Here is a 144179-nt window from a genome sequence, read left to right on the forward strand (position 1 = left end):
CTGTTGATGGTGGTATTGTGTTGTGTTTCTTTTCTTTGGGATTTGCTGGTGTGGAATTATCTATTGCCTGTGTTTTTGTGGGTGCAGCTAACTTCCTTGGGTTGGAGTTTTCCTACTAGTATTTTCTGTAGTGCTGGATTTGTGGATAGGTATTGATTAAATCTTTTTTTTTCACAGAATATCTTGTTTTCTCCATTTATGTTGATTGAAAGTTTTGCTGGATATAGTAGTTTGAGGTGACATCTGTGGTCTCTTAATGTCTGCATAATGCCTGACCAGGACCTTCTGGCTTTCATTGTTTCTATTGAGAAGTCAGGTATAATTCTAACAGGTCTGCCTTAATATGTTACTTGGCCTTTTTCCTTTGCAGCTCTTAATATTCTTTCTTTATTCTGTATATTTAGTGTTTTGATTATTATGTGGTGAGCTATACTTTCTTTCTTTCTTTTATTGATCCAGTCTATTTGGTGTTCTGTAAGCTTCTTGTATTTTCCTAGGCATGTTCTTCTTTAGATTGGGAAAGTTTTCTTCTATGATTTTGTTGAATATGTTTTCTGTGCCTTTGAGCTGGACTCTTCCTTCTTCAATTCCTATTATTCTTACATTCAGTCTTTTCATGGCCACCCAGATTTCCTGGATATTTTGTGCTAAGATTAAATTTGTTGGTTCAATATTTTCTTTGACAGATGGATCTATTTCCTCTAACATACCTTCAACGCCTGAGAATCTCTCTCCCATCTCTTGAATTCTGTTGTTTATGCTTACCTGTAGATCCTTATTATTTACCCAGATTTTTCATTTCCAGATTTCCCTCAGTTTGTGTTTTCTTTGCTGCTTCTATTTCAGTCTTCAAGTCTTGAACTAGTTCTTTCACCTGTTTGATTGGTTTTTCTTGGTTTTCTTTAAGGGATTTGTTGATTTCTTCCAATTTTTTGGCTGTCTTTTCCTCCATTTCTTTAAGGAAAAAATTTATTTCCTCTTTAGGGGCCTCAATCATCTTCATAAGGTTATTTTAGTGCCATTTTCTTCTGCTTCATCTGCATCGGGATGTTCAGGTCTTGTTGCTGTAGAACCACTAGTTTCTGGTGGTGCTGTCTTGCTCCTTTGTCATTGAGTGTGTTCTTACCCTGTTGTCTGCCCATCTCTTATTCCAATCAGGACAGGTGGAGCCTGTGTTTGGGGAGTCCCTTTTTCTCCAATTGGTGTAGTTGGTGGCTGTGGTTCCATGGATCATTCCTTCAGGACTGGGCATAAGAGAGCCTTTGGTGATTGATCTTTCCTCCAGGTGCTTATGGGCCCAAGGCTCAGATGGCCATTTTCTCCTGGTATTGGCGAGGCTGAGGCTGAGGCTCCGGTGGTCAGATAATTTCTGAAGGTCACTGCTGTCATCGCAACCCGCTGTGCTGCTGCTCCTGCATCTCCTCCCAGTGGCCTGGCCTGCCTGTGTGTTTCTTAAATAGCTACTTGCACCAGAATCCCCTGGGGGGGGGGAGTTTGTACATTTTACAGTCCTGGGTCCATATCCCAAAGATTCTGATTTGAGGGGCCTAGGTAGTGTTCTGGTATGCTTATTTGGAAGACATTTATCCAGATAATCCTGAATCTGATCTCTTGATCCAACCATGCCTGTTTTCTTTCTACCCATTCAACAAAAACCCACTTCAGCCAGAATATATCCTATCCACAGTTTTGATGTCACTTTCATATAACTATATATTATTAATAAACATTTCTTCTCAAAAGAGTTTTCTCCCAAAAGAAAATCCTTTCTTCTTTGATTATCCCATGTGATGATGTTCCATGAGGACTGAGTGACCATCAGGTTTTCTAGTGAATTTTCTGCAGTCTGAATGAGAGCAGCAACAGAAACTTTTGAGGTGTATTCTGGGAGCGACTCCTTTGACTGCTGGCTGATGCTGCACCAGGATGCTGAACACATGGTGGCTTTGCTGCTGAAATATCTAGTTTTCTCTTGGATGCTTGCCCACACTTTTAAATTTTAGGGTAGTTACCTACCTTCCTCTTAGAGGGACTCAGTTTACTCAAAACTTTAACTGGGAGATGAGAGCAGAACAAAGGACCAGAAAATGCAATGGAATCCTATCTACGAAAAGAAATCATGCTTTTAACAGCTTTTACTTTTCTTTTTTAGCATTGTTTTAAACTTTTATTTATGTGTCTGAGTACCCAGAGAGGTAAGAAGAGAGTATCAAATCCTTAAGAGTTGGAGTTACTGGTGTCTGATGTGGGAAGGAACTGAACTCAGGTCCTCTGGAGGAGCAGTATGTGTTCTTAACCACTGAGCCATCTCTCCAGGCCTAAATCATGCTTTTCATTTCCATAAATGGATAGAAATTAGAAACAAACAAGCAAATGAACGAACAAAAGCCATATATTAGGCCACAGTTGATGACTTCTAAGCCTCCAAGGTCCCCTGTGCCTTCATTGGAAACTTTCCTGCCTCTTTCTAACCACTGTTGATTGGGAACGCAGCTTAGTGGTATATACGAGGTCCTGGACTCACTATCAGCACTATCAATAATAATCATAATCATAGCTAGAAATAAACTCTTGCTGATTCTGCGATCTGTCCTTTATGTGCTTTAAGGAAATCATGGCTGAAGTGATCTATCGAATTATAAAGGAGAGAATATATAAACATTATATAATACACACGCACTGGAGATACATGGATGAATGATGTATATCTCGCTGAGCTCCAACTGTTTAGGGAACTGAATAGAAATCTCACCTGGAAATGAGGCTCGTTTACAGCAGGCACTTGAGAACTGCCTGTTGAGCTGAAGAAAAGGCCGTTAATAGCGCTGAGCTCCCCACGCCATACTTCAGAGGTGCTTCACAGAAGAAATGCTCTTTCCATGGGAAAGAAGAAAAGAACAGGGACGCTAAGCTCGGCTTTTCTGTGGGATGCCGAGAGCTGACAGGTCAGACTTCCAAATGCACGACACTCCAGGCTATTCAGTATTATAATTAATGCACTTAAAAAGGTGTGACATCACCGACTTTAACAGGAACTACAGGACGGCACTGTATGAAGCACAGGATGCTGGCTCAGCAGGCATGAACCTAGAGTTGCCCTGCTTTTGAGAGGAGTATTGCCACTGTGTGCAGGAAATGCCTGTATGTACTAGAGATCCCTCCAAGGAATGCCATCAGAAAAATTGTCTAATCTCCAGTCCAAATCTTTCTCCTTTGCTTGAAATTGGTATTTTTCTATGTATCATTTTCTATTAGATTATGAGCCTTTTGAGGGCGAGTTTCATGTATTCATCTGCATGTTCGTAGTGCCCACCAGAATGGAGCATATAGCACCCCAAAGTGTTGACTAACAGTAAAGATGTTGAAGTCACCTTCTCTAGTTTCAGAATTTAGTAGAAGAAATGTCCCCACATATATAGTAATGTATATGTGTGTGTTTACATCAGATGCAAATTATATAAATAGGTTTGCATGTTCATGCACTTGTGTGTGTTTATAGGGATCCAGCCTAGTACTCAGGAGGCAGAGGCAGACATATCTCCGTAGGTTCAAGGCCCTCTGGTCTACATAGACAGTTAGACCAGACAATGCTATATGGTGAGACCCTGGAGAGAGGGAGAGAGAAAGGGAGAGAGAGAGAGAGGGGGGGGGGGAAGGGGGGGGGAGGGAGGGAGGGAGAGAGAGAGAGAGAGAGAGAGAGAGAGAGAGAGAGAATGAAACATGTCCTCTGAAATACAGACAATGAAAGAAAAGATATGAAATCTTAATAGCGTCAGGAAGGCTGCGTCATTCACTCATCCCTCCCTCTTCTCCTGTTCACTCACCATCTACACATCTATCTCTCGTCCATCTAACATTTAGCGTAGACTACCAACCTAGTTCCAAGAATATAAATAAATATGTTGATTAAAGTAATTAAGGCTGGGCTGGAGGCCATTCCGCGATTAAAATCACTTGCTTCTCTCCCAAAGGACCCAAGTTTGGCCCCCACCACCCACATGATGACTCAAAACGAAATTCTAACTAGACTTCCAAGGCTTAGGTACTCTTCTCTGGCCTCCTTGAGCACCTGTAGTACATGTGCAAGCACATATGTGTGCGTGTAGGCAAAATAGCCACACATATATAGCCCAGCATGGCTCATCATCATCAACATAGAGTACAATTTAAATTTCAAAAATAAGCATAGAGATACAAACTGTATCTTTCTGCTCCCAGTATAATATGTGATAGCTTATATGATGTGGCCTTTTAATTACTTTTCTGGATATATCTTAAGACATTTATGAAATTTTTAACAAATCCAAATCAAAATTTTCTCCCTGCCCAAAGAACCACCATGACAAAGAATGGATGTTCCGTATCCCCTTCATGTCTCTCTACCACAAGCTGTCAAGAAAAAACAAATTCATGGCCCCACTACCTATAATAAACTTTACCTGCAAAGTTTACTCACCTAACAGGGAATTGCATAGATATTCAAAAGAATCAGAAATCTTGAATTTTGAAATTAAAAAAAAAAAAGCGAAAAGGTCCTACTTCTGGCTAAGTCTCCAGGTCCGGGGCTGCCATCCCTGTGTTTGGAAAGCAGGGCGAGATGATGGAGAGTTTGAGGCCTGCTTGGGCTGCACAGGGAGACTTCACCTCAAAATAAACAGGTCAGAAAGACAAATATAACATGTACTCTCTCATATGTGGCTTTTAAACATAAAGGAAAGAAAAACCAACCTACAGTTTGCAGTCCCAGAGAACGGAGACAACAAAGAGGCCCCTAAGAGAGACATATTTGGATCTAATCTACATGAGAAGTAGAAAAAGACAAGATCTCCTAAGTAAATTGGGAGCATGGGAATCATGGGAGAAGGTAGAAGGGGAGGGGGGAGAAAGGAAGGGGAGGGGAGAAAAATACATAGCTCAATAAAAACAATAAAAAATAAAGATAATATACAGAGAATATTCTTGATACAGATAATATACAGAGAAGGATATTTTTTGGAAGCACAGTTTGTTCCCTTTTTTAAAAACAAAAGCTTAGAAAACCCCGCCCGAATGTAATGACATTCTAAGAGGTACTGACCAAACTGACCAGCACAAGATAAATTGCCAAAAAAGACTGAAGTTTATTATATATATGTGTGGCAGTTCTCAAATCCATACTCCTAGGCTAAGAGTCTTTCCTTAACTCAACATATATATATAACTGACACCTTGTTTTGAATGAATTATCTCAAACTCAATGTAATAAAGTTTATTGTCAAGAAAAAAAAGAGCACATGGAGACCCCAGACAATGAGTCCTTCAGACCTGGCCATCTGGGGATCCAGCACTATCCTTGATAATACTTAGAGATATTAACAGGCACGGTGAGTCCTGTACCACTTAAGCGTTGTACCCACAGCTTCCCCAGCCTGGAAAACCCATTCTACTACAAAGCAAAGCGATTTTTCTATTCACTTCTCAACTTTGCACAACTGAGCAAACTTAAACAAGACCCAAATCATTTTAAGTCCAGGGATTTCTTTTTTAACTAAGAAAATTCATCAATGGATTATCTCCCAATTCTCTAAGTCACAAAACTCAAACCTAGACTGAGAATACTCAGGCTAGACTGAAAATAAACAGATGGACCAAGGCATTCACTCCACCTACAAAATTATCCAGATGAGACATTCCTACTTGCTCATTGCTCAATCTCATCTTGCTACAGAAAGAAGCCTAGGGTGGGGACATTCTTAGTCAAATAAATTCCTAAAGAGAATATTCAGTGAGTGATGGCATCAAGGAAGTTTATCCCCTGTCCCAGAGAGACCGAGCTCTGCATCACTAAGGGTGAGGCAGCACAGAGCCTGAGTGGATGACACAGGCAGGTGCCTCTAGTTCTTCCCCTTCCTCTTCAGCTCTCCTGCTGGGACTCTGGCACAGGTCCCCCTCTGGGGATTCTTTATGCATTGTTTGTGAATGATAGATCACATGATCTCAATCTCTTTACTGTTGATTGCATGTTAATCTTCTGAGTAGACTTTTTCATGATGGTGAATTCATCCCAGGGTTAGTAGGAAGACCCATTAAAATGAACTACAGTCTGAGGGAGGGAGCAGCATTCCTATAGTTGGGAAACTCACTGAGGATCCACAACGTATCAGTCATCTGCTAAATTCCACAATAAAAGGATGAGTGAGGCCTTACCCTGGAGGTGTTCACATTGTACAGTGTCAAGGTGATTGGCCATTGATCACCATGGATACCCGTATACACACCTGCTTCAGGAAGGCTGATTCTCTGGCTCAGACAACAACAGGATCAGAGCAAAATACTGAAATCTTCCAGATAGCAAGGAGGTTCAAAGAGTCAGGTAATACATTTTGCACCATAGATGCAAGGCATAGGTGGAGAGAGGTTTAGGGATTAAGAGTGAAAGAAGAGTCTAGAAGGTCTGGGAATCTAGGTTGACTCTGGCCCTTTGACAAGTGTGTTCCTTAAATTAGATAATAGATATAGCAGTGTGGAGACCGGAGGCTCTGCCTCCCCCAGTACACACCTCCTACTCCTCACATGGTGATGGCAGCTTCTTTCCATAAACAGTCTGAGATTAGAACAATTTTAGCCAGTTAAACCAAATGAAAGGAGCAAAAACCAAAGGTGCAAAAACAAACTAGCAGGGACCAGCCGTGGGTCATTGTTAGTACTTTTATCCACTGTTTTCAAGGGAGGAATCAGGTCTCTGTAGATTCATTTGATGGCTAATGCAACATCGAAAACAACTTGGCCTCTGTCCTTGGTGATGATTCCTATTTTAGGTATTTATTGCCTGTTTTTGTTGTTCTTATTGGACTCACTATGTAGACCAGGTTAGCCTCAAACTCAGAAAATCCACCTGCTTCTGCCTCCCAAGTGCTACCTCTATGCTGGCTTGCCTGTCCTTTTCAGCAGCTTGTGAGCTCTCTGAGGAGGAAACCCTGTCTGCCTTTATTGCTATTTTCTTGGCACATAGTTTCGCTCGCTGGACAAAACAATTGGTTTGGTTGGTTTACCTTCTTCTACAGCAGTAGCCGACCATGTTAAGTACTGTGACAGTGGTGCATGCCTAAGTCATCTCTGACAACGGGACATTAACTAGCTTTGGAGACAAGTTTCAGAGAAGGTGGCATCGATCACAGTGAGTAGGGCTTCATGAAGTGGAGTAGAAAGCAACGTATACCAGAGAGAACACAACACTATGGGCAAAAACAAAGCTTCGTGAGGAATGGTCAGTTTCAAAGGCCATCCTGTTTCTCTGTGTTGTCCAGAAGCTCTTGCCTATGAAGAGTTCTTTATAAAACAGAAAATACAACAGAGAGAGAGGGCGTGGCAATGGAGTGGGGTGTTTAGGAGTTAGGCCATTCCTGTTTCCCAAATAACTGCAAACCAGGATGTGTGTAATTCATCCCATTATAATTAAACCTGGGATAAGGTGTTGTTTCCGAAGCCCTGGTTGAAATACAGGTGTGGACCTGGGAAGGCTGAGCTCTCGGGAAACACCTAATTAAAGACCTGGTTCCTGGTCAACTTGACCTGACCTGTCCAAAAATCAGGAGAGGCAGAGGTTGTCTGGGAGACAGAGGACACAGGAAAGCAACTGACGGTTGGGTGCCTGGATTGAGGGGAGGTTGACGATGAGCTAACAACAAACTTTGACTTCTGGGCAATCCTCTGCGGAGGAGTTGGAGGAACACACCTTGCCCTAGATTCTTCAGGAATCCCATTGACAGGTCTTCCAGGTTCACACAGTCCTAGACTTCTTTAGGGGTGGTCAACTCCTGGGCAATTAAACTGGGCCACTGCGGGCAACTCCGCAGTTTTAACCCTTTCCTCCCAGGTTCAGGCACGGGCCACGCTCTCATTCCTCCCCGCCGCGCCCGCGCCCGCGCCCCGGGGTTCCGGGACTGAGCATGCTCAGTAGCCGCCCGCGTCTAGCTCCCAGGGAAACCTCTGCACGCCCTCCCCAGCTGCTCTCGGTCGCCTCCTCGCCGCCGGCCGCCCAGGGTGCATCCCGGTTTGCAGGGCTCCACGCGACCCAGATTCCCGCCCCTCCCCCGCCCCTCCCGCGCCCGCAGCCAGTGCGGCAGCCGCGGCCGCCTCTGTCCAGCTTCCGCGAAGGGACCAGCCGCGGTGGTCACGGTCGCCAGTGCGTAGCCGGAGCGAAGACGGAGATGGAGACCACACTGGTGCTCTCCCGGAGCTGCTGAGCCCACCGCTGTCCCTGACCCGGTGAGTCTCGACCCCAGAGGATTCGAGGGGCGAATGCCCTTGGAGAAGAGAGAGGCGGCTGCTGAGCTGCGTAGGGGACAGCAGAAACGCTCAGGGTTGGGGACAGTGAAGGGACGTGGATGAAAGTGCGCACTACCTGGGTGCAGGAGCGCCGGGGTCACCCAAGACTATAAATCCTCTTTCTCATCCTGAGCTTGGAAATTAACACCCGCGGCGCTGCGGGTCAGAGCTGGAAGCTGTTTGGGTCCCAGGGGCGCGGGTCGCCTAGCGACTGAACGCCACTGCAGGTGCCTAGGGAGGGATCCGAAGCCGGGGACAAAGGGCGGCCTGACTGGGACGAGTGAAGGGTCCTGACCCACGGGGAGCCCTCGGCCCTGCAGGTCAGGCCCCAGGGCGGTGCCAGGCGGTAGAGTGGCAGAGCTGTAGACCGGAGGTCTCAGAGTCTCCACCCCGAGCCAGGTCTGCGGGGCTGGCGCGCTGCGCCTCCTCCCACTGTGGGAAACTCCACTCTTGGAGCATCTCCGGGGCAGGTGCAGTTGAACAGGCAGGCGGAGAACAACAGCCCCGAGAGCTGTTAAAGACAGAACAGTATAGCGAGGCATGCTGTTTTTCCAAGTGCCTTTATTTCCAAGTGTGGGCACCGACTACTCCCCCTCTTGGTGTGTCTGCTCAACCTCTAAGTGGCGAGTCCGGTAACACACCTTATGAATATTTCAGACACGACCTCACAGACTCGCTTCAGATCAAGTTTAATGAATATGTGTGGGAGCCTTTCTGCCCCACACAGACAGATGGAAGCCTCAGCCACCGCTTGGAGCTTTCCAAATTTCATGTCTTTCTCCCCACAAACCGAGAAAAAGACGTCATAAATCCCCGCGAGCTTTAGATTGGTGTCATAAATTGAGGCTGTCATTTGGAGAGACTGATTTTAGGCAGGCTTTCTGTCTTTGTTCTGCATCTCAGCAACGTGAGTGTGCGTGTTGTGTCGGTCGCTCGACAACCGTCCTTAACTGGTATTACCAATATGGTGGAAAGCAGGTAGCATGCCTACATTGGGATAAACGTCATAATACCTTGTTGTCTTTGATACCACGGGGTAACAGCAGTCTTAGTCCTTCTCTCCCTAGAAGTTTCCTTTTGAGGTCAGTCTAGTTGAAATTTTGCCAAAGGCACACATTCTCCTTATTCCTCACTATTGTGAGATATTTCTTCTTGACCTCTCTCTTATGGGAAAAAAAGGATGCTTTCTCTGTAAGACATCGCCGTCAAGAACAGCAACATGTTTTATTGCAGGGAACTTCCTGGCTTGAAGCAGACTTACACTTTGAGCTGTAACTCTCATGTTACCATCACAATTAACCAGTAAATCAGCAAGCTGACATACTACATAGCTGTCAGGACTCTAAGATGATACACATTGACCTACAAAGTCAGCCCTCTCCTGGTCTGTGAGAGACAGGTAGGTAATCTGACCCATCTCTAAGGAATTCTGATGTTGACCAAAAGCTCAAGATTCCCTGTGAAGAATAACGAGGCGATAATTCCCAACCTTGCAAGTCATACAAGGAAGAGGCTGGGGTGCTTCTGTTTACAGATGTTTCATATTTAGGAAAGGGTCTCCCTAGAAGACTACCGCAGTTGCAGTTAATTCACAGGCAGGCTCCCTCTCTGCCTGCCTGGCTGCTTCTCCCAGCCTGAGGACAGTGAGTGCTGCTGTGCTAGGCTAGCGAGGAAAAACAGCACTGGGGTGAATTTTTGCTCATTTTCTCTATTGTGTCCTGAGGATTCCACTGAAAATACGCGAATGTTAGCTTCTGAGAGATTTTTGAAGCCAACACTGGAGTGTCTTCTGTGCTAAAAATTGTTGATGGCGTTATAAGGGAATTCTGAGGAAATAACAAAATTGGGGAAATATTATGTAACAAGGAGCAGTTCCTAAAGCATGTCACCAAATCACTCAGGACCAGCCCCAGCTGCATTCACAGATGTAAAACCTGGCTAGTTGGGAAGTTTGCAGAGCTCCCACACAGACTTCCAGGTGTGTCAAGGAAGCAGACCCCAAGTCCTCCAAGAACGCTTTGAAACATTTTTTAGGATTCGGCAAAAAAAAAAAAAAAAAAAAAAAATTCAGGCTGCCTCCCTACATGTGAATTTAAACAGCAAATACTCTTTTAAATTAATATGTCACATATTATATTTGGAATTATGCTTTAAACATTATTAGTTGTTTCTCCGAAATTTACTTTGGACTGGGCAGGCATTTTTTTTCCCCTGGCAACCCCATAATGGAAAGGTATTTTCCTCCTTTTTTGGGTCGCCTACAGGTTGATAAAACCAAGTGGAACAGAAGTCATATGCCGCTCTGCGGACAATCTGGGGCAAGCTCAGCTCTTGAGTTATTGGGAATAGCTCATGCCTGAAAGTGAGTATTCTCGGTTCTGCACATCTTTCCCGAATGCTTCTACTTGTTAGGCTTTGTGAGAGTTGCCAAGAATCTGAAGACGAGAAGAAGCAGGGGCCGGAGATGGAGCAAGCCCCACATCAGCCAGTGTAGGACTTGCTTTGTCAGAAGTGCGAGGTGTATATTTGTCAGGGGTGTGTACTGTAAAAGCCTGGAGGAAGACACAGAATTCTGCTAGATAGCTCCATCAAGGAACGAAACAGTCAGCTCCCCGGCAGCACCGACAGGGCTGTGGCCTCAGGTATGAGAATGAATTCTAATCGTGGGAGAAGAGGAGCAAAGAAAGTGACATGGGAACAGAATGAAGCCAGCAGTTTCAGAAGTTTTATCTGGTAGCCTCTGTTAAAAACACTGAACACTCCTGTCCTGAATACAGTGTTTCAAAGCACTCCTCCTCATCTTCCAACTTTTATGTTGTTTCCTCCCCCACAAGAGACTTGTAAATAGTTTCCGATGGCAATGAAGAAGGAGCAGAAATGAGGCAAGGGTAGGGATTGGCAAATGACAGTTAGGCAAAGGTATCTGTGCATTTTAAAAAAAACTTTTAATTTTTCGAAATGTGTGTGGGTATTTTGCCTGCATATATGTCTGTGCACCACATGTGTACTTGGTGCCCTTGGAGGCCAGAAGAAGGCAACTGATTCTCTGGAACTAGAATTACAGACAATTGTTAGCTGTTATGTGGGTGCTGGGAAATAAACCTGGGTCCCCTGGAACCTCATAACCTCTTCTTCAGTGAGCCATCTCTCCAGCCCCTCTCAATGCATTTTACGAAGCAGGTCACCTGCCTTTGACTAGCATTATTGTGTTCTTTCATTGTTCCACTGCCATCCTGGTCTCTTTAGATAAAAAAGCCACCACATAGTATCAAAATGCATTGCTTCTTTAAATTTTACTTTGATATAAATGGAGACATTTAAATGTATCATATGAGATGCCGATCGATATTCAGTTTCTTTGGGTACACTTTCTTGAAATAAGAAGCATATGTTTAGGTTTTAACAAATCTGTTGCTCCGAGTGGGAAAAGACATTAAATTGCTATCATTTTCTGTTTCCGAGAGTTGTCTTGAAGGAAGCACATGCTGGGGATGGAGAGAAAGTATATCTTACAGAAATAGCACTGTGCGAAAATGACCATATGCTTGTAGTATCAGAGAGTACCTACTTAGTGTTCTAAGGGAAATTAATTCCAAGGCAACACCGCAGCAAACACAGCTGTGTCTGTAAAGACACTGAAAGTCCTAGCACTGAGGGTCAGGGTAGGGTGTGGCAAGGGAGCTGGAGGTTAAACCCATGCAGTTCATGGAGAAACTGGTCGCTTGTTTTCTCATGATTCTAACTGGCAAAACTGCAGTGCTGATCTAGAATGCCGATCTAGATTACCCTTCTGTCAAGAAACCTAGCTGTCTTTGCAATCATCCTTCAGAACAGCCTCAAATGTCTAATTATGAATATGTGTGGCTAATTCTCACTTTAGTTTTTTTTTTCCTTAAAAATATAAAGGTGCTGGGGAGTGTACATAGGTTTTTATGGATGCCAGGCAAGCACTCTAGTACTGAGCTGTATTACATCCCTGAAAAAAAATTAATTTTGAGAGTCTCACTAAGTTATTCAGTGTGGCCTTGAACTTTCTCTGTAGTCAAGGAAGATTCTGAACCCACCTGCCTCAGCTTCTTGAGTAACTGGGATTAACAGGCCTGACCCATAAGACCCAGCTCATATTCTACCGCAAATTCTCAAAATCCTAAAAATTACCCTAGTCTTATCAAATAAATGACCATCATCTAAGATAGAGCAGAAAACAGTTTGATTCAGGAACTTACAGTGGTCCTTATTGCAAAAGGTCAAACATCGATCTTCCTGCCTCATAATTCTGAGTTTATATGAGAGAAAAAGCTGTGGCCAAGGGACAGACCGACATTATTAAAGTTCAAGGCAATTAGAGCCTAGGTCTTGTTTTCAGCAAGGTTTCCCGTGGACGCACACAGCTTATTACAGGAAGCTTCACTGCAGTGGTCCCCAGTGACGACTTATGTGAGCTATCACCCAGAGAGCCTCAGGTGATGCCAGATGCTCATTCACCGTCTGAGTCCTTAGTAAACATCCTGAAATCAAACACTCTGCATACAGAATGTTTTCATATCCCATGAGCATGTAACCTTCCAGCCCCCTCGTGCTGACCGTGGGAAGATAGCATCGTATCTTACTCCAGTTTCTCTGCTGTAAAAAGGAAGACATGAAAGTAAAAATCTAACGATACGATGCTAACCCTGATGTCTGTGTCTATAAAATAAACGTTTGAGGCCTTGTTCCATAGGTGAACAGCTTTCTTCTCAAAGAAACTGGAAACTTATGTAAAGAGAGTATACTCTAAACGATGCTTTCCCATGCTGTTGAAATAATTACACATTGGAATTTTTAAAATTTTTACACTTTTGAGGTGAAGCAATTTGGTTGTTGCATAAGTAGAATTTATTAAGCTCCTTTAATAGATCAGTCTCAGCTGGAGATAGTGATGCACATACCTTTAGCCCCAGCATTTGGGAAGAGGAGGAGGCAGGCAGAGCTCCAATCATTCAAGGCCAGCCTAGTATACACAATGAGTTTCTGGCCAGGCAAGGACTCTCTCCCCACCCCGGAAAGAAAAAGAAAGAAAGAAAAAAAGAAAGGAAGAAAGAAAGAAAGAAAGAAAGAAAGAAAGAAAGAAAGAAAGAAAGAAAACGAAAGAAACAAAAAGAGAAAAGAAAAAGTTTCAGACAAAAAAAAAAAAAAAAAACAAAGATCAGTCCCTGCAGTGGAGCTGACTGGACAGTAAAGACCTTCAAGCCTGATGACCCAACTTCCGCCCTGGGCCCCACATAATGGAAAAAGAGAACAGACTCCAGCAGGTTGTCCTCTGCTCTCTACATACACTGTGGTGCATGCCTGTGCGCACTCAGATACACACACACACACACACACACACTCCACAAACTAAAGAAATAATACGTGTAATTTTAAAGACCAGTCACAAGCGAGCTAATGAACGGCACAGATTCAGAGTTTCTCACATCCTCTTGCACTGAAGTTTCCGTTTTAATTATTAGGCTGAACTTATTAATTAAAAGCCAGACGTAAGAGCTTATTTAAGCTACTGTAACTCTCCTTCCTGTTTTCTCTTGTGCAACTTGGTGGGGAAAAGCTGACTTTAAAACAATATGTGTGTCTGTGTATGCGTGTGAACGCCAGCGTCCTCAGAGACCAGGAGAGGACATCGAATCTCCTGGAGCTAGAGTTAGAGAGGTGGTGATGGCGTACACCTTTAATCCCAGCACTCGAGAGGCAGAGGCAGGTGGATCTCTGTGAGTTCGAGGGCTCCAAAGTGAATTCCAGGACAGAATCCAAAGCTACAGAGAAACCCTGTCTCAGAAACAAACAAACCAACTGTTGTGTGGCCCCTGACCTGGGTCTGAGAATTGAACTATGGTCCTCGGGTAGAGCAGTAGGTGCTATTGGCCACTGTGCCGTGTCTCCAGCCCTTGCCAAAGGTTTTGATGGTTTTACTCATGATGAAGCTAATCATTTCTTTATCTCATAGATTATTTTATTTTTTGGTTTGTTTTAGTTTAAGGGATATCCTCAAGGACATGAATTCTGTTCCCTACATCTTTTTTTCTCCCCCAGGTGGCATCGGAAATATGTGAAATGCAAATCAGTCACTGGAGGGCATTTGTCGTGTAAATACATTTCTTCTTTTTTCTTTTAAATGAAGCAGATATTCTATTCAAAAGCTGAAAGACAATTTTTCTAAAAGTTGTGTAGTGTAGTAGACCCTTTACTTTTTTGTTTTGCTTTTTTGTTTGTTTGTTCTGTTTTTGAGACAGTCTCTCTCTCTCTCTCTCTCTCTCTCTCTCTCTCTCTACTATGGAGCTCTGGCTGTCCTGGAACTGGCTCTGTAGACCAGGCTGGCCTCAAACTCACACAGTTCCACCTACCTCTGCCTCCTGAGTGCTGGAATTAAAGGCATGCACCACCATGCCCAGCTTTGACCCCTATATTTTTTAATAGAATATTTTCATTTATTCTTTGAGAATTTCACACGCATGCAATAGATTTTGAAAACCCACCTTTCCTCCATCTATGACCAAACCCCATCACATCCTCTCCAGAGTTCTCTCTCGTTCTCTTCCTTCCTTTCTTTTCTTCATTTTCTTTTCTTTCTGTCTGTCTGTCTTTCTTTTTAACAGTCCACTGAATCAAATTAGTGCTACCCATTTGTATGTGGGTATGGGGCCACCCACTGGATCACGGACAGCCTGTCAGTGGCCAAACCCCCAAAAGATTCTCTCTCCTCTGGTCGTCGTTGACTGCCAATGGCTCCTTTTGCTAGCGAGGAGGCCCTCTGAGTCCTGCCACATCATCCTGGAATTTTGACTGTCTTGATCTGGTGTAGGTCATGAGCTGTGAGTTCAGAAGCACAATGATGATGTCATGTTCACAAGACATCAATTGACAACACTCTTTCCCATCCTCCAGCGATTGCATTCTTTGTGCTCCCCCTTCCCCAATATTTCCTGAGTCTTAAGAGGGGAGCAGGTGATACAGCTGTCTGATGAGGCCTGGGCACCCATAACTACTTATTCTCAGCACTTGAACCAGTTTTGAGTCTCTCTGACAACTGCTGCCCATCACGAAAGGAAGCTTTTGTAGCCGTGGTTGAGAGCAGCGCTAATCTATGGGCATAGCATAAGTGTTTAGAATGCAATTGGACAACATGACCATTTAGCAACACAGCAGTGATGGATGGGTTCCTCCTGTGGCTTACGACTCTCTCGGAGTCAGGCTTACTGTACTAGGCATGGATTCCCTCAGTGAGTAGACCTAAGATCCTGTTAGAAAGTCGCTGGTCACCCCCAGAACAGTCACACCACTAGGGGCCAGCAGCGTATCTTGCCTGGCAGGTCAGTTCTGTCCTATTGCAGGATCCAGTCCTAGCAGGACTAGCATCTTCTCTCTTCCTGTGGCTTTCGTAACACCTTCAAGCACGACCAAAGCTGGCCATGGAAGAAATCAACTGGTCAGCTCCAGATTGATTTCTCTTGATCAATCCTGCAGATAAAGTGGGACACTTTGGTCTGAGTTTTAAAGTGTCTTTAAACTAAAGATCCATTAAAATTAGCTTTTAAAAATGTAAGTAATTCCTTTTAGTTATGAAGCTTAATCATAGGTTCTCTTAAATAGTAAACACTTATTAAAACTGTTAATTGGGATGTCTATTGCATGTATCATTAGTCATAATTTAAAAAGCCTTTATTAAAATGCCTAACATGAATGCTTTCATATTCTATCCTGTGTATAATGTGTGCATGGCCCAATATGTGAGCCCAATAAATACAGATCAAGATTTACCGATACAGATGATTGTGTCTTAGCTGTCATTCTGTACTGTACCAGATAGTTCCTCCACTATTCCTTTGAATGATAGTTCATATATAAATACATATAATAGATTCATAAAAATACCTATACATATAGAATCCTTCTGGAACACATCCTATCAATTATCTGAGAATGTGATAGAGAATTGAAATCTGAGATGTGATATCATGTTGACCAACTGTGTTGAGAGAATATGGAAGTATAGACGGTGGGTTTTGCTGGTTTACTTTAGAATTCCTTATTGGCCATAATAATTTTACAACTTTATCAATGATCAAAATCTACATAGGTCGTCATAAACATCTCAAAAAGTAGAGAATTTGTATAATAATAATAATAATAATAATAATAATAATAATAATAATAATTCAATTTGATATCCTTTGGCCCAGAAAAAATCAAGAGTAAGATTATATTTTTAAAGGGTTGGTTATGAGATTCATTTAGGATCTAAAATCAGTTCCAAGACCAGAGTGTGGAAGTACCAGCTTTTCTAATGTTGGATTATGGAAACAGTGTTTTCACTTGAATATGAACAGTAGAACTTTTGGTTGGATTCATCAATGTTTTAAGCTCAAACCAAATAGGGTCAAGAAACCAAATATACAGCATACTATCTATAGAGTAACACCCTTGGAACCCCCTGTGGGAGGTGTAAGAAGAAGGAATGATTTCTCTGAATAGGATGTTGACTCAGATGACCTGAAGATCACCACCTAAATTTGATTGTGGACTTTAAATTGAGTTCCTGGGTGTTTACACATGAATCTGCCATTGACTAACTCAACTTAATAAACTATATGTAGCAGATAACTATTTTACCTCTGTCCTTTGTTTTAAAATAAATATATAACTTTATTATTTTATGCTTAATATTGCCTAGACAACTAACAATCACAAATTAATCAATTAAAAGTTAAGTATACCTCTTTGGTGACTACTACTGGGTTATTTCCAGAATATCCTTTAATTATGTAAGCTCATATCTGAAATTGTTCTTTCTGAATAATGATGCTTTTCAGCAGCCCTAAACCTAGACATGTGTCTTAAGTTATGCATCTAACTGAGTGTGACAATGGATGTGTAGTCCCTGGCATCCCTCTGCATCATGTTTTGGCTTTCAAAGACATTTGTTTATACTATAGAATGGTCATTTGCTATTCATTTTAAACATTGCCTTCAAAATTCCTGTCCTGTATTGGTGACTGTATTCAGTGTTGTACAGAGAAATAGAACCAACAGGAAAGAGGCACATTTGTGCACACACATACATGAGCTCTCTTGGTTGTGCCCATAATCTGTTGTCTGCAAACTAGAGACCCAGAAAAGCTGTTGAGATTCTACACAAGAGCAAGAAGACACCAGATCTCAGACATCATCTGAGAAACTACTTCCTCCTTCCTCCACCCTTGTTCCATTCAGGCCCATTGCAGCTGAATACTGTTGACCCATACTGGGGTTGTTGAGTCTAGGGATCCAAACACTGATCTTATCCAGAAACTACATTCAGACATACCCAGAGATAATGTAACTGGGACTCTTTTGAGCAGTTGAAGTTGACATGTAAAATTCGCCATCACAAGGCCCCTACTACATTACAAAACAGGTCCACTTCCCACAACAGGTGTTGAAAGTGCCAGATGTTTGTTTTTCACACACTTTTGAGCCTGAGACCTCTTTCTGGCATCTAAATTCCATTTCAGGGATTCCAGCCATTAAAGCCCCTCTACCAATGCCAGACAGTGCGGAAGCAGTACCAGCCTGTGTCTGGAGCTGGCAGCAGAGGCTTCTTTCCTAGGCTGCATCTATGTCACATGTTAAGGAAACATTTGGGGGGCGCTATATAACACCCAGACTTGATTTTCTTGTCCACCTGGACATCTGGGGGTTATTTTCATGACAAATGCATTTTCTGCTTAAATAGGAGAAAGGGTTTGTTTGGTTTGGGGTTTGGTTTTTGAGACAGTAGCCCAGACTGGTCTTGGATTCTTGGAGATCTTCCTGCCTTACCATCTTCAATGTTGGGGTTATGGGTATGATCCTCCATGGCCTGCTAATTTCTGTTTCTGTAAAAGTGAGCTCTGATTAGCACAGGACTGATCTTATGCTACTACAGGGGCATTTATTGGTCTCTAGGACCCACTGAGTGAACAACAAAGAGGGGGGAGATAGTTATTCAATCTCTTAGAGTTAGTGAGACAAGTCACCTTGTGTGGCCTGAGCTAGTGATCTGGGGATAAGTAAGGAGAGGTAGGGAGTCTAAACTTATGTGGAAATGTATGAGTCTATGAGCACAGTGATTTCAAAGATTGCTTTAGGGTGGAAATGGGAGGTGGTTATAAGAAAGACTGCTTTTCAGAACAATAAATATTATGTTTCAACTATTTCAAGAAGCAACATTTTTTTTTCTTTTTGATATATAAAGTTTTGGTCTCTAGAGTATACCATGCCTTAATCACCAGTCTATTCCTGCTCACCCATCCATAGTTCACTGAACCTAGGATGTTATTGATATAAACTATCATATTCTGAGTAAAAAGCTTGTAAAAAAAAAAAAGTCCTTAAAGTGCTTGCCACACACCCATGAGGACCTGAGCCTGTATCCCCATATAAAAAGCCAGCTGCAGTGGCATGTGCCTATAGTCCCAGAGCCAGGAGATAAAAGAAGAGGGTTCTGGGTCCAATCTTGCCAAATCAGTGAGCTCTAAGTTCACAGTGAGAGAACCTAATGCAAGAAATAAGGCAGCAAGCCATAGAGGAAGCCTCTGATTTCCATGGCCGCCTGCACTCACGTCCACACACATGTACACACACACACACCCATCCATACACACCCACACATGCCCACCCATCCATACAAACCCATCCACACACACACACACACACACACACACATGCCCATCCATACACACAGACCCATCCACACAAACCCATCCACACACACAGACCCATCTACATGCATGCACACACACTCACCCCCCCACACGTACTCATCCACACTCACCCACACATGCCCATCCACACACACACACACCCATCCACACACACAGACCCATCCACATGCATACACACACTCACCCATACACACACGCATACCCATCCACACCCCCACCCCAACACAATGCCCATACGCACACACACCCCACACCCACACATACACACACACACACACACACACACCATACACACAACTAGAAATAAGATATGAAAATAGGTACATAAAACAAATGGTTTCTTTACACCACGGTGATACTTTTAAGACTTGGTACTCCAGTCCCTAGGACCCAAACCTTCTTCACTGCAAATCTCTGTTTCTCAGGAAGGCACATTTTAGTGTGAAAAACTATGCTCACTTTTCTACTGCCTTTTACAATGGTTTTTATTTAGAGTTTTAATTTTCACAACTAAAATATTGAGAACACTTTGTGTCAAAGGGACTATAACTTTTAAAAATTCCCGTAGTCTCTTAAAGGTCAGAGACATATCTCATCAACTGTGGTCGCCAACCGTGTGCTGCCTGGAAAAGCAGAAAACCGTGCGCTTTTGAAGCAGGCCATGAGTAAATTTATGGGCAGCCTTGACTCCCTCAGCGAGCACGGACTGCCGTCGCTCTAAATCACGGAATAACCCTAGACGAGTGCCCGTGCCTGAGGTAGGGAAGGCGCTTCCGCGCTGCCGTGTCAGGACATAAGACGATTGCTGAGGAAGGAGGAAAGAACAGCCCTGGGCCGTGGCCTCGGGAGATGGCTATCCGTGACATGCCCCTCTCGTGGGGTAGGCTGGGCGACGTGTGGGGACAGGAGCTGTGCAGTTTCAAAGATTTCTTCATCCATTTTCATTCAGGGTGGTAATTTTTCATATTGCTAGTTTTCTGTCATTGTGTGAAAGCCAAATGACATTTTGTCTGTACTTCAGATGCTCACAGCCTTAGGTTTCTTTCTTTTCTTCCTTTTCACCCCATTTCATCCCATCCCCCCATCACCTTACTGGTTCCTTCCATTTTTTGTCGTTTTTATCCAGTTTGTTATTTTATTGCCTCATATTCTTGTAAAATCACAAGGCTCTCATTCTTTACATAGATTTGTTACTTTTTAGGACTTGCTTAAATATGAAGCAGGCCGAAAATACAGACATTATCTGAATCTGCTAATTGTCTAGTTAGGATTTCCTATTGCTGTGAAGAGACAGCATGACCACGGCAACTCCTTTTTTTTTTTTTTTTTTTTTTTTTTTTTTTTGGTTTGGTTTGGTTTGGTTTGGTTTCTCAAGACAGGGTTTCTCTGTGTAGCCCTAGTTTTCCAGGAACTCACTCTGTAGACCAGGCTGGCCTCAAACTCACAGAGAGCCTCTGGCCTTTGCCTCCCGAGTGCTGGGATTAAAGGCGTGTGCCACCCACCACCCGGCCTGACCACAGCAACTCTTATAAAGAAAACATTTAATTGAGGTGGCAGCTTACAGTTTCAGAGGTTCAGTCCATTATCACCATGATAGAGATTATGGCAGCATGCAGGCAGACGTGGTGCTGGAGCTAAGAGCATTTCGTTGTTGTCCCAGGCAGATGTGTTCCTTGCTGGCATGCTCACTTTGGATAGGCCTTTGTTCTGTTTTATTGGAAATCATCCCCAGACAGGCATGCATGCAAAGCATAAAAGGAACTAATGTCAACTACATTAGCTCCAGGTATCTGGTAGTGGGAACATTTTCTAAAGTGTTCATGTTTTCCCTCCAGTTTGCATTTTTCACCAAAACATGACATCACTGAGGAAGGGGTGGGTCAAATGAAACATATCTATTTCCTATTTCTTCTTGTTGTTCTTCTTGTTCTTGTTTTTATTGTTCTTGTTCTTCTTCTTCTTTCTCCTCCTCCTCCTCTTCTCCTTTTTTTGTTTTTTGTTTTTGTTTTGTTTTGTTTTTTGAGACAGAGTTTCTTTGTAGCTTTGGAGCCTGTCCTGGAACTCACTCTGTAGACCAAGCTGGCCTTGAACTCACAGAGATGCTCCCGCCTTTGCCTCCTGAGTGCTGGGATTAAAGGCATGTGCCACCACCACCTGGCCAACTGTTTCTTTTTTTAATATTTATTTTATATTTGCTTTGTGTGTGGGGGGATCTTACATGCATGTATATCTGTGTACCATATTTGTGAAGTGTCTATGGAGGTTAAAAGAGGGTGTTGGATCCCCTGGGGCTGGCACTACAGAAGGTTGTGAGGCTGGGCCACCATGTGGGTGCTGGGAGTCAAGCACTGGTCCTCTGAAGAGCAGCAGCCAATGCTCGTAACCACTGAGCCATCTCTCTAGGAACACTTAGATCTATTTCTAGTAGATTTCGAAGTCCCTACCTGACTGTGGAATGTCTTCTCAATTCTTGTTTCATTACATTCTGGAAGGACCATAATCATCGCTAGATAAGACCAGAAGTGTCTGGAAGGCGATCTTCTAGGTAGCTCCCCAAGGATGCCATGAAGCTTCGGGTACAGGCTCAGACCCACACCTTGATGGCTTGCTTCCTGGCTTTTCCCTTTTGAATTAAATGGAGTTTTCATCCTCTTTTCCAAGTCTATCTAGAATTTTGTCCCAGTGGCTTCTAGAGGCAGCACAGAAGAGAGTTGAGTGCCACTGAAACTCAGCTCTGCCGTGTGCTAACTAACCATAGACTCTCCTTGGAAGATCCCTTAACCTCTCTAGCTCAATTTCCCCTGCTGCAAAGTGGAGACAATAGTTAAGATTCACTTCATGAAGTGGCTAGGATTGTTTATAGACAAAACCCATTGGTTGTTGCCCAACTCTTAGCAACTTGTGTTTAAATATTAACTGTTATTAATTCCACAAAATCTTAAACTGAGATTTAATTCTTCAGGTTGAATCTTAATATTATTTATTTATTTTGGTTTTTTGAGTCAGGGTTTCTCTGTGTAAACCTGACTGTCCTGGAACTCACTCTGTAGACCAGGCTGTCTTTGAACTCACAGAGATCCACCTGCCTCTGCCTCCCAACTGCTGGGATTAGAACTTTATCTTAAAACGTACTGTATACTCTTTTAAATGCCGGGATAATCACAAGTTGGACAGATGTTAGAATGAATTGGCATTCACTTTGTGAGTTGGTTTTTATATGTGTGTAAGCACCATGTGCCCACAGCATTTTGGTTGTTACAGTTAAAACTTCGAGACTGTACAAGGAGTAGTCTCTCTCTCTCTCTCTCTCTCTCTCTCTCTCTCTCTCTCTCTCCCTCTCTCCCTCTCTCGTAGGGTTTAAGATTTTAAAAAAGGAAGAAAAAGAAGCTTTGCTGCCTCTAGTAGAGTTTCTAACCATCTCCTGGGGCGTTCAATGGCTGGATGGAAGAGATGAGGTTACGCTGTGGTACTTTACAAAGAACTTCTGGGAGCTTCATGCTCAAAAAAGGCCTGACAAGTCCCCCGATGTCAGGGTGAGGAGCCTTTCAGAAGTCTTGGACCACTCATCACTATCCCTTCCCTCCCAGCTGAGAAAAGAGAGGAGGCAGATAACAGCGGAGCCCCATACCCAAGTGCCCGCTCGCCTCGGGGTGTTTGATCAGCAAGCTCGATCATTTGATCTTTCTCTTTGGATCTGTTCGTCTCTGTACACACGGAGACAAATCACTGCTGTGCCCTGCCGAGCTTAACAAGCCCAGCTTATAATTGTATTCTTTATTATAGGGAAAGTAAGATCTATGATTTTTTTCTTACAGGTGGGAAATATAGAGTTTGTTTTACTAGTGTTATTATCAATAGATGTTTTTAAAGTGTATTTTCCTAAGTTACAGCGTTTGTTCTGACAAATATGTTGGTAGGTATGCAGCTTGCCAGGCTTCATTCAGTTTAGGAGCCTGGGTAGGAAAGAAACAGCAAAAAGATCATTTGTGAGGGGTGAGGAGACAGCTTAGCGGGAGAGAGTGCTCCCTGCACAGCATGGGAACCCGAGTCCAGATATCTTGTTTTTGGACATAGATGCCAGCATCTATAACTCCAACACTGGTGGGGGAAAGGTGGGAGGATTTCTGGGGCTTGCTGCCCCAGTACCCCAAAAAGAGCAAGCTCCAGAGTCAGTGAGAGACCTTGTTTCAGGGGAATAAGCAAGAGAGTCCTAAAGCAGAACACTTGACGTTTTCCTTTGCTCACCAGATAAGCACATGGGTGTGTCTTACACACACACACTAGTAAAATTTTTTAAAAAGTTTTGGAACACTATTAAGGATGCAGAATACAACACACAATTCTGGTGTCCATCCCAGAATAAACTCCCTCTAGAGAATAAGTCATGGATAAGGGGAAGTGTGATGTGGGAGTGTCATATATCAATCTGTTGATTTCATTGGTTAAGTAATAAACCAACTGCTTGGCCTCATAGCTTAGAACATAGGTGGGTGGAATAAACAGAATAGGATGCTGGGCGGAAGAGGATGTGAGGTCAGACTCTGCTCTGCTTCCAGAGACCCGACAGCACTCTGGAGCAGAGACACCATGATGGACGGAGGCTAGAATCTTCCCGGTAAGCGCACCTTGGGGTGCTTACATGCATTATTAGAAATGGGCTAGTCCAGGTGCGAGAATTAGCATAGAAGAGGCTAGATAGAAATGGGTCAAGCAGTTAAATGAATACAGTTTGTGTGTTGTTATTTCGGGCATGAGCTAGCCAAGCGGCCGGGGTGTTGGGGACGCAGCCCCGCCGCTCCTTATTTCAACAGAAGTGCAAAGAATTGTTTTTATGTTTTTCTTAATTAATAGTGTCACCCTTGAAAGAGGGGACACTAATGTCTAGGTAGAAAATTGGTGAGCTTTTTCTGAATTAAAAATGTTTGACATCTGTACTTGTCAGTGGGTGAACTAGATATAGCCAAGCGGGTAATTCACATTTGATTGTTAAACGTAGTAGCCTGGTGTGGACACTTGAGATGTCTGTGGTACCAGTGTCTGTTGTGGCAGTGCTGAAGATGGAGAGACAACCAGTGCTAACATGGCCACAGAGGAGGACTGTGGCACTTGGCACCTTCACTGAAAAGCAATCACAGGATATTCCCTATGAAGAGCAGCTCAGGGCACCACAGATCATGTTCCATACGTCTTACTGCAAAGACTGTCTAGGAGTAAAATTTATCCCCCTTAAAACATAAAGAAATAGGCCACAATTTTAACTAAGCATTTTTTTTTTATTTTTCTGTACAGATTTGAACTAACTTATATAATGACTTGGCTTTTACTGCACACCCCTCTTCTGCTTTGGGACCTTGCCTGTGATGCCTCATCTAGTAGACCCATCTCCTTAGGTCCACACCTCTTTGTTTTCATTCTTTATTGGACTTTCCTAATTTCTAATTACCTTAAGCATTTTGCAAAGCTCAGTTATGTAACCTGTGGCAGGTCCTCCCTCTGGGGTTTGTCTGACATTTCTCTCCTGATTAGACTGGGGTGACAGTGTTGAGGGGAAGTCACGGGAGCAAGTATCATTTACATATGGCCATTTGCTGTCAGCATGACTTCTTGCTGGTGACATTTGCTTTATCACCTGACTCATGCTTGTCAAGAGTCTCTGTATTGTCCACTCCTTTCTCTGTCTTTCCATACTGTCTCCAGGAAGACACTAGGTCTTGCCTTCTTCTGAGGGGAAAGAAGATATGTAGCCTCCTCTTTGTGTTGACTGAACCAGTCATCCAGAACTGACACAGTACTGATACGGAACCTGGATCTTCATTATACCTAGGTTCTAATTCAATATTACTTTTTGTTGTTGTTGCCCAGATCATTCCTTCTTTGGCCATGTTTATCTGTTGTTTATTTTGTTTGTCTTAAACACAACCTAATGTTTCTCATCATGTCCCAGACTTAGATTGACCATTTCTCCAAGTCTCCCTGGCTCCTTTCAAAGGTGAGCAATGAGGAACCATAAGATCTTTGGAGACACAAAATAATTAAGTTAAATTTTTGATTCATTTAGAAACCACAGATCTGCAAAGAGGGATGTGAGAGTCCCACCATCCAAAATGAACAAGTATTATTTTTTATTTTGCTTCTGATATAGTTTCTGAGAAAAACACTTAAAAGGATAAGATCATTGCTCTCCTCTCTGTCTTGCCAGAAGCAATCAACCACAGCCTCACGTGTAGATTTTCTTTTTCAAACATGTAGACTCTACATTGTAGAGAGTACTTGCAGGAGAAAATATATGGTAAGGGAAAGACGGGACTTTAACTGTGCTCTGTCCCCCAGCTTTTGAGCTGCTCTAGGTGGTAGCTGTGACTCTTCCCCCTCACTGTTCCACTCACTTCTGAAGCTAGACTTCCCTCTTGCCCCTCCTTCAGGGATATCTTCTCTCCGCTCTCAGTTGCAGCCAACTCTGTTTCATTCATCTCACCCACCCTTGATTCTCTGAAGGCCGCCCATGTATCATCCTTCCCAGAAAAAAAGAGAATGTCTTAGTTAGGGTTTCTGTTGCTGTGGAGAGACACCATGACCACAGCAACTCTTATAAGGAAAGCATTTACTTGGTGTGGCCCACTACAGTTCAGAGGTGCTGTCCATTATCATCATGGTAGGAAGCAAGGCAGCATGCAGGCAGAAATAGTGCTGGTGCAGAGAATTCTTACATCTTGATCCAAAGTTAACAGGATGTAAACTGACTCACTGAGCATGGTTGAGCATATGAGACCTCAAAGCCCACCTCCACAGTGACACACTTCCTCCAGCAAGACCACACCTCACTCCAGCAAAGCCACTCCTTTTTTAGGGGTCTTTTTCTTTCAAACCACCAAAGAAGATAACATTGTAACATTTTTGAGACTTTTTAAAATTAACTTTGCTGTTTGACAATTTCATATATGTCTGATGCATTCTAATTACTTTCCCACTTGCTGTCTCTTCTCTCTTCCTCCCCATCAACCCCTTTTCTCCCTCCAAATCCCTCTCACATTCATGTCTTCCCGTTTGATTTCATCACCCACTGACTTTAACCAGGGCTGTCTATTGGAACTTGGTAGCCTCACCAGCAGATACACAACTGAAGACAATGACTTCTCCTCTCCCTGAATCTATCTATCAATGGGGTGGGGGTGTAGATGCCCCCATTCATAACTAATGGTTGACAGGAACAACCTTGTGCAGGCCAAGGACTTATATGCATAACTGCTGGGCGAGCATGACTGTGATGGCCACATCATATCCAGAAGATGGCATTTCCCAATCCATCTCCCTGTCTTCTGATCTTACGTTCTTTCCACTCCCTCCTCTATGGAATCCACTCCCTGAGCCTTAGGGAGGCTTTGGACTGCAAAGAACTGTGCGAATGTAAGATCTTATTACTCTGTTCATTGTGAAAACAAAACAAAAAACAAACAAACAAGAAACTTGAACTTGACGCTTGAGGCATCATTTGTTTGTTTGGAGTATCTGACTCTCAGTTCCTTCCAGTTCTTTCTGAACTGTTGCTTTTGGAAGGCTGAGGCTGTCAGGCTGGAGGTCATAGGGTATCTGGAAACCATGATAGTAATTTTCATGGCTCTTTATTTTTCTTATATGTATTGTTCCTCAAGATGTAGGAAAAGTACCCACCAAAGAGAAAAGGCTTATTATTGAAGCTCATTCAATCATCTCTGGCAAGTGACTTAACATGGAAAGTTAATTGTACAGTCGTAAGTTGAAAGGCTGCCGCGTTCATCTCCAGCTCTTGAATTCCCTTTGTGGAAGGTTCTAGTGATGGTGCTCTGGGCAGAGCAGGAGGTTTTTGGAAATCCCAGTAACCCTCATTTTTTTTCTCTGTAGCCCACACTTACTTTGGCAGAAGAAAATTTGGAAGCAGTCGCTTGAAGACAGTTGGCATCGTATCTGGAGAGCGAACAGCAGCACAATGAAGCACTTCCTGAGGTAAGTGGTCAAGGCTCCCTGGGTGAGCCTCTGAAGTGGAGAAACCTCCTCGCCAGTTAGAGAGCCAGCTGTCTCCTCAGCTCCTCAGCTGTGAGCCCCAGACAGGGTAACCTGGGAGTAAGGCTCCTCTCTTCCTCTGTCCACCCTTTCTTTAATGTTGAGAGAGCACTTGGAGGTGACAGGAGAGCCTGGTCAAAAGCATGAATGTCCTTCATGACCTCAGAAACATGTGTTCCTCAAGAGTGATATGCAGTCGTCTGAAAGTTGAGGTCAATAAACCAGCTATTAAATGGTCAATAAATGTAATTTCTGTAAAATCATTGTTCTGAAATAAAGAATTTTAATTCTTCAAAATTTAGGGCTTAACTGACACACCAGTCCACACCAGTACTCCCCCATGGTGCCAGTGTGCTCTGTTTGTTCCTGCTGCCTTGCTGTCTCCACAATATCCATGAACAGGTCCCACGCTGACCTGCACAGAGTCTGTGCTAGTAGACTTTGGACAGTCCTGTTGCTTAGAAGCCATTGACTAGATTCCTTGTGACTAACTCCAAACTGCTAATTGCCATCGGAGTTCCCATTAATGAAATATATTGAATCATATTAAAAAGTTACAAAATAGAGTTAGTCACAGAGTAGAAAATTCAACACATTTTCTGGTGTGATCTTCTTCCCTTCAAGGTAGTGACCTCCATCCAATACACATTCCTTGTTCTTCCCTGGTCATCCTTGAAGCAAGTTGTGGGTGAACTTGCTTCTTTCAAGAAATTATTTGACTCTATCCGAGGCAATTTAAGACTTTCTTCTCCCCACTGGTTTTGTTTCCATCACTGTTTCTGGAGGCACGGGTAGGGGAGTGAGGAATTCGCTGTGCTTGGGTATGGTCAGTGGAGACTACTGGGTCACTATGCAAGCTACCTGGAGATCACACCTAAACCATTTCCAGATGTCAGAGCTTGTTATCTTGAATGTTCACTAACCTGTTCCTCTCAGCCGTGTGAAAAGAAAGTATCTGAAATATCACTAACGCGTTTATTTGACCTGATGTTTTGGTTGCTATGGTTATTAAGTCACCTGTTTACACAGTCAAGGAAAACTGGTATGTACGACTATCTCCCGAATGCACATGTAGATCGGTTAGCTATAGAAGCATGTTGTGATATGAAGCTTAGCGTCCACAACTCCCTCTGCCACCAGTTACATGATGAGGGCTGTGTCAAGCCTGTACTGATGAATTTTTTCTACACTGTCTCAATCCATTTCAGAAAAACTCGAGCCAACACAACACCCAAAGCACGCACGTGCACACGTACACACACACATACACACACAAAGAGTTTCTATTGACTATTTATTTTGAAATAACCAAAAGAAATTTGTTGCCTATTCTTAGTTGATTATTGGATTTTGCTTTAGATTTTTGCTTTTAATCTTTTAACTGTTGTATTGTTTCAGTTCATTTTATGCTAATATATGGAATGTGGAAGGGTAGACATCAAGAAATTTACAAACTAAGGTTACATTAATGGAAACCCTTCCACTTCAACCAAAGAGAAGATTATGTAAGTGCAGCCTGAATGAATCAGGTATTAATTCCTGATTCTACATTATGTAGCGCGAGGAGCTGACTTTTCCTGGGGAGAATTTCAGCATTACTTAAAAGGCCACGGAAAGACTAATCTGTCAACTTCTGGAATGTTCTGAAATGAAATGCTCCAGGCCTAGACCAGAGGAAACTAAATGAACCTTGGGGAATCCAGATTGTAGGAAGGAATGAATTCTAAGTCTCATTTAAAGTGTGTGCTGTGTATCTTAGTCCCTTTTCTTCCTAACTGCCTTGTCCAAGCAATTTATAAGAAAGGATTTATTCAGCTCATAATTCTGGAAGCTGGGAGGCCCAAGGTTGAGGGGCTGCACCTGGGGAGGACATCCTTGCTGCCAGAGACACTGAAGAATCCCAAGACTTTCCAAAGTCTGCTTGGTGAGAGAGGCATGTGACAGATGCCCCACTCTAAGACCATAAATGGATTGATCCGCTAACCCATACATGGACTCAACCATGAGGGTGGTACATCCATGGCCTAGTCACTTCTAAAAGGCATCCCTGATCCCACGCCTTAACACTTGACAGTGGAGATCAGTCTGAGCATGAGTTTTGCACAGGACAGTCAAAGCGAAGCAGTAACCTGTCTCTTCCGCTGCTGCGGCCATCGAATATAGTGATGGCAGAGCTGTTCAGAGCATAACAGGATGGAGACTATGGTTTATGTGTGTTTTTAATTGTGTTAGGAATAACAAATTATTGCTACAGGATGAGCACGCCCAGCTAAAGGATATGTTTGTGACCGAATGCAGTCATGGAATATTGACTAAGTAACTGCCTTTGGTCGCTCAATCAGCCACAACTGCATAAGAAGAAAGCAAAGCATGTTGTGAATGAGAAAATGTACCTCTGCGGTCTCAAAAAGAGGCCAGTGTGTCTTCTACCCCAAGTGAAACTGAGAATTAGGGTTTAGTTTTTATAATACACTTTATTTATTTTAATTCAATTGATAGTTACAGTAATAAGGGACTCGAGACTCATACTAAAATCTTTTCCTTCATTAGAATTTCATTATTTTGAGATTTGATTTTTTTTAAAGTCATCAGAACATTATCCTGGAAAATTCTGATAAAGAGAATTTTAAAGTCACCCCTCATAAATAATTGCCACTGGCTCTTCCAGCCTCAGAGTCTCACTTCTCCATTGTGAACCTTCCTGTGTATGCTCCTAAGAAAGGAAAGGCAAGAATTTGCCAACTTCAAACTGCCATGAGCAACTCAGGACCCATCCCTCCCTCCAGGCTTTGAAGTAATTAGGGGAAGTATTTTACCCTTCTGATTGGCTAATAAAGCCTCATCCCTCACGAATGTAACTGGGGCTTTGTAAATCATTCACTCTCAGCTAACGTTTGGCCCACTGATTCTTTCAGTCAGCATTTGCTGTGACAACACCGTATCACAGCGTTTCCCTTCTCAGTGCAACTGTGTAAAGGACTTAATGGGTCATCGTATAGAGGAAGACCAGGGAGCTTACTCAGTTGAGTGGCTTGTTCCAAGGCACACAGATACTTGAATCCAACCTATTTCTGGTAGCTTGTGCGTTGTGTGCCTCCCTTGCTATGTGTGAGTCTTTGTGGGTTGAGACAAAGGGATGGGAGACAGTCTCTGCACCCAAGCAGCAGAGCAACCGGAGGAGCAAGGCAGAGCTAGGATATAAGGATGGGCGTGGCCTGTGGCAGGCTGCAGACTTTCTGGACACAGAAGTCTTCATTAAGGCAATACTGACAAGGGTGGTTAGGGCATTGCTGGTTGGAACTAGGAGCCAAACCCTCGGTTTTCGCCTGCTAAGCATGTCCTTGGTCGCCGAACGCCATCTCCAGAGCTTGGACATAGACAGTTCAGGATGAGGACCGCAGGTGCAGGAGATGGAAAAGCCACCATGAGCAAAGTGAAGTAGGAGTGGGCACCACAGTGCCAGGGGTCCCCTTCAGCAGGTGTGGACTGTAGTTAGAGCAAGCAGAGGATAAATAAAGGCGTGTAGAGACAGTGTGGACATGTTTGCGAGTGTAACATCAAATCACGCTCGGCAGCATTGTCTTCCACGCTCCTACTAGGGTGGTCCACTAAGAAGTGCTTGAAGCATTCCTTCCTAACCCAAAGTACCAAAGTCCATATTACTTCAAACAGGAGCATGGTCCAGCCTATCACAGCAATGCCCTACTCCTGGTACAAACTTCAGTCTTAGTGAGAGTTTCCATCCATGGCCATGGCAACTCTTAGAAGGAAAACATTTTAGGGGGTCGCTCACTTACAGTTCAGAGGTTCAGTCCGTTATCATCATGGTGGGGATCACGGCAGCGTGCAGGCAGACATGGTGCTGGCTACATCTTGACCAGAAGGCAACAGGAAGTGGGCTCTGACACTGAGGGAAGCTTAAGCAAAAGAGACCTCAAAGCCTCCCCCACTTTGACACATTTCCTTCAACAAGGCCACACCTCCTAATTGTGCCACTTCCCATGAGCTTATGGAGGTCAATTGCAATCAAAACACTACAGATGGCTATACTGTATTTGTATATTTATTTACTGTTGATGATTTGAGAAGTATTTTCATATAGACGTGTTTGTGTGCCCATGTGTGGTCAGGTGTACATGCATGTGTATGTACATGTATGTGGAGGCCAAAGGTCAATATTGGGTATTTTCCTCAGTCACTCTCCACCTTATTCTTGAGACAGAGCCTCTTATTAAACATGGAGCTCTCTGATTTGGGTAGAGTGGCTAGAGAGCAAGGCTGAGATACCTCATCACCTCCTCATCACCAGTGTTCCAGGGCACAGTGCCACCCCTGGCTCTCCATGTGGGTGCTAAGGATTGAACTCTGGTCCTCATCAGTGTCACAGGGCACAGTGACACCCCTGGCTCTCCATGTGGGTGCTAGGGATTGAACTCTGGTCCTCGTGCTTGTGAAGGAAGCAGCTACTAACTGAGCCACCTCCCCCAACCCTAGTTTAAAAATACTTTAATTTACCAATAAAAGTTTGCATACAGTTTAGATGACATTGAAGTATGTTCTAAATGTCAATATATTGTGTTTGCTGCCCCTCATACATGAGATACACAGAATAAAAAAATTGTGACTTTCAAAAAAATAAATTTTGTAAAAGGAATGCTTTTAAGTATCAGATTTTTAACTTGAGTAAAGATGCCATTAATAAATTGAAATAAACCTCCATCCCCTTCTCCTTGAATGGAAGAGGATGAGCCATTAATTAATTATCTCACTGACCCATGATCACTACTTGTTCTCTAAACCCACAGACAAAGCCTCTCTGAACATCAACATGTTGCCTGTTGCCGTGGCAACAGAGTTAGCGACAGCATCGAACCGTGGAAGACAGTTACCCAGCAGTCTCTTTAATCTTTACTTTTCAGAAGCCAGGATGATCTCTTTGGGCAAAGAATGTCTCTGGGCCCCACTCCAGCTGGTGACAGGCCGGGGACTCTCCCTGCTCTGTAGGAGGGGAATATTTTCCATATGTGACGTCACCATTTTGCATTTCAAATAATCTGAATTTCTCTTCCCCTTTGGAAGCCTCCATAGGAAAGGGTCCCCTTCACTAGGTCAAACAACTTTTGCCGCATTCATTCCATACCAATTGCCAGGTACATCTAATTAAGAACTTCAGGAGAACAACCATAGTTTTCTCCAGCCGTTTAAAGAGAGAGAGAGAGAGAGAGAGAGAGAGAGAGAGAGAGAGAGAGAGAGAGATATGCTGGGAACGTTGAGCGGCTGACTTCTTGGGAAACTGTGATTTGAGCCAAGCACTAACTTTTTTTTGGACATCTCTTTTCTCACCAAGATTCTACTTCTTGTTTTTTGCAGGATTTTCATTAGCACATTCAATGAAACTGTATTTTTAAAGCCCATTTTCTCTTATTATTTCAAATGAAGATGTCAGATCCCCAAATTTCAGATGGTGGTGTAGTGTGCAACACCAGTACCGACCCCTCATCCTCAGAGTAAGGTGTAACCTGGCCCTAGCTGAAACCTCCCTTCCTAAGCCCCCATTCCTGCTGACAGTGTTCCTCTAACGAAGCAGCCTAGATAGAAGTTTGCTTACATTTCGTGGCGAGGATATGATTCATTTTTAATAATTCACACTGGTTCAGGCTAGAGCATGAATTTCAATACTAAACATCGTCATGGCTGGTTTGTGAAAATATTCCTGTGAACTCAGCCATAAACCCCATTGTGCAGTGTTTTGATAAAATGCTGGCAATGGGAGACGTATAGAAGCGCTTACACTTGAGTCAGAGACCCCCCCCCCCCCCCCCCCCCCCCGTGCTTCAGCAAGGCATCCCTGCCCAGACGCTGCAGTTCCTCATTCTGGAACATTATCAGAAAGACAAGATTAGAAATCGGAAGCAAGTGTAAAGCCTTGCTGCCTGAGAATGGGTGACTGTCGGGGTGTTGAGAATGGGTGACTGTCGGGGTGTTGCCTTCTAGTCCTGAGAATCCCTACAGCATCTTACAGACTTATCAGTAGGGAATGGAAAAAAGAGAATGTTCTTCAACTACATTTTCATCAGTTGCTGGTCCTGGCTGGGAGAAGCCCCCTTGAGCAGGGGTCATGGGTGGGAGGGGTGGGAGATAGAACAGGATAAGCGACTGTGGAAGAGAAAGCCAACGAGGTCTGACCCACGAGCGTGTCTGCGCTGCCTCCTCTCAGACCTGAGGGCAGAAACACAGTGGGAATGAAGACCGAGTCTGAGAGCTCCCCCACCCTGAGAACTGGACAGACCCTTCCTCCCTTCTCTCTCTCTCTACCTTCCCTTCCCCAATCAGAAGGGGAAAACACGTGTTTCCCAATTTCCTCCTTCTCAGAGTAATATGCCAAAACAGTTAAGACTCTCACAAGACTTGCTATCATTTAAAAATTTGTTCTACTCTTGACCATCCCGAGTTTCTCCCACAAACTTCAGAGCTTTGGGACTTGGAGTCATGCATACAGGAGTTTTGCCAGCCTGGTCCTTCCACCAGGTAGAAAGTTGGATATAGTTTCTGTCCTCAAAATAGTTCTGCCAATGTAGGGGGGACTACGAGCTACTACCTTCAAGCATGTCTTACCTAGACCAGACCTACACACTAAACACAAAATAGATTATGTCTGTCAAAATATTGATCTGGTGATTTTTTTAGATAGTACGTAGCGTGGCAAGCTGTTCTTTAAATGAAATGTCTGTGTATGTTGGCTCATTAGAAAATTAAGAGAGGGACTGGAGAGATGGCTCAGAAGTTTTGAGCACTTACAGCTCTTGCATAGGACACGGTTCTGGCTCCCAGAACCCATACAGTGGCTCACAGAGATCCCTAACTCGAGTTCCAAGGGGTCCAGCTCCCTCTTCTGAACTCACAGGTACCAGGTACACATGTAGCACACGTACATGAAGGCTGGCACAACACTTAAACACATGAAAGAAATAAGTCTTTAAAGCAAACTTCCCTTCTTTGAAAAAAAAAAAACAGAGAAAAATAAGGGGAAATTTAAATGTATCTTGGATAACAGATAGTGTTGCAAAGAATGCAAGGATGAAGCTTACAAAAGAGTAGGTAGTATGTGACAGCCAGTGCATTTGGGAGTTTGTCGTTCGCGTTTTGTGGTGTGGTTTATGTGACTGTGGGCTGTCACAGTCTTCTGCACACTTCAGAGTGATGCTTCTGTCCTAAGCCCCACCACGGCATTTCGACTACATTTCATTACTTTTTGACAGTGGAAATATCCTTGTGGGTATGAAAAAGAGAGCGAGAAAGAAAAGCAAACAGAATAGGGTGTCTTCTCTCTCCTTCTATGTAAAATTACCTGTCTATGAAACCCACATGAGTTTTTCTTCTGCAATACAAAGAGACCTGGGGAAGAAATGACACCCAGGCTCCAAGTCATTCTGCAGATAGACGCTTCCTGGCACCCAGGATGGTACTTCCAAGTCTCAAGCCACGCCTGTGTATAAACCTGGTGCAGCAGCCGAAGGGAAGCCATTCTGGAGCTTGGTTTAAGATAGAAAATGGCTAGTGCCTTTCCCCCTGAGGAGAGGGACGATGAAGAAGCTCAACTCTGTGTTAATAAGCTTCTCTTGATAGTCTCAGTACCTGAGAACAACTTCGAGTGAGATTTACTTGACTCGTACTTTTGAAGTTACTGCTGTGCCCTGGCACTCTGGCCTGTGGGAAGGCAACACTTCAAGTTGGAAGTACTCAAGGAGCAGAGCTACTCACCTCGTGACCACACAGAAAAAGAGGAGGAGAGGGATTGAGGGACAAGGTCCCACAGTCCCCTTCACAGACAGACTTCCAGTGACCTAAAGCCTTCCCGTTAGGTCCCAAAAGTACCTTCCTAGGGACTAAGGCTTTAACACATGGGGCTTTGGAGGATGTTCAAGTTCTAAACCATAGTCCTCCATAAGCAATTCTCAGAGCCTTTTGGCTCTTGGGAAATTCCATTCTACAAGGACCCAAGAGTGTGTGGTGTGGTCGCAATGCACGGACTTTGGTCCACATGTTGAGGCCATTTGTTGTTGAGAACTGGACACAGAACAGAATAGATGGCTTTTCTCCTGTACTTTTACTTTATTGTCACAGGACAATCCTTCCCAGGATTACCGTCATGGCCATTTGCCTGGACACCAGTCAACAATATACAACACAATGTTGTTTTCTGGAATAGTCATCCAACAGTTAGAAAACAGCATTCATTTTCCAAACAAGCACATTGACGTTTTATAATCTTCTCAGGTGCCTAACTAAAATGTTCCACTAACTTTATTTTTTTAGGGTAACTATTTTTTTTCCGAAACCTGTTAACCCGAATTCTAACCAGAGCTTAGAATGTATTTAGCCTGAACACTTAAATGCCAGGCTTGATTAACACAGTAAGTGCAGCATCCAGCCGATTTCACAGTAACTGGCTGCACACAGAAAACACACATCCCTTAATGACTTCTGGTGGCCATGTTATACATGTTAGCGGCTTTGTCATTTTCATGCTTTTTAAAATAACATTCAGGAAAAAGAAAGTGTGCTTAGTAAATCAAGAAGAAATTACTGCTGATGACTCCAATAACTAGCAACGCCGTTATTAATATCTTCATCCTGAAGCCTGCCGGCCCCCTGTTATTTATGTATCACTATTAAAATGGTTTTACTTCTAGAGGAAATGTAGGTCATTGCATGAGTCTTTGTGTGCGGTTTTTCCTATCAAGGAAATATCACGAACATTTTTGTGTTATGAGCTGTCCTAGGATCTGATTTTCCTGCCTGTGGAGTATTCCACTGTGCCTGCTTTGTGGAATAGTTTGGAGGCCGTGCTCTTTCTCGTCATCGTTTCCTTTGTGTTTATAAAAACCTAAACCCTGTGCCTTTTAAACACATTGGACTCTACTTTTAACACAAGACTGTTGACGATATTAGAACCAGACCTATTCAAACACATGACTATAACCAAAGAATTAGTTGACTAATCGGCCAGCTGAATGAGTCCCATTGCTAAGACTGCTGGTGACTGTAATTGATCCCAGTAGCCCTAAACACCTTATTTTGGAACAAGAGAGAATCAGAGAACATTTGGAGGGGGGGAACCTTTTAGAAACGACACCAATGGGAAGTAACATATAATTCGGTCTCCTAGGAACACAATGTGAAGAGGGCTGAACCTAACAGTCTGGGTGGCAGGTTGTCATTGTCTCTAAAGCACAAGCCACTGAGATCCTGAACAATAGCAGAAACTAGCAGGCATTTCATTTTCAAATCAAAAATCTACATAAAAAGCAAAGTCACAAGTTCAGTTATGTGTGAAAATGGGCCTGTTTAGAGACACGATTGCTGGTTTGCTGAGGTGCCACTGGAGTTGGGATGTGTGGTAAGAACATGGTGTTTTGTTGGAGCCCAGAAAAGACTCCCGTAGAGGTTCTGAAAAAAATTTAAATTTAAATCAGAGAACATTGTCCTCTTGGAGTAAGAATAAAAGGTCAAAAGTGCCTCTTCTGAAAATTGATGAGGAAGCCTTTGGGCAGAAACAAGGCATGCTGGGATTGGTCAGCAAGGAAGGCAGCAGCCACATGACCAAAGGAGAGCAGCAGAAGCCAGGGGAAAGGGAGACAGGAAAGGATGGGAGAAAGGAAAGAGAAAATGCGGGCAGTGGGGTATGAGTGGAATTAGGTCTGGAGGCCGGGTGGGGATGAGATGGGGGATGATGAACAGCCATTCATCCTGAAAGAGGAGGTATCCCTCCCCCACCCGATGTCTCAGGCAGAGGCCATGTTAACACTGATTGAGTTCCAAAATATTTAGACAAAGATGGGAGAAACAGAATCCCAGGGTTTCCCCCTCAGCTTGTTGGAGTTGTGTAGCCATGGTACTGTCCCTCTCGGGAGTGGAATGATGAACACCTGTGGATGCTGAGATCTAATGGCTGGTTTTCTTCCTGGCTTCTTTTCTTGCTGGTGGTGGCTGCTCTCTCTTCTCTCGCAGCTTTCTATGGGAAGGGCGCTGTCTTTTGTTCCCCACAGGATGCTGATCCAGGTGTGCCTGTATTTCTACTGTAAGTTTTTGTGGCGCTGCATGAAGTTCGTGATGCGGAAGCTCACAGGAAGGTGTGAACTGCAAAGGATTTGCTACAGCACCAAGCCTGGAGCGTCTAGAACCATGAAAATTGGTGAGCAGGGCGTGGAAGGAAGGGCAGAACTCACAGTTGGTGGGACTGAGAATGCAGTATAATATTTTAAGTAGGTCATATTCGAACATTTATAACTCGTTATAGCTAATGGCATGTGTGTGTGTTCTTACTTCAACAGAAACATCACTGAGGGATTCGAAAAGTAAGGTAAATAAATTGTTTTTTTAATTTTTCAGTAAATTTTCACTGAGGGTCTTACTTTGATCATGAAACATAAAACCTGTGGAGCAGTGAGATGACTCAGCTGGTAAAGGTGGCTGCCACCAAGCCTGGGTGTGATCCCCAGGTTCCACAGGGAGGAACTGACTCCTCAGGCCGTCCTCTGACTTCCACTCCTGCTGTGCAATGTGTGCACCTTACACAGATGTGCACACGATGGAATAAAGTACTTTAGACAATAAAAACTAAAATTGAACTTGCAAGAACAAAATAGATCACTGACAAAAAGCATATATAAACAGGAAGTAAGTGCATTTTTGCATATATGACAGTTTCTAGGCGTACTTGTAAAGTTTAGTCTATGTCAAATTAACTCATTTTATACCACTTCTTAAATCATAAAACAAGAATATAATAGCTGGGCTATGGTGGCGCATGTCTTTAACCCCAGCAGTCGGGAGGCAGAGGCAGGTATATCTCTGAGTTCAAGGCCAATCTGGTCTACAGAGCAAGTTTCAGGACAGGCTAGAGGACCCAAGTTGGATTCCCAGCACCCATATGGGCTCATAACCATCAGTAACTCCAGTCTGGGGGAGGTGCCCTGATGCCCTCTTCTGAACTCCAAGTGCACTGTACACACATGGAGCACATACATACACACAGGTAAAACACCCATACATAAAGAAAAAATATTTAAAAAATAGTACACAGTTGACCATCTACATAAGAGAAAAATATGCTTTATTTTGCAAGGTTTTTGATAATTTTACCTCATCTTCTTTAACTTTGGCAACCCTCATTCTATGAAGTGAAAAAGAAGCTACCAGTGTACTATAAATAGCTTAAAACAAATGACGACAAGCCGGGCAGTGGTGGCGCATGCCTTTAATCTCAGCACTCGGGAGGCAGAGGCAGGCGGATCTCTGTGAGTTCAAGACCAGCCTGGTCTACAAGAGCTAGTTCCAGGACAGGCTCCAAACCATAGAGAAACCCTGTCTCGAAAAACCAAAACCAAAAAAAAAAAAAAAAAAAAAAAAAAAAAAAAAAAAAAAAAAACAAACAAATGACAACAAAAAGAATAAAGCAAAGCCCATGCCTTCTACGTGCCTGCTTTATGTCAAATACCTCGACTGGGCAAATGGCGCTACGTAGGCTGTGGAAACACAGAAGGCCCGGGGATCCAAACATACTGTGTCAGTCTGTTTTGAGCGCCTCCTCTCATACAGAGGTGTAGAATTGTAGCCTCTGCCCCAGGGGTATGTAAGCCACCGCTGCTAACGGGAGAAACTGATTGAAAGATGTTTCCTAGCTGTTGCAGACCTCAGTGAGTGTTCACCTTGATGCCATTGAAAAGACTATCGATGACATCATGGAGCTGAAAAACATCAACCCTGACATCAACCCACAGTAAGAACTGGACTTGCATGTGAGAAATACAGACCCCAAATCACATGTCGCTCTCTCTCTCTCTCTCTCTCTCTCTCTCTCTCTCTCTCTCTCTCTCTTTCCCTCCCTCCCTCCCTCCCTCTTCAAAATAATTATCTGCAGTGTTTTGACTTTCAGATGAACATTAAGTAAAATGGAGATGCTTCATGTATGTAAATGGTAATGACTTTAGGCTTCTTCTGGTTTGTAAGCTTATGGTCCTGTCTCCATGAGTTGAAAAAGGGCGGGGGGGGGGGAGCGAGAACTAATATCAAAACACAAGATCAAGGAAGCCCGTTCATCTTCAGGACATGACTTGGTTTCGGTGCTTTACATTAATTGCATATATTCAAATCATAAGTGTGCTTATACTGATTCTGCTCCATCTAGAATATTCCTTCAGTTCCCTCATGAATATTCCATTATGCCGGGCTGATAATCTTGGAGACAGTTCCTACCTGCTTGTCAAGAAGACAGGCATGCGTGGGAGGAAGAGATGGTTTTTATATGAATACTTCAGAACTTTATAATTTATTCCTCTCATCTTGGAAGTATTAAAATGCATTTGGCAATGTTCGTGACATTTAAAATTAGCTTTATATTTTCCATTGGGCGCAGCAATTTTTTTTCAGTAGAATTTGGACCTTAAAGGCATTAAGGAGAATGAATTCTAAATGCAGGTATATTTAGACACAGCTTGAGGTTGGTAACAATCAAACTGTCTTGTAGATCTATGTGCATGAGGGCAGCAAATGTCACAGACTGTTAAGAACGAAGATGGAGCCAGAGTTGAACGGGATTTCAGAGTCAGCTAGGTGTTGCTCTTTCTCCATCTATCCAAGAGTCAAAAAACTCCATTTGCTCTTGGTGTCTGCAGCATCTTCTTATAGTCTTGTGTGCTAGTAAGCTATAGCTTTGCCTCATTCAGACGTTAAGGTTGAGTTAATTATGTAATAAACATAGTTTTAAATTTTTCTCATGGGGTGGAGAGATGGCTCAGCAGTTAAGAGCACTAGCGCTCCTGCAGAGAGCCTGGGTTTGGTTCCCAGGATCCAAATGGCAGCTCACAGCTACCTATCACTCCAGTTCTAAGGGGTCTGATGCTCTCTCCTCTGGCTTCTGTGGGCACCTATTGCACACGGTGCACATACTTGCACTCAGACACACAAATAATAAATAATCTTTATTAAAATTTTAAAACTGGCTTTCACTTTTATATTTTAATTAGAATATAATTATATCATTTCCCCTTTCTCTCCTCCCTTCCAGCCTTCCCATGTTCTGCCCCCCCGATTCCTCTCAAATTCATGGCTTCTTTTTCTTTAATTATAATTGCTACAGGTGTACACATAGATTAGATATATTCAACATGCTATGCATTCACAGCAAAATGTGTACCTTATGAATCAGAAGCCATGCCCCACGAGAGGGAACTGAAGGGATAGGGCTTTTTCCCCTAGCCCTGTAAATGAGACTAGAACAGCGGTTCTCAACCTGTGGATCTTGACTACTGGGGGTCAAATGACCCTTTCACAGGGGTCACATATCAGACATTCTGCATATCATAAGTTTCTGAGATTAAGATTCATAACAGTAGCAAAATTACAGTTATGAAGTAGCAACAAAAATAATTTTATGGTTGGGGGGGGGGGTCACCACATCATGAGGAACTGTATTAAAAGACCGCAGCATTAGGAAGGCTGAGAATCCCTGAACTAGAAGAGTAGACATCATAAAATAGTTAGGCCTAGGGGGGATGGTGGAGGTAAATCTGTTTAGAGCACTGAATTTGGTCCACTTGGTAACAAAAAAAAAAAAAAAGCCAAGTTTGTTTCCACATAGGAAAGTGTCCAGATGTGTAGAGTGGTTGGTCTCTGGAAGGAATGTTGCGGAGGAGAGATGTCGCTCATGGCACTCCCTCCACTCTTGGGACACTATTCACAGGCGTGATGTCACCACAGCCACCACAGCTGCCGTTGTGCTTCTTTTATTTTGTCTAGAAAAGTTTCTTGTTCTAAATCCCCCGAGAGCCCACTCCCTCTTTCCTTTCTTTCTCTCTCTTCCTCTCATAAAAAGACTTTTGAAGTAAATCCAATATATCCCCCTAAATGGTCCCTAAGAATCTATTGTTTTCTGTCCTCACATCTTTCAAGCCACCTTCCTGAAGGCCTTCCTTGTTTGTTTTAAGCCAAAGAGTTAAATTTGCACTTAAGAAAAAACTAAAATGAAGGGAGAGGATTTTCACAGTTCAACCAAATTTGCTTCAAGCTAGGCATGGTGCGAGTCTGAGGCAGGAGGATGGTCTAGAATCTGAGGTCAGCCTGGGCTAAGGAGTGAGTTCTAGGCCAGCCTGGTCTGCATCATGAGACCCTGCCTGGAGAAACAAAGGAAGAGAAAAAGGAAGGGTGACTTTCCTGAATATGTACATGAACCATTTACATAAAAACTGCTACAGGCATCGAGGGAGCAAATGCCAGCGGCACATGGGTTCGTTTTTCCCACACTCGGTTCTTCTGTACTTTAGGCTGGGAATCTCTCTCCAGGCTTGCCTTCTGCAAATTGTGGGTTACAGAAACCTCATTGCAGACGTGGAAAAGCTACGCAGAGAGCCCTACGATTCTGACAACCCTCAACACGAAGAGATGCTTTTGAAGGTGAGTCCTTCCCCTAACGTCAGTTAATGGCTACCAAGCTCTCAGGCCAGGCGGTCTCTGTACATTGAGGATACAGAGCTGAGTAAGACATGGGTGCTGTGACGGATTGGCAAGGCTGAGTTCTCTTGCTGGTTGGGGGTAATTTTTTCATCAGAAAATTCATGTGAGAAATTAACTTTAAAGCCAGTTGACTCTTATAATCTGAGAACGCATCAGAGGTTTATTTCTATGGGGGAGTGGCCCCTCGCACTTGGCTCAAGTTTGCATTGTTTCAGATGAGTTGAAGGCTGCGGGAGAATCGAGAGAGCATTTGTCAGAGTGTCATGGGGTTTTTACTTACGACTCTAATACACATCAAAGACAATGAGGTTGATTTCTGCTTCAGCAATAGCCCTCTGGGGAAATTACCCAAGATCCTCCTGATGATTATTTATTCATGTAACTTGGCAAATGTTCAAAGAGGAGGTAAAGGTTTTTACTTGGCACACTGAGCCTGCCAGGAAGGTAATGTAAAGTACTCCTTGCTTGAGTCTTAGCAGCTCTGATGCTGCATCATCAGAAAACAGCAATAAAACATCAGCTTATAAGGTCAATCAAGTCCAAAGAATAAAATTCAGACCACCATTTGGAAGTGCTAACTCAATTAAAACATTTTAGACATTCACTTCTGAAAATAGATACTCTGCTGGCATCGAGTGCTTCTCTGTCTCTTTCTAAATTTTAAATAGGCAGCAACAAAACTAGGGGAGGAGCTAGAGAGATGGCCCGGTCAAAAGAGTATGCTGCTTAAAGTTGCTGGCTTTCAACCGCCAATCACGTCTGCTCCAGGGGTTCTGATGCCCTCTGCTGGCCTCTTCAGGCACCTGCACTTATGTAGGGGTAGTCATACACTGATACACACATATATGCCATTAAAAATAAATCTTAAAAAAAGAAAGAAGCCTTTGTTTATCTGCCCCGCCTTTGTTTAGCTGAAAATGTCAACAGATGTAAATTTTTAATGCTTCTTGTGTTTTGTGTGAAAGTGCATGTTTTGTGTACGCAAGTACGTAGGCTGGTGATTCATTTGTCTCTACTAATTAGTGCTGGAACTGAGGTGATCATTAAAACCTGAAGCAATCTCATTCTTGGCAATAGCACGCCTTCTTCTCTTTCTCTCCTGTTAATTTTAGCTAGCCTATTAGTTGAGTTCTGCCTTCTCCTATTGCAGGACCGTTTTCTGATGGGGGTTATCAAACTCACCAAAATGATTTAATAGCTAGGATCAAGGTGAATGAAAATGAAACGAATCAGCATAGTTGACAGCCTGGCTATCCGTGTCTGAAATGCTTCACAGGCCGAGATAAACTCAAAATTAGCTAATGGCATTTGAATGTCTGCTCTGTGACTGGTCTGATAATGATATGAGCTGGCTTATAATAGGTGTTCGGCATAAAAGGGAGGTGAATTAATGACTTACTGTAGCACCTTAGTGTATTAGTCAGGGTCCTTTAAAGTAACAGGAATGACAGAATGAATCTGTACTTTAAAATGGGGTTATTACAGTGACTTACCAGCTATGGGTCAAGTAATCCAACAACGGCCGTCTCCTGATGGATCCCGCAGTGGGTTAACCCACCGGACCGGATGTCTCATGGGTCCCAATCTGGTGCTGGAGTCCCAGGGAATTCCTAGAGAACTGCCACTGTTCAGTCTGTGCAGAAATCCTGAAGCAGCTGTTAGGATTAGTGGTTCTAGCACCAGCAAAGGCCCAGGGACCGGACAGATGAACTTGCCAGCCAGAGAGGACAAGCAGGCAAAAAGCAAAAGCGTCCTTCTTCCATGACTTTTTATGTGGGTGGCCACCAGAAGGTGTGGCCCAGGTTTATGGTGGGTCTTTCCGCCTCGAGTGACCCACCTGGGAAAAGTCCCTCACAGGTGTGCCCAGCTGCTTGGGTTTTTGTTAATCCCAGATGTGGTCAAGTTGTCAGTCAAGACTAGCTGTCACCCTTAGCTATTGTATAGTAATACTTTCTCGTCAGGACCGCCAGCCCACAAATAATGGCGGAGAGACTTATTATTAATTATGAAGGCTTGCCCTCTAACTTAGGCTTGTTTCCAAAGAGCTCTTATAACTTAAATGAACCCGTATTTTTATACCTACATTCTGCCACATGGCTTGTTCCCTCATCTCTCCCCTGCACGTTCTGCTTCCCTGTGTCTCACTGTCCAGTTCCTACCTCTCTTCTCCCCAGAGTTCTCTCTCCTCCTGGAAAGCCCACCCATTCTCTCCTGCCTCACTATTGACCACCCAGCTCTTTATTAAACCACTCACAGCGACACATCTTCACACCGTGTAACAAATATTCCACAATGTTTATGTTAAGGACATCTGAAGATGGCACAGAGCAGGTGTCCAAATCCTATTTGTTAGTTTCGCGTCTATTTCAGCCAGTGAAATCCAGTACGTCAGACACACGTGACTAGTCCAGTGGTTCTCAGTCTGTGGGTTGCAACCCCTTGGGGGTTCAAATGACCTTTTCACAGGGCCACACATCAGATATCCTGCATACCAAATATATCTGATATTAAAATTCCTAGCAGCAGAAAAATTACAGTTATGAAGTAGCAACAAAATACTTTTATAATTGGGGGTCTCCTCATAAAGGGTCTCTGCGCTCGGCAGGTTGAGACCCCCTGGACCGGTCTGTTGGCTTTCATCGGTGGCTGTGATTTGAGTATGCACATGCTCTCATTCTGATGTCATGGCTAAAGAATCACGTAGTGATTATGTTCTTTGTTTTAGAGTCGAGAAAACTACATTTATTTTAGTTCAGGCGGACTGTCTGATTATCGCCTATCAGTAAATAATAAAGCCAGAACTATTTACCATCAGGTTTGCCACTTTTTGCTTTTTATGTTTTTCTTTTAAGAGAAAGTCTCACTATGTTTTTGTGAGTTGGTCCTGAACTCTCTATGTAGCCAAGTCTGTCTTTGACGTTGTGGCAATCCTCCTGCCTCAGTTTCTAAAATGCAGAGATTATAGGTGTGAGCCACCGTGCCTAGCTCTGAGTTGAGCCCTTTTATGACAGACTTTCCCTTTTACCCTTACATGATTTGCAATGTAATCAGGACATGTTCTAATCTCCAGAAATTCCTAACTATTATCCACACAGTACAGCAAAAGGTCCGTACCCATTCTCTTCTTGCCTTCGTCTCCAGTTTGCCTATTATAATCTTGTAATTCTGATCCTAACTATAAGACTCTTCCCTTCCATCCTCTTCATACTGACAGAGAGGATTCTAGGAGACAAGTCTAGCCATTAAGATGGATTACTATCCCTAGACACCTGTAATCCCAGCACTGGGGACACAAGGCAAAGATGACTGGGGCGCAAAGGCCAGTCTGGGCTATATGCAAGATGTTTTCTCAAGCAAAACAAAACACCTTCAAGCTTGCTGTGTCCTGTAGTAGAGTCCATATTGCTTGGGACAGCACCTTGGCCCCTTCCTGAGGTACCTCTCTCAGCTCTACCTGCTGCATCCCTGTCCATTACATACAGAGCATCTCTCCATAACTCAGGCTAGGCCGTGACAGCCAAGTGCCCAGGAATTTGCTCATATTCTTCTTATTGCTGTTCATTGTTCTCACAGAAGAAGCCACCTGGCTTTCTTAATCTTTATTCACTGGATTTTGAAATAATTTCCCCGAACACACAGAGGTGAGATCTTTCTTCTGCCCTTCTGGGTAATTGAATTTCAGAGTATGAGAGCAATGACATCATAGTAACGAAACACTGGCTGGGTGTTTGCTGGGTCCTGGCCTGTTGCATTAGGAGCGGCGAGGCTGCGTCCCCGGCACCCGGCTGCCCGCATGGCTAGCTTATGCCCCGAAATAATTACACGGAAACTGTATTCTTTCAAACACTGCCTGGCCCGGCTAGTTCCAGCTTCTTGTTGGCTAGCTCTTACATATTGTTTTAACCCATTTTTAATATTCTGTGTAGCCCACGAGCTGGCTTACCAGGGAGGATCTTAACCTGCGTCTGTCTGGAGTGGGAGCATCATGGCGACTCACTGACTCAGCTTCTTTTTCCCAGCATTCTCTTCTGTCTACTCCGCCTACCTAATTTTCTGTCCTATGAGGGCCGAGGCAGTTTCTTTATTAGTAAGAAATCACTCCCACATCACTGGCCACTACAATAAATTCTGCACTGAGTTCCCATTTCCATTCTGACAACAACCTTGTGCTGACTGATGTACTGTATTATCTCCATTTGGAGAGGGGGTGAGAAAATAGGCTGCGCGGTGGCCGTGCAAGCCCATGTCACTAAAAACTGCCCCTGCCATTGTACTGCAGTATCTCTTCAGAGGAAACCGTGCATAGTCTCCTTGTATCTGCAGAGCCTGGCCAGGGCTGGTGGATGACGGCCCCAGTTCAAGCTTCATCTTTCCTACGTTGCAAAATCATTTAGGACAAGCATCCGCAAGCAAAAGTACATGAGCCACATCTACCACCCATTTTTATTAGTGTTGTATGGTCACATAGTAGCTGTGTGTGTGTTTCTGTTGTCCCTGTCTGCTGTCCTACTATGAAGACAAAAGGAAAAGTAGTTACGGCAGAGTCCACACAGCTCACTGCCCGGAGTAGCTACAAAGACTGAGCACAGAGTTTGCTGTCCCAGTTTATACGCTCAGCTAACCCAGGCGAGCCTTTAATTCATGTTGTTACCAAGGCTGACCTGGAGCATCCGAGTCAGGAGGCTCAGAGCTGCATATACCCGTAAACATTACATATTATATAGAGCCATGGATTGCAGTCCCTGCCGTCTATCTACCTAGCTCTATCATTATGATGTATGCTTAACCTAGTTTTCTACAGAAACCCTGGAAAATAAACAAAATTTATAAATCAGTAAAGAGCATAATGTCCTGAGTTTATATTTTCCACTGGGATATAGTTGATTTTGGATGAAATTATTTTAGGCAACTCTTCAAGATGACACTGTATTTTGAGGCTCACTCGTGAGTACTGCCAGTGTTCCTTTATCTGGTTGTACGGTATTTGCTCTCACTCCCATCACACATGAGACCTAAAAGATGAAACTCGAGTCAGTGTGCTGCTGTTTTTATTAATGGTGTCCATGCTCAGTTGTTGGTGGAATGCTAGAAAAGGGTTTCTGTGGAGTTGAACAACAGGAGACCTCAACATTTTCCATTTTCCTCTTTCTCTGTAGTCTTAAATAGTTTAGCGACCCTCCCAAAAGAACATTGTTGTAGGATGTTATTTATCTCTTTACCTCGTTGATTAGGAGCAAAAATATAAAGGTTTAAAACACTAGAATATACATGCATGCATTCTATTGCCTTCAAAGCAACAGCCCCATAACAGGGCCTACAGTTTGCTCTGGAGGAAAGAGTAAAGGTGTGTAACCTCCTGCTCTTATTATGAAATAACATTTTTGCTTTTTGGGGTCACCTTTAAAAACTGCTATTGTGATATCTGTGCCTATACTCAGCTTTGCAACGCCTCTTGTGAGAATACAGCTCACAGCATCTGAACCAATAAGACAGAGCCCTTGCATGTGCACACCCAAGAGTGGCTCTCTTTTCTTCCACTGCAGCTGTGGCAGTTCCTGAAGCCCAACACGCCCCTGGAAGCTCGGATTTCTAAGCAGTGGTGTGAGATCGGTTTCCAAGGCGATGATCCGAAAACGGATTTTCGAGGAATGGGTCTCCTGGGACTTTATAATTTACAGTGAGTAGAATGAGGAAGAGTTGAGCATTAGAGCAATGCGCTGGTATCGAAATGCCAAGGTAGAGCTATCACTTTCAAAAGCCACGTCCCAAAAGACGCCAGAAGAATATTCAAATCATCAGAGGGGAAGCTCGGGTTCAGACAAACTTACCAGCACCTTGCCCGTATTTCAACAAACTTCATAGAATTTTGAAAGCCGCTCTTAAATAGTATTTTTAATTTTTTATTATGAAATCTTCAAGAATATTCAAAAAACTTTTATATTGAATTCAGAAATTTCAACATTATTTTTAGACAAAAATATTAATAAAAACTCCTATACTGTTTGTCATTTCACCTCTCATATTTCAATATGTACCCCTAAAATATATCAATGCAGGGCCTTGAAATGGCTCAGCAGAGAAAATTGGTGGCTGCCAAAGGCCACGACCTGAGTTTGAGGCCGGAAACCTACATAACAAAAGCTGAGAACCGACTCCATTGTCTTCCGACCTGCACATGTGCACAGAGACACACAATAAACAACTCTAAAATTTCTGCTTGGAATCTTCCTGTAACCCCCCATTAGATTTGTGTAATAAAATATAGAGTCATACATTAGTAATTTGGGTTTATAATATAGCTTTATTACTGCCCTGTTAAATATTTTTTATGAAGTACATTGGAGGTGGTGTGAGTTTTTGTGTTTATTAGGCAGAAATTTCACTTTATTAACATCCCTAAGTTCTGTGAGATGAATCCAAATCCAGTATGACCGCCTTCTAAGAAAGATGCATTTGATCTGGGCATTGGGGCTCACACCTGTAATCCTAACTCCTGGGAGACAGAAGCTAGGGGATCAGGACGCATCCTTGGCCGTGTAATGGGTTCAGTGCTAACCTGAGCTGCAAGATGTACTGTCTTAGAAAAAAAAAAAGGAAGAGAGGATGGATAGAAGGACAAAGGAAGGGAGAGAGAGAGAAAGAAAGAGAGGGAAGGGGAGGGGTGGGAGGGGAGGGGAGGACCTAGAGTTCTCTCTCCCTTTCGCCGTGTTGCTTCTCTGGGGCTTCTGTCCCTGGAGTCTTCCAATCACAGAACCACCCACCCCTTATCAAGAATGCTGGATTATAGGCTTGGCTCTCTAGGTAGTAACGAAATTTGTAATTAAGTTTTCAAGTCTGTTGGCTCTGGAAGAGCGGTGACCTCATGCCAGTGTCTACCTCTGGGTGCCAAGCAGCATCCCACCAGGTGAGGGTGGCTGTCTCGTGGACAGTGCAATCACGGTTCTTCCCCTCTGCCTGCAGATACTTCGCAGAGCGGGATGCCACAGTGGCTCAGCAGGTCCTCTCCGACTCTCTTCATCCAAAATTCAGGTAATTGTTCCAAATAAAAGATGGTTTATGTTTTGGGTTTTTTTGGAGGGGGGGGAGATCAGTAAATAGCATTTTCCACATGGATCTATAGAGAAGTGTTGTCAGGAGAGCCCGCTCACTGGGAGCCAAGCTGTACTGCTCTCGCTAGCCCTTTTGATAGGTACTAAACAGGAAGGCTAGTGCTCCGGATACTCACCTCAGGACTTAGAAGGTAGAGATGTATGTCAAGAGTGCCTAGGAAAATTGAAAGGTGAGCATGGAGGGACAGACATAGAGGAAAGAATTCAGAGACAAGGGAGCATGGTGTGGTCATAAGGAAGAATGGAAGTCAAAGCCCCAGAGAGAAAGCTGGACTATCTGAGGCTCTTTTGTTTTAAAGTTCAGGGCTATGCTTGCATTTCCATTTACTTGATTTCTTTTCTTTGACTGAACACGTGAAGGGATATCACTAAAGAGGAAATAAGGTATTTTTCTTTGCTTTTTTGTGGTTTGTTGTTTTTATTCTGTTTTAGAATCAATAGGATAAGAATTTATAAAATAAATAGATTTGTGAAAACCACTTTTAAAGTTAAACATTCACCAACTTTTAATCTGATATGGTTGACCACTTGTTGACTGCATTTTTATTAGCTAAAATTGAGATTGACCTAATCTAACAAAAGGGTCGAGAAGCCAGGGTTATACCCAGTTTGAGGGGCATATAATCCCTTCCTCTGAAGAGGTGGCCATCTCGCAAACATGACCTAAACTCCTCAACAGACATTTTACTTTAGAATTTTCTTGTATAGTGAAAATTTGTTCTTCAATTAGTAATTGTGTTTGAGACACGGTCTCATTGTGTAGTCATGGATGACTATCTTTACGTAGCTGTGGATAGCTTGGGAGCTCACTATGTAGACCAGAAACCCACCTGCCTTTACTTCTCTAGAGCTGGGATTAAAAGCCTGCCTCACCACTTCTGGCTTTGATGGATGTGTTTCCAATGTGATAATTCTAAATAGTAGTTAATGTACGAGTCAGTGGCTCTTCTGAGAATTCCTCCTATTTTACTGTCCTGGTCCCATTAGATTATTTTTTGTCCACCACTTCATAGCACTTAGTTATTACTGGCTAAATAAACCTAAAGTTATACTATAGCAATCTTAAAATTCAGGAATTGAGTGACTTGGGTTTATTTCCCTGATGTTACTATTATCTTCCTCCTAACCCCAGTTGACTAAGGTTCATTAAATTATATTATTTTCCCAAACTTACATGTATAGTCTTTTATGAGATTAAAAATTCAGTTTCTTTACTTTCATTTATTTCAAGAAAAACATTAAAATCATCTAGATGTTTCTTGACAGATTGCATGATCAACCTCAAGCTATTTTGGCTTTTAAATTGTATCTTCTGAATTGCGTAGTCCGGCATTGTGGAGCCGATGAACGCCTTCTAACTAAAGCTGGCTGAGAGTCTGTGTGTGTTTCCAAGTGGTGTTTCTCAGATCAGAACCAGGAGTCATGGCTACTCTTTGGTCCTGGGGTAGTAACAATAAGCTTAAAATACTTTGGGTGTAACTGTGGAAGGGAGATGAATGTTGTCAGTGAGCCGTTCTCAAGCAAGGGGAGGGTAGACAGAGGCTCCATGGTTGCGGCTCCTTCAGCGGAGATTAGAGAGGGCTTAAGGCACTGTGGACCACTCTTCAGGAGGCTGGCCTCTGTGTGTGCTGTGAAGGAACCTAGTTTATCCCTCAAGCTGCAATCCAGTCAAAGAGAAAGACGCTTTTGTATTCATTGCTTCCAATTGATAGTGGAGGTCACCAAGTCTGAATCAAAATGTCTTGAGAGCGCTGATCTGTTTCTTATATAGTTGTCTGAAATTTTGACCAATTATGGTATCAGCATAGCTTCTGTCAAACCCTGCGCATTCCAGGTATTCAGCAGTGAGACATAGATGTACTAAGGACATGTTCCCAACTGTCCTTTGGCAACCATGATATATTGCTGCCTTTGGGACTGATCATAGGGTCCTCGGTAACTTGAGGGATAAAGGTAGATGCGATCTTATGAGGAGAATTCTGCCTGCTGATTTCGGTTTACTTGGGGACTATCTTATAAGTTATCAAATGGATGGAAGCTACTTGGCCTTTTGTTACATTTCAAATACAAAGGTTTCATTTAACAAATGCAGACACAGATTTCATTTAGTAAATATGGACCTACTGTGGACTTTCGAAGCTTTGTTGGAAAGAAAATGGACACTTAGAACATTTTTTAATTTCACATGCAACTCAATTCATTTTGAAGATGAATCTGGGCAAAACTCCCCTGGGTGCCGCTTTGGTTTACTCTCTTGGTTAGGAATCACACTCTAAAAATGGGAGAGATGTTTTAGCATGAATTCCAGCAGTTATTTGGCATCATAGCCAATCATTCACAGAGTAGGAAGCTCATGTGTGTAAATATCCAGCGTGTACTATGTGTCTGTGGTTGTGTGCTGTGGTAGTCCATGAGTGTTTGCCGTGTGTCATTTGCCATCTCTTCTAGAAAATTCTCCTTTTCCCCCCGCTTAGATGGATTTTAAAATTGTATGTAGCGCCGATGCTAAAGTTTGTTTTTGAAACAAGGTCTTACTATATAGCCCAGGCTAGCCTAGAACTCCACATCTTCCTGCACTGGCTCATGTTAAAACTGTTACCTTGTGTTTATGTACACTATCTAACACTAATCCGTTTGAACATATCAACTCTAAAAGCAACCATACAAGTTGGGATTGATGGGATTCAAGCAGTGTGCCCTCATGTAGAGTTTGTACTGCTGCCTATAGCACTGATATATTCAGGCTGATTAGTGCGATAATAGAGGTACATGTAATGTGTAGTTAATCTTTTAGTATAAGCATTCAAAGAGAGTAAGAATAAATTAAATAATAAATGTTCATTTATTTATTCATTCATTCTTTCAGCAAATTCAGCAAAGCAGAATGGGAAAAGAAAAGGATGGATAAAGCAATTGGGTAAGTGTGGGACCATACGTGAATACTGTCAGCCCTGGTCCAGGGACAGCAAAACTAGGTTTAATTCCCAGCACCCACATGATAACTCACAACCATCTGTAACTCCAGTTCCAGAAGATCCAACGCCCCTTTCTTGCCTCCGTGTATACGGGGCACTCACATTGTTCACAGATATGCATACAGGAAAAAAATCAATACTCATAATATAATGGAATAAAATTTTAAAAATGTTTTAATTTTTAACATTAAATACCTGACAACCTAGCTTAGCAGGTAAAAGAACTTGCCACCAAACCTGATGACCTGATTTGATCCCCAGAACCTATATATAGAAGGAAAGAATGTTCCGGTCTCTTGGCTCCCACGCACATATGCCATGGCACGTGAGGTCACATGCACACACACAAATAAATAAACAAACAAATTGATAAATGTTCTTATTGGCCTATTCCATTCAGAAATATTTATATCCCGGATATACAAGAACAGAGAGAATTTAAGAATTCTGTTCCCTTTTCTGTAGAAGAAGGACATAAAATATACCTTATGGTATAAAATATAATAATATCTTAAAACTTTCTCACATAAAATTTAAATTTAGAAAAGCACAGGAAAGCGGAGCAGAACTCAGCCACCAGCCCATCCTGTCACTTTTGCACACCCATAGTAAGGACTCACCGCTTTTCATTCTAGAGGTTTCCCCCTGCACCCATATGCACCCACACTATATCTCGCTCGACACAGATGTCTTGCTTTAAAGTCTCTAAGAATGCAGTTTTAGTTAGCTGTAAAATTACCATAATTTGGTTAACACAGAAATTGCCATAATTAATTTCTCTAGAAGTCTTTTTAGCATATTTGATGGTGTCTATGTCTTGCCATGACAAATAATGCTGTAATAAATAGTCTTATGTATAAACTTTTGTCCACTGCAGATGATCACCTACCATATGTTTGGGAGTAGAATCGCCAAGCCAAAGCATGTGAAGTCTCAGTTCTCTTAGCACATGCTACCGAGCCCTTGTGGTAGAATTAGAGGACGGGGCTTTGATGTGGTACAGATGGACAGCTGGTTTGCCACTCTGGTGGTCTAAGGGGAATTTGGAACTCGGATTGTAGGTTTTTGAAGTATTTATATCCCCATGTGCAACACTTTTGGTTTTTGTGGGTCGTACCTGCAGGTACTCCTTTGCAATTGTGGGCATCAATATCACCGATCTGGCATACAATCTGCTCGTGAGTGGTGCTCTAAAAACCCATTTCTACAACATCGCCCCCGAAGCACCGACACTGTCTCACTTCCAACAAACGTTCTGTAAGTGTCCTGTTATTCAGTTGTCAGTATGGATTTCTATAGAGCAGACAAGGATCAAAGCTGAGAAACTATTGTGATGGAGCTACGTTAGACCCTGGAGGAAGTTTAACTTTGTTGTCTGTTTATTTTCTCCTTTAAACACCTATGCTTATATTTCTGGGTAGCATGGATTTTTCTTTTTCTCGGTTCTTATGTGATATGCATGTGTCAACTTCAGGCCTGACTTTTTGTCTGTCTCCCTCTGATCTAGCACAGCTTAACACTGAAGAATGCAACTCTAAAGACAACTTGAGTTGACTGCCAGGTCCTATGTCTTGACAGAAATGAAATTCACAAGAAGATTAGACAATAAGGTTGAAAGACTTGCCTAGAATGTAGATCAAAAAGGTACTGGTGAAAAGTAAAGATAGAGGTTGAAACGTAAAAGGGCCTTGTGGGACGTATCCTACCTGAAGAACGAGGGTGTCACAAAAAGGAGAAACTCAGGGAAAGGAAACAAATCTCCAAATCAAGGGGTGGGGGAACAGACCAGCAAGGTGGCTCTGTGGGTGAAGGTATTTGCTGCCAAGCCTGAAGATCTGAGTTTGATCCCAAGATCTATACAAAGGAAGGCAAGGACCAGCTCCTGCAAGCTCTCCTCTGACCTCTCCACACACAGTCTCTCTCTCTCTCTCTCTCTCTCTCTCTCTCTCTCTCTCTCTCTCTCTCTCTCTCTCTCATGCTAAATAAATATTGTGATAAATCTTTAGGCCTGAAGGACAGATTTTCATATTTTAAGTTCTAAGCAGCCATATAACAGATTAAAATCCACCAAACCAAGGTCTATATCACCGTGAGATACTTGACACTGTGGAGAGATGATGCTAAAAAATTCTAAAACTGTCACGCAAAAACTTTGGAACCAAGACCACACACTGGATTTCTAGAAAGCAGCCTTTTATTCTCAAACACAATGGAGTGTTGACTACAAAAGCTTAAGATGGCACAAAAGGACTATGCTTTACAGTTTTAAATTATATTCCCAAGCTAATTTATCAACCAAATATTGAGTAGCAAAATAAGATAGCCTTTTTTTATAAACATAAGGTTTATATATTTATAAACCTTAAATATTTACTTTACTTCCCCATAACTTAACAAGGAAACTCTTGAAAAAATACATTGTTTCTACAAAATAAGAGAGTAACCCCAGGAAGAATAAATGAATCCATACAACAGAAAATCTTTCCAGGAGGAAAGCAAAGGGAATTCATAGGTGAAGGAGAGGGGCCCTCCCAAGACGGGTCCCTGTAATAGGCTGAGAACAGATCTAGATTTGACCAAGTTCTGGAACTGAGCAAACATCTACCATGTTCAAACACATCTAGAATGCATTTGGCACCCTTACGGAAAGTGGTTTGTGGTTAAATTCAATGGAAAACTAAGTAAATGAACAAAGATAGCAGTTAGACCTGGGTTAAAACCAATAAGGGGCTGAGTATGGCTGGGCGGGTGAACAGGGGCTAGAACCACATCTTCTGTAAACAGAGTTAAAAACAGCCCAGAAATGGAGTGCAGTGTGGCTGTGGTGCTGGAGAGTTTGGCAGTCAGAAGGCCCACCTGAAGTGATGCAGAGCAAGGACCAGGGTAGACCAGGCTACCTCTTCGTGGTGCTTGGTTTTCCCATCAGAACATAGTGAGCTATCTGATGCCGAATGATACAAGTATAATTGGCAAAAAAAAAAATGAAAAGGGTGTTCTTTTAAAGAAGTACTTACTTTATAACTTGTTAGTAGAAAATCTAAGCTCCTCACGTGATGTTTTATAGCTCCCATTTTGACCAGTGGGTGGTTATATTCACTCCTGTAACAGTTCTGTCCCCAACAAATATGACTGGGTTTTGACCGCAGATCGGGGTCTATTCCGAGGAAGACTGGTATCAAAACAAATAAGTACAATATACTCGGAAGTTAAGATACTGTTTCAAAATGCTGCAGAGGCATCTGACTGTCATCACCCACTGAGCCTGCAGCAGAGAGAACCCCCTAAAGCAAATGCCATTTTCAGTGGGAACCAAAGGCTGCGTGGCAGAAAGTAAAGCAATGGGCACTGAATGGTACAGCCAGAGAAGTGGTGAGGACAAGGGCCATAAGACAGGCGTGTACAGCAGACCCAAACAATATAGTGGAGAGGGTATGGTTAGCTATGACACTGAGCGGGTATGGTTAGATATAATACAGGAAATTTAAGAGCAGAATTTGGAACAGACCTTGAGGAGCTTTAAGCCATGTTGGAGAGCACACGCAGAGCTAGTAACAAACAAAATCTCTTGCACCGTGATTTTGTTAGCCTTTCATAAGTTGCCTTTTTCTAGAGTTTCCATCTTTCTTGGGGGAAATCAGGGAAGCTCTTGTGAGAGAAAATAGGATGAGTTTAACTTGACGCAAACTGAAGGCAAATTCCTTTGGGAAAATCTATTCAGAGCTACAGAATGGACATTCCTATGGGAAGTCCTAGAACTCTGGTGAGGTGGAAGGGTTCTGCCTACAGACTGTGAATTCATCTGCTTGGCGTTAAAAATCAGAACCACACCGTAAATCTCCCAGGAAAGAATGAGAGTTAAAACCAAGAAGAATTGACATTTAAGGGTAGGGGAAGATGTCTTGTTCATTGCTGTATGCTCCAGTTTAGTAACTCTACATTGACTGGTGGATGGATGGACTGTCAGGAAACATACTATAATATCGTCTGAGATTCTTTTCAGGGAAAAAGAGGGTGTAGCTGACCTGGAAATGCTTTAGCCTTACCCAACTGATAGGTTTTTCACAACAGTCCTAGCCCAGATAAGTTAGCATGAAGCAGTATTTCTTATTTCCCAGGGCACTCTTCAGGTTTTAGAAAGAGCAGCAATCACCAACAGATTAGATTATGGTCAGAGAGACCAGGTGAATTCAGAAGAGGCCAACCATGCCCTGGATTCATTGTCCCTCCACTGAGCATGGTCACTTCTGCAACCTCCTCTGTAATACTCTTGCAATTATCTGCATCCTTGCATATGCCTCTGCTCTTTGCTAACAGGAAGCAGTGAAGCAAAACCAAGACACATTTGAGCGGCAATAAATATGCGTCAGGCTTCAAATAGCAAGCCAAATTAGTATTCAAAGCAAGTGTTTCATCTAGAGGAAAGGGAATAAGAACGTAATGGCTCTATTGTCCTGACTTCACAGTCTTAGTCATGAACTGCTCTGCCAAGGCATTGTGTTGCAAAAAAACGCCATCCTATCAAAAGCTCAGCTGAACACACAAACCAACAGTAAGGGGGTAAGATTAGGTATAGCGAGCTGAGGGGAGGATAAGTGCAGACGAGGGGGCGAATTATTTGTTCCTTGACCTTCAGTGGAGAGAACTGTTAACACAGGAATAATTCCTGCCACCTCAGCAGGAGGCAGCCTGTAGAGACAATGGGAAGATGGCCTGGTTTGGCCCTGGCTTCCAGCTGTTAACTGTGTGAGCATGCACCTTTCAAGCTTCCTGGCTGAACCCGGGTGTCCATCTTTGTAAGGTGGAGATATAAAATCTGCTTGGCCAGCCCACAGCACTGGGGAATGAATGAAATTGGAGAGTAGAAGCAAGAGGTTGACTCTGCTTTCTCCGTCCCACTACTGTTAGCTTTCTCCGCTAACAAATCATTGTCAGAAAGTGAATACCTGTCTCTCTCTCCCTCCAAGAGACAGAGAATTAGGAAACATGAGATCCCTACCTTTCTCTCTATCCTCGGTGCCCAACGGTGTATCTGTTACAAACGTAATTGGCAGATGGGGTGACCAGACAACAGGCCAAATGAATATTTGAATGTTGTGTAATAAATGAGTGGAGTTTTATGATGTGTGGTTTGGGAACCAGGTCACCATTTCTGTATTCTTAGTGCAATCATGTTATACGGTCTCTACTCATTTTCCTGATAACCTAGGGAGAGTCCCGGGGAATCTGCCTATAGGATTTGCAGTTTACCTTTGTAGTTATCAAGGAAGTATCATGAAATTGGTATCAGATTATGAAGCACCATCACCCTCCAAAACGGTCATTTGTAATTGTGTGTACAATAGAAAGATGAGGGAAACAGTTGTGTCTGGAGCTCCTGGAAATCCGTGATGTACCACATCCTCTTAAGAGTGTGATGCCAGGGTATCTGCACACTGTAGAAAAGTGGGCATCTTTACGTGCACTACAAAAAAAAAAAAAGTCATTTACTAAAAGGAGATCGAGATGCTACATATTCTGATTTGATAGTCCATATCATACCCATGCATCAGTTTATCGCATTGTACCATATAAATACAGTCAAAAATACAATTGAAAAAATGGTTCCCACAGTAGCTGCTTTCTCGGTGTCAGTGGAAGTATGCTAGTGAGACTAATGGATGGATGCACCATGGATGATTTTAAATCATAATGTTAGAAATCGGACTCTCCTAGCAAAACAACTCAAGCATGTTTATTTGAGCTCAAAGACCTGTTGGAAAACAAGTGTTTGTGTTTTATATATTAAGAAAAGAAGAAATTATAAAATCTCATTCGTTTCTTTTATAACCATATTAATTGAAACATTCCTAGAAGGAGACCCGGGGGTGGGAGGTGGGAGTGAAAAGATAGAGTCTTCTAGATCTTAGGTTTTAAACTGCAGTGACAGAGATTCATCTGGTTGAATTTGGGTGGACCTGTGTATTTAACAAATTACCCCAGGCTATTCCTGAGATATTTTAGGAGCTTTCCCGTCACTGAAATGGACAGAGGATTGAGTTCCTGTGGGTGAGTAGGAGACGGGGGTCAGGAGAAACAGTGCTGTCATCACACATTGAAACAACTGGGACAAAGGGCCGCCATCACTCACTGCACATGAGCCGTGATGGGGAGGCCACATGCGTACCCTGCAGAGGAGATGAGTGCTGGGCACAACGCACACTGCAAGTGTCAGGGGATTATATTTGGTCCATGAAGTACAGGCCAGCAGCTGTCTACACGGGGATCTTCTAAGACTCTTGGGCTGAAGCAGGAGGATTACAAATTGAAGACTAGCCAGGACGCCATACCAAGGCCTTAAAAAATAATCCCCTCATCTATGTAACTGTCATTGTTGTTCCTAGAGATACCAAAGCCTGGAATTCTTTCCCCTGCTCATTCCTTCTGGGTTCTCTTTATATAGAAAAATAAAAGAGCTGAGAGCCCAACCAAGGTCCTCTCCAGCATTCTATCTGTATTTTCTGGCACCTTCTCAAGTTAGAACAAAGAACTTATATAACATTCACCTTTTATTTTTCTAAACTGGGATTATTTTCTTTTTTCTAATTTATAGAGAAGTCTGCCATTGCATTGGGATTTACTCCATACAAACAAATATATAATATTGCCTTTTAAAGGAAATATTCACATTTCAATTATTTTAGATGTGTGTTGAAACAAGCAATGGGATGGAAGGAAGGATAAAATGGGGAAGAGAAAAACAATAAACAGATTCTTGCTTCAAATGCTTAGCATTTATTCAAAAAATAATTCAACTCCAGAGTGTTCATAGATAACAACTTTGAAACACAAAAGCATTTGAATATGGAATTGGGCTTTGGAAGGAAGTATTATTAGCAATTTCATGAAGCTCGATCACGAGTCTGTGTAGCTTAGATTTGATTTATAGTTCTTACTGTCTCATAATAGGTGGTTAAATGCATTTGTTTGATGTGTCAGGGTAATTTAAAATTTTAGTTAAATTGAGTATCAAGAGGACAAAAGGCAGAGTGGAGTAATTTTGAAAGACGGAATCACTGTGTAATTTAGTTGGAAGGGAAGGATGAAGGAGTCACTGTCAGCTTTTTAGAATAAGTTATTTTATAAAGTGAGATTCAAAATTTTTTTTAAAAAAAGAATAAGTTCTGGGGACAGGGTGGCTCACTGTGTAAGGCACTTGCCTTGCAAACACAAGGACCAGAGCACAGATCCCCAGAACCCACACAAAGACCAAGTAGACGTAATGGCCCATCTGCAGTTCTCGTGCTCAGGAGGCAGAGGACAGATCCCCAGAACAAGCTAGCTAGATAGACTAACTGAAGTAGCAAGCCCTGGGATCACGCTGGAGACTCCACCTCAATATATAGGCTGGAGAGTGGAAACTTAACACCTAATATTCTCCCCAGTCCCTACAATGTGTGCACATGCATGCACACATACCCACATTCCTGCAACAAACATACACAAGTAAATGTAGTTTTAAGTATTTGAAAATATTTTTTGAAATACTTGAAAATAAAGGCATGGTGGCCCATATTTTTAATCCCAACATTCAGGAGGCAAAGGCAGGTGGATTTCTGTGAACTGAGGCCAGCCTGGCCTACACAAGTTCCAGATCAGCCAGAGCTACATAGACCTGCTTCAAAAAGGAAGGAAGGGAGGGAGGAAGGTAGCAAGGGTGGGAGAGAGAGACATCAAAGTTGAGCTGGAGAGATTGCTCAGTGGTTAAGAACTCTGACTGCTTGCCCTTCCAGAGGATCCAGGTTCGATTCCCAGAACCCACATAGCAGCTTACAACTGTAACTCCAGTCCCAGGGAATCCAGTGCTCTCTTTTAACCTCCAAGGGACACTGCACAGTGTGGTGCACAGATGTACATCACAGGCAAACACTCATAAATATTAAAAAAAAAGAGTTTAATTAAGAAAAGAGAATATGTTCCCAATGTGATTCATATTCAAGAAGTAACAGAATTGGTTTGCCCTCCTACTTTGTGGAACTAACAATGTCTCTAATATTAGCAGCAAAAGGAGAAAACAAAATAGGCGACTTGGTAGCTTCTACTCCACTGGTCATAATAAACTTGGTGTTTCATGTGAACTCCGCAGAGACTGTTGCCTTGGTCTAACTCATCCGCAGTGGTTTGGAGTATGGCTAAGGACTCTCTCACTGTCTTGTCCCTAACAGGCTATTTGATGCACGAGTTTCACAAGTTTTGGATCGAGGAGGACCCCATGGACATAATGGAATTTAACCGTGTGCGGGAGAAATTCCGCAAGAGGATCATTAAACAGCTGCAGAACCCAGACATGGCGCTGTGCCCGCATTTTGCTGCATCTGAGGGTTTAATCAACATGTAGTGCCCGCGCCGGTTTCAATGGGTCCCCCAGAACACTGCCTCATTGTTGTCTTAGGTCTCTGCTTAGGTGACAGCTCACACACCGAATGCACATAGCGACTATACATATATAAATATATGCATGCCTTTTGGTACAGTATTTTCATCTCTTGGTCATAGTTCCAAGATCCCCCAAATACCACTCTTTCTGGGGTATCTACCCTCCAGGGACTGCTCATATTGTGGCATCCTGCAGTGTTAGCATCTGTCCTTGACGCCCAGGTATGGAGAAAGTTTTCTATTTTTTTAGATTTGTTCCTCCCCTCATCGTTCAATATTAAAAATGTGTAATAATTCTCTAGCTGTAATTTGTATGTAAGAGATTTAACTGGATCACATTCTGTGTTCATATTTATTAAAAATGCTTCACGAGGACTGCTGCTAGCTTCTCAAACTGGGTTCACGCTTGGACCCCATTCTGGTAAAGTATAAGACTTTCAAATAATACAGACAGACACATGATAAGCCAAACTCTTCCTGCACATATAGCTGCACTTCACCAAACTGTAATGAGGCTATTAAGAAATTAGCTTAACTAGGAGTCAGCCTTGTGTGAAATCCGGCAGACCTGTAGCCTAACTTAACCACAGTTGCAACTGTGCTGTAGCCATCAGGATAGAAACTTATTTTATTCCCATCACTTCACGGCTTGGGTGTGTAAATATGTATGTGATTGTGGAGCCCCAGAAAAGAAGCCATATCTTCCCAAGGCTGCAAAGGGTTTCTCACTGCCTGCCTCTTGCTGAATCCCAGAGTTAGTCCTTAACGCTACCCCGATGCGAGCATCTTTGCTTAGGGGATTGAGGTCTGACTGGTTTGTTTTCTAGGTTGAGGGGCAATATTTTAACTTTTTTCAGGAAAACGTGTTACAACAAAGGAACCTGAGCAATGATTCTATCATGCACTATTTCTTGAAATTAGCATCCTTGTAACAGTGGAAGAAGTTGCTTGGGAGAAGAAAAATGAAATCATCCTCCAACTGCTAAGAATCATCTTCTTCAAAATGTGATTTAGTTTGGAATTATGATTGTAGTCTGTTGAATAGTATTTACCATGGTATTTCATACCCATGGTATTTTATACTTTGGGACTATCGATTTTAGTATTACTAGATGTTTGTGTAATCACTTGCTTATTTAAATGAATTTTGAGTACTGCCTACTGTCAGTATATGAATAAATTACATATCATTCTACAGTAACGGAGAGTGGGTTTCATTTGGATGCCTTTGTACTCTGTAGGTCTTCAGATATGCAAATGCGTGAGTGGGTGGACTGTCAAAGACAAGCGACTGGTTATAAATTACTGTCTTCAGAGCAGCCAGGTGTAACTGGCTGAGAGATTTCCTTAATCTTGAGGTCTGGCAATGCTTTAATGAATAAGACTTCTTTTTAATTTTTTTTAAAAGAATCTCACTATGTAACCCTGCCTGACCTGGAACTCACTGTGTAGACTACGCTGGCCTGGGATTAGATATTCACCTGCCTCCAACACCAGTTAAATTAGGATTAAAGGCATACATCACCATGCCTTAACCCTCTTACCTTTCCTTCATGACATCCTATGAAATCTGCCTTGATTACTGCGAGACATCTGATTTTTAAGAACCCTCCGCTGCCTGTTGCTGCTTGGTAGGATTTCTCTACTCTAGGGTTATCATCCTTTCTTTCTCAGACCTGGGGTCAGGTGGTAGCACTTCTACTGCCTCTCCTTCAACCTGTGCCCTCCGTTAGACAGCGAGAAGAGGAGCGTCAGTGGATGCTTAGCGCACACCAAGAACAATATCTCCAGAAGTGAAAGCTACCCGCCAAGTGGACGGTCTGCCTTGAGCGTACAGTGCTTGCCCCTGCCGGTGCAGGCATGGTTCCAGAGGCAGGGCAGGTTTGGCCAACTACATGTGTGCACTGCCTCTTCCTATTTCCCGTGGTCCTCTGTCAGCAGTGCAGCGTGACGGCATGTGGTACTCTTCTGCTCAGGTAGAGACAGCTCGCGTTGCCAAGCTAAGGCATTCCCCTCCCTGCTCCTTAGCTGCTTTCGATAGTATCTAAACATGGCTGCACAGCTTCAGGATGAACGGTTGCTGCCAGCTCCTTCAAGGTATTATTAGCCTTCTCATTCACACCTCGTTGTAGGAGATGCAGTCTACCCAGTAACACAGAGCGAGGTGAGAAAAAGAAAAGGAGAAGGTTTCGGGAGCATCAGAGACACGTGATGTATGCCGTGTGTGTATGTGGTTCCCAGGGGAATCTTTAGCTTGCCTCATAGTTATCCCGTTGAGCAAGGGTTGACCACATAAAATGTAAATTGTGTAGCACATTTCCTTCAAGTTTTCTGAAACACTCCTTGATACATGATTTCTAAAACATGTCTAGTTTGCGCTACAGGGAAAGAAATAAAATATACTCCTTGAAGCATCGCTTCTAAAGCGAGACTTTGGCTGGATTCACCTCCTTCTCACAGTTCTTGTTATTGTGCTGCAGTGAAGAACATTGGCCTGGTAACCCCATCCTCTTCTCTGTATCTGCAAAGAAGCCTAGGTTGGCGTCATTCCAAAGGCTGGGAGGGATGCCTTTACATTAAGTGTATCTTCCAAATCAGGTGATGTTTGAGAGGATAGAGAAAACAGAAAGCAGAAATGCTTAGTTCACTGAGCCCAGAGCCACCTGGCGGACCCTGTGGCACAATAGTGCACGCTCTGCCGAAGCATTGCCTCCAGCTCTCCTGGGAGCATAGTCAGGGAATGCTCTTTAAGTCAGAGACAGCACAGAAAAACAGAGCCAAGTGAAACATCATGCCCTGGAAAGAGGATCCAACATGGATTCCATTTCTAAGGCTAGCATTTAGTGAGCGAGCTCCAGGGCCATATGTCAGGACCCTGCCAGCCCTGACCTTGCATGACTTCAGCTCCCTGACAGCCTCTGAAACTGGGTAGCTTCTCTTCTTGCTTTTCTTTTCTTCCTTTTTTAAATTACTAAATTCATTTCTTTTATTTTATGTGTGTTTTGTATACATGTAATATGTGTGCATGCTTGGTGCCCATGAATGTCAGAAGAGGGTATCAGATGGTTGTAGACTACCGTATGGTGGGAATTGAACCCAAGTCCTCTTTAGAGCAACCAGGGCTCTTAACCTCTGAGACATCTTCCCAGCACCCCCCTACCCGTCAACCCCCACCCCCACTTTTCTTAACAGGCAGGCATATAGGAGTTCAATGCAGTGCCAAAGGACTCAAGACAGGCAAGGAAATGAGTAAGGCATGGTGGCTCACACTCATGATCCCTGTACAGAGGAGGCTGAGGCAGAATCATAAGTTCCAGGCCAGCCTGGCCTACAGAGTAAGACCCTATCTCAAAATCCAAAAGTAGAGGCAGAAGAAGCAAAGGAGAAGGAAGAGGAGAAAGAGAGGAAGGGAAGGTGGAAGAAGAGAAGGAGTGCTAAGCTAACCTTGAACCCATGCCCGAAAGTCAAGACTTCTATTCATTATATCTTCTGTCTTAGTGGGGATTTCTATTGCTGTGAAGAAATACCATGGCCATGGCAACTCTTATAAACACATTTAATCATGGTGGCTGGCTTACAGTTCAGAGATTCAGTCCATTATCATCATAGTGGGAAGCAAGGCAGCAAGCAAGCAGACATGGTGCTGGAGAAGGAGCTTAGAGTTCTTTTATCTTGACTCACAGACAACAGGAAATGGTCTGAGTCACTGGGAAAGGCTTGAGCATGCATATATGAGACCTCAAAGCCCACTCCCACAGAGTCAGACCTCCTCCAATAAGGCCCTACCTACTCTAACGAAGCCACACACCCTGATCGTGCCACTTCCTTTGGGGGCCATTTCTTCAAAGCACCACACTCTCCACTTAGAATTCTACACTACTGCCCGGGTTCCTGGTGGATTGTAAACACAGCTGTTCATGCCTTGCTCCTAAGTGATAGCACGTTAATATTTCTCACTCAGATACCTGCAAAGTAAATTCATGCCTACAGTTGCTGTTGCGTTTTCCAATTTCCCATTTGCCTTTGAGGAATTCCCTGCTTTGCTACACAAACCATTAAGACGGCATCCTAAGTTTCTTTGTCACCTGCCTCCCTGGGGAAGAAAGCTGGCTTCCCTTCTTCCTGCTTTCCGGTGGGAAGCCTCAGCAAGATGGGTTGGCAGAGCCTGGGCTGGGTCATGTTCAGGTCAGATACTACTGGGCATGTCTGTGGAAAAGGAAGCGTCTGAGATGGTTACTATGTGGACTCCTCATTAATAATGCATCCCCTCCTCCCACCCATCCCACTGACCTGGCGCAGCCTCCAGAATGCTGCTTCTTACACTAACGAGTATGATGTCATCTGTTAATATTCCTGGGATACTTCACAGGTACACAACAGACGTGGTAGGGAAAGAAGTCAGAGAAAGGTCACAGATCAAAAGTTATTTTCTATCTAAATACCTAGGATGGTGCTATGCTTTTAGGGGAAGCCATAGAAGAAAATTCATGACAATTTGGGACGTAAAGCAAAGACGAGAGAAACCAAGATTAAGTTTGGCAAAACCCAGGCCTGGAGAGATGGTTGAGTGGGCAAGAGCCTTGTTCTACGAGCTTGAGGACTTGAGTTGGAATCCCCAGAACCCATGTAAAAAGTTACATGCATGCGGTGGATGGAGACGGGTGGATCCAGAGAACTCACTGGCCAAGCTAGCCTAGCTGAATGGTGAGCTCCTGGTTCAGCTAGAGACCCTGTCTCAAAGTAACACAGAGAGCATAGGAAAGGCATCTGGAATCCTGCCCTGGCTTCTGCATATATGTGTACATGCATGTACGCCTGTATTCCCATGTGAACATGCAGCAGACACACACTCTTAAAAAGAAAAAGTTAAACCCTCCCTACCCTGCAAGTCAACATTTCCATTGATGATTGTTGCCTACAGTACATACAAAGGCTCAAATAAATTGCTTTTATTCAGGACATTTCTAACTCCAGAATCCAAAACTGAAGAAAGCATACAATTTGAATTCAAGTGTAGAGCGCCTCCCACCTTGTTTTTTATGTTTTGTTTCATTTTAGAACAAGCAAGAAAACAACTGTCAGAGCTGTAGCCAGCTGGGAAGACTGGACCTGGTTGCCCACTGACTGGGCTCAGCCCTCGTGCCTGGGACATCATGGCATCTGGAGAATGTTGTTCTGAGCAAGGAAATAGATCTCACAGCTTGTGAGAAGCTAAAAGGAGGTGTAAATGTTCTGTTAGGGCAGAGAGGGGCCACCAGTGACTCCTGATTTGCCCAAGACTCCCAAACAGAGCTCCACAAAGTTTTTGAGAAACCTCCTTATATCAGAGCACACTACATTTTTGTCATAGTGGCGCCCTGTGCCTTGTGTACCAACAACAGGGAAGTGGGGACGTCATAGTGGTGCCCTGTGCCGAGTGTGTACCAACAACAGGGAAGTGGGGGCATCAACAGGCTTAAGCTGACAGAGAGTTGCTCAAGCTTTTACTTTTTCTGGAGAATAGCAGGAAAAATCCTGGCCACTGGAAGGTGACTTTCCTAGTGTCGGTGCTTCTAGCCTTCCTTAGGGCAATGACTCAACCTGTCTGACTTTGCTTTTATGCCCATACCAAATCAATAACAATCATTCCTCCTGAGAGAATTATGGAAAGCTTGAGAATCAAATACAATATTATTAATTAAAGTGTTTGGCGGCTTCAAAGTAATAAGCACGTGTTTAATTGTGGTTTGGTTTGTATTCGGGTTTTGGCTAGGAATTAACACCAAGAGAAAAAAATCTATAAGATTTATCCTTATAGCCAATATCGCCATTAATTCACTTCAGCAAATATTTATTGAGAAATTATTTCTGTACTGGGCATCAGGCCAAGTCTGGGGATCAAATGGGAAGCAAGATGATAGCTTTGCTCTCAAGTGCATCAGGTCCAAAACTAGGAACTTTTCCAAATCTAGCGTGTGTACCCCAAGCATGAATATTGACAGAGATGAACAACCTGAGGTCTCCCTCAAACCCACGGAATGAGACTGTCACGTTAACTCCCTCACTGGGTGATTTGTGTGCACGCGAAGCTGAGGAGCTCTGATCTGGAGGTATTGATCCGGTGGCTCTCCACTGAAACCTGACAAGGTTTGGCTGCAAATGTGAATGACCTGGAAAAGCAGCATCGGTTCTCCCTGTTTTCTCTCCACTCTTGTCAGTACAACTTGACATTGTGCCTCCCTCAGCAGTGTAGCTATTTCCTCAGACTTGGCAGATCCTCTCCTGGGAGCATGGAAGGAGTGTTGGAGGAAGGCCACTTGTTCATCCTAGCCACCCACAACCCAAATAATCACACAGAAACCATATTATTTAAATCAGTGTTTGGCCCATTCGCTCTAGCTTCTTATTTGCTAACTCTTGCATCTTAATTTAACCCATTTCTAGTAATCTGTGTATCACCACAAGGTCATGGCCTACCAGCAAAATTTCAGCGTGTCTGTCTCCAGCAGAGGCTCCATGGCTTCTCTCTTACTCTGCCTTCTCTCTCCCAGCATTCAGTTTAGCTTTTCCCACCTAGCTCTGTTCCACCCTATCAGGCCAAGCCAGCTTTCTCTACTCATTAATGGTAATCACAGCATACAGAGGGGAATCCCACATCAAGGGAGCTTCATGGGACTTAGCTGGGAAAGGAGACTTACCAGATTCCCAGGGCTAAAGAAATTATGACATTTGCAAGGCCTCTCTCTCCCCACGGTTGTATAAGCAGTAACAATAACAGAGGAGACTGGTGGGCTGATCTGCCTGAAAGTTATACACAGAGCTCCAGTGCTGCAGCTTCCTGGGAGTCATTACCCATTCTGGGGTGGGCTTTTTGGTGCTGTAGTTGTCATGAGTCATCCATGTTCCTGTAAGTCACCCCCAATCTCTGATCCTGTATGTAACTTCAGTGAACTCCCCAGTTCACTAGGCTAGGTTTTGGTGGGATGATTTATTTGGTCTGTGTCAGTAGACTTGGTTCATGTCAAATAGAAAAACTCACACAACAGCCACTGTTGTAAAAAGGCTGTGCATTCCTTTGTCCCTCATCTCATGGTACAGCCAAGTGGGCATGGTGAAGGGACAGGAGCACCATCAGAACAAGTATTTGCTTCCTGTCAGCCTCATAACCCCGGCTCTCCTCTTAAAGGGAATAAGAGATAGCTTTTTTTTTTTCTGGAGCCCTTTTGAGTGACTGTGGCCTAGGAACACAGATTTGGGTTACCCCAAATTCCATGTTCCAACATGGAAGCAGTTTCACAAAGCTAGTTTTCCGGAACAAAGAGAGTTATAAATCAACGCCATTTTAAAATATGTTGGTGGGTATGCCAGAGAGACAAATACAGTGAGATGGGGAAAGGTTTCCTATAGGTCCAAGGCGACATCTGATGATGTTCTTAACTTGTGGGTTGGTAGAAGCTAGCAGTCTGCTAAGTTAACAGATTCCGAGATGTTTTAATCTATTAGTCACAAGACGTTAGTACCAATACAGAGGTGGACAAGGAGTGGCTGTTCCTGGGGAGCTAGAACCAGCCCAAGCTGAGGCTAGCCTTTGCACCTGAGACCTTCCGGTCTCTCCACAGCCCTGACTTTCTAATCAGCCAATCAGTTTCTGCAGACACAGCTTCTTTCAGGGGATTTTATTCACACTTCCCACTGGTATGTTCCCCAGAGGTTTCCTGCAGTAGGCAAAGCTGGTGTTGCAGGTACAGACTCCCACTGGAGGGCTTTCTTTGAGTTTCCTTCTCTCAAGGTGTCTGCCAGGAAGTCCAGCCTCCTAGCTGCTGGTAAAAGCCAGAAGACTCTACATAATCATCCATTTGTAGCTTGGCAACTGTTCTCATCTACTTGGGCTACCGTTCACAATACCATAGACAGGGAGGCTTCATCATTCTCATTGATTTGGAAGCCAGAGGTCCAAAATCAGCATGCCAGGACAGGCACGCCTTGGTGACGGCCACCTTCTAATTTGTGCCCATGTGGCCTCCTTCGTGTTCACATGGAGACATAGCAATCTTTTATTACAAGAACATCGATCCCATTGGATTAGAGCCCTACCCTTATAAGCTCTTTAATCTTAATTATTCTCAGATAAAGTTGCATTAGACAGTAGGGCTTCAGTGTATGAATGTGTGTAGGGCACACACAATTCAATCTTCAGTAGTAATTTTTTTTGTAGAAGTTATTGGAAATCTGAGCCTTGCACATCCTGGAGTGGATCCAGAACCTTGAAGTCACCAATTCTACAGAAGAAGAAGAAGAAGAAGAAGAAGAAGAAGAAGAAGAAGAAGAAGAAGAAGAAGAAGAAGAAGAAGAAGAAGAAGAAGAAGAAGAAGAAGAAGAAGAAGAACTCTACTCTCCTAGTGACCCTGCTTTAAAAGAACATCAAAATATTTTAATAATAGGGCTGGAGAGATGGCTCAGTGGTTAAGAGCATTGCCTGCTCTTCCAAAGGTCCTGAGTTCAATTCCCGGCAACCACATGGTGGCTCACAACCATCTGTAATGGGGTCTGGTGCCCTCCTTTGGCCTGCAGACATACACACAGACAGAATGTTGTATGCATAATAAATTAATTAATTAATTAAAAAAATATTTTAATAAGATATACTCAATATTTAAATCAAAAGATTAACAGTAATCTGATTCTTTTTGTGATCTATAATATAATGTATGAAAATTCAATTTAAAATACTATCCAGGGGCTGGAAAGATGGCACAATGGTTAAGTGCACTGACTGCCCTTCCAGAGGACCCAGGTGCAATTCCCAGCACCCACATGACAACTCACAACTGTCTGTAATTTCTGTTCCCGGTGATCTGACACCTTCACACCAATGTAAATGAAATAAAGTTAAAATAAATTATTTTTTTAAAAAAATTACTATCCAATTACAATTTTTCAATGCTGTTATCAAATCATAGGTTTGGGGTTACATTTATCCTTACTGTAAGCCACATCGATGAATTAAGAGGTATGAATATGCAAATGTGTGAGGCTCGCTCTTCTTAACTACTCCTATTTATTCAAGTGTGAGGCTGCATAAATGGCCTAAATAGGATTTTTCTAAAACACTCCTAATTTTCTGTGGGTTTATTTTTTATCTATTAACAGTTTTAGATCATATGAATTGTTTTTTAACCAAGCTCAGTAGGATTTTTATGAAGCCTCTAATAATCTTGTCTCAAACAGCTTTCAAGAATGATATGAACAGATCATGTCTAACCTACATTCTCCTCCTGCCATGATGTTCTATGTAATTAGCGTGCCATGTGGCCATCAGAAAACTAATGCTGATGCAATTCACCTAGCTTACTTAATTCTACCAATTTTTACATGAATTTAAGTGTTTGTTGTTTAGTTTTAAGTTAGTTTAACATGAAGGCAGATTTGCACCATCACCAACCCTGACAATATTTAGAACAATTTCATCACCATAATGATTCTCTGTGTTAATAGTATTATGCAAAATGTAATTGCCTTTAGGGGGTATTATGGGTAAAATTAATGAATTTGGGGAGAAAGCTGCTTTGTGCTGTCCTTTCATATCTGCATCCCCTTTCTGTCTGAACCCCAGTCTCTGCATCTCAACGGTCACTAATTTGTTCTCTTCATCTACTGTTGGATCACCTCGAGTCATAAATGGAATTACACAATATATATGCTTTTTTCTTTTAGTGTTTATTATTTTAAGTTATGAGTGTGTGTGTGTGTGTGTGTGTGCTTGTGAGAGTGTGTGCCCGTAGAGGCATTGGATCCTTTGGAACTGGAGTTACAGTCAGCTATAAGCCACGAGACATGGGTGCTAGGACTCACACTCAGGTCCTCTGGGAGAGCAGTAAGCACTCCCAACTCCTGGGCCGTCTCTCCAGCCCCGATTTCTCTAAACTGGATTTATCACTCAGTGTAATTCTCTTCAGATCCATCGCATTCATGTGTTAACATACATCAATAGTTCACTCCCTGAAGGAACTGCTAGGTGGTCGTCCTTGGGGTAATGAAGTGTCCAGTGACTGTCATAGCAATATGATATGGTCAGATCACATTTAAGAAATTCTCTCTGCTTCCTGCATGAGCAATAATTGGGAAGTTAGTAGAAAAAAGAAACAAAAGGAACAGTGGTACCCAAGTAAGAGACCCTGAGGGCCCAAATCAAAGCAGACACTGAGGGAATAAAGTATCTTGTCTCTTCTAGAAAACCATCCATGTTAGGACAACATGAAATGTGTAAAATCCATAGGGCTTGGAAACTGATGGGTGCAGCTGGGAGGAGGGCAGGGTGACTCTGGGAAGTTCTGAGGGCAGCAGCTCCCAGTCACTAGCTCCCTACCCCATGCTAGCCCTTGAGTCAAGTTGTTTACATACATTGTCTCATTCACTTTAGAGCTACCTCAGGGAATGCTGCTTTTATCCATCCTTTATAGACTGAAAAACTGAGGCAAAGCAAAGCTGAGGGCTGTGCCCCAAGCTTGCCAGCTGTTAACTGGCAAACCCAGTTTTTCTGGCTTTCTTCGGGTCTTTATTAGGCAACCAGAGAGTAGATCCCGTTTGTTAAGCTTTATTCTGTAAAATGATTTGAACGAAAATATGTCAAAATTATTGTGTTGGAGTAATAAGGTTAGAAGTTACTTTTACTGTATATGTATCTTATATTTTTCCATGTTTTCTTCCCTGAGCACATAGGGTACCCATAATCTGAAGAAATCTAGTTTTACTTGAATAATAAGATAATACTCTCTGAGAAGGCAAGCACAGCCTCGGGAGGCTAAATTTATGCATGTTCTTTGGCAAGGAAGAAGCTGTCTTCAGCAATGAGGCCTAGGAGTGCGAGCCAAGCCTGAGGATATTCCCAGTCTTGGCAGACAGAAACCCTGGGTGGGTGCTCACCCAGTTCCACCTCTGCTCAGTCATTTCCATTACCTTGAGCTTCTCCTCATCTCGTTGGCTCACAGAGACCACTGGGTTCTGCTTTGTTGGGTTTTGTTATTACTGTTATTTTATCAGTAATAATTTCAGGCAGTGAAGCGAAAATTCCTGAAAGTTCATCCTCTGCCAACACCTCATAAAATCTCGGGATAATGGCATCATGAATATGTATGTCTTGCAATTGTCACTGCTTTGGGGAATGACAGTTTCAGCTCAAGTGACTGTATTCATTTCCCTGCCGGTGCTCAAGCCTGCGTATTCTGCCTTAGTTCAACCCTGACTATTCCACCTAGGTCCTCGCTCACAATCATGAGTTCCACACCACCCTAGAGCAGCCTTGCTTATGCCTCTGTTGTGGAGGGGGAAGACCCCTCTCAGAAGTGCTCATTTTCCCTGCTCCTGCACAGTAGAGATATTTATTCTTTCATCTGCTCATCAGTCCAAACAAAGTCATGCAGTGTACCAGGCATGGGGCCAGTTTACCAAGGAGAGTAAGGTCTATTTCTTGCCCTCAAGTCAAGTTGGAAGGTAGACGCACGAACAAGCCTACCTGCTACTGAGCCATGGATGGTGTTTGGAAGCCAATCCGGAGGGCACAATGACACATAAGTGAGGAAAGGTGACCAGAGCAGAGTGCTACAAACCATTCAGAGCTATCCAAGAAAAGGAGCATAGGAAAAGAAGGGAGACAAGACAATGGTGGCCTTCAACGCTTTGTTAAAGAGCTGATGAGCTTGGCTATGTCAGCAAGACTGTTGGGGGATTAACACTGAAAAGCAGTTCAGGTTTATAGAGGCCCAAACTGAAAGTGTGGAGGTGGGAATGTCGAAGAAACAGATTCATAAAATATACATATGATGAAAATTGAAGGAAATAATGCATGGTTGTCTTAGTTACTCTTCCATCACCATAACCAAGGAAACCTATATAAGAAAGCATTTTATGGGGGCCTGTAGTAATAAGCGCGGCGGGGCTGAATCCCCAGCACCCCAGCTGCCTGCTAGCTTATGCCCGAAATAACAACACACAAACTGTATTCATTTAAAGACTGCTTGGCCCGTTTCTATCTAGCCTCTTCTAGGCTAATTCTCACATATTAATTTAGCCCATTTCTAATAATGTGTGTAAGCACCCCAAGGTGCGCTTACCGGAAGATTCTTGCCTACTCCATCCTGGGTCTGAGCTTCATGCATCTGCCTCCGAGCGCAGAGCTATCGCATCTACCCGGGAGAGCTGAGCATGGCGTCTCTGCTCCAGAGAGCAGAGCTGTCGGGTCTCTCCGGGAGCAGAGCAGAGTCTGAGCTCACTTCCTCTTCCTCCCAGCATCCTATTCTGTTTACTCCTCCCACCTATGCTTTAACCTATCAGGGGCCTCATGGTGATAGTTAGAGTCTGTGACCTGTTACATGGCAGGAAGCATGGTAGCAGGCAGGCAGGCAGGCAGGCATGGCTCTGGAGTAATAGTTAAGAGCTTATATCTTGATCCACAAGCTAGAGGCAGAGAAACAAAGGAGGGAAAAAATGGCAATGGCATGGAATTTTGCAACCTCCAAACCCATCCCAGTGACACACCTCCTCCAACAAGGCCATGCTTCCTAATCCTTCCCTAGCAGTTCCACCAACTTGGGGGGCCAAGCATTCAAATATATGAGCCTATGGGGGCCATTCTTATTCAAACCACAACAATGATTACAGGAGAAAGGTGTCTATTTGGAAGGATGAGGAGAGGGTTGGGGGGGGGGCAAAAACCTATTAAGAGAAATTTTTATAGATTACTTTAGGGAAATTTAATCCATTTAAATATGGCATCTTTCCATCCAGGCTCTGATTGTCTCTTTTCAAATACTCAGACCTTCTTAAGCTCACTTAATAAATTTGTCATTTTATTCACATATCTCTCTCGTATTTCTTATGTCAATACCTTTTTAAATTTCCCCTGTTGCTACCATAAGCTGGTTCTTTTGCAATCCTATTTTCTTAACAGTTGCATCAGTTAGGATTCTTTTTATTACAAAGGACAGAAAATCCAACTTGAATTAGTATAAACAAATAATAGCACATGTTTGAGCATTTCCTGAAGGCATTGATCTAAGTATTTGATATGTACAAACCTTGAGCTCATTTAAATAAAAAGAAATTATGTATTGCTTTGTGTGGCTGAAAAGAAATGAGTTATATGTCTGCATCTCATGATATAAGTGAATCTAGTAGCTAGAAGAAACAGCAGCTGAATTAAGTTAGCCCCATCCTTTGGCTCCATGATAACAAAACAGTTTCCACTCTGTATACTGTGAGATTTATAACCCAGCAAGGCAAGGGGAAAGCTGCTTCAAACAAAGACTAAAGGGTCTTGTTAGCCCAATTTCAAATAGGCCCATCCTGGAACAATCATCATTGCTAAAAGATCATGATTCTTTGATTGGCTAAACATCATTTTGAAACCATCTCCCACTTACACAGGAGAGTTATACACCACTAAGGGACTCAAGTTCCTTTACAAGAAGTTGAAGAAATGGAAAGAAAGGGCAAATGCCAAAAACCAGCTACTATTCATTTCATTAGTAGGTTCAAAACTACACAAACACACACACATACCACACACACATACACACCGTACCCACATACACCACACACACTCCACACATACACATACCACACACACATAAACATACCACACGCACACCATTAACAACCAACCAACTTAGACAGTTTTAAACTACTTTAGTTTGAATATTGTGCTGTTCCTGGAGTTGGTAGAGTCAGAGCCTGAGCTCAGGCACTCATCCTCAGCAAACCAGTGAGAGACAGGTAATAGTAAAAGTAGAGAATGGAGATTTATTTGATGTGACCATATTGAGAAGAGGAACAAAAGAAGTTCCATAATGCCTCCCCCAAGTCTGTCTTTTGGGTCCTGACATGAGGTTCAGTTTTAAATAGAGGACAGTAAGTAAACAATCCTGGTCAAGATGTAGCTTGCCTGCTCCCCTCCCCTCCCCCACACCACACACCCAGTCACTGAGCCATCATTGCCTCAGCTCCAGGATCTCTGGCACTGTAGCTAGACAAGTTGTGAGAACAGGGGGGGAGAAAAGCTTCCCTCCCCCGTCCAGCTGTCAACAGGCTTCAGCTTTTCCTTCTCCCAGCAGGAGATTCTTGGGAGAAATTCCACTTTCTGGGGACCCATTACCCCACAGCCTGAGAGTCAAAGGGAGGAACACAAATGTCTCTCCTTAGAACGTTTCACTCCAGCTAAGATGGCTACTGTGCTGGATGGACTAGACCAGCCATCCCCAACTTCACCCTTTTCTTTAATGCAATCTCTCTGCTCTTCCCACTGATTCTGGGCCTGCCTGGGCCAGTAGACAAAATCAACTTGACACAGGCAAAGGCCTGAAGAGGTTTTAAATTCCCTGCTGTTCCTCTGCTTGAACTTGGCCAACACCCTGAGAGCAAGCTTGAGTTGGCCTGCTGGAAGACTAAAGACCACATAGGGAAAGCCAAGTTGCGCGTGTCAGAGCTCCCCTAGATCAACCAGTCCCCAGCTGGTCTGTGAACCAAGCACAGATGCTTGCACGAACCTCGCCAAGATCGGCCAAGCCTGGCACAGAGCAGCATGGTACTCAGCCACAGATTCATGAAAAATAGTAAGTTTTAGGGTTTCCAAAGCATCAATCTGTGTCTAAAGGAGAATAAAATGATTACCAAAGGTAGCTAAGCCTAAGATACTCACAGGTGGTGGTGTTGGTTGGGAACAGAGCAAAGGGTGAACATGTGACTCCGCCTAAGTAGATTGCTGCAGTGGGCACACAGACAGCAGAAGGCCGTCAAGTGTTAGAAGCTGGAAGAAAACAAGAAAGTGGTTGGCAAGTCAAACCAATTGATCTTCAAGTTTCCACTCACACATTCATTGAAATACTCTTAGGTGGTACTTGTAGCACGAATAATAAAAACCCAGAGACAGACATTGGGGTTCAACCTGAAAATCAGAAAAGCAAAGCAGCCAACCACTAAAGAGACCTGTTACCTCTTCCAATCCTCAGACTGCCAAACCTAAGACTCCACACTTCCCTGAGTTCCTGTCTCTTCCCCCTCTATATTCCTCTCTCCGTCCAGTCATATCACTCCTGTCTCAACCTCCCTAGTGCTGGATTTAAAGGCATTCTCGGAAGGAGCCTGCTTGTTTGTCCTGGCCGCCCCAAACCAAAATAATCACATAGAAAACTGTATTAATTAAATCACTGCTTGGCCCATTAGCTCTAGCTTCTTATTTGCTAACTCGTACATCTTAATTTAACCCATCTCCATTAATCTGTCTATCACCACAAGGCCATGGCCTACCAGCAAAGTTTCAGCATTTCTGTCTCTGGCTGCGGCTCCATAGCTTCGCCCTTGACTCCACCCCCTTTCTCCCAACATTCAGTTTCGTTTTCCCCTGCCTACCTCTATTCTGCCCTGCCAGGCCCAAGACAGTTTTCTTTATTAACCAGTGCTATTCACAGCATACAGAGGGAAATCCCACATCAAGGCATATGATCTTAAGTGCTGGGAGTATCTTTGTGTAAGCTCTGTTTCTCTTTTAGACAGAGTCAATCTTGTGTAGCCCAGAGTGGCCTTGAACTCACAGAGATCCCTCTACCTCTGTCTCTCGAGTTCTGGGATTAAAGTTATGTGTGACCACTCCCTGGCCAGTTTGGCTGACTCGTATGGCTGCTTTGCCCTCTGATCTTCAGGCAAGCTTTATTTATTAAAACACAAATCATATACCACTATAGGTACCCTATATTCTGGATAAAGATAAAGGGAAGAGAAAAAAAGGAGATTAATGACTAAGAATGTATAAAGCATAGGGCTAGGACTGGAGCTGAATGATAGAGCCCTTGCCTAACATGTGTGAGTTTGATCTCCAGGACTATATACTATATACCATGTGTGCAAGTAATAATGTTGTATACATAGGGTGTGTGTATATACACAGGGAGCAGAAGCATCCTTCTGACATGATCAAGTTTAACTATCCTTCTATATGACCAAGGTTGTATTGCAGGATGCAAGAACTAAAGGAGATAAAGTAAAGATACAGTTATGAGAGGCAGGAAAAATGAAGGAGAGACACCAACCCAATTTACTGCCTAGAAAGAATAGAAGAATTCATAGACATTTGGAAGCCTGTGATTTTTGACCTATCAAAGGAGTTGTTCATCATATTATTTAAGTAGTCAAAGCCTCCCTTGATTCCACACAAGCTGTGTTTATTTTATGTAAAATCATACTTTTTAGACACAACTTATCCTCAAGTCTTTTGCAATACTCATAGACAAGACTCTTCCTAGTCTGGTGAGAACATCATAGGGATGACAGTTAGGCATCTTAATTATTTTCTAGACTCACATAGTGAAACTCGCATCTTTAAATGGCTGTGCAAAGTGAATCGGTGGCAGCGGATATAGGGGACATGGCCTTGACCTAATTTGGTGTCTTAGTCTCTGTTGTGCTGCTGTGAAGAGACACCATGACCAAAGCAACCCTTATAAGAGAAAGCATTTAACTGGGGGCTGTTTACACTTCTACAGGGCCAGTCCATTATTATCATGATGGGAACCACAGTGGCAGGCAGGCAGACATGGTGCTGGAGAAGCAGTTGAGAGCTTTACATACTGGCTCACAAGCAGTAAGCAGAGAGAGAGACTGGGCCTGCTGTGGGATTTGAGTTTTGTTTGTTTGTTTCTTGTTTTTCGTTTTTGGTTTTTTGAGACAGAGTTTCTCTGTATAACAGCCTTGGCTGTTCTGGAACTTGCTCTGTAGACCAGGTTAACCTTGAATTCACAGAGATCCTCCTGCCTTTGCCTCCCAAATGCTGGGATTAAAGGCGTGTGCCACCACTGCCTGGCTGGTATGGGTTTTTTAAAAGCAACACACTTCCTCCAGCGAGGACATGCTTCCTAATGTCTTCTAATCCTTCTCAAGCAGTTCCACTCCCTGGTGACTAAGTATTCAAACATATGACCCTCCTCAAAAGAGAGTACTTGGCTACCTAGATGGAAGAAATTATCATAGGTTTTGTTCAAAACCCGTTTGTAGACTGTTGCAATAACTTCCCCAAAGAAACTTTACATTCAAGCTCTTCTCCCTCTGAACTTTTTATGATGCTACTAACAGAGAAAAATCTGTTTAAAATCCAAACCTATGTCATGACTTCAAGTGTTCCCCATCTGTACATGATAAAGTACATGATAAACCTGTGCATTAAGAAAGTGATTACCTGTGTTTTCTGACCTCAGCTGAACAGCTTTGATGCAAACATGTCTCCTTTTCTACTCTCCGTACCCCACTTTTGACTTTGGGCTTTGGGTGTGGGTTTTTTTGGCCAATAATGGAGAGTAAAAATATTTCAGCCTGGCAAACATTTACTTGGAAATTCCTCAAGAATAGCCGCTGCCACAGACAGCTCCTATCTGACAATGCAGGGGTAGAAATGAGGCCAGAAAATTACCCAGTGAGCCCCCATACACCCTTTCCCTTCCTCTCTTCATGCCCTACAAAGCCTCAAGTCCCCAGTGCCACAGCACAGTCTCAATTTCCTCAGAGACTGTGCCCATTCCATTGCTCTGGTTACTTCTGAAGATGCCCATCTTCTGTCTTTTATTTCTACGGTGCCTCCGTCAAACCTATTCTAACAAATAACACATGGCAGAAAAGACAGAGTACCAAGTTCAAACCAAGGTCTCAGGGGCCTTGACCACATTTCCTCCTTTTTATCCAACACACACACATGCACAAGCCCTGGGCATCCTGCTAATTGTTAAGACCCACACAGCCCCATCACCTCTATCTACCCTGCCAGTGTCCAGCCAACCACACAGCCTAAGCAAGACAGCTCCCAGGTCACCAGGTCACCACCTGCTTATGATTAAGCCCAGCTAAAACCAACCAAGTCTGGCCCTGCTCAGTAGAGAACTTGGGCTATTCTACCCATCCTCTGCAAGCATAGTCTTATTTATGAGGAGCCGATGAGAGATATGCTAATTGGTAAACCTCTCCATTGAGTATGACGTGTTATTCAATAATTGCTCTCTGAGACATCAATGTATCTTCCAACTTCTTCTCCACCTCCCCTCATTCAACTCAAACTACTTAGTATGTCCTAGTCTCACAATCATATTCCAGTGCCTTGGCATGCTGTACCCTCTTTCTTACTTTGCGTTTCTACTCATCATTCACAATCCATCCACAAAAATGATCATCCAATCAGAGACAAGGCACTGAGATGTCAGGATTGAATCTGGCCATCTGTACACTCCCCAGATCACTGGTAAAGAAACACCAACTAGTTAATTAGGTTACTCTCCTCTTTTTTTTTTCTCTAAATACTGTTTTTTTTTTCTTCCTTACTTTGCTTTCCAGTTTTTTTGAGCTGTGGTCTTTCTATGTAGCTTTCTTGGCTGGCTTGGAACTCACTTATGTAAATCAGGTTAGCTTCGAACTCATTCAGATCTATCTGCTTCTGCTTCCCAAGTGCTGAGTTTAAAGATGTGTGCCACCATGCCCGACTCTAATTATTTTCCTTATTTCTCCATAAGAACTATCTTTCCTCAATTAAAGCATGTCTCAGCATGACTAGAGAATAATAATAGTCTTATTTATGAGGAGCCGATGAGATCATAGGAGTTAAACACCAAACCTGGAGATTTAAAAAGCCCGATGCTGGGACTACTCACTTGAGCCATAGGCCTCTTGTCTTGTACTAGGGCGCCCTCTGCTGTGTGTATGTTTGTCTTGAGCACACTACTCCAGAGTTTCCAGAATGGCTCATTCTAGGCAAACCGTCCATTTCCTTAATCATGGGTGTTCTGGGCCTCTCCCCAGGGCCATAACCGCGGTCAGGTCCTTTCATGGCTGCCACTAATGTATATTTGTTTGTTGGTAGAAAAATAATGCTGCTGTTTAATGAGAAATAAGAAAGAGGCATCCCAGCTGTAAGGGGTTAAGGTGTCTGAGAACATCCAGCTACTCCCCTGCTGGCTAAATTGGAGAGGCTTGCCCTTCTGGATCTAGCCCTGAAACTCTCAACATCTTCCTTGAAGTTGTGAAAAGTGGTTTCAAGATAGCCTGCAGTGTCCAGAGCTGAGCAGCTGGCGAATGGGGAGAAAGTGGCCAAAGGCCCTCCTAGTAGAGGAAGGACAGATCAGGCCCCAGAATCCACATGGTCAGGACCACCCAAAGCCCAAGAGTGCCAGTTCCCAAAGTCACTGCGCTGACTTTGTCAAGGTCACATTTGGCTCTCTTTGTGGTCTGAATCAACAAGATAATTTTGGTTTAGATTTTGTATCTTATTTAGATTGCAAATAATCCCTTCACAAATAGTGAAGCTAGAGATGGTATGACAGATGAAAAATAGAACATTTGCCATGTCTGAAAGACAAAAAGCAGCTCCGCACAAAGGAGTTTAACTACAGGCATCTGGATACAGCGTTTTTGTTGACGGAATAAAGAAATTCACAGATTACCACATAAAAAAATTCATAAGCCAGATTATATGTCATGATTACAAATGATATCATATATGTTAGAATATTGAAATAGCAAAGATAAAATATTGGGATTGGCCTTCTAACGAAGAATGAGAGTATCTCTCTGGACCGTTGTATACTGGAAGGATGTAGCTGGTGTTTGACTTCATGAATGCAGAGTGAAGAGTTTGTCTTTAACCTCAGAAGAGACTTTGGACTTTGGAAGAGTGTTGGGATTATTAGAGCCTATAGGGAAATTGACATGTTTTGGATAATGAAATGAATATGAGACTAACTGTAAAAGCCCAGGGTAGAATACCATGGACTTAAACATTGGGGTGAGTTCAGTGTGGTGGCGCACACCTTTAATACCTCCACTCAGGAAGCAGAGGCAGGTGAATCTCTGTGAGTTCAAGGCCAGCCTGTTCTACACATCCGGTTCCAGGTCAGCCAGAGCTATATAGTTAGATTTTTGCTTCAAAAATAAATAAGTGAATAGAATGTTTGGACGTTAGGTTGACAATGGGTGGGCTAGCGATGGTTATGAGTTTCATTGTAACTTAACTGGCGAGAATCACCTAAAAGACATGATAGGGAGGCAGGGGAGTGGGGGAGGGAGGACAGTGCTTCCAGAGAGATTCCACTAGGGAGCACCATCACTGGCCTGGGATCCCAGACTGAATGGAAAGGAGAAAGCATCAGCCTTCCTTTGTCTCTGCTTCCTGACTGTGGAAGAAATGTGACCAGTCACACCACCCTACTCTTGCATCCCCAGCGAAGCCAATCTCATTGTCTTGCCTTCCTTGCCTTGATGAACCCTCATACTGTGAGCTGAATACATCTTTCCTCTATTGACTATTTTGTTACAAGAAAGCTGACTTTCTGCCTAAAAAGAATGTCTCATTTCTATCTTAGCAGTTGCTGCTATAAACTTTTGTAAGAAGGTAGATATGTATGGGGGTAGTATCATTTGGTTAAGATTTTTTTTTTTTGGTTTGGGTTTTGCTTTTACTTAAAAACATATTCCATGCTAGTGAGAGGGTTCAGCGGGTAAAGGTGCTTGCTACTAAGCCTGATGACCTAAGTTTGACCCCCAGAACCCACATGGTAGAAAGGACCCACTCTTACGACTTGTCCTCCGACAGCCACATATGGCACATGTGTGTCCACACACATATGCATATAAGTAAGCATAATAAATTCTAAAATTTCAAAATCACATTCAAAGAACATTGCTTTGCCAAACTTGAAGTGTCCAATTTGATGCTAGTATTATTCGTAATTTTTTTGAGTATCAAATATAATATGTTAAATTGCAAAATAATAACAATAAGTTGGGGCTTATGGTTATGTTGTCCTTCTCCTGAGAGTTTCCACGTGCTTTGCTGGGCTGTTGTGACGACATCAATCACTTATAACTGTCAGCAATCAGAGACTTAAGAGACTTCAATTTTGACTTTGGCTAAAATGAGTAAACTTGTCCCAACTTAGTTCTTCCTCAGCACTCATAGGATAAGTGCTGGACGAGCAACTTCCTGCGTTTGTACTTTTCCATCTATGTGTCCTGACAGACCACAGGACAGCCCAAACCCTGGGACTGAACTCCAGGAACAGACAGTAACACTCTCGATAAATCCTCTTCTGCCTTTAACTCTTAACCTCTTGGTTCTGCCATATGGTAAATCACAGAACTGTGGTAGCAACATCCAGGGACCCACAGGCATCTAAAATCAGAGAACAATCATTTATTCCAAAGGGAACTGGCAAGGTAAAGACTTTGAAAACCAAACCAATGTTAACCACTGCCCACATCCCAAACTAGCCTCTGGGTGGAGCACACCATGGGTACCAAAGTAGCACTGTTAAAATGCTACACCAAAAGTTGAGCCCCTTGGCAAAGGCCTATAATCCCAGATTCCTGAAGTAGGAGGGTGAAGACTTCAAGACCAACTTGAGTATGCAAGCCTTTGTCTCAAATTAAAAGAGAAAGAGAAGAGTCTGTTTTGGTTCTTTTGTACTGTGGTTATAGTTTGGTGGTAATGCATTTGCACAAGTTAGGCCCTGGGTTCAGTCCTCAGCACCATGAAAAAGAAATAGTGATAAATAAATAATAGACTGTGGCTGGAAAGATGATTGGCTATTTAGAGTGCTTGCTCCCAGTACCCGTGTCAGGTGGCTGATAAATTCATGTCATTCCAACTTGCAGATCCAAGGCTTTCTTCTTGCTTCTGCAGGCACGCACACACACACACACGTACATAAACACAAATAAATACATAAATAAAGTAAAATAAGTTAAAGCCTTTTTAAAATGGGTTGTCTTTGTAACTGAAGAACAGATGGCATGTCAGGGTTTATATCTGGGAATGCAGGTTTTCACAATTAGGAGCCTCGTAACACAATCTTCAAAATATCCAGGAAATAGCTAAAACTTACTTAACGTATGAATAATTGGGAAAGCCACAGAAACTCTCAGTAGGAGAGACAGACAACAGACAGAAACCCAGAGATGGCCAGAGGTCAACACTATTAGACAAGAACTTTCATGCAGCCATTCCAACACGCTCCACGAATGAAGGCAACACTCGCAGGAGCTGAGTGATGAGTAAATGCATAAACACGCTGATAAACATACTATTGACGGAAAGCTTATATTTTTTCTTTTCTGTTTTTCAAGACAAGGTTTCTCAGTAGCTATGGAGGCTGACTTGTAACTCACTCTGTAGACCAGGTTGACCTTGAACTCACAGAGATCCACCTGCCTCTGCCTCCCAAGTGCAAACTTATTTTTTTAAGTACTTCAAAAATAACAGAAATCACCTCTGAGTGTGGGTGACCTTTGTGTGGCTTGGGCAGTCTGTGGGACCACTAGTTCATCCCTAGTGTGTAAACTGACTTTTTGGAGCCCATTCTCTAGGGAAGGATACCTTGTTCAGCCAAGATATGGGGGGGGGGGGGAGAGGAAGGGAAGGCCCTGGTCCTGCCTCAGAGTGATGTGCCAGACATTGTTGACTCCCCATGGGAAACCTTACCCTCTCTGAGGAGTGGATGGGGGGGATAGGTGGGGGAAAGGTAAGGGAGAGGAAGGAGGAGAGGGGGTGGGAACTGTGATTGGTATGTAAAATGAGAAAAGGTTTTAAAAAATAAATAAATAAAAGTTTTAAAAAGAAAAAATAATAAAAATAGGTTACTTTGTAATTATAAAAATTATGGATCAAAATAACTCTAATAAAAAAATGAGATCTTTTAAATAAAACCAAAAATTTTATTGAAATTCCCCTTTTTAATTTTTTTAAAAAATTTTATATGTATGAGTGTTTTACCTGCATGTGTGTGTACCACATGCATATAGTACTGCAGAGGGTGTTGGATCACCCTGAAACCGTGTGAACTGCCATGAGGGGGAGTGAGGGGATTTGAACCCAGGTCCTGGGAGAACAGCCAATTATCTTAACCACGGTACCTGTCCTGCCCACCCCACCCCCTTTGAGATGAGGTCTTCCTATGTAGTCTCTGTTGGCCTAGAACTCTTTAGGTAAACGAAGCTGGCCTCAAACACAGAGATCTGAGTACTTCTGCCTCCCAAGTATTGAGATTAAAGGCGTGCACACCATGCTGGATCTGAAGAGCTTGTTTTAAAAAGAACAGATTAGAAAATCTGAGGGAAATACCCTGTTTATGGTGGGAAATGTTTGATATTTTGATGATTTTAGTTCTCAGAAATGGATTCTCAACAGTGAGTGTGCAGACACTTCAGGGGATGGTGCATCCCACAGGAGGGCCACCCTGGACACTGTGCTGGCCAGAGCGTCATCGCTTAGCAGCGGCTCTGTTAGAACTCTCCTCTAGCTAGAGAAAAGGAATGGCAAGCTTGTTCCTGCTTACATTGTTTAATAACAATGTATTAGCATTTTAAGGTCATATTTTTAAGATAAATAAGAAATAAAAGAAACAGAAAAATGTTTTTAAGATGCTAAACTTGTAGTAAAAAGACAAGAACCAGTTTCTTGTCTTTTCTCACCCAGCCCAACATGCACACGCACGCGCATACACGTGCACACACACACACACACACACACACACACAGCTCTGGAGGCTAACAAACTCCCACAGCTTACGTTATATAGAAAGTGTATGTAACATCCATTCTAGTAGCCACAACTAAACCAAACATCGCAGTTATAGGCTTTACTTATCTTGAATCTACAGTGTGGGGCTCTTTCTGTCTCTTTTTTATATCTGCTATTTCTACTTTTATCCTTACTTTCTAAGGCAAGTACCAGCACCTCCAACTTCAGAAGGGAAAATTGTGACTCCGGAACTTTCATTTTCTTGTCTTGGCTCAATCACTAAAGTGGCTAAGTCGGGATTAAAACCCAAGCCAGCACTGCAAAGGCCCGTGTTTCTTCCGCTCCGCCAGCGCCTCTCTGCTGAGGAACAGACTATGGAAAGAATGCCTCTGGCTCATCTCAGGGAATGGGATACTGTGTCAGTAGGAGGATTTCCTAGCCAAAAATCTCGGTGCCTGTGATGACTCATCTTTAGATCATGTTCCTTGAGAGTAGGGGAGGGTATTTGTAAGCAGCTGCTTTTAGCATCTGAGAGTTGTAAGCAAGGTTCTCAAGGGAACCAGCCAACCAGATGATGGGAATCTCAGAGGTCATGGCAGCCACCTGTTTTCCATACAGCTAAAATGTCAGCCCTTGCTGAAACCCTTCCCACTGCCTAGTCAGGCACGGTAACACATGCTTGTAATTCCAGTATTTGGGAGGCTGAGGCAGGAGATATCATGAGTTGAAGGCCAGCTAACTTTAAAAAAAAAAAAAAAAGCCTGAGAGATTTAGAATACTTTTGATTCTGGTATTTCTTTGACACCGGGCTTCTCACTGACCCTGAGGTCACAGCTTCAGCTAGACCAGTTGGCCAGTGAACTCCAGGGGTCTTGCCTGGCCCTAGTGCCCTCCACACACCGCTATTCCTCCAATTTCGGCTTATGGATGAGGTTATAGATGCCCACTGCTGTGTCTGCTTTTACATGGTTTATGGCCCCACACTCAGGTCCTCATAATGGCACAACCAGCACTTTGCCCGTCGAGCCGTCCCATGTTCCTACCAATGTATTTTTAAAAGATTTGGTCTATGACATTCTTTATTCTGTCTCGATAAAACTTCAGGAAATAGGCTGAAGGGTGACTCAGCAGTAAAGAGCACTTGTTGCCTTTGCAGAGAAACTAAGTTCAATTCCCAACACCCATATGGCAGCTCACAACTGTCTATAACTGCAATCCCAGAGAATTCAGCGCCCTCTCCTGGCCTGAATGTGTACATGTATACATACATGCATACATACATACATACAAAAACTTCATGAAACTGTTATTTGGGATGACCTGTATTCATGTTCCCAGTCTGTGGCCACTGATATTTGGCTGCAGAATAAACTTACCTGCCCTTGAAAACAGCGCTGTGCTCTCTTGCTAACAGGCCCTACCACATTAAGGCGCTGTGTTCTCATGTTAACGGGCTCTACCACATACTTCTCCTCTTCTCCTCTATTTTGCCATGAAACCTAATTGCATAGATAGTTACAAACACCTTGATCTGAGACATTTTGTAGTTGTAGAATAGTAGCACAAAATCTCATCAAACATAGTTGAAGTTTTGTTTATAGAAGAGTTAAGAATTACCTTACTAAATGTGACTAGAAGCTAATGTTTTTAGGAAATTGACTTAAAAACTTCAAGGAAGCCAGGTTTGGTGGCATATGCTTATAATCCCAAAAGTAAGGAGGCAGAGGCAAGAGGATTGCCATGAGTTTGAAGCCATTCTTGACTACATAGCAAGTTGCAGGCCGGCCAGGCCTACTTCACAGTGAGACCTTGTCTTAAATGAGCAACTTTATTCCTGGAGCATGGCTCAGCAGTTAAGAGCAATTATTGCTCTCACAAGAAAATCTGGATTTGGTTCCCAGTGGCCACATCAGGGAAGTCACAACCTCCTGTAGCTTCAGCTCCAGGGCCTCTGACACCCTTCTGGCCTCTATGGGCACCCAAACACATACGCACAAACGTGCATAAATAATTAATAAACCTAATTATTTTTATTTTTTAAAACAAGGAAATTTAAGCCAAACAAAATGTTCTTGCTATTCTCTCCCAACTGCCCTCTCTTGTCCCCTCTATGAAAATGCTAATTAAATTGCTTTATTCCAAATGTGTAAGATATTATGATATAATTATTTATAGTTGAAACAATATAGTGACATAGAACAACTCATATAGTTTAAGATTTTTAAAAAATTTTAGGCCAGGCATGATGGTGCATACCTCTAATTCCAGCACTTGGGAGGCAGAGGTAGGTGGGTCTTGAGATCCAGGTCAGCCTGGGCTACACAGGAAAACCCCTTTGTGTATGAGCGTGGGTGCGGGTTTTTGAACGTGAGTGCAGTGTCTTCTAAGGCCAGAAGAGGCTCTTGGATCCCCTGGAGCTGGAGTTACAGGCATTTGTGAGTGTCCCAGAGCGGGTGATGGGAACACATCTCGGGCCTCTGCCAAAGCAGTAAGTTCCTAATGACTGAGCCATCTCTCCTGGCCCAGAACATCTCATATTCAAGGCCAAGATTTTTTTTCCACATCTTTTTTTCCAGTCATCATAGCTAATATTCTAAAGAACATTTGCTAACTTTGAATTACAAATGAAAACTGAACCTGTCAAAATGTGCGTCCAGCTGCCGGGTAATGGCACTGGGTTTTGATTCTACTGCATGGACGAGCTTTGTGGGAGCCTAGTTTGTTTGGATGCTCACCTTCCTAGACCTGGATGGAGGGGGAGGGCCTTGGACTTCCCACAGGGCAGGGCACCCTGTCTTCTCTTAGGACTGGAGGGGGAGGGGATGGGGAAGGGGAGGGATATGGGAAGAGGGGAGGATGTGGACATTTTTAATAAATAAATAAACAGAACTAGCCCCACGCTCTTATCCCCAGATGTGAGTGTCTGAAGGATCGGGCTTCTTCTGTTTTACCGCTCCACTGGAGATAAAAAGGGTATCGCTTTATTCTGAAGAACAAACACAGCCTCCTCTGCATCAACCAGGAGATATTAGAACAAGCATATCTGGAACACTGAAAATATCAGCAAAAGATGAAAAAGAAAGATGAAGCCAAGCATAGAGATCTCTTAGGCAGACATGTATTTATTTCACTATACATGTCATTCTCTGCTCTGAGACGCGCGATGGCTCAGAGACCAACCGTCAATCATATTAAATGTCAAAGATGAGATCTTTCATAAGTGACATTCAAAATGAACTGGTCCAAACTCGTTCTTAAAGTCAATTGTGTATGCTGTAACGTGCAGTGTATCTCAGATCGGCAGCCACTCACACTGCATACGGCTCTCTCTCCCAGGTCAGGATTTATGGAAGCCACCACGTGACCAGATCAGTTCTCCAAGTCCAGCCTCCCCCTTTTCTGTTGCTCTGTGTTCTGAACGAGACTCCTGTCACACAGATAGTGTGGGCTAGGGTGGGAGAAATGGTTTACAGGAAAGAGCTCTCTTTGTCACCGGCTTCCAACCATAGCTCTTCCATTCACAGAGAAGCCGCCTCTCCTCTCTTTGGTGGGTTTGTTATTGTTATTGCTATTGTTTTTCTTGTTTGTTTTGCTAATTGGTTGATTTTTTTTTACAAGATTTCATGTATGTAGCTGAAAATGACCTTGAACGTCTGATTCCCTTGCCTCCTGTGTCCTGGGATTACTGGGGCAACCACACCTGGTTTATACAGTGCTGGGTTTCATTAAACCTGGTTCCATTCCTGCTAAGCAAGCACTCAAACGGCTGAGCTACATCCCCAGCCCCCGAAGAGAAATCTGAAAACGGACTGCAAGATATTGGAAGGCCTTATCATTCTGGATGAACAGAAGGTTCAAAGGGGACAAAGTCAAGATAGGACTAGCTTTAATGGGGAAGTTCCTGACACCGCCAGGAATCCTCTGACTCGCTAAGAGTTTGCCATTATGAAGACAGATTGGCCGGGGCCTGGCCGAATGTGTGGTGGGAATCCCTATACATGTCGTCACCATTGACCATTAAAGTAGCCTAGCTTTTTTTTCTCCAGGACCTTTTCAAGGCTGCATCAAAAAATATATATATAAAACGTATGCGAAGCGGGGGTGGGAGGGGATTGACAGCTGACATTCGGATCTGGGTCGTAGGACTGACTGAAGCTTGTAGGCACTGCGCCAGACCACAGTCACGTGGTGCAGACTCCATGTGCGCTGCGAAAGGAAATGCATTTTCGTCTCGCTTGCTCCGTGTGAAAAAGGCACAGTTCTGAATTTTAAAACACCGAGTTCGAAAGAGAAGGCTGTCCTGTGCTGTGTCTTTCTCCTCGGGTCTCATCTGGCTGTCAGGAAGAAGGTGGGGGGGGGCGGGGTCAGGAACCCTCGATGGCTCACAGGAGTGGGAACCAGGGTTTCACCCCAAAGCATGACTGTCCCTTCCTCAAACCTTGTAACAGTGAAACGAAAAGACACAAAATGCAGAGTTCGATCAGAGAGGGAAAGCAGTGTGGGAAGATCTTTTCAAGCTTGATGTTCCCAGCGCTTTTAAAATCTGAGTGACAATTCCTTCGTGCTCTCTGAGAATGTGTCGAAACATGCCTTTCATGGAGGCTAACGGACTGCATAACCTTAGGTTTTAAGGTTTCGCTTTTGGCAGGAGGTTCTCTGCTGCTGTCACCCCCGATGCTCTGTTGGCAGTGTACTAAATAAATCTGTTTTTATAATAAAAAAAACGCATAAACTTTTTTAGTGTACGAGCGGGTGACTATCCCTTTGAGGAACATGTGGAGGCCAGAGTTCAATGGGACATGTCTTTCTTGGTTTCTCTCCACCCAAACTCCTTGAAACAGAATCTCTCGCTAAACCAACTCAGTTTGATGGCTGACCAGCAAGGCTCTGGGATCTGTCTACCTCTGCCACGGCTCCCGAGTACTGGGCTGTAGGTCCTGCGTGCCGTGTTCAGCTTTAACATCAGTGCTGGCGACCAGAAGTTGAGTCCTCATACCCACAAGTCATCTCTCCAGCCCACATTTTACTAATCACATCTATAGACACAGTCGGAGTTTTCTGGCTTGAAGGCGCGAGCTTGTTTGAGCTAGAACCTGCGGTGAGTGGAGTCTGGAGGGCACCCATGGGCATTTCCAGACACTTGAGTCCCTCAACAAAGGTGTGTACAGAGATGAGTGGATAGTAGCAAAAGAAATAATTTATTAAGGGAGAAAGGCCCTTCCAAGGGTGGAAGAGAGGCTGAAGGAAGATCCAAGACCGAGTGTAGCTCTTTCTAGGTCGTCTGCAGATCGCCCTCCTCCCATATTCGCATCGCGCCGACTTTTCCTCACACATGCTCTGTCGCTTGGTCCTGGTTGGGGTGGGGGCGTCCATTCTTTTTCTCTGCCCCTGCTTTCTTCCCTATGCTGGTCGGAATGGCTCTCTGTGCCCTACTTCCCCTCCACAGCACCAGTAAGCCTGTGTGGGACTCACTAGGAAGCAAGGTTGAGGATACAGAGAGAGGTGGGAAAGATAAGAATGTAAATTTGTAGTTTGTGGGGATGGGATTAAAAAAAAATCTGTGGTCCCTCAGACAGAGAGGTCATGTGCAAACATCTCAGGCCAACTGCTGACTGAGCCCAGGATAATAATTAGAAACGCAAGTCCTAAGGGCTGGTGTGTCAGGGTGCTGAAAATAACCGTCCTCAACCCTTAGGGAGTGAAAGGATCATTCAGGAAGCGGCTTTAAGAAGGATGCTGCAATCCAGACCCCAGTCTTGGAGAGTCCGTCCCGTGGGGCTGGGGCGGGTGCAACAGTCTGCGGCTGAGCGAGGAGTCGCGATGCTGTTATTCACATAAGCCCCTGTGTCTGTGAGAACTGTTACCCTCTTCAGAGCAAAGGAAACTGCAACCCACCTCTTTCCTCTGTTTAGAGAAATCATCAACTCCTGCCGAAGTGTTTCATTATCATCTTTCCTAAAATAGCACAGAAGCCACACAGCAGCAGAACCAGCACCTGTAGTGGGGTTTCGCCTGCGGAGATGAAAACAGTGTCTAATCACGGTGGACCAAAGAAAGGACCCCACCAAGTCCAGCCTGGGGGAGCAATGAGTTTAATGGCGGTTGCTTCCAGGAGCACGGCTGATACAAGGCAGTTAGTTGTAAGGAGTTGATTCAGACTCCTTGGTCAGCAGGCAGGGAGAGGGGCAGTGAGGAGGTAATAAAGACTGGAATTCCAAGATAGCCAGGTTCTTCTTCACTCTCCTGGCCTGCGACGAAAACATGTCATCTTAAAACAAAGGCGCATGGGCTTATCCTCCAGCCAATGGGCCTCTTGCTAATGGACTCACTTGGATTTGAAGACTGGATCGGGGCGTATTACACAGTAGTTGTGGACCAGTCGGCCACCCTGTCTTCAAACAGAACAACCTAAATTAGGGGAGGGAACTTCTTCGGAGACTTAAGAAAACAGAAGAGACTGGATTTTGGGCCTCCCAAGTCCCCCCTCTGCTTGTGGGGGCTACTGTATGTGTGTTTTTTCCTCTCCCTCAGCAAAAGCCTTTCTTCTACAGTTGATTCTGTCCTCTGCTGTATATCGTGTTCAATATTTCCCCACTGCTAACTAACAAACTCGAGGTTTCCCCTACCTTTTAATCTTTTTTTTTTTTTTTTTTTTTTTTTTTTTTGGTTTTTAGAGACAAGGTTTCTCTGTGGTTTTGGAGCCTGTCCTGGAACTAGCTCTTGTAGACCAGGCTGGTCTGGAACTCACAGAGATCCGCTTGCCTCTGCCTCCTGAGTGCTGGGATTAAAGGCGTGTGCCACCACCGCCCGGCCTTTTAATTCTTTAATTGGCAGAGAAAACAAATCCTATCAGGACCCTTAGATAGTAACAGCTACATCGCCATAAAAGCCCCATCCCAGGATAGATGACAATGAACAAACCCACATCACTGGGTCCTTCCTTTACCCCTTGTCAACCTTCTACAGCCTATAAAATATAGAACCAGACTCCAGAACCACAGTGTACAACTGGGTTGCACATAGTAGGTGGCATCTCAGATATGGCTCTGGTGACACCCCATTCCCTTCAAGGAAGGAATGCTAATAGACTCCTTATCATAGGCCTATCTGTTACTGCCTTGTTTTATTTTATGCGATTTGGCCACGGTATTCCAGAGTGTTAGCGCCTAGGGGTCTGCCTCCCAGCACTGGGGTTACAAGCCCGCATGACCACTCCTAGCTTCCGTAGGTGGCTTCTGGGAATCGGAGTCAGGTTCTTCCTGTTGGCAACACAAGTCCCTTGCCACCCGAGCTCTCTTCCCTTCTGTTTTTATAGCTAAGGACAGTAAAGCCCACGGAAGTCAGAGCTTGGGTGAGGGGTACCTGTTGGTAAGCCGAATGCTGTCTGCGAATCCAGAGATGCTGTTTTCCCCAGACCATTATTTTTAATGATCTAGTGAGTAGAGATGAGCATTCCCACGTGACGAATCCCAGCAAGTGTGTACCAGCTAATCCTAGAGATGGAGCTGTCGTCTCTGCTTAATCCCCACAGCTGACGACGATGACCCTGGCAACAGCTGACCAGCCACCAGCACTTTCTCTTATCATCTACCACCCACGTGAAGGATGTGGTTCTAGGGCTCTGTTCTCGGGAAACGGAAAACTATACAAATTGCACGTGCTGTGTGGCCGAGCAGCACAACAAAGTGTTTGCCTGGAAAGCCCGCTCATGTACACCCTACCTTTGAGACTAGCAGACCGCAGTAAAGAAACCAACGTTAACTCTGAACCATGCGCCTAATGGTGTGAGGGACTGCCTTGATGGTTAGTTACTGGGGTCTCCCTTCTCCCTCACGCTCTCTCTCCCTCTCCTTCATTGTAAGGGAGGGGCCCATCCTCAATAACTTCTAAGTCTGCTCATCTCTCACTGCCTAACAGCCATGATTGGAAAGAGGTGTGACTACTTGGTCTCAGAACTGGATAGAACTAAATATGCGTTTATGATCTCGCTCTTAGAGCTCAGTACAGATCTTTTCTGAGCATTCATCTCCCCAATTTTGAGATAAGAGCCAAGATACATGCTTCATTAACTCTAGGGATTCAACATTACATATCTGTGTAATTCTGAGATTCAGATGAGATGATCCCTTGAGTCCAGAGACCAGCCTAGACAATGCGGTGTCTCAAATAAATAAATAAATAAAATTTTCTAGCTACAAAACAAGCTGGGTATAGTAATCCCATAATAAGGAAACTGAGGCAGGGGATTGTGAGTTTGAAGCCAACTTGAGCTCTATAGTGAGACCCTGTTTTTTTAAAAAAAATTCCAGATGAATAAAATTCAAATAAAAAACAAATATTTCACGTGATAAAAAATGATTAAATGAAACAGAACCCATGAGAGTTTTTTTAATAATTTATTTTATTTTATGAGCATTGGTGTGGGGGTGTCAGATCCCCTGGAATTTGAGTCTGAACTGCCATGGGGGTGCTGGGAATTGAACCCGGGTCCTCTGCTGAGTCATCTCTCCAGCACCCTGCCCCCTGCAACAAGAGCTTTTAACACACAGTAGGCATCCAGCAAAGAGGTACATGAAGTTTGACCCCAGCTACACACGGCTTAAATAATGAAAATTTCTCATGTTTGTAGATGAACTTGAAAATATGCTCAAGACATCAGGCTTTGATGAGTAATTCATAAACACTGTCAACTTGTTCAGGGTGCTGGTAGGGAAAGATCAAAAGCAGCAAGCACCTTGAATATTTCATGAGGGAGCTAATAACCTTTGAGAAGATTCTTTCAACTGGATAAAGTTTTTTTTTTAAATTTAGTTTGCTTATTCATGTAGTAGAACTTTTAGAACTAGACCAGTTTTTTTTCCCTACATTCCTGCTTCTAAAAAGTGTGATAGTGAGCACAGACCATGTATTTAGTCATAGAAACATTGCCTATGTCCCCCAAAGCTTTTACTATCTGGCCAGGAAGTCATAATGTTTTCAGTAGATACTGAGCCGGTGATGATGCTGGACCACTAGAAAATTAAGCATTGAAGGGTGTCTGCACAGAGAAGCACACATGGGAGAGACACAAACAAACCAGCACAATGTGCTAAGTGCTATGAGAATGTGGGCAGGAGGCCTGGAGAGAAAGGAATTATCTGGGGACGGTTTCCAGGAGGCACTAACACTTAATGGCATTCTTAGCAAGTGAGCTGGAGTGCGCCAGGAAAACACTGGGACATTCAGACCATATGACAGCTCTGCAAGGTCGTGGCGAGAGGAGACAGAGGACACACTTGAAACTACAAATAGCCAGAAGTAGTGCAAACGAGAGCTGAGGAGAAGCAGATAAAGCAGGCAACCAAAAGATAGACCATAGGTGGCCAGGGATCCACTAAGAAAGGCCGTCTGTACAAAATGATGATGGTGGTGATGATAATTCTGGAACAAAAAAACAATCAAACGCCTAGAACAGTGGTCACCATCAGAAGAAACAAAGAGCAGAAGTAGCTGACTTTTGCCCTTGACTGCTCTATGGGGGTTCCCTGGGCATTCAGGACAGGATTGTGGGTAGGGACAGACACACCTCCCTGCGGAGGAAGGCTTTGGGGTGTCATATAGGTAAGGCACAGACCATGGACTCAAGCGGCTCAAGCAGCTGTATTCCAGTGATGCGAAAGGAACAGTGGGATGATAGGAGCTAATGAGCTTTAAAGAGCAGACTGTCGCTCTATGTCGCCTTCTAGACTGGGGGCCCCAGATTCAGTAAGAAAACCGAGCAGGCGTCACCTTCTTCTGGCCACTTCGTGTACTCTAATCTGTATGAGGAAAGCAAAACCAGAAAGAGGTTTGTGTTCCGGTATCTTGGGGTCTTCTTAGAGTTGTGGGCTGGGATACCAATTTATCTGAATGTTTTGTACCAGAGCCCTATTGAGAAGAGTTGGGGCGCAGAGACAGTGCTGAAGTTGTCAGGTGTGAATACAAGTGCGTTTTGTTCCTGTTTTGGGTTTGAGGGGATTGTTTGTTTTCTTGTTTGTTTGTTTGTTTGTTTGTTTGAGACAGAAAATATATATAGCCTGGGATGGCCTTGAACTCATAATCCTACTGCCTCAACCTCCCTGGTCCTGGGATTCCAGGTGTGTCTTTCTATTGCTTTGAAGAAAGAGAAAACATCATGATCAAAGACAACTTGGGGAGGAAAGGATTTATTTCACTCACAGTTCCATGTAACAGTTCATCATCTGAAGCAATGAGGACAGGAGCTCAAACAGTACAGGAACCTGGAGTCAGGAGCTGATGTAGAAACCACAGAGGGGAGCTGCTTACTGGCTTGGTCATCAGGGCTCACTCAGCCTGCTTTCTTACAGCACCCAGGACCACCAGCCCAGGGATGGAACCACCCACTATGGCCTGGGCCTCCCCCCCCCCATCAATACCTAACCAAGAAAATGCCCTACAGGCTTGCCTACAGTCAGATCTTATGGAGGTTAACCTTAACTGAGGTTCCCTCTTCCCAGGTGACTTTAAGACAACCAGTCTGGGTTATCTTAGATCAAGTTGAGACAAAACTATCCAGCACAGGATGCATGCCATTACGCCCAGTTTGAGTATTTATTTCAATATAAGAGAGTAAATTGGTGTTAATCTTGGTTGTCAACTTGATTGGGTTTAGAATCAAATAAAAGGCACGCCTCTGGGAGGGTCTGGGAGGATATTTCCTGGAAGAATTAGCCGAGCGGGAGGACTATCCCACAGAGTAGGCTACGTCTTCCGGAGGTGGCCCAGATACAGGGATGGGTGAAGGAGAAGCAGTGTTCCTTGCTGGTCAGGGCATCTACTCTGCTGCTGCCCCCGCTGTTGTCAGCCTTTGCCGGTACTGGAGCCCAGCTTTATCAGTCTTCTAACACAGAAGAAAGGGCCTTCAGGACTCCTCCAGGCCTTCAACACCAAACTGAGACTGCCAAGGCATCTAGTTTGGTGAACTGTACAGCCACTGGGTTCTTTGCCTCTCTGGTGCACAGACAGTCATTGTTGGACAACTCAGACTGGGTCATGTACGCCAACCCAACATATGCCTTTTGTAATATTCATTCTGTCTGTTCTGCTCCTTCAGAACCTCGAACAATTTCAGTAGATAAAAAACGAGATGGTTCAAGCATACACAATTTAGTGTGAGAATTGAATATACTAGAAGTAAGCCAAGTAATGGTGGTGCTCGCCTTTAATCCCAGAATTTGGGAGGCAGAGACGGGTGAGTCTCTGTGAGTTCAAGGCTAGCCTGGTTTACAATGCTAGTTCCAGGATAACCAGGGCTATACCAAGAAACCCTGTCTTGAAAAACAAAAAAAAAATAAATAAATAAAATACCAGAAGCAAAATCTAACCAACACTGCAAGAATCTTTTTTTAATTCAATGGTTGCTTGGCATTATTATGTGAGCAACTCAACTCTGGGTAAAATTGAGGTCTTGGCATCCCAGGATTTAGAACAGGAAGAGGAGAACATCGTACCACAGAGAACTGCTCAGTAGGTGAGGTTGTGAGTGAAGAGCGTTGCCTGGCTGCTGTTACTATATATGGACAGGCAGTTCAATGCCAGAGTCTATGCTCTATGTAAAACAGACATGGTTCTAACAACTGTTGGTGGCAAAGGGTCCCTTCCTGTGGATGAGGGATACCCGGGGTAATCCAACTTGGTAGGAAAAGAGATGTGGTCAGATTCTGAGTTCTGCCCTTACGTGGTATAACTGCAGCCAGTAGTGAGATCAGCAGATCTTTTCAGTTTCCAGAATTTGCCATGTTCTCTGTTTTTTTTGATGTTCCTGTTGCCCAGAATCCCCTCCATACGATCATTCTCCTCCCTAATAACAATTACAGCATTCCACTGCCCACCAATGCACCTGTCTTCCCCACTAAGCTCCATGAGGATGGCTTACCTGTCTTATTAACCATGTTCTCTCCAGTGGTTAGTATGATGCTCAACACATAACAGTTGCAAAATAGGGATGTGAATGAGTGAATGAGTGAATGAATGAGTGAATGAATGGACAAGCCAAAAAAGAAAGATGTTAGAATGAGTTCAGATGGGCAGAAACTTTAGTCAGCATCTAGAAATCAATTCTCTCTATTCTAGAGGAGAGCAAGGATCATGTTTGGGATAGCCACCCATTTTGAGGGCCTAGGACAAACGCTGGGGGGGGGGGCAGCAAAAGGTATTATGATGTTCAGAGTGCCCAAGGGACCAAGAAAAGTCACATATAAAAAGAAACTTATAAGTGAGGTGAGAATTTAGCTCTAATGACTAAGACTTCTCCATGTGGAAGGCACTAGAAGTCTTTCCTAGCTCCACACTTGATGGTTAGGAAATGTCCCTTTCCCTGGGAAGGTGATTCATGACGTGTCCTGAAACCCCATCCATCCTGTACACTTAGGAATCTTCCTGTACACCCCTGATATTAGTAGTTAGGGACAGAGAGAGGGTGGTGATCAGTAAGAGAAACCATACAGAGGTTTGCCACGTTAGCTTTATCTTATTAAGCTAGAATGTTAAAGAATTCAGAATGCTAAAGAACATGAGGATAAAACTTGAAGCATCATCAAACGGTTTGAAGGTCTCCAGTAAAGCCGTCTCCAGCAAAGATTAAGGTGACCTGTTGTCTTTGTCTTCCGCCTGTAGCTTCAGCACCAGCTCCCCATTCGTGAGGTCTCCGAGCTTCAGTTTCCATGGCTGCTCATGGTGTGATGCAAACACAGAACCTTGGACAAGGCTAGTATGCAATGGACTCACCAAGTGCTCCCTGTCATAAGCACCCTGTGTGGCACCAGGACCCAGGCTTCAGCAAACGAGTCTGTGATCTGATGTCTGAAGGGTGTATGTGTCACTCCTGGGCCTGTTCCTCCCTGTCCCACCACACACATACCTGCTCAAACAGCAGTAGACCCTCAGAAGTGTTCTGCAAGTAAAGGACATTCTGCTAACCATCTGCCAAGGGTCCTCCAGACCTTTGAGAATGTGTGCCACACGCTAACTCTTTAAAGACACACACACACACACACACACACACACACACACGTGTGTGAGCTAATTCCAAAATTAGAGCCAGGGACCATGTTTTGTTGGGAATCTCTCAAAGCGTAGTATTTTTTGTTTGTTTGTTTGTTTGGTTGGTTGGTTGGTTGGTTGGTTGGTTGGTTGGTTGGTTTTGTTTTTCAAGGCAGGGTTTCTCTGTGTAGCCGTAGCTTCCCTGGGACTCACTCTGTAGACCAGGCTGGCCTTGAACTCACAGAGGTCCGTCTGCCTCTGCCTCCCTACTGCTGGGAATTAAAGGCATGCGCCACCACTGCCCAGTACACATATTAGTTCTTAAAGCCTCCAAGCATTAGGATCATCTGGAATCCATCTTTCAAGAAACAACTCCCACATGCCCATCTGAGCCGCAGTTGGGTGGCTTTCAACTTTCAACTTCAGCTGCACTCTAAGGTCGTCTGGATGCTGTGCTTTCTGTTCGGGTTGTGTTTGTTGTTTTAACTCAGGGGCTTAGAATCCGCCACTAAGATTTCTTTTTAATTGGTCTGGAAAGGACGCTGTGTCAATAGCTTGAAAGATCTTCCCTGCTTTATTGATTTTCTTTGAATGCAGACAGGGATGAAAATCAGGGTGCTTCTAACACATGAAGGTTAGAGAACAACCTCAGGTACCCCCCATCTTTCACTAGAGGGCCCCTCGTGGTGTGGAACTTTGTCAAGTAGGCTAGACTAGCCTGCCTGGAAGTTTCCAGGATCTGTCTGGGCCATTCTGCCTCCTACCTTGCCATCCCTGCAATTACAAGCTAACTCACTGTCCTGGGTTTTCATATGGCTACTGAGGGTCTGCACTCGGGCCCTTGAACTTACAAAGTAAGGACTTTCCCCCACTGCACCCTCTCCTGAGCCCATTTCTTGTGAAAGTTATGCAAAAGGCACAAGACCAGATGAATTCTGTGCTTTTAGTGAGCACTCTGGGCTCTGCCCCAAGATGCCAGCAGGCTGGATTCATTCTCCTTCTGGCCGTAGAATTAGCAGAGGGAAGGTTTGAGAAGCAATGGGATCATTTGAAATAGGACACTCTGGCTTGTCATGCTTTCTGATCCTAGGCAGCTGGAGCATCTTGGCTAATCTCAAATGCTAGAAATAATGTGCTATTTGTCACTTCGGTCCCAGCCAAGGGTCACGCAGATGCTAAAATAAATTCTAAAAGCCGTTTTCATGAGTGGCTTAACTTTATTGACATGAGAATTCAAGGGACTGACAAAGACTTTCTCGTTCATGTCTTCAGAAGCTTTGAGTCAGTTTGGTGGCAGACAGAGTGGGTTGGGGGGATGTGTGTTGGCACAGACCAGGGCCTTGTTGTTACTCTGCATCATCAGGAATCCGGTTTAATTTTAACTTGGTGGCCTGCATAGTGTATTTGCTAGGAAACAAGCCTAGGGCTCACTGGCTGATGAGCCTTTGGCAGCCCATAAGAACAGCATCAGCATCTTTAGAAAGCACACAAGGGACCTAGCACTGTGGTGTGTCAGGCATTGTGAGTGTGGGTCAGAGACACTGTGGTGCCAGGAGTGGCATCCCATGACAATAACAGCAGCAGAAGCTCAGGGCACACAGGCGTCACTCCCAGGAGCGCAGCATGGCCCCTCAGTATTGGTAGGACCTCACAAGAAGCCACATAAGGAGAACGGTAATCAGGACAACTGTGAAGTTGAGGAACAGCTCCTGGGTAGACCGCTCCATCTTCTGAGTTGCTGGGTGAGAACTTCAGGCAGACTTCTGAGAGTGCACCAAGGGTCTCCGGCTTAGCCTCACTTCCTAACAAAGTAAGAGAGACAACACGGTAGATAAGAGAACGTACCTGGAAGCTGCCCAGCCTTCCGTCAGAGGAAAATGAAGTGTTGTGGAGGAGGAGAGAGCTTGTGATGACTTGCTCCATCCTGACCCCCAAACTTATACATTGACATCCTGGTCCCCAATACCTAAGAATGTGACTGTGTTTGGAGACAGGGTCTTCAAGACGTAACTAAGTTAATATGAGGTCACTGCCGTAGGTAGCTCCAGCATCAACTTGATCTAAACCTAGAGTCACCTGGGAAAAAGGATCTCAACTGAATAATTCCTCCCATGTTAGGAGGCTCTCAACTGCCGATAACTCTAGCTCTGGAGGGATCTGCTGCCTCTGGCCTCCTTGGGCACCTACACCTATGTACACATACCCCCACACAAACACATACACATAATTAAAATAATAAAAGTAAACATTAACTAATAAAAATAAATCTAAAAAAAATGAAACAGAAAGGTAGTTGAGCAAGCCAGAAGAAGCAAGTCAGTTATCGGTGTTCCTGTGTGGTCTCTGCATCAGTTTCTGCCTCCGAGTTCCTGCTGTGAGTGACTGCCATGGCTTTCCTTCCAGACGGACTATACCTATGAGCTGGAAATATACCCTTCCACCTTAAATTGCTTCTGGTCAGTGTTTTACCACAGAAAGAGAAGCAAACTAGATCAGTTACTAGTGAGCCCTAATTCAACATGATCGGTGTCTAAAGACAAGAAGTTAGAACACAGACCTTATAGAGGGAGGACACTGTGAAAACACAGAAATGATGGCCACTCTCAGTCCAAAGGGAAAAAAAGCCTTAAAGGAACCAGCGTTGCTGATGCCCTGGTCTCCAACATCTGACCCCAGACTTCATTTGAAGTTAAGAGGTCACTCCTCTCTGAGGCTCCAGCCTGGCAGCTCACCTTGAAGATTTTGGACTTACCAGCCTTCACAATGATGTGAGCCAATTTCTCAAATGCATACGTACATACATACACACACACACACACACACACACACACACACACAGAGAGAGAGAGAGGGGGGGGGGCGGCAAGAGAGAAGGAGAGAGGGAGAGAGTTAACTGTGTTTATCTGAAGAGAGCCTAGTTTCTCTTCCTGCTGCCATCCCAAGACCAATGTTTTTAACCTGTATTAATCGCATTGTTTTGAGTAGGAAACAAAATATTACATTTTTCTCTCTTCATCTTCGGCACGTCTGTACACACATGTTAACTTTGCTATTTAGAGTATCTCAAGCAGGGGCACCAAAACAGGAAAAAAAATATAGCTTAGCGTTGCTCTTTCTTTGGATCACATTTAGGAGTAGGATAACATCATCCTTCTGATTTAAAGCTGCCCTAGGTCTTCATCCAACCCTGGTGAAAGGATAAAGCAATTCCAACAGCTGCATGGCTTCACACAAGCCTGCCCTGGCACGAAGCCTGCAGGGGTCAAACAGAAGGCCCTCGCACAGCGGGTACTCAGTCCAACGAACAAGTGTTAGCCCCATGAGCATTTCTGTCTCAACAAGGGCTTGTGCCAGCTATTTTTAGTCAAGCTCAGGATGTGCCTACACTGTAAACATTTCAGAAAGCCGAGATGGTATCTTCAGTGTGCATACAGATTGGACGTGCAGGAAAGTATACTCCAAGCCCGTAGGCAATGCTGTCGACCAGAGTATTAATTTTGGTAAAGTAACGAATTTGATACTTGGTTTATATGATCCAAACAAAATTTAGAACTTACGTATTTTAGATAATTTAAGTAGATAAGTAGATATTACTATTGTAGGGCAAAATTCTATCATGGAAGGAAAAATTTAGATGGAAAGGTTTGCAAAAGATCAAAGCTCAAGGGGCCAAAGCTTTGTAGCAAACTTTTGGCCTGACTGAACTACCTGTAATTGTTATATTTGTTGTATCATCAATGTACCAAATTATTAACTGCATAGATACTAGCAGAATAATCAACTTTTATTACATTTTGATAGAATAATATGCAGGTTCATATTATATTATGCCAGTGGATGAATTATAGGATCTCATTTTAAAATGTAGCCAATGACATTTTCTTTAAATTGCTAATTTTTATTACATTTCTTTATGTCTGTATTTGGGACAGATACACATGTGTGTCACAGTACACACGCAGAAGTCAGAGAATAACTTTAGAGAGTTGGTTCTCTCTTTCCACTTAGGGAAACTTGGGGTTGAACTCACATTATCGACCTGGGCAACAAGTGCTTTTATCTGTTGAGCCATCTTGCCAGGCCCTCCCCCTTTTCCTTCTTATCCCTATTTCAGCCACTAGCATGATGTAAACTGTCAGTAGTGAGTGAAAATCTTCACGCACAGTTCTCTGGAGCAGAGAAGAAGCAGAAGAAAATGAGGGGTAACAGAGGAGAACAGAATGTCCGTGAGTGTTCAGAGAAGCAGGGGAGAGAGGGGGAAGCATGTTAGATGAAGAGCTTACAGCAAGAATCCTGAATATGGCCCCTGGAAAGAACCGGTCGCCAGCCATAGAACGGATGTGACTTGGGGTATTCACATACGTCTGAATGTTATGGAGTAAAGAAAATAGGTGACATACCCGAGCTACACAGCGCAGGATGGGCGGATCTCACAACATACCAGTAAGAGGAAAGGAGAGTTTACAAGAATATCAGAGAATGTGACTCCATTTACCCAAAGTCAAGAGCAGGGAGCTTAAAGGTGCTGCTTAGGGACACAGACACGGGCTGTAAAACCTCAAAACAGAGGATGGACAAGCTCCACACTTGGGGACAGATGCAGAAGGGGAATGATAGCAATGGACTTCTGGGGTTCTGCCAGTAATCTGTGTCTTGGTAAGTGATAGCTATATTCCTGTTTCTTATAATTCATTTTTTAACTTCTTGTATCTTTTGCACTCTTTGCATTTTTTCCAGCCTCTCTGAATTGAGTGAACATACACTTCTCTTTCCTGTGGCTTAACCTTTGCTACTTCTTGTTCTTTGATGGCAGCCTTAAATATTTGTTGTTTTGTGTATTTTTAAATAAAAGACCACCAATCCAATGAACTCCCAATGGGTGCAATTCTATCAAGGTGTACGACAGATGAAGGCTGGGTCTTACCATCACACACATCCACAGTCTTTGAGAGGAATGAGAAAATTAGGCAGCTGTCCAATCGCCACTGTACTATTTCTCCCCTATGAGCCCACCCAAGAGCTTTGGCTTCCTTTTATGCCTTCTCTAGGAGCCAAACTGTTTGTCCCAGGTATGAACCTTACAAACCAGGAGAAAACTGCACAAGAAGCTTACATTGGTTTTCTTCTGTGATGTTGGAAACAATATAAAATTAGAAAAAGAGAAAATGCATATCAGAGCAAAACAGGAATAGATACTCACTTTATAGCTTAAGAAATGCTATATATTATGATTACCTGTTCCATTGGGAAATGTACTCATCAGTTAACATTTTTACTTGAAAACTACAGAGAAAGAGAGAGAGAGAGAGAGAGAGAGAGATTGCTAAGTATAAAATCCTTCTGTTACCTGAAGAGGGACCAGGACACACCCAGGCTGCCGTAGACTTCTCTCTCTCCCCAACTCCAACTGTCTTCGCTGTTGTCTGAGCTCCTGGACTCTGGGCAGGGCCTAAAGTAGTCTGAGGGAGGTGGCAATCACCGTGATGTCACTGGTGAAACATCTCAAACAGACAAGCTCCGGATGTTCCAGCCTGTTAATGTTCAGGGGACATGGCAATATGGTGACTAAAGGCTTTGCTCCCTTGGCTGCCGATTTGAATTAACTATGCAGGTTTGTGAGAACTCTTGTTCCCCGCTCACTTTTGGTGCAATGCTGTGGGATTTAGATCCACCTTTTACCACTGTATAAAAGCCTTCACTACATCTGAAGAGATGCAAGAGCCATAGAGCGTTTTGAACAAATTGTTGCTCGGAGCTGACTTCACTACTCAACGCGTGACGCTATGAAAACAGGATTTCATTTCATCTCCCACTATCTTTGGCTGCTTGAAGCATGAGGCGCTCTCTGCCTTGCACCCACACTCCCCACACCGCACGCCAGAATTCCACACATTCTCCTTCAAAACTGACTTTTGTTCTAGCAGTGGAAGCTAGCCCCTGCCCCCACCCCATCACCGGCTACACTGAACTTTCCCGCGAAGCCATGTGCAGCGAGCTCGCACGTCAGCTGGTTTCTCCCTCAACTGCCATGGAAGCCACAGCTTGTATCTGTGTCAGCTAAACTAGCACAGCAGTGAAACAGACAGCAAAACCCAGTGGTTGGGCTAACTGGGCGTGGGAAGTAGACCTGCTCAAAACTCGGGAGAATGGGAGTTCTAGACGAGACAGAAATACCTAGAATATATCCTTCTGCTTCCTTTGTGCTGTGGCTATTTTGCCTGCATGTAAGTGTGTGCACCACATGTCTGCAGTGCCCTGGGAGGCGGGAAGAGGTCCAGTCCCAGACTGTTGTGAGCCACCACAAGGGTACTGGGATTTGAACCCCAGACCAGTGGTAGAACATTCCGTGGTCTTAACCATGAGCCATCTCAGCAGCCCAGGGAGTAGATCTTAAGGGAAAAGAATGACACAGTTTTCAACCACAGACACTGACCCAAACCAGACAAGGGTGAGTGTGTAACAAATCAGATGTTGGGAGACAAGTGGAGCCTCTAATGTGTTTAAATGGACTTAGAAATCATTAATTAAGGAATTTACACACGATCCCAGTAATTGTGCTGCTCAGCAAATGCTGTCCTTAGAGATCATAGCATCATTCTCCCCTAATAGTTCCCAGTTAGGGCAATAAAAAGAAGGCGGTCCCCGAAGGCAGCAGCACACTCGGTTCCCTGCATACCTGTGTTCATGGTCCATCCTTTCTCAGCACCCCCACCCCCCGAGAGGCTCCAACAGAAGAAGGATTTTCCATTCCATTTTTTCATTTCAACATAAGCCCATCGCAGGGTAATCTAATTACAACATTCTGTCGCCACTTGTCTTGTAAAACGATAGCTTGCTGAAGTGACAGATAGCGAATATTAATTATAGCACAATCGAACGTTGGCTGTTATCTGTTGCCATCTGGCAAGCCCTGCAACTGCAGTCGGATTTCTGCCTTTTACCTCCCTCCCAGCTCCTGCCAGATTGTCTCCAACGCTAGGGAGTGTTGTCTTGGTCACCAAGCCACAGCTGTCCCTTTTCTATCCACTCAAAAATTATTATTTGTCCACTTAAAAAAATAACACTTTCAATGTAGCCTTTGTAAGAACATATAAATGTATAAGACATTTAAATTCCCTCTAATGTGGGCCTGGCAGTGGGTTAAGGCACTTCCTGCCAAGCCTGGGGCCTGAGTTCAGTCCCCAGGGTCCACATGGTTGAAGGAGAGACCAGCTCCCATGTGCCCACACACAAATTCACACATATATTTTTAAAAATAATAAATGCTTCTAATCCCAGCTCTTGGGAGGCAGAGGCAGGCAGAGGCCAGCCTGGTCCACATAGTGAGCTCCAGAACAGCTAGGACTACACAGAGAAACCCTGTCTTGAAAATAATAATATAATTAAAATATAAATGTAAAATAATTTTAAGAAAAAAATAGCATTAATGTCACTATGGGTAAAAACCAATGCACTCGTGCCATGAACCTTCCTTCATGATACTGACTCTGTGGCTCATTGGCATTCCTCATTTATCAACTTCCTAGACAAATGCCGTTCCGCCTGTCAGCAGCAGGACAGAACTAAACAGCCTTTGACACTGTGTCTATGCCTCCTAATCTACAGTTTAGTCAAGGGCCAGCAATGCCATGGACTTTCAGTGGCCCTGAAGCTGTTAATGTTTATCTGCCGCACCATTACCGCTCGCGTGTTCATGGATAAAATACCATGTACTTTGGGATTCAGCTCCAAGCTCTTGTGCTCGGTTAGCTGTTAAGTCAGTTGGTTTTGTTTACTTCCCACTTCCATCCAGATTTTTGCAAAATGAAGAAAGGCATCAGCCCTGCAAGGCTGCAAGACCATTCATTGTGGGGAGATGCGCCAAGGCATCCTGAATGGCAGTGAGCTCCTTGCACATCACAGGGGTGAGCATCGCCATCTTGTGCCTACTCGCCCACCATCGCCTTGTCCTCTCCGGCTGTTCCTGAAGCCGCTGAGGAAGAGAGCAGCAGCCTTCCGAGATACCCTGTCCCTAACGCATGAAGACAAGTCCAGAGAAGACAGAAACCTGCTTCTCACAGCTCTTCCTAGTGTCTGCTGCCATGATCATCCTGTAAGACCTACTCTTTAGGCACAGGGGCGACCAGGTCATGAAGATGCTTGAATACACACATTCAGGGTCTGCACAGAACTGTCAACTCAAACAGGAAGTCTAAACCTCCTTGGGGGAAACTCTGTCATAAGGGATGGTGCAGGGCAGTAGAAAGTGGAGTCACAAAATCCTGTACCCATATCCTGAATTTTCCACTCACTAAGTAACATTAGGAAAATAACCCTCAGGGTCAGCAAGGTGGCTCCATGCATAAGGGTGCTTGGTGACAATCCCTAGGACCCACAAGGTTGTAAGAAAGGACCATCTCACACAAGTTGTCCTCTGACCTCCACATGCACGCCATCGTACTTGCATAAATAAATGTAATAAAAATATTTATAATTCTAGTTTAAAATGTGTATGCATGCAGAATCTACTTGGCAAGTTGTGTAAAATCACTGGCTTTCTTCCCTGCATGAGCAAGAATTAATGCTATTCCACAGTGTGTAAAAGGAGCACAGAGACACACCTACCTGTCTTTAAGTTAAGGGGTATCTGTAATTGAAAACAATCAAGCAGTGACAAAGAACCCCTTTCTCTAGCTCTGGTGCAAAATATCTCCTTTTACTTACGGCCAACAGAGAACAGGCTGTCATGTAGTATGTATGAGGACTAATCTCTATTGCCAACTGGCCTGTGTTTGAAATCACTAGGAGCTACCTGACTGGGGTATCTGTAAGCGTGTCTGGAGAGAGATCTGACTGGGAAGGAAAGACCCACCCAGAGTGAAGGTGGTACCATCCCATGGACTGGGGTTCCAGAGTTAATAGAAAGGAAGAAGCCACATGAACATTGGTCTCTCTGCTTCCTGACCAGGGAATCAACGTGACCAGCTGCCTCCCACTCCCTATAGCTAGCTCCTCAGACAGTTTCCGCTAAGGCAAAACAGGGACAGTACCCTGCTAAGGGCCAACGTCACTATCCTGCTATCACTGCTGAGAATGTTCAGCTGGTACCGAGTGAATAGCACTGCATACAAGACATTGGTCTAAACATAAATCACAATACAGAATAGGGCCAATGCCCCAGAGAGGAAGTTAAGAAAGGGTTGCTTGCAATAACCCAATAAATTATGGAATCATAAGTGTTTATCAACAGACAAATAGTTACAGAAGATTGGCTACCTTGCACCATGGAAGACTACTCAGCCCTCAAAAAGACCTAGGGAGCCCTGCCAGCTGTGACAACATGGAAAAACTGGAGAACATTGTGCAAGGGAAGTAAGCTGAGCAGAGCTATAATTGAAACCGAGCCAGTGCCCCACAAATGAATTCATAAAGCAGAGTGGCGTAGTGAGCTTAGAGGCTCCGGGGAGTGGGAGATGGTGGCTAGAGGGGACAGGGGAATAGGTGTTGTACCGTGAGTGTTTGAGATCTACTCTGGAGCATGACGGGCAGAGTGAGAACGGGATATGCAGAACTCCTATGAGTGTGTTAGGGTTTTCGAGAGAAACAGAACTAACTATATACATAAGTTCACATATATAAATATAGATGTTATGCAAAGAGATGCACCTGCTTGTGTCAGCTGCCTAGAAGCCCCCCAAGAACTGGATGATGATGGGCTCACATCAGAAGGCTGAAGAAGCTGTGGTGAGAACAGCAGCGATGCCCACATGTACTCAGGAAGAGCAGAAGCTGCACATGTGTGTGTGCTGGCTTCCTTGTCTGTACCACTCACCGTTAGAACAGACCATCTCCTGTGTCACTATCCGCCCATCACTCCTCTCTGACACACCCTCCACAGAAACACCTGTAGGGTGTCATCCACCAATCCTAGACATTTCTCAGCCTAGGCAAGGCAGCAGCCAGGACCAACCACCACAGAGAGGAAGTTTCAAGTGCTCGCCCTACAAAAAGCACTTTTCAGAGCCAGGTATAATGATATATACCTTTAGTCCCAGTGCTTGGGAGGCAAAGACAGACAGATCTCTGAGAAGACCAGCCTGGTCTACAGAGTCCAGTTCTAGGGCTACACAGAGAAACCTTGTCTTGAAAAAAAAAAAAACAACAAAATATTTTTTCAGTGATGGGTATGTTCAGCAGCTTGGTATAATTATTCTACCCTTGATCTTGATATCATTTTGCACCCTATAAAAATATGCAATTAGACATTGTCGGGTTACAATAAAACTTTTAAAAATTGAAGAGAGAAAAGTTCAAAGTCAGGGATGGTGGCATGTGCATGTAATCCCAGCATTAGTGGGGTGGAGGAAGGAAGAGCTGGAGTTCAAGACTAACCTCTGATACATAGTGGTTGTGAAGCCAACCTGTCTCAAAATCTTGAAAGATAAAAGAGACAAAGAGATGGGAGAGAGGGAGAGGTGGGAGGAAAGGAGCAGGGGGCAGTGCTGGATGGAGAAAGAGCTATAGGCAACGGCTCTAGGATGCTCTACCCTTCAACATTTAGCCTCAACAGTGTGCAACATTGACTCGGAGAGACAGTCCCTATATGTGCGTGTCATCTTGCAGACCTCAGGGTATCCACGGACCCAGCAATGTAATATCCTTTCATTGATGTGTCTTGGCACCTGGCAGAAGCAGCAATACTTACCAACACTCATCTGAAGTTCATACAAATCCAAGAGCAGACAGCCACTGAGAGAGGCCAAAGCTAAGAACGGGAACAGCAGCGCTAGCTCCTGAGCACATGTGAGTTCTGGAACTATGGGGAACATCCTAGGGATGAGATCTTGCATAAGGGGTGGAAGCAAGAGTCAGAAAATGATGTGTGAATCTTCTTTATGACAACCTGAGTCAGTGAGGTGACACCAATTAACATCACCTGTTAGAACCAATTAAACTTCTTTTCCCTAGAACAAGTATATTTTTGCTCTATAATAAGATTATGTAAACAAATGACTTTCTCTTAGCACACTGAACAGCTTCTTGGGAGTAAAAAGCAGCCAAAACGTGTTTACTACTAAGCTAATACCATCTGCCCGCCAAACTTTCCTGGATTTCAGATTGGCTTTGTTCTTTTTCTCATGGAAAGTGAGAATTCAACAGGACTTTGATGTGGTGTTATTGGACAGTTCTGGGAGGTTCTAGCCAGATACGCCTACTGGAAATATCCTGTTGTTTATTGAATTTAATCCACAAAATCTTACAGATTCTGAGAATCTGCCAGTCCTAACAACACAATTGCAGGTTCAGCAAGAATAGTGGGGATCAGATGAACCCATTTGTTACTGTGAAAGAGTTCTTTTGGCTTCAGCCTTTAGCTGGTAAGGCTGAGGGAACACTCGCCGTGGGTCGTGAAAAATCTCTGTCCCCTGAAGGTAAGAAGAAACCAAATCACCCAGTTGCAAAGCTGCAGAAGAAAGGTCTCGGGATACAAGCTACAGGCCATATTTCCTTTTGGCTTAGGGGTAGGTAGTCTCAGAGAGCAACAGGACACATGCCCAACAAGTCAGAGAGTAACCTAACTTTCTTTACCTTTACAGTAAGAGCGAACATGGAATTGCTGCCAGCTACTCATATTGAATTAATATTAACTAATAAGAATTCGGGGACTATATCCCAGAGAGTTGGGTCAGACATACTCTAGCTTGCATTGCACTGATTCTTGTCTTCTTTAGCCATTGTCCAGCAGAATCTACCAATAAACACATGCACACACATGCACACGCACACACACACACAGACACATACATGCACATGCACACACACGCACACGCGCACGCACACACACGCACACACACGCGCACACACAGACACGCACACGCACACACACGCACACACGCACACGCACACGCACACACACCACTAATTGCATCTGTGCTGTCACGGGAGCTCACTGTGTTAACAAACATCAAATCAGCTAATATTATCTTCCTCTTTTGCTAGTCTGTTTCTCATTTGCTAGATGTTACAGCATTTTGCAGGCACGTGAAATCAGTCTTCTACCCTTCCCACTAAAGACCAGTGTGCACGCCAGACCACCCCACTGTACCCTCTGTGGACAGATAGATCTGTCTGTCACCAACACCTCCTTCATTTGCTTTGGGTATAACCTAAGCCTACAAAGTGCCCTTCCTCAAGCACCACCTTTGATGGGCCCTGCAGCTTTGGAAGAGTGGGGTTATCAAAGTTACCATTACTTCTGGACACACTGCAGGGTGGGAGTGCGAAAACACGGCTCTCTCCATGGCCGCACCCTATGGAGCAGTATTGCGTTAGTCAGGTTCTGTAGATAACCTTTAATAGGTGTTTGAAGGGATTTATTATGGGAGTTGCTTCCAATGACTCTAGAGACCAAGATATCTCACAATTTGCCATCTATGGGCTAAAGAACAAGGTAAGCTGGACATGTGATTCTGACTGAGTTGGAAGGCCTGAGAACCAAAGAAGCCTAAGTCCCAGAACCAAAGGGCCCAAGGATTAGAAAGTTCAGAGACAGGAGAGGACAGGTACCCCTCACCCGCCCTCTTATTCTACTCAGAACCCCTATGGGCTGACAAAGACCATGTAAGCTGGTGAGGGCAATCATTTTTTTAAGGTTTATTTTATTTATTATGTATATACAGTGTTTTGTCTGCATGTTTGCTTGCATGCCAGAAGAGAGTATCAGATCTCATTATAGATGGTTGTGAGCCACTATGAGGCAGCTGGGAATTGAACTCAGGACCTTTGGAAGAGCAGTCAGTGCTCTTAACTTCTGAGCCATCTCTCCAGCCCGAGAGCAATCTTACTCCTGTCACATGGCTCAGAACCTCATCTCTTCATACTGCACATGCTGCTTCTGCCACGTCTCCTGGTGTCTGCTGAGCAACTAGATTCCTCCTCCTCCTCCTCCTCTTTCTTCTCTTTCTCTCTCTATCTCTATCTCTTTTTCCCTCCCTCCCTCTCTCCCTCCCTCTCTCCCTAGAAGTCCTGCCTATACCTCCTGCCTAGTTATTGTCTGTTCAGCTCTTTATTAAACCAATCACAGCAATATGTCTTCATACAGTGTACAAATATCCCACAACACAGCAGCCCCCTAGCCTGATGCATAGCCATCCTGAGTACTAGGGAATACTACCTTGCTTCCACTCCAGGGTCGGCTCAGATATGCGTTCATAAGGGAGTGCAGCAGAGAATAATACACAACAGAGAATACACAGAGGCAATGGACACCTCTAGCCTTCGCTCAGGGTGAGCCTTTCCTCCCAAAACCAATTCTGTTCTGTTAGCACCTCAGACTGCGCACCAGAGTCAAGCTGAGAGCCCACCACATCAGTGTCCTTGGACAAACCGGGAAGCTTGCCATGTATCCTGGCAGTGAACTTTCAACCGAGATCCAGGTAGAAACAGGCTCTCTGTGTTCCAGATGAAACGCGCCCTGTTTCTTATTTCTCTGGTTTCTCAGAGCTCTCAGATTAGGTTCCAAATCTTCCGAGCCAAGAACCACAGTGACCTACGTCTAGCCTCATCGCCCTCCTCTCAATAGTGCAACTTGTTCTTTCTCAGACTTTTTCATATTTGGTGCCGCTCTCCCTAGTGAGAAGACCGTCCTATGTGCTCAACAGCGCCCGTGGCGGTCTGATGTTTAACGAGTAGAGCTGATTTCAGGTGTCACATTCCCTGACCACTGCGGCCAGGATGGACAGTCCTCTGTGGCCTGTGCAGCTCTGAACACCTCTGAGGTCACCGCAGAATTAGCACCAATCTTCCTGGCATCACCCCATCTTAGATCAGGACCGTGTCTCTCACCCCTGCAAATTAGTCATGTGATAACCCAGTGTAGAGTAAACCACCTCTAAGGCTGTTATATAAGTACATTTGAGGTGGCTGGAGACAGGGCTCAGTAGTTGAGAGCACGGGCTATTCTTCCGGAGGACCTGGGTTCAATTCCCAGCACCCACATGGCAGCTCAAACCTGTCTGTAACTCCAGTTCCAGGGGAATCCAGCACTCTCACACTGATATACCTGCAGGCAAAATACCAATGAACATAAAATAAAAATGAATAAAGTAAAGTAAAAATAACTCATTATTTAAAAAATAGATAAATGAAAAAAATCTATTAACTAACAACAGTCCAACTCTGGAGAGTTTGATTTTTGCATACAATATTACAAGCTGCCTATGGTGATTCGTGCCTAAAATTCTAGGACTCGGAAGGTGAAGGCAGGAGGATCAGGATTTCAAAACCAGCCTCAGCTCCATAGTGAGCTCAAGGGCAGCTTGGAATACATGAGACACTACCACAAAAAAAAAAATGCCCCAATCTTTCATCACTTTAAGTTCAGAAATGATGGTGATATTTACAAGAGCTATATAGCAACCTGGGCAACTCAGGATCTCCTGATCTAAGAATAGCGTGTCCTAGGCACCCCGTCGCTCACCAGCCTGACAGCTGTTTGTCAGCTTAGCACGTAGATGGACGGCTTTCTCTGCTGCTGAAGCTGAGCAGCAAAATGTGTAGATTTTTCTTTGTTTGAAAACAATAGTGGTGGTGCACACATTTAATCCCAGCATTTGGGAGGCAGAAGCTGGAGGATCTCTGAGTTTGAGACCAGCCTGGTTGAAAGAAAAAAGAAAGGAAGGAAGGAAGAAAGGAAGAAAGAAAGGGAGGGAGGGAGGGAGGGAGGGAGGGAGGGAGGGAGGGAGGGAGGAAGGAAGGAAGACCTAAGAAGTTAAATTATGAACATTAAAAAAAAATAATTAAAACATTCCCAGCACACACAAATAGCAAATTAATGTTCATTGTATTGCTTTGTCTTTTGTTAGATAAATGTTAAAATATTCTGGATAGAGCTGGAGTCCCATGGAGCATCCAAATGCAGTTCTAGTCTCCTTCCTACCTCTCCCTATGTGAGTTTGGTGCATAATCCAAGTTCCAATAATTAACCCTTTCAAACCTGCCACCAGGGCTAGAGCAGCCTGCTAAATAGGTTTCCCTCTTTCTTCTCAAAAGAACTTTGTAAAATAAACAGTATCTGTGTATTATGGAGGTTCTTTTGTTTTATACAAGTGAACCATTAGACTATAAGGGACTTTTGGAGGTATACTGGAAGAGGTTTTTTTTTTGTGTTATTCTATATATATGAGTGTTTAGCCTGCATGTATGTGTGTGCTTCTATTTATCTGTGTGTGTGCGTTATTTAGTGTCTGTCTCTCTCTCTCTCCTCTCTTTCTCCCTCTCTCTCCTCCTCGCCCCTGTGCATGTGCGCTCGTGTGTGTGTGTGTGTGTGTGTGTGTGTGTGTGTGTATGTACATGCCCATGCCCACGGAGGTTAGAAGAGGGTGTTAGATACCCTGGAATTATGGGTGGTTGTGAGCTGCCATGTGAGTGCTGGGAACAGAAACAAGTCCTCTAGAAGAATAGTGACTGCTCTTAATCACGGAGCAATCTTCTAGCCCTGTAATTTAATAGTTTCAAGTGTTATATTAAACTTTGTAGAGCCTACAAATATCTAATAAATAGTAGAAAATCTGATGTGTTCCATCATTAGATTGAAATGGACTTGAATCACAGACCTTGGCAATAACCTCTTGGCATCAAAAAACATCTTCTATCTGTTAAAATTTCATCAACAATAGAACATAATGAAAGTCTATCTGAACTTCTCAACGAACTAGGTGAGGCTTGATACAACTTGATTATGGTGGAATCCAAAATGGATCATTCATTCAATGGGAACACAGATGAATATCCTATTGATTTTAAAATTGCAGGACAGCTGATAATGGTTTTCTAAGATACAGAGTTTCTAAAACTTATCAGGAAGTCCTGGTGGTTTAGAAGACTTTAACCACTGCTGTCCTCATTTAGAATTTAGTAGGTGCCACATACATGTAATATTCTAATTCCACCTATAGATAAAACATATCTCTACTCATTAAAGTTCTTCCATAAATGACTTTCTTTCATCGAATTATTTTTTCCACTAAGGAAGATTTTATTCATGGGATTGCAACAGTATGAACTCAAGGTCAGGTATAGTAAAGGTGGGCAAATGTGCCCTCATTTATTCATTCATTCATTCATTACATGCTTGGCAGTTTCCCTGCATGGCTCTGTATGTCCACCTACTGTGTGTAATGTATTTTCCATAGAAACTATCTTATAATATGCATCACTACATAAACTACGTGTTTGCTCGCAGAATTGTACACCAATATCATGTTCTGTGTAGCCGATTCAAGGGATTTCAAGAGTATTTTGTCTCTACCCAATTTTTATTTGCACATCCACCGTCTGCATTAACCCTGACACATGATCCCTGTGACAGTTAGCTGTTTTGGTGAAGTTTCAGCACCTAAGCTTACAGGCATCACAGCTGTAGGGAAGCCCTGAACCCACAGGTATGTTCATCTGAAGTCTGTCAGAGGGTCTTGAGGAATCACAGAACCCTAGAGATGTCACAGCAGTAGGCCATGGGGAAAGGTCCCAACTTCCTACAGAAAAATAAATGCCAAAAAGTAAATCAGAAACCAGGCGTGGTGGCACACACCCTTAATCCCAGCACTCCAGAGGCAGAAGTAGTTGGATGATCCCTGTGAGTTCAAGGCCAGCCTCAACTACAGTTCTGGGTTGTAGGAGAGACCCAGCCAATCACTTTACTTGGGGGCGGGGTCCCCCGAGGATATTTTTTACTTATAAAGATTGCGGGCCTGCTCCCAGCCGCCCCTTCTGCTTTCCTGTTCTCCACGGGAACCTCTGGTTCTGTAAGTCTATTTCCCCATTAAAGCTGTATATATTTTTACAATCTGTCTGCGTTCATTTTACGCCAATACTGGGACATGCAGAACTATGTGAAGAGACCCTATCCAAACACGCACAAATCTGACACTAATAACAAAAACATAACTTGAGGATATTGAAATGATTAGAAGTCCTTAGGGAAAATTAGCTAGGCAGCATCACTAACAACAATTCATAACAAGGTTAATTAAATGTTTTATCAAGGGCCAGTGGGATGGCTCAGTAAGTAAAGGTACTTGCTGCCCAGCCTGACAGCCCGAGTTCAGTTCCCAGGACTGACATGGTTGAAAGAGAGAACCCAGTTCAGGAAGTTATCCTCTGACCTTTACACATGCTCTGTGGTACACGCACTCACTGAACAAATATAAATAAGTTCAATACTTTTTAAATCATCAGACTGGGGTTCTGTTTTGTTTCCTTTTGTGATGCTATGGAGTGAGGCGACAGCATTGTGAGCCCTGGACAGGCACCCACACACACTTAGCTTCTAACGTCTTTGGTGCCCACATTCTGAACGACGTGTTCTGTCTCCCCATGATTTCATTCAACTTGTTACTTTCTCTCCAGTATTCCCCATATATTGCTAGCTTGTCCTGTCCAGTGCATTTTAATGTTTCATTAGCATATATTAATTACAATGGGTAATGGGTTTGAATAAGACAGGTAGCATGAAGGGCAAAGGGGTCAGAACTGTGGCCTTGCTGTCTAGCCGTTTGGCTTTTTTGCTTTCTCTATAAAGTGGAGGTTGGACAAGATAATCTCTCACGTCACTTACAGAGCTACGGATCCGCGCAAACTTAGAATAGGAAGAATTCCATAAAATTAAAGTTAAAGAGAATAGATTTCTTTTCCTTTTAGCCTAAGTGATGTAGTTTTGCACTAAATTTAACTTTTTACACATATATTATCATGAGTAAGTGAACCATCCTCCCTCCCCACTTAAACTGTCCACAGTTTTTTATTTAAGATTTATGTATTTTTAAATTTTTAATTTGCATGTTTGTGTGTGCGTGCACATGTATGCAGTTAACATGCACACGCGGGGGAGCAGGTGTATCTGATCCCACTGAAGCTGAAGTTAGAAGCGATTGTGAGCCATCCAGTATGAATGAATCCTCTGTAAGAGGAGTGTGAACCCTTAACTGCTGAGACATCTCACCAGTTCCCATATAAATAAATAAATAAATAAATAAACAAACAAATAAACAAGTAAGTAAAAACTACATAAGTGATTGTTTTCAATACAAAAGCTGAACTTATTCAGAGCTTCAGGCAATTTATACTCTGAGGATTAAGAAAAGATCGCGTGAGTAAAGTCCTCATGATTTCGAACTGTACAGTCACAAGTACAAGCTGCACACCAAAAAAATCTTTTTTCCATAGATAGTTTAAACATTTACTTGAATAACAACAGCAATCAATAATGAGTAACGTGTCATAAACACAGGCCTGTATACAACACCTGGGAGGAGCCTGGAAACACATTCCAACAGCAATTCCCGTGTTTCGAAGAAACTGGGATCACACAACTCTGCCTTGTTTTCTTGCAGTTTTCTCACAAGTACTCAGAATTCTCCTACATGACTCCATGCCTGGGCTGTGTTCCTACATTTTATATATTAAATAATATTGACAAAGTTAAGTACGGATGAAAACAATAAACCCAAGTAATAATTTGGTTTGCTTCTCAGTGATCTACCAATCTTCTGGAAACATTAAAGGAAAATAAAAGTCACGATCATGTTCCATATTTCAATTTTGACTGTTATGCTTCTATTTCTTTTTATTGTACTAATTCTTTCTAAAAAAAAACTTGTATCTTTGAAATCAGTTAAGAAAGAGGTTAATAAGCATTCATAGAGCTAAGAATAAACTCTATTTGTTAAAGACTCAGCTATATCTTCTTGGGCATACACCCAAAGGATACTCAATCATACCACAAAGACACTTGCTTAACAGTGTTCATAGCAGTATTATTCATAATAGCCAGAATAGATGCCCCTCAACCGAAGAATGGGTGAAAAAAATGTGGTACGTTTATACAATGGAGCATTACTCAGCTGCAAAAGAACAATGGCATCATGAAACTTGCAGGCAAATGGATGGAACTAGAAAAAAAAAAAACCATCCTGAGTGAGGTAACCCAGAAAGCCGAACACAGTATGTACTCACTCATAAGTGGATATTAGACGTAAAACAAAAGATAACCAGACAACAATCTACAGCTCCAGTAACTAATGGAACCAGAAGCAGAGATCCACAACCAAGCACAAGGCCAAGCTCTGGGAGTCCAGTCAAAGAGAGGGAGGACGGAATATATGAGCAAGGGAGATCAAGATCATGATGCAGAAATCTACAGAGACAACTGAACTAAGCTCATGGAAATTTATGAATTCTAGACCGACAGCTGTGGAGTCTCCAGGGGACTGAATGAGGCCCTCGATATGTGGGAGACAGTGGTGAAGCTTGGACAATCTGAGGGGCCCCTGGAAGTGGAACCAGGATTTATTCCTGGTTGCATGAGCTAGCTTGTTTGAACCCATCCCAATGGTGGAATGCTATGCTCAGCCTTAATGCAGTGGGGAGGGGCTTGGTCCTGCCCCAACTTATTGTGCCAGACTTTGTTGATTCCCTATGGGGGCCCTTACCCATTGGGAGAAGTAGCTAGGGAATGGGAGGTGAGAGGGTCCAGGAGGAGACATGGGAGGGAGACTGTGGTTGTAAAGTTAAAATATAAAATAAAAAAGAATCTACATAAGTTATTTTAAAAACTCATAAGTATGTACAGGTCAAGGAGACAAGTAATGAAATATTAATATTAAGTAACATTGCTATTTTCTGCTTATTTTTTCCTTCTTAGTCTCTCCTTTCCCAACATTTATACTTATTACTCTTGTAATTAAGAAGTTCATAGGGCTGGAGAGATGGTTCCGAGGTTAGGAGAACTGACTGCTGTTCTGGAGGTCCTGAGTTCAATTCCCAGCAATCACATGATGGCTCACACCCATCTATAATGAGATCTGGTGCCCAGAACACTATATACATAATAAATAAATTTTAAAAAAAAAAAGTTCATGCTATACACAGGATCTATACTGGCTTGCTCTAGGTCCTCTATGTTGCAGAATAATATTTTAACTAGGCAAAGATATGTTACATTTGTTTATGCTGCAGAATATCACTTTAACTGTGTGAAGGTGTGGTACTAATGTTTATGCTGCATTGGTTTAATGACATAAATATGTGTGTTTAATTATGGAAAGATATATGGCATCTGTTTCACCTTGCCTGCCTAAGGCACCAGTTTGGTCTAATAAAGAGCTGAACGGCCAATAGCTAGGCAGAAGAGAGAATAAATAGGAGGAGAAATCTAGGCTTGCCAGGCAGAGAAAATAAATAGGAGGAGAACTCGAGGCTTGAGAGAGAAGAAAGAACAGCAGAAGAAGGAGGAGAGAACAAGGGGCATGCCTGGGGCAAGAAGCCAGGCAGAGGCCAGCCAGACACAGGGAAGCAGGGAAAGTAAGATCTACAGAAGAAAGGCAAAAAGACCCAAGGCAAAAGGTAGATAAAGAGAAATAGATTAATTTAAGTTAAAAGAGCTAGCCAGAAACGTGCCTAAACTAGGCCGAGCATTCAAAACTATTAAGTCTCTGTGTCATAATCTGGGAGCTGGCTGGTGGCCCAAAAGGAAAAGCCTGGTGTACCTCTGCATACATCTTATGGCTTCCAGCGCAATGATTTTATGGGATTCCTGAGCGTGAACAAGGGGGTCTCTGGTTCTTGTGCCTTCTTTGTGGCTCTTTTCCTTCTGTTTGTCTTGTCCAGCTCCAAAGTGCTAGGTATTGTTTTATCCTATTGTATTTTATTTTGTTACATTTTTACAAGATAAGTGAATGAGAGAATGCCTGGCCACTCGGGTAAAGTCGCTCTAGTGAAGAAAGCTGATTTTTCCTCTTCCTGCAGGTGTATCAACCACTCCAGGACAGGCCTCATGCTCAGGAGTAGTTGACCAACAGACAATGGGATCCACAAGGGAGAGAGAAAGGGTGTGAATTCAGTTACAGTTAAGACTTGGGGGGGGGGTCGTGATTTGGGGGGCTTATTGTTGTTTGGAAGATTGTATTGGGTTTTATTTATTTTTTGAGAAAGAACTTAAAGTTGGGTGGGGAAGGGGAGACGATCTGGAAGGCCTTTAGAAGGGGACATGTTCACGCTGTTTACATGCTAGTTGTGACCAGTCGTACCGGAAGCTCAGTGGTCCCACCCTCACTCCCAGAAGACAGAAACCCATTTGGTTAAAAAGTTGTGTGGCGATAACTTCTGCTGTAATTGCAATAAATTGCCTATGGAAATTTATTCTACTAGTTAAAAAAAATGACAGCAAGGCCATGGTTTAGTCGCTCATAACCATGTGAATTATTCATGAAAGGAAGCGCTGGCTTTTGTCAGGAAGGGACTCTTTTCTGTAATGAGCTGAGGCACAAGTGTCTTTGAAAACAAGTTTTTTTTCTTCTCACATTTTTCAATAATTAGCAGAATTGAGATTTTTTTTCAGCCTTTGAAGAAGGTTACTAGATCTCCATCCCTGTCTGCTATTCTTTGTAACTGTTTCTTTTCAGGGTTCTGAGATTCTATTACTTACAAGATCAGTAGGATGTGTATATGTGTACGTATACAAGTATGTATTCTCGCTGACCCATTTTGATGGGGGAAGTACAATAAAGTAAGCAATACATAATAAAGTTTGTGGTGGGTATATAAAAGGAAAGGAATGGGCTGTTTATGAATGGAGGAATTAGTTTGAATTTGTCTATTTGGGAAAAAGTCAAGAGAAAATACTGCATATGCCAAGCCCAGACCAAATAAATCAGTAGCATGTATGACTCTAACCTGTACCTCATGCTGGACTGCCTTGCCCAGCCTGTAGGGGGGAGGAAAAGCTAGTCTTATGGCAGCTTGATATGCCGTGCTTTGTTGGAGCCCGTGGGAGGCTTTCTGAGTGATTACACCTTTCTGAGTGATTACAGAGAAGTGGATTGAATGAATTGAGGGGAGCGGGAGTGGAGGAAAAAAGGGAGGAAGACTGCGGTTGGGATGTAAAATAAATAAATATTTTAAAGTAAGAGAATGTGAGTGCACACCTTCATCTCCTCTCCCCTCCCCCCTCTCTGAACTCTTGCTTGGATTATAAACCACATATCAATCCTGCATCAACTATTTAAACGTCATCAATGTCTCCGAGTCGGAAAAACAAGCAGGACCCAGTCACACACACACACACACACACACACACACACACAATCTTTTGTAGGAACGCCTACAAATTCGCTGCAGGTTTTGTGTCACCGCAAAACGTCCCGTTTAAGAACTTCTCTCCCACCTGTCTGTAACCTTGTGTTTCTTTCTGTCTTCCCCATAGACACTCATGAGAAATGGGGTGTGTTGCTCTATAAGGCGCCCTCTGGCTTGTGTTCCGTTTTTATTTTCTCTAATCTTGCTGTTTCCCTTGGCAGGTGCCAGCATTACAGTCTGACCCACCCAGCTAAAGACAGTCCTCACTCAAACGGAGGCCTGCGACAGATGGTGAGGTCCAGACCGCACCTGGGACCGGTGGATTACATTGACGCAGAGGTCCCCACAACAGCTGTGTTTCTTTGATCACAACACAGAGAAACACAAGCCCTCACGTCTTCCTCAGGACAGAAACATCCAGGACCCTGGAACAAGAGCAGGCATGCATGTCAGCTACCCCACCACAGGACTTCCTATGTAGCAAGAAGAGCTGCTGAGGTGTGGGATGGCAGAGGTCAGTGTGGGAGAAGGAGGCCTTTGCAGGTTTGCAGGGAGGGAGCAACTCGTGGAGGAAAGTACACAGTGTCTGCAGCCATGCAGGTGAAGTAGGACCCAAAAAAATTCTATTGAGCCAATGATTGAACAAATATACAACTTCTCTGACATGCATTCATCCCTCAATGTTCAGTCTCTCATTCTTTCTCTCTCTCTCTCTCTCCTCTCTCTCTCTCTCTCTCTCTCTCTCTCTCTCTCTCTCTCTCTCTCTCTCTCTCTCTCTCACAGGCAGATCTCTGTGAGTTTGAGGCCAGCCTGGTCTACAAGAGGTAGTTCCAGGACAGGCTCCAAAGAAACACAGAGAAACCCTGTCTCAAAAAACAAAAACAAACAAACAAAAAGACTCCAGAAGGCTGTAATATTACCTAAGTAAACAAAAAGTACATTGTAAGCAACTTCCAAAACTCTAGAATTGACAGAGACATCTCACTGCCTGGATAGTCACCTAAAGTTCTTCTGTATCATTGGGGTAAACAATCTTCAGCCTACAGGCCCATAGTATCCAGCAGACTTTTCCATGAAGCAAGAAATTTCAAAGACAGTTCTGCCTATATTGACAATTTGACAGTCACTTTTTTCTGTGTCCTGCAAAATATCTGGCAGACTCTTTATGAAGCAGGAACTCTGAAGACCATCTCACCTTTAGGTAAGTTCAGCAGTCATTTCTCTGTGGGTCCTGCATGTCCAGTTCACACAGTACACCATCAAGCAGTGCAGGAAAGAGCAATTTCTTGCCCAAATGGCTAGAAAACTCCATAAGGAGCCTCTTCAGTGCCCATTTCCTCTTGAAGTACATTGGTGCTGGCAGGAGCAGATGTGTCTCATTGTCGTGGAAAGTCTTGAGCTCTTAAAACATTTTAAATGCCATATTCTGAAGGTCTCTGAAAGATTTGAAGAATACCTATCTAATTAAAATATATCTCTATGTATCTAGAAAACCTAACTAATATGACTACAAGCTTGACTATTATAGAAGATTATCTATTAACCTATATTTCTTAATTATACATTACATTTTTAAATGAACTGGACAAATACAATGCCTTAATCAAGATCAGAAATATACATATATATGTTTTGTTTTATATATATATAGTCATATATATAACAAAATTGACCTGAAATTTGTACTAATAAACCAAGATTATTACCAATGCAAATCTCTATATCATATCCCCCTTTAAATATAAACAAATATTTATAAACAATCATCTAGGAAATCTGGGCATAGTTCTCTCCAAACTTCTTCCTGCTTTTTTGTTGGACAAAATATTTTGGGGGGTGTTCACGGTGACCTTTCAGGTAGTCTTGGTCCATCAAACCACATTAGTCTAGAATTAATCAACAGATTCTCATCTTCTGTGGGAACAAAAGCAGAAATTCTTTTCCAAATCTACATATCCTTAGACTCAAATTTTGAGGACAAGGTACTCTTAAAGTATATATGTTGGTTACTTAGCTCCTTCAAAGTCAAAAATTCAAAGAAAACACAATAATATACATAATCCAGACTCTGTGTACATTCCATCTTTATGTGACTTATTTGTTTTAACTCTGTTACTTTTTAATATGTATTTTTATTATCTCTACTCCTTTATTGCTCTCTGTATTCTGTCTCTTTAAAGACTTTAAAGACCTTTTTTAAAACCATTTACTTCTTTTTATAACTATCTATATTCTTTTTCTTTTTTCTCCCAAGTCTATGTACATTTATCCAACACTGTGGCCCATTTAGAGATCTTTTTATCTGAATCTGTCTTTATTGTGTATCTGTAATTATTTTCTAACCAGACGTACTTCTTTATTTTAATACTAAGTGGGCATGGCTAGGGACTTGCTCTGCCCAGTCCAACATGCCCAAGGCATGTTCATTACTTCTGAAAGCCAAGCACATTGTTCCATTTTTAGGCACATAGCAGGTCTATGTTGCCATTAAACAAGTTGTAGCACTCTGTCCACAAACCCCATTTAAATGCTCAGTCTCCTGAAAGAGCCAGAGTTCGTGCTGGCAGCAAGGACCAGAATGCCACTGGTTCAAAAACCGCATGACTTTTTTTCTGCTACCACTGAATCAGGAAAACCTCTCCTAAAAGAGCTATGGCATTAAGCCATGCTTAACTCTGTTTTTTATTTGTTTGTTTTGTGCCTAGAATTCTTTCCCAAACTCTCTCAGGTTTTAAGTGGATTTTAGTTGGCCACATTGGCGCCAATTTGTTTTAAGAGGCCACTTGTTCATTTCCTGGCCACCCAGACTACTGAAATAATCATAGAGAAGCTATATTAATTAAATCACTGGTTGGTCTATTAGCTCTAGCTTCTTATTGGCTAGCTCTTACATCTTAATTTAACCTATTTATATTAATTTGTGTATCGCCACGAGGCTGCAGCTTACTGAATAAAGTTCCAGCATCTGTCTCCAGTGGGGATACATGGTTTCTCTCTGACTCTGCTTCCTTTCTCCCTCCAGTTCTCTTCTACCCTATCACAGGCTCAAGACAGCTTCTTCATTAACCAATGGTATTCACAGCATACATACAGAGGGGAATCCCACATCAGACTACCACTTAGCAGAAAGGAGCATGTAACACTAAATTCTAGTCCTCTTATCGTACAAATAGGAACACCAAACTACACGAAAGTTAGGAATCAGTGCTTCTCTTTTATATGTCATCTTGCAAAACATCCTCACCCCTGCCCAAGTGGAGCCCTGTAAAGCAGATTCATTTTAACAGATCATGACACTGAGGTTCTGATGGAATTAGCAGCTGATAGAACAGGAGCCAGGCCCTCTGGTGACTCCCAGTGCCCATCCTGCCACACCCTAGCTAGCAACCAAAGTCACATTAGCAGGAACAGAGCCAGCAGGAGATAACTCCCCTCCCAAAACTCCTTCCAGAAAGCAAGAACACTCTGACACCTGATAGGACTGACCACTAGCGACACACAGCCCAATTTGAGTGACTCATTTGCCAGTAGCCTGGGGAACTGCAGTGATGGAAGCTTGCTTCGCCTTCATTTGATATTGGGTTGTAGGTCAGCCTTGTTATAAAGTTTTAGAAAAAATGTTAATTTTAACTGTATAAAAATATCAACTGCTTATAAAATTTTCAGCATTAAACTAGAACTCTATAAACAGAGATGAAAGCAATAAACTGGGCTTGATGACACAGGGTTGCACTTCTAGTGACTTAGATGACTTCAGGCAGGTGGATTTCAAGTTGAAGATGTGCGTCAGCTTTGAGTGAAGTCATGGCCAACCTGGGCAATTTAGTGAAGGCAATTTAAAAGGGCAGAGATGTAGCTCAATAGTAGAGCTTGCCTAGGATATAAGGCCCTTAAATTCAAGTGCTACTAAGGAAAAAAAAAAGATAAACCTCAGACTGGGAAAAATACTAACTTGATATAAAAACATTAAGGAAAAAGATTCAGTGTTCAAGGAATAGGAGGTTAACAAGAAGATTAAAAACTCTGTCAAAAGGCAAGCAACATATATAATCACACAAATCACAAGACAATAAACTGTAATGGCCAGAAGACACATGGAAATGATCATTGCTAATTGATACCCACAACAGAGTAATGAGATAACCTTTCACCTAGCCAGATTAATAGACATTTAAAAGTCTTAACAGTTCAAGTACTGATAGGTCGACAAAGACCTTGATTTTGGGAGGGAGTAGGACAATATGTAGTAATCTAAAAATGCTCTGTGCTCTGGCAAGAATTCCACTCCCATGTACATATGTGTAGAACAGGGTTACTCTGAGAGAGCCACTGAAGTATTGTTTGTCATCAAAACAAAAAGCACAAGAGCTCATGTTTGGAATATTATTACCCCATGCTACCATTCCTGTGAGTTAAAAATAATTACAGCCCAGCCTGGTGGCACTTGCCTGGAGGAAGAGGCAAGAGTATTACAATGAGTTAAAAGTCAGCCAGGGCTACATAGCAATACTCTATTTTTTTAAAAAAAAATCAAATAACTACTTGATGTTAATACTCCTATGAAGCAAACATTAAAAAGAATGGGCTAAATATAAAATCATGATAATGGCTGCCACAAGGAAAGAAATAGAATCATAAAGGACTTCAAAATTGTAAGGCTCGTTTTTCCTAATTTCCCCCCCCCCAAAAAAAATATAAATTAAATGCTCTTAAATATTTTATTTCTTGTTTCCGAAGTAAATAATACTAAAAACAAAACAAACAAACATAAATAAATTAAATAAATAAACAAACATTGAATTGGCAAATACATTAAGGAATGAAGAAGGTAGCCCCTCTGGCTAGGATAATAGTGTTCAGACAAAAGTTTTTCAGTCATATTCAAGTGACTAATGGAATCTTGCTAAGAGTCAGATAGAGGGCTGGATGGAATGACTGTTTAATACACTCCTCCTAAAAATAGCATTTGCTGAGTCAAAAGGACACTGTTTCCCTGGACACCTTTGTTTTGAGCACAGTGTCGTGTCAGAGCTCAGTGTTTGAGGGAAATGGAGTAAGCCCATTGGAACACAGCACTATTTAGAGCTGTGCAGGCTGTAACACCACCCCAAGGGGAACCCCCTTATGATTTCACTATGAGGAGGGGGTGTTCGAGGAGAATACTGTAGCAGGCAGAAGTATTCTAACTGTGAACCTTGGTGACTTAAGGTCCCTCACTGTTGCTTCCCACCTCAAATCCTGTGAGGGACACTCACCACCTGATAACGGAAAACTATTATTTTGCCAACCAGGTCCCGTGTAAGAAAACTGTGAGTTTTCTTAGGACCAGGTCTCAGAAGAAGGCGAGATGCTCCAAACACCACATCTGCCATTTCAGCTAAGGACTGGGGGCCTGGAGTTTACAAATTCTTGAGCTCATTTCAACGAAGTGCTTACAAGCTTGGGAGAGTTGTCACAGGGCTTCTCAGCATACCATGCGACTTTTAAAGATCCGTTTATATAACCTCTGCCTGTGACTGTAAAAGAAGCCTGGGCCCTGGATTTGCAGGATGCTTTATGAGGCTTTGTTCGGCTTCGTTCTAATTTAGATGAGGAGTTACATTAAGCATAATCTTAATTCTTAGCACATCATAAGTGATCCATGAACCTCTCTCTTATTTATATCGCCTCATTTTCCCGTTATTCCTCCAACGTCACCATATATGACGTATTTCCTAACGTTACATATATCTTTAGAATTTCAGTGTTGTGTTTACACGTTTAGTGCAATTTTGAGCTACTCCTTACGTTTATCGCTTCAACACCACTCACAACGTGTGTCTGTCCTCGCATGATCACCTCCGTCAAACTTCCATTGCACTCTTCATCTGCCGTGTGGTGTGGGAGGTCCTTCTGCACATGTGTTGCTTTTATTGGTTAATGAATAAATAAACTGCTTTGGCCTCTGCTAGGGCAGAGTAGAGCTAGGCGGGAAAACTAAACTGAAGGCTGGGAGAAAGAAGGCAGAGTCAAGAAGAGGCCATGTAGCCTCCGTCAGAGACAGAAGCACCTAAACTTTACCTGATAAGACACAGCCACATGGTGATACACAGATTAATAGAAATGGGTTAGTTTAGGATATAAGAGCTAGCTAGCAATATGCTTAAGAGATTGACCAAACATTATGGCAAATAATACAGTTTCTGTGTGATTATTTCGGGGCTGAGCAGCCGGGATCAAACTAACAGCCTCTCCAACAATTCATGTGTTAATTACCATTCTCTTATGCAATTCTTATTGCTGTTGCTGATGGAAAATTATTTTTCCATATTATTTTCAAGTTTGTTCTTACTAATTGAGGGAGGAGCAGTGTGTGTTCTTGGAAGCTGACCTTCAGTCTAGACATCTTGCCAAATGCAGACGGATTTTTGGGGGGCCACCAGCTCACAAATAATGGCACGGAGATTTATTAATTATGAAAGCTCAGCCTATAGCTTAGGTTTGTTCCTAACTAGCTCTTATAGTTTAATTAACCCATTTCTATAAATCTAGTTATACCATGTGACTTTTTGCCTTTCATTCATTTTATATGTCTGACTCCCTCCATGTCTTGTTGGTACCTCTCTGCCTCTCAGTTATCTCCTCCTACTTCCTCTCTGTGCCTGGAAGCCCCACCTATACCTCCTGCCTAGCTATTGGCTGTCCGGCTCTTTATTAAAACAATCACACACTGTATATAGATATCTCACAACAACCAAACATTTTAATTTGTTCTCATAGGTAAGCATGCTGAGAAGTCTGGGTGCTGTGTCATGTCTTTATATCTACATTTTATGTCATTATGCTTGTCTGTTTTAGCACAGGCCAAGACCTACATCATGCTGGATGTAATACTCAACAAGGGTATTTGATGGAGGAAGGTAACTGGTTAATTATAATAAACCAACTGCTTGGCCTCATAGCTTAGCACATAGGTGGGTGGAATAAACAGAATAGGATGCTGGGCGGAAGAGGAAGTGAGGTCAGACTCTGCTCTGCTTCCGGAGAGACCGGACAGCTCTGCTGGAGCAGAGACGCCATGCTCAGCTCTCCCGGGTAGACGCGATAGCTCTGCGCTCTGAGGCAGACGCATGAAGCTGAGACCCACGATGGACGTAGGCTAGAATCTTCCCGGTAAGCGCGCCTTGGGATGCTTACACACATCATTAGAAATGGGCTAGTCCAGATGTGAGAATTAGCCTGTAAGGGCTAGAGTTCATGGGCCAAGCAGTTCTTAAATGAACACAGTTTGTGTGTTGTTATTTCGGGCATGAGCTAGCCAAGTGGCCGGGGTGTTGGGGACGCAGCCCCGCCGCTCTTATTTCAACAGGTATTTACCGCCCTGAAGACTGTTAGGAATCCTGACATTTACCCTTGAAAGAACCACCTGTTACATTTTGAAAAGTATATGGTGTGTGTGTGTGTGTGTGCATACATACATATACACATGCATGTGCACACACATGTGTACGTACCATAGCATGTGTGGAGATCAGAGGACAACTTACAGGAATAAATTTTCTCCTTCTAAACCATGGATCCTTGGTATTGAATTCAAGTTGTTAATCTTGGTAGCAGGTATTTTTAGCCGCTGAACCATCTCCTAAGCCCTGTGAGGGACTTCTTGAATAGACTATGACAGAGCCACACAATGGTGTGATACACAGCCGTACAAGGAAATGATGAAAACCTCTATTTTATCTTGCTGTGGAATACTCCTGGGACATAGTGTTGAATTTTAAAATAGGCTAAATCATAAAATAATTATTCTTTTTGCTTGTTTTGTGAGATAGGGACCCTCTGTGTATGTAGCCCTAGCTCCCTGACTGGCTTAGAACCAATCTGGCCTCAAACTCAGACATCTACCTGCTTCTGCCTCCCCAGTGCTGAGATTAAAAGACGCATTAATATGCCTGGAGAATGAATATTTAACAGCTCAGAAGATCCCAAACTGCCATAGCTGTTTTTTAAAATATAAATTACTAAATTCCCTTTTTTACATGTAATAAGAGGTGGGGGGATCTCAGCACACATGTACTAACCTAGAGTGGGGCCAGGTGCTGTGGTTTGTTCCATTTGACTGTTAAGATTCCACAATTGTCCAATTTAAAGCAAGCTGTATTTTGGGGTGCACCTGGAACTGGCCAGCCAGCTGTGTCATGCTAAGTTGGGACTTGAGAGAGCAGCCCTTGCCAGTCTCTTGAGGTCCCTTTTACAAGAGAGATAAGGTGTTCACAGTGGCGAGAAGATGGCTGTTATACTTTGTTAGAAAAATATGATGAAAGGGAGCAAGGGTAATGACATATATCACGTGAATGGGGTCGCAAGTTTAGTGTAGGTTAAAAAAAAAAAAACGTGCTTTCCAGTTTACATCCGGTCTAAGAGACAGGAACCTATTCTTATTTCCAAGTAGAAATGTTAACTTTCAAAGACTTAACCCAGGACAAACGGGAACTTAGCCTGCGAGGTATAGTGTCCCTGTTTGGGTCTCACGTGAACAGAGAGGGAGAAATACCCAGTCTGTGGGGTGTGACCAAGATGACAAGGTCAGTTAGCGACTGAGAGGAAGGGCTGCCAGATTTGCCTCTTGCTTTCTCCCCAGCAGATGACACCACACAAACACCAAGTTGTGCATATGGGGTGTGAGGTTCTTGCAGCCAAGCCTGGGAGAATATGGCATCTCTAAAAAAAAAAAAAATACAATTTTAAGATAAATGCTGTCCCTCCAGTTATTAAAATTCCAGGGCCCGCTTGTCCTGTGTTTAATGCAGGATTAGAATGGAAAGTCTTCAATAAAAACGAGTGATTTAATCTGACCCTAGGAAGGATGGGCTTCTGATGGTCCAGGTTACTCAATTGCCTCTCAGAACTCAGTGTTGCTGACAGAGTATACCCCCGGAGTCTCGCCTGAGGGCTCTGAGATTTGAGGTCTCAGTGGGTGGATGCATCACTCACAAAGTGCCTGCACCAAAGGGAGCCGGGTCTCCCCGACATTCTGCGGAGCAGGAATAGGCAGGAGGCAAGAATCAGACCCCATTGTCTGAGTGAAGAGGCAGCAAAAATGTCTGACCATCTTCTGTGTCTAATGTCAGTATCGGGAGAGAGGCGGAAGGAGACGGCAAGTGTCTTCCTTCTTCCTAAAATCACAAATTCGCAGTTTCACGACCGGATATGGAAGCGAACGTTGATTGTGATCGTAACAAACCCTTCCGTCCTTAGTTGGTGGTAGTGCCCAATCTGGGAAATCTTAATTTACAGCCCTGAGAGAAATACAGCCCTTATAATCCACATGCTCTTTCACCGGTTATATTAATTATCAGAATGGTTGGTGGTAAGGATACGATTCCGTTGAACAAAGTCCCGGGAGGCTTCCGGTTATTTTCCAAAATTTTTATCTCAATGCTGCCACCTAGTGTTCAGTGCCCTCTCTTCTCTAACCTCAGCTTTAAAGTTGAAAGAGCAGCTATTTAACCCTTGAGTGGCAGAGGTCAAACTTCTCTGCCATGGGAAAATAGCTATGATGTATTTTTGAGTGGGGAGAAAAAGATACAAAGAGGTATGTACGCTCGCATCCATACACACGGATCATGTGCATTTTGTGTGCAAACTTTTTCATAGTGTTCATGTTAAAAAATGACATAGGGCTGGAAATATGGCTCAGGAATAAGGTACTTGCCAGGTGTGGCATGAGCTCTGGAATCTCAATTCCCAGGACCATATACTGAAGAAGATAGACAGACAGACAGACAGACAGACTGGTAGATTCTCCAAATTGGTGATTGCTATCTCTGGTTGATGGGATTTAGGGATAGTTTGTTATTTCCTTGCTTCACCCGCTGGCTTTCAAGAGCATATATTGGTCACAGATGGTTAGTGTATTCATTTCCTAATTTAAAAAAAAAAACACTACCCTAAACCTGGTGTCCTAAAGCACACCCCAACTGGATTAACCCACACTTTGGGCAATCACAAATCGGAAACCATTCTCACTGGACTTCTGTGGCCTCTCCATCTTCTGAGTCAGCAAGAGGAGGCTGAGCCTTTCCCACTGGGGTTGTGCCTGTTCAAAATGATAATTTCAGAGAACCATGCCTGCTGACATTAGGTTGATTCCATAAGTCAACTAAGAGTTTTTAGATGGGGGCTTGCTATTCAGAGTACCCAGTTCTCCTTGCACACGGAGGAGATTCCAATTTCCTCATTGTCCTCTGAGGGCAAGGTTGGATCCCATGCAGCTCTGCATCTGTGCTGCCTACCATTAGGCCAGAGCCACATGGAGCTGGCCCCATGGCCCATTCGGTTCAGCTCCTCTTCCAGTTTACAGTAACTTTCCATTGTGGGAAGTCTCAAAGGAAGTCATGCTGGGCAGCAGAAGATGGAAGGTGAAGGGCTGTGTGGGACAGAGAAGACGAAGGGAGTGCAGGTTTGCATAGAAGGAGGCTACAGCAGTTGGGAAAACCCCCAGAGGCCTGGGGTACCGTCCAATGGAAGAGTCCCTCAGAACGAAGGCAAAAAAGCTACCAGGAAAACATGTAACCAGCTCCTTAGGCAAGGCACAATCTGCTTCCTCACCCAGGGCTTTGTGTGTGCTACGTGAGTTCTCTACCCCTGGGCTCCATCCCCAGTAGACTCTTCAAGCAATAGAAAGAATTGGGTGGGTGGGAAACCTTTCCATCAGTTTCAAAGTCCTTGCTGCGGGCTGGACAATGGCTAGGAGGCAGAAATTGGTCATGCTGAGAGAGACAACATAAAACTGACACGAAACAGGAAGGCAATAAGACAGAATGTCGCTGGTATTAGAAAGATAGAATTTTTTTAACTGCAAAAAAAAAGGGAGGTTAATATTTCCATTGGGCCAAAAATTGAAATTACACTCTAGGCAGGAAATGTTATTGCTATGGCAATAAAGCACAAATGATTATTAATCTGCACCAGAGAAGAGATTCTTGGCATCGTGCTTTTAAAGAGAAGTGATCATATTTTTCAAATTTGATAGTTTGCTCTTATGTGTAAGTCAGTCTGGTGATGTGGTAGAATAACCTTATAGCTAACAAGCTTCTAAGGTTTTCTTTTTTCTCCTTTTTAGTAAGGAAGGCACCAGACAGCTGCCCTAGATAAGCTGAGAACATATCCCCTTTGGAACAGGTTAGCTCAAAGTCATTAAAAACAATCTCCACTCTAGATCTTGCTGTGGGCACACTTACACCCCTTGGAAATATCGCTTCTGAAAATGTGGGTTATCTCTACAACACTCAAAGTATAAGGTTGTATCCCTGGGGCAGACTAGAGAGCTTGGCATGGATGGAGCTGTGGGTTATTCTGTTTGAGAACTGAATATTTTATATTGCTTGGCTGGACCCTCAAGTCATTCCTTGCTGTCAGACCCTGGCTGACACCTTAAGAGATAAGGTCGAAATTATGTGCACATTAAAAGGTTAAGCTGGTAATGGCAGTGCAGAACTATAATCCCAGAATTCCAAAGGATGAAATAGGAAGGTCACAAGATCAAGGTAGGCCTGGGCTACATCACAAGACCCTATCTGGGACCCTGGGGTGCGTACACTAAACATTGGGGTCTGAAAGCGCCCAGGCAAGTCAGCAGGGTTAGATCATTCATTTTCTAGCAAAGGACCAGTGGAAATCTGAGCAAATGTGCAATTGCACGGGTCTCAGCCCGGAATGCAACTGTGTCTTCTGTGAGATGTTAGAAGACTTCTCCACAGTAAAAAGACCTCCTGCAGAGTGACATGCCTTGCCAATCACACAGAACAGAAGTTAGACAAAACAAACAAGCCTCTTGGGTTTATTGAGGGCTCATAAAGACCATGAGTTCTGAACTAATTCGATAGTAACGTTAGTAAAATAAGCATAGTAGAAACATGCCCCTGTTTTATGTCATGGCTTATTTTTAATACCACATCCCTCTGAGCTTCCTTTATTTTTGGATATTCTCCTGGGCTCTTGACACCGAAACAACTGGTTATCTCAAGATGACAAGGAGGGTGACAAGCCTGTGAAACTTGAAATAACGGAGGTGTTAGGAAGCGACGTGCTGCCAGATCAGGGGCTGAGCTGCCACACGCAGAGCACAGTAGCCCCAGATAGCTCCAAAGGAGCCCTGGCCGGGAACACTCAGCTCCTGATGGACATTTGCTTAGTCCTCATTTTCTTTCAGGCCAGGAAATGGACTAGGACAATTTCTCTCTCACCCAGACTCACCAGCAGGAGGCAGAGCCAGGACTCTACATGTGGGTGCTCATGGTGTCTAGCCTGGGCTCTGTGCTCATGGTGTCTAGCCTGGGCTCTGTGCTCATAGTGTCTAGCCTGGGCTGTGTGTTCACAGGGTGCCCATGGTGTCTAGCCTGGGCTCTGTGCTCATGGTGTCTAGTCCGGGCTGTGTGTTCACAGGGTGCTCATTGTGTCTAGCCTGGGCTCTGTGCTCATGGTGTCTAGCCTGGGCTGTGTGTTCACAGGGTGCCCATGGTGTCTAGCCTGGGCTCTGTGCTCATGGTGTCTAGTCCGGGCTGTGTGTTCACAGGGTGCTCATTGTGTCTAGCCTGGGCTCTGTGCTCATGGTGTCTAGTCCGGGCTGTGTGCTCACAGGGTACTCATTGGTGTCTAGCCTGGGCTCTGCGCTCACAGGGCCAGCCCGTGAATTCCATCCCTCTTCCTTTAAACCTGTGAAAAAGTCTCAGGATTTAATAGTAGGTCCATAAGTGCTTATGATTGGCACTTTCAAAACTGCCGAGGTTTGGGAGAAACAGCCCAAATCCAAAGCTCAGAGCTCTTTGTATGTGTGGTGTGCATGTATGTATTCATATGTGCAAGTGTGGGGCAAATGCACATGCACATGTATGCATAAGCCAGAGGGAAATGCCTGGTGTCTTCCTCCATTGCTGTCCACTTTATTTACTTAGGCAGGGTCTCTCACTGAGTCTGGATCTCACACATTACTGGTCTAGCTAACCAGCTTGTCTTGTGGATTCCCCGTCTCCACTTCTCTGCTTCCCTGAGTTACAAGTGGGCCACCATTCTCACCCAGGTTTTACTTGGGTTCTGAGGATCCAAGCTTACACCTCATAGCTAGCACTTTTCCCACTCTGAGCCATCTCCCAAGTCTCAAACTCAGAGCTTCTTTTCCAGGTTCCTGGGGATTAAGACTACTCTTTAGCTGGCTCGGTACTACCAAGTCTAGCACTCTCAAATGTTGTATGTGGACACTACTTAACTAAGATGCAATGAGACTTAGTATTCAAGTTTAAATTCCTTTCTCTGGGTATCTAAATAAGGACGTTTTTTCTGGCAGCACTGAGTATCGAAACCAGGGTTTTACACATGCTAGGTAAGTGCTCTACCACTAAGCTATGCATCCAGCCCCAAGACTTCAGGGTATTTTGTTTGCTTATTTGTTTGAAGAAACAGACTGTGTCCGGGTCTGGTCTTGAGCTCAGATCCTCTTGCCTCAGATTCCCAAGTGCTGGGATTATGTCTTAGTTAGGGTTTCTATTGCTGTGAAGAGACACCATGACCACAGCAACTCTCATAAAGGAAAACATTTAACTGGGGATGGCTTCCAGTTTCAGAGGTTTAGTCCATTATCATCCTGGTTCCCACCATGGATATAGCAGCATGCAAGCAGACAAGGTACTGGAGGAGGATCTGTGAGTCCTACATCTTTATCTGCCGGCAGCAGCAGGAGTCTAAGACACACTAGCAAGACTTGAGTTTATAAGACCTCAGAGCCCACCTCCACAGTGACACACTTCCTCCTTCAAGGTCACACCTATTCCCACAAGGCCACACCTCCTGTAATTCCACTCCCTATAAACCAAATATTCAAACACATGAGTCTGGGAGCCATACCTATTCAAATCACCATAGATTATGAGTGTGCGGCATCAAGCATGGATAACGATTTTGTTTTGTTTTTGTTTTTATGTTACAAAAAGAAAGAAAGAAAGAAAGAAAGAAAGAAAGAAAGAAAGCATCATAGTCTGATCATTTTTACTTTCTGCCCACATTGCTGGTTTTACTATTTTGACAATGGTAGAAAACACAGCGTTATAATTTTGCCATGTCAATACATCATGATAGATTTAAAAAAAAAAAATACAGATCCAGGACTAAGGAGAAGAGGGCCTAAACTTGATAGGGTTGTTTTACTTCTGTAAGTCTTATGACCACAAAATACATAGAAACACCTCTTATTTCCCCTAATCCAAGCACATAGTGGAACTTACATCCTATACCCTGTTAAATTTGGACTGCACCTTTGATTTGCTTTGGCCAGTGAAAGATAAAGTGAAGCTTGTCAGTCCCAGGTGGTAGGAAAGAACCAGGATGGGTTTTCATGGTCCCTTTTCTTATCCCTTTGCAACTGCATTGGCCCGTGTTCCAGAGGGACAGCAGCTTGAAGCAGGCTCACCATGGGATGACAGCACGGCCGAAAATTAAATCTGTAGTATTCAAAACAATAAGGTATTTAGTATTGTTTGTTATGGCGGCAGAACCTAATCCAGATGACTGATACAGCCTCACCTCCTCGTGTGTTAGTGGGGATGCAATTTAATATCCTTAAGATATTGTAAAGCTTAAATAAGACATGTTTGAAGAGACCCAGTCCACTGCCAGCACATCTGTCTTCTACAATAATGAAAACTGCAAGAGGGTTGGGGTGCTGCTCAGTAGAGCGCCAGGGTGAAATTCCTAGTACCCCATAAAATCAGGTATGGTGGCTCACAGAGCTCATAGTGATAATCTTAGCCCCTGGGAAGAGGAGACAGGAGAATCAAGGTGATTTTCAGGAATGCAGCAAGTCCATGGTCAGCCTGAGATGCACGACACCTTATTACATTGTTTAATTTGAAAAAGAAAAATCTCTCAGCTCATCCAACTTTTTTATTTTTAAGATAAGATCTGGGTTGTCAACTCAACAGAATCTAGGATTGTCTGGGAGCCTCTGGGCATGTCTGTGGGGATTAGCTTAACTACATTAATTGAGATGGGAAAATCCACCCACTGTGGTGGGACCTTGGACTGTAGAGCTGGAGACAGGGCTGAGGAGCAGCAGGCATTCATCCCCCTCTGCTTCTTGATCGGATGTGATGGGACAGCTGCTTCACGCTCTGGCCACCTTGACTGCTCCGCCATGATGGGCTGTACCCAGGAACCACAAGTGAGAACAAACCCTTTCTCCTGGAAGTCGCTTTCATCAGAGTATTTTCACAGCAATGAAAAGAAGACAAGATTTTACCATCCATCCCGCCCAGGCTGTCCCCAAACTCACATTCCTTGTATCTCAGCCTCCCTAGCACTTGCGTGCACCAACACACCTAGCTTCCCTCGGGTCTGTAATGCAAGAACAAACTTCCCACCCCTCAAGCAGCTGGGAAAATGGTTTTCCTCCACTTAGATCCACAGGTTCTCACATCCAAATACAGTCATCTTCACCAATGTATGTCAAACACCAGGGGCCATAATTTCCCTTTTATTTGATTTATCATCTCTCAAAAGCATATGTTCATTCCAATCATAAGAAATAGACCTACTAATCTGGCTTTGCTTTTTCCCAACAGTAGCAAGTGTGTCTTGAGAAGCTACCAGAATACTTTATTCTGCCCCATTAACTGAGGCTGAGCCTTCTCCGGAGAGATTAATGTGTGCTTAATCAGCAGACATTGTTCTGAATAATGAATCGCCCTTCAGTTTCCTAAGCCATAGCACCATTACTATGTAGCCAAATGAAAACTGGTCTCTCACCAGTAGAGGACCCGCCAGAACAGAGGAAAGACACCGACCCCATAGATACAGTGTTCATTGTTGTCTGTTTATTAGTTTGCTGTTAGGTTGAGTATTAAAAGTGTCCTCACCACACTGGGTGTAGCCCAAGGCATGTCTCAGCCCATCCTGGCTGTCCTAACAGAAATATCCAGAAGCAGGTGGTTTAAAAACAACAGAAGTTGATTGTTCACAGTTGCAGAGGCTGAGCGTCTTTAGATTGGGTATCTAATGAGAGCCAGCTTCTGGCATTTAAATGGCCAGTTTCTCACTGTTTCCCAGCAGGCATAAGGAGGAAGGTCTGAAGTCTCTTTTATAAAGGTACCAATCCCACTTAGGACTCTGCCATTGGGACCTACAGGCCTCCCAAGACTTGTAAACACCTCCAAACACCATCACATTAGGGATCGGCTTTCAAACATTCCATCTCTGCCTGCAAGGTCTTGTAATTAAGAGGCTAACAAATTCACTTGAATTGCTAATTAGGGGAATTGACAATGCAAGGCAGAGGTAGACCTCCAATTCGCGTTTTCACTCTGTGTCCATTTTCCTAATCTATAATAAACGCATCATATGGGGCTGGAGAGATGGCTCAGTTGTCACTGGCTGTTCTTCCAGAGGTCGGGAGTTCAATTCCCAGCTACCACATGGTAGCTCACAACCATCTGTAATGAGATCTGGCGCCTTCTTCTGGCATGTGGGCATACATGGAGGCAGAATGTTGTATACATAATAATCTTTTAAAAAATAAATGTATCACGCTTTTGAAAGCACTGGGGAGCCATACTAAAATAATGCTTCTATTTAATTGCTCCAGGTTCAAGCCTCATTGCTGAAATTAAATGTGCGTATATTACAACATATATGTATACGGAGTAGCCATGGAAAAACACACCCAGCAAGCAAAATTAACACCCAAGATCAGAGAAGCTGGGACTCCACAAGGAAACTCACCACACCAGCTCTGCACATCTGGAAGTCGTGTCCTGTAAGAACTCTGACCTGCTCTTCCAGAGGTCCTGAGTTCAATTCCCAGCAACCACATGGTGGCTCACAGCCATCTGTAATGAGATCTGGTGCCCTCTTCTGGCGTGCGGGCATACATGGAAGGAATGTTGTATACATGATAAATAAATAAATCTTAAAAAAAAAAAAAAAACTCTGACCTTTTCACCTGGCAAATCCTGAGCAGCGTCAGGTGACAAACTAACGAGCTTGAAACATCCACACGTGTGTTGACGGTCGCTTGGAGGCAATAAACGTTCAAACGGCTCCGTTCTCACTACCCTTTTCATCTAAATTTCCATCCCCGTAATTATCTGTGCTTTGAATTGATTGCTAGAAGACAGCACTGTTTCAAACAAGGAATAAATTGCATGGCGAATTTTGCGTTGGGAGATAGAACCTTATGCTATTAAAGCGCACCGGTCAAGACACCAGAGGGCAGGTGATGGTCGGCCGCTCTGATGAGCTTCATCCTCTAAAGCACCGTTTATGTGTGCTGTCAGACTTCGGAATGCTCCCTCCATGTGACTTCTGGAGGGCTGTGTGCTCAGCATTACCTAATTTCCTCAAACCTCTTGCTTTTTAATCAGCTAAGTGGCTCTCTGCTGAATTTCTCTCATTTATTGATATATTGTGAGGGCTGATGCTATGCCCAGAAGCTAAGTAATTCGACGTGGATGAGATGGCACATCACCATAATCATGATGGAAAAGAGAGTCGTGCCCAGGCATACAGAAGGACTCGCGGAGACAAATGTTTACATTAAAGCTTCCTTAAATGGCAGGCGCCAGGGTGCAGAGCAAATGTCACTCCCAAGACGAGCTTTTCCACAGAGGCCTTCCCGGCAGCGCTCGTGTGGCTGGCTCAGCATCTCCTCAGGACAAGATCTTCTCCCTCAGTGCTCACAGCCTGGGGCCTTGATGCTGACCACAGGTTACAAAACTGGATTCCATCTGCTCCTTAGCCATCAAGGGTGAGTTCACTCACTTCCAGGTGAGTAAAATGTGTGCTCACAACTGTCAACTGGGGGCATTCCCTGCTGAGGGTAGTGCTGACAATACTCTTTAAAACAAACACCACAGCCAAGGCGGTGCACATCGTTAATCCCAGCACACGGGGATGCAGAAGCTGGTGGAACTCTGGGACTCATGACTCACTCATGACTACACAGTGAGACCCTGTCTAAAACAAAACCAAAACCCACCAGGCTAGTGAGATGGCTCAGAGGGTAAAGTATAAGCGTGAGGACCTGTGTTCAGATCTGAACCACATAAAAGCTGGGTGTGGTCACAATTGTCTGCAATCTCCAGTCTGGGAGGCAGAGAAGGGCAGATCCTGGGGCTTGAGTGGCCGGAGAATCTAGCTGAGATGGTGAGTTCCAGGTTCAGAGAGACCCAAGTGGACAGCAATAGATGGCTGATGTCAACCTCTGGCCTCTGCACACAAGGGGGCACACACAGGCAAACAGCTCTGCACACAGATGCATACACACCTTCATATTCTCTCTCTCTTTCTCCACTCCCCTCTCTCCCTCCTCCCTCCTGCTGCCTCCCTCCTCCCTCCCTCCCTCCCCAAATACTTTATTTTAAAAATCCTTTAACAAGCAACACTGAAGCAATATAAAATGACAAGTAGTCCTGGGGCTACTGCAATTGTTAAAGTGCCACTGGCTGGAACCCCCCTGATTAAATAGATATTAATTGGATGTCAGACATCCTAGTTATCAGGGGAGAAATGGTACCTGCCCATCCAAATACAAGGGCATCAGCAAAGTCCCTTCTCTATAGCGGCACCACAATCTAGCTGCGTATCTCACCCACACGGGGGAGCCAGCGAGCAACTCCATACTGTCCGTTGGGTGTTGGGGTTGGAATGAGCCCATAGCTGATGGTGATCTTTTGGAAAGCTCCAGATTCTAGAGTCTACATAGCTGGCATTGATGGGGGTAAAAAAAAAGAACAGCCATTGAAAACACATTTTAAAGAGACTGTGGAGAATGAGAGACTTTCATTAGAACAATTAACACTCACTGTGGTATTCAAAAGTATAAAACTGAAGATCTCCTGAGTAAACTGGGAGCATGGGGACCTTGGGAGAGGGTTGGAGTGGAGGGGGGAGGCAGGGAGGGGAGCAGAGAAAAATGTAGCACTCAAAGAAAATCAAGAGAAAAAAAAACTGAAGTCAGGCAGTGGTGGCAAATAAAGAAATAAAGAAAGAAGTCAGGCAGAGTTTGAGACCAGTCTGGTCTAGGATGGCCAGGCTACACAGAGAAACCTTGTCAAAAAAAAATAAATAAATAAAAAATAAAAACCTACAAACTATTGATTGCTACAAAGAACTCATGGCCTCTCAGTCCCAGTGCAGCCCCCAAGCAAGTATGTCTGCCTTGCCTCACAGAGCATCTGGTTCTGAAAATTGTGTCTGTAACCAAGCTATTTAATATCTACAAGGGACAGTAAGCCTGATCCCGTGCAGCTGTAACCCCTGCACTCAGGAGGCTGAGGCAGGAGGACCGGGAGTTCAAAGCTAGCCTGGACCACACAGTAAGACAGTCTCACAAGAACAAGACCTGAGAAGATAGCTCAATTGGTACAGCACTTGCTACACGGGTGTGAGGAGCTGAGTTAGAATCCCCAGAACCCATGGAAAGCCAGGCGTGGCGATGGGATGCTGTATTCCCGATGTTCTTACGGTGAAGTGGGAGGAAGGAGACTAAAGACCCTCCAACAGCTTGTGTGTGAGAAAGTCTGGTGTAGGCATCAGGGAACAGCCAAGAGATGCCTCGGACAAGGGAGACGGCAAGAACTGACCCCTGAGACTGACCTCTGACCTCCATCTGAGAGCTGTGGCACGTGCATGCTCACACCCACACATATGTGAGTGCATACATACACACATCATACTCACACACACAGATGCACACGAAGCTAAAAATAAGATACATACACACAAATCAAAGTTCTGAAATAGGTTAATGGCAAACAAAAATACACAGTGTCAGTCTGCTTCCATGAGTTTAAAGTCTTTTAATAATATGAACACTTGCCCCAAATTTCTTTATTATACTTATACAAAAAGATTTACATAGTTTTCAGAAGGTGGCATTCTGGGGGCTGACATGATGCATTGAGGAATTGTCAGAAACCTGTGACCCTGTGGGAAGGAGGAGGGCACTCGTCTCCTGACAGTCGGGGTTCCAGGACTCCAGCACGTGCTCCTCCTGGAGGATGATTAGCATGGTATTTTTGTTGTGATGATTTTACATTTTTCAATCAGGGACAGTCACCAAGTTCTCATCTTGCCGTGTGAACTTGCAACACAGGTTAATTTTCTAAACTGCGGCTCAGTGAGGTGAGGTCAATGGGAATATTTCCAGGCATCTGAGACATTTCTAAAATATCTGGGTTTTAGACGCGGGCAGATTTACTTGGCGAACTCTCAGAGTATGGTGTGGGGCTGAAGATAAGGGATGCCCAGTATAAAAGGCTCTGGGGGCAGTTTGCTCTGGAACTCGGAACACAGCAGCAACTGTGGCTGGCGAGGAGCAAGAGATGACGGAGGAGAGGGATTTGTTATAAAAGATAAAAACCAGTTGGGAGAGGACTCCTGGATTCTTGCACTCGTTAGCTGCTTTCAAAGTAGACCATGTTATCTTGGGAGTTCTCAAATGCTGCCCCTCCCATCCTCCCTACCACGTGCCGTAAGGGACCAGGCATTGCGGGTGTCTAAATTCCTATGGACAGGGACGGTCCGAAAGAACAAAAACCTGATGCTTCCACCAGAGGAATCTTATTGCGCAACCATCCCAGACTGTCTCAACTCCTAACTACCTGAACAGCCCTAGGCTAGGTCCCCCATCCTTCTTTCCCTTCCTACATGTGTCCCCGAGACCCCAGCAAGGGGCCTGCACATGTCTCTCTGACCCTGACAAGTACTGGTACTCACTACACAGAAACACTACCCTTGGGCTCTGCTCTATTTTGGTATTTCTAGTTTGGAACCACTGGTCAGTGCTCCTTTCTAAAATCTAACCCCGGATGCAATCCGAGGCAGAGGGTGTTCACTCTGGGGCTGATGTCTCCTCAGATACATCCTTGCCAGTGGCAGGCTCTGCTCTCTCCTGGTGACACCCGGGAGGCTGTGGCTTGTCCGACTACAAGACTGCCGAGTGGGTCTCTGAGAGACCGCTCTCCTCGAGCTTCAGTCCCAAGTTGTCGATCCCGATGCTAGTGACAGGGGGCACACTGCTTTCTGCTGGCTCTGCCGTGCGTGTCGGGGTGGAACAGTACAAGACGAAGCCCACCATGATGACTGTGAAGGACAGGATGTAGAGCCCTGAGAACTGGGAGAAGACAGACGGTTATATTCCCTCACACAGCACGGTACTGTGGCCTGTTGCCCACTGTTCTATGAGATCCACCTCCACAGTCTCTTTCTGGATGTTGTCAAAGGAGATGCCAACACTCCCACACCTCCCCCGTATGCTGGTGAATACTGGGCTGGGACAACAGCACCTGGCTCGACAGCTGGATCCTTGGATCTTTTCTGTTTGTTTGTGACAGGTCTCGTGTAGCCCAGGCAGATCTCAAACTCACAGGGTGGCCAGGGCTGACCATGAATGTCTGATCCTCCCATATGGTTTATACAGTGCTGGGAATTTGATCTAAAGCTTTATACAGGCTAGGTCAATACACTACCAACTGAGCAACATCCCTGACCAGATCCCTGGGCTTTGGGAGGAGCCTCTTTGCCTTTCTCCATGGTGATCCATGGATTGGATCCCATCTGAAAAGCACCCTCAATATGGAATAATTCTTGACCAGCATACACACCACAAGAAAATCCAGCTTATGGTACTGTTAGCCAGTACAGGACCATGTCCTTAGGCTACACCAGTCCAGTGAACTCCATCTGAGCAAATTCAGACATCCAGAACTAAAGAGAATCAAGTCTTTCTTCCTTCCTTCCTTCCTTCCTTCCTTCCTTCCTTCCTTCCTTCCTTCCTTTTTGGTTTTCCAAGTTAGGGTTTCTATGTAGTTTTGAAACCTGTCCTGGAACTAGCTCTTGTAGACCAAGCTGGCCTCGAACTCACAGAGATCCACCTGCCTCTGCCTCTGTGCTGGGATTAAAGGCGTGCACCACCACCACCCAGCAGGACATTATTTCTTAGGTAAGTCTGAAGTTCAGTGGAGTGACCAGGGCAAGGACAGCTCAGGGAATGGTTCCCCTGAGTAGCATCTGCTTCCTGTCTCCACAAAGACCAAAACAGAAGGAACCCATGCTGATGGGCACCATAGGATGGAGAGAATTTTGGGTCCCTAACCTGTTCTCTCTTTTCCCTTCATTTTTATATCTAGTATTTAGCATGCTGCCCAACACATCAGTGGTGTTTACTGTTTGCGGGGAGGGATGACTCAGAGACCATTAGAGGAAGTTAAAGTTATTTAATGTACCCTCAACTTTTTCTCCCTTTGAGATTGAATCTCATTGTTACTCAAGTTGGTCTGAACTTCTTGGACTCAGGGAATCCTCCTGCCTCAGTCTCCCAAGTAGCTGAGACTGCACACTTAGGCCACGGTGCTATTGCACCTAGCTTAGTAAACTTTTAAAATCTGAGTTATGAAAGTTATTCCTGCTTTCTAGGAAGTGTGCCTGTGACCAGTGGGAAAACCTATATAGCTTGCTCAGAGTACGTCCTGCTTGCTTCAGCGATTTTTCCAGTGTCCTGAGAGGCTGTCACTTCTTTGAAACAGACTGAGTGAAGGAGGTTGGTCTCCTGAAGTCTTTCCCCACTTTTAATTTGATCCTTTCCATAGGGATCTGCATGGGAAGTTTCTAGAGACAATTCTATTCAACAGGCACTCCATCAGGACCAAGACTAGAGATGCCAAATGTGTAAGAGCTGAAACAGGTTAAGTTTTAAGGAGACTTTAAGCCTCTTTTAAATATTTGCTTGGAGAAAAATATGAGTCAAAGTTATTTTCGGGATTATAATTTTTTTAAACGAGTGGCTTACAAGAAACTACACTTAGGGGACAGGGAGGATGGCTCAGGGGTGAGAGGGCTCGCTGTTTAAACATGGGGCTTAAATTTAGATTCCCAGTAAATGCAAAAAAAAAAAAAAAAAAAACAAGGAGTGAGCAAGCAGTGGTNAAAAAAAAAAAACTAGGTGTGACCAGGCAGTGGTGGCTCACATCTTTAATCCCGGCAGTCGGGACGCAGAGGCAGGCAGATCTCTGTGAGTTCGCAGCCAGCCTGGTCTACAGAGAGTTCCAGGACAACCCAAACTACTACACAAAGAAACCCTGTCTCAAAAAAAACAAAAAAATTAAAAAATAAAAATCTAGGTGTGACCCATAAGTCTGTCATCCCTGCACTGTGGGAATGGTGAAGATCCCAGGGGCCCCTTGTTCTGTAAGAGACCTTGTCTCAAGAAAATAAGGCACATAGCATGTGTCCTCCTCTGGCCTCTGCATACACATATGTGCATGCACACACGCGCGCGCACACACTGCACCTAGAGCTCTGAAGATCATGGTAGAGCTGCCCTTTGCTCTCCGAGTCTTCAAACGGCCTCTGACCAAAACCAATAAAGCCTGATATCAACGTGAGCTGCTAGACAAGAAGGGACAGGGCGGTCACCCAGCGGCACTCTCCACGTTTGCTGTCATATATGCCTGACAACAGGACACATAAAAACACATCTTTGTTTTAATGTGAGGAGCAATTAACAAGAAAGCATTTAAGATCTTAGGCTGAAATATTCAAGGTTTATGAAACAAAGTATTTGTTATGATTCAAGATATAATGGGTTGGGACAAGTGTACCTTGAACTGGAAGGTTTTATTGTTCTACCTTTATCTCCTCCTGAACAGAAAATAAAAAGCTAAATTACTAATGATAATACGGTTGGTTAAAAAAAAAATAGAAAAAGTGGGGCCAGGATAAAGGTTTAGCAGATAAAGGTACCTGCAACCCCAGGTCCTAGAAAGCTGAGTTCAACTGCTGAGACCTACATGGAGAGAACTGACTCCCATAAGCTGTTTCCTGACATCTTCAGGTATGCACGTCACAAGAGTGTGTACATACAATAAATAAATGAAATGTAATAATGGTGTTTTTGTAATAATGTTTTTTGTTTGTTTGTTTTGTTTCTTTTTGCTTTGTTTCGATTTTTGAGACAGGGTTTCTCTGTAGCTTTGGAGCCTGTCCTGGTACTTGCTCTGTAGACCAGGCTGTCCTCGAACTCACAGAGATCCACCTGCCTCTGCCTCCCGAGTGCCAGGATTAAAGGCATGTGCCACCACCGCCCAGCTGTAATAATGTTTTTTAAATATAGAGAAAAAATGAACAGGTGAAGAAGGTCACAGACAGCCACTCCCCTAGGCTGGAGTCCCCTTACAGAGCATCCTTATCCCGAGAGGGCCATGTGCAGCCTCAGCTCCAGAGAGCAACGCCCTCCCTTAGGAGAAAGGTGGCTGCCTTTAACAATTCCCATAGACATAGACATACATACATGCATACAAAAACAATTCATGAAAGAAGAGGCCATGGATTTGAGGGAGAGTGGGAAGAGGTATATGGGAGGGCCTGAGGGGAGGAAAGGGAAGAAGGAAATATTACAATTATAATCTCAAAAAATATAATCCAAAACTGGACCTATTGTAAAAGCTGCTTCTCTGGCCAGACAGTGGTGGTGCATGTCTTTAAGAGTGAATTCCAGGTCAGGCTCCAAAGCTACAGAGAAACCGTGACTCGAAAAACAAACAAACAAAAAAAAAAAAACCACTTCTCTGATTCACTTATTCACTTTAACAATTTTGTGTGATGCTATCAATAATCTATAAACACTTCACCAGTGTTAACTGAGAAATTCCTTCACCAGCAAGTATTCAGAGACAACAGCTTGGCTTCCGTCCCAGGTCACAATGCAGGGTTAAAGGTTTATACTTGATGTTTCTGAGAACCCAGTGAGCTTTACGTATCAATAATTCAGACAAGCATTTTGAGCTCCTTGCTGCTAGCTCCTGGGGACAGAATAAATCAGCTCCAAGGATTCCTGTTTGGATATCTGGAAGGAAACCAGGTGGGGTAACACAGGTCTGTAATTCTATCACACAGAATGCGGAAACAAGGGGGATCCTGAGTTCAAGGTCACCTTCTTCTACACAGTGAGCTTGAAGCTAGCCTAGGCTCTGTGAAACCTTATCTCAGAAAACAAAGAAAAACATCACCACCAAAGATGGAACCATTCCAAGCACACATGCATGGCCATATGCCCCAAAGATGGAACCATTCCAAACACACATGCAAGGCTTTATGCCCCTCTCTCCTGCCCTTCCACCAGCTACTCCAGACCTTTTGTTTGTGAAAAGAGTGAACAGAAACTCTGAGCGTGCAGCCTAAATTGGATTGTTTTTCAAGGTCAACAGCAGCCCCTGGGACATGCATTAGCATTTCTTACAGCTGGGGTTCTCAACCACATGTCAAAGATGGACCCTGCTGTATTACTTCACCACTTTGATAAGCCTCAGAAGGGCAATTCTTCTTCCGACCAAGTCCTAAGATGCGCACAGTAACCAAATGAGTGAAGTCTATCCAATGAGATTATTGTTAAGAGAAAAAGAAAGTTCTCCTTTGAAATCCAGAATCTTCAAGA

At 43.6% G+C, this 144179-nt stretch overlaps 3 protein-coding genes across 4 annotated transcripts in view; 1 reads left to right on the forward strand and 2 right to left on the reverse strand.

The window, feature by feature from the left end:
* Positions 1-8084: 8084 nt before the first annotated feature.
* Positions 8085-61220, forward strand: Elmod1 (ELMO domain containing 1). Of its 2 annotated transcripts, none has more exons than XM_050119507.1 (11): positions 8085-8247; positions 26901-27002; positions 37109-37254; positions 37394-37422; positions 38744-38841; positions 41384-41513; positions 47117-47250; positions 48534-48602; positions 51549-51599; positions 52781-52914; positions 59859-61220. In XM_050119507.1, exons 2-11 carry the CDS (start codon positions 26986-26988, stop codon positions 60029-60031), a joined length of 981 nt encoding a protein of 326 aa, XP_049975464.1. In that variant the 5' UTR covers positions 8085-8247; positions 26901-26985; the 3' UTR covers positions 60032-61220. The 2 variants fall into 2 exon arrangements, with proteins under 2 accessions (XP_049975464.1, XP_049975463.1); XM_050119506.1 differs by having other exon boundaries at positions 8203-8247; positions 37071-37254.
* Positions 61221-97823: 36603 nt separating this feature from the next.
* On the reverse strand, positions 97824-102077 carry Sln (sarcolipin). The gene is made up of 2 exons (XM_050119478.1): positions 101955-102077; positions 97824-98409 (listed from the first exon to the last, which is right to left on the reverse strand). Exon 2 carries the CDS (start codon positions 98332-98334, stop codon positions 98239-98241), a length of 96 nt encoding a protein of 31 aa, XP_049975435.1. The 5' UTR covers positions 98335-98409; positions 101955-102077; the 3' UTR covers positions 97824-98238.
* A 36454-nt stretch (positions 102078-138531) lies between these two features.
* The window catches only part of Slc35f2 (solute carrier family 35 member F2), a 46134-nt gene continuing 40486 nt past the window's right edge, over positions 138532-144179 (reverse strand). The window contains exon 8 of the mRNA XM_050119439.1: positions 138532-139862. Coding sequence (XP_049975396.1) covers positions 139674-139862 — 189 coding nt within the window. The 3' untranslated portion in view covers positions 138532-139673. The remainder of the gene's footprint in view (positions 139863-144179) is intronic.

This window comes from Alexandromys fortis, unplaced genomic scaffold (genome assembly GCF_014885135.2).
Source record: "Alexandromys fortis isolate MF-2015 unplaced genomic scaffold, M_Fortis_MF-2015_v1.1 scaffold_167, whole genome shotgun sequence".
NCBI classification, from domain to species: domain Eukaryota; kingdom Metazoa; phylum Chordata; class Mammalia; order Rodentia; family Cricetidae; genus Alexandromys; species Alexandromys fortis.

What these genes read in the sequence shown, in the direction of transcription:
- Elmod1 (XM_050119506.1), top strand. Translation starts at nt 37,077, where the DNA reads ATGGGAAGGGCGCTGTCTTTTGTTCCCCACAGGATGCTGATCCAGGTG. An exon ending in GTCTAGAACCATGAAAATTG is followed by an intron (nt 37,255 to 37,393) that starts GTGAGCAGGGCG and finishes TTACTTCAACAG; the next exon opens with AAACATCACTGAGGGATTCG. An exon ending in ACGAAGAGATGCTTTTGAAG is followed by an intron (nt 41,514 to 47,116) that starts GTGAGTCCTTCC and finishes CTTCCACTGCAG; the next exon opens with CTGTGGCAGTTCCTGAAGCC.
- Sln (XM_050119478.1), bottom strand. Translation starts at nt 98,334, where the DNA reads ATGGAGCGGTCTACCCAGGAGCTGTTCCTCAACTTCACAGTTGTCCTG.